This window comes from Heterodontus francisci, chromosome 31 (assembly GCF_036365525.1).
Source record: "Heterodontus francisci isolate sHetFra1 chromosome 31, sHetFra1.hap1, whole genome shotgun sequence".
In the NCBI taxonomy this organism is placed as follows: Eukaryota; Metazoa; Chordata; class Chondrichthyes; order Heterodontiformes; family Heterodontidae; genus Heterodontus; species Heterodontus francisci.
This window is the reverse complement of record NC_090401.1, coordinates 24,241,753-24,385,931: the sequence shown is the minus strand read 5'-3', so window position 1 is coordinate 24,385,931 and position 144,179 is coordinate 24,241,753. Positions and strand designations below refer to the sequence as shown.

Below are 144,179 nucleotides of genomic sequence, written 5' to 3'. Positions count from 1 at the left end.
GACTTTGAATTCCTTAACAAAAAGGTATGTATGGAATCTGGTGATTCCAAAAACAAGTGCGAGAGTCACATGTTCAATGTTTGAGTAGTTTGTCTGGGCAGACAATAGACTCTTCAATCCAAATGCTACTGGTTTGCAAGGCCTTTCTGTGAGGCATCTAACTCTAGCATTGTCGCTTTCTGTGGGTCATAATACTGTAGGCAAGTTTCACCTGAGAGTGCCTGCTTTAGTGCATTGAATGCATGTTGATGGTCATCTTGCCAGGGAAACAGTCTGTCTTTCTTCAAAAGCTCCTTGAATGGGGATGTCTTTTCCAAGATATTTGGGATCTATGCTGCCAGAAGTTGAACAATCCTAAGTATCTCTGCAGGTCATCCTTATCCTGTTGTGTGTGCATGGAGTAAATGTCTTCAACTTCAAAATCCATGTTTGAATAGATGGACCTGAAGAAATTGATGTATCTGTCTTGCTACTGGAAACTAAACCTTCATGCCTGGTGGTCTCAATCAGCATGTGGAGGTTTCTAGTGTGTTCCTCTTTTGCGCACCGTACCACAGCGATGTTGTCTGCGATGCATATGCAACCTGGGCATGCCCTGTTATTCGGTCCATGTGTTGCTGGAAGATGTCTTGGCTGACCGATAGCCCAAAGGATAGGTGAAGGAAGCAATATCTGCCAAAAGGTTGTCAGCTGTTGTGATTCCTCTGACAAGTGTACTGACCAATATCCATTCTTGGCATCGAGCTTGGAAAAATGCCTGGCTCCTGGAAACGTTGGGTTGAGTTCTTCTAGAGTTGGCACCTTGTTGGCTGGGCTCTGTCCAGCCTTCTTGGGTCTAGACAACCGAATTGAACCATCTTTCTTGAATGCAATGGTCATGGAACTATACCAGTTTGTGTGATTCTGTACTCAATGAATTATGCCTCCTTCTCCATGCCATCAAGCTCTATCCTTAACTTGTTCCATATATGCACACTGTACTTCTGTGGCCAGTCAATAGATGGTTTTGCATATTCCTTGAGGTGAAAGACTGCATTGCCATTGAAGTAGCTGATTGTGTCGAACCGGTCTGGGTACATCCTCTGGAGGTCCTTGACTGACTTTATGGGGGTGTATGTACCAAGATTGTCATGGTCCTTCGATTGGCTCAACTTATTACTACATTGAGCTTGTTGTATGCTTTTTTCCCCCAAAAATATACTTTATTCATAAAAATCTGTAAAAAAAAATACATGACAACACAGTTCAAAACAGCACCAAGTTGACATTCCAAAAAGTGCAAAGGAAATCAGTTTTCTTCAATACAGGAGTGAGTTGCCTCACAACCCTTCCATTCCATTTTACATGCCATGTACATTTTACATAAACACTGAGATTGTTGTGTGCTGGCAACCCTGTCACTGTAGGTCCTGAAACATCCCCACCATAAAATGTTTACTCTGACTTAGGCGATCCTTTATATCCACACTTCAAGGTCAAGGAGCCTAAGCAGTGTATTGACCAACATTGGTAGGCTGGATTACCAATATCCATTTCTCCCTTTACATGTCCTTGAGAGTCCACAGTGGAAGTGTGTTGCCACTTGCTCTTGTATCAATTGTTATGCACAGGCAAGGCTTTCCAGTCTTGCTTGGTCATATGACTCCAACATTGTGAAGGCTTCCGTCTTCGCTATGAAGTCAACCTGGGCCAGACTGATTGCATGGAATAGTTGCTCACAGTCAGTCGTGTATTCATCTTCATCTGTCTCTTCTCCTCTGGTCTGCTGTTCACTCATTTCATGGACGGGTCGATATTTCTGGTGGTGCTGAGATGAGTCCTGTCTGCCTTTGCCTCTAGGTGGCATGCATCTACGGCTGAAGTCCTGTCTGCTCTGGCTTCTCCCTTTATCCTCACTCCTGGACTTCTGGCATAACATAGCCCAGTGCCCTTTGAATCCACAGGCCATACACGTGTTTCTATCAGCTGTGCACTTACGCAGCTGGTGGGAAAGCCCACAATTGCCACACATCCTCTTCTGCCTAGGAGTTCTCGATGTCACACCAACAGTTGTTCCAGAGGCCAGAGCTTGTAAGAATCGTCTCTCTGCTACGATAGCTTCATTCTTCCATCCATCTTATAGCATGCTATCTGTGCCGCGTTCCTTCGGCTTGTCGAGTAAATTCTTCTGCAATGCTTCTATTGGTAGAGAGGCGATGACTGATTATATAATATGCCTAAAGAGCCCTGCATCTGTGAGGGCGCACTCCTTTCCTTTGTCTCTGCACCTAGTGATGAACTCGTCGATGGTCTTTTCTGCTTATACCTCATAAGCTCTAAATGATGGATTCTGAAGTATTCCTTCACTTTAAGCTGGGCTTCCAGAGCTTTGCAGAATCTTTCAGATTGGTTTTGGATAGACTAGACATGTTTATCCTATGAAGCCATTCATCGCCTATTGCAATTTTGATTTTGATTGCTTGCTTTTCTGCATCTACACCCTCATTATCTAGAAACATAGAAACATACATAGAAAATAGGAGCAGGAGTAGGCCATTCGGCCTTTCGAGCCTGCTCTACCATTCATTATGATCATGGCTGATCATCCAACTCAGTAACCTGTTCCCGCTTTCACCCCATATCATTTGATCCCTTTAAACCCAAGAGCTATATCTAACTCCTTCTTGAAAACATACAATGTTTTGGCCTCAACTGCTTTCTGTGATAGTGAATTCCACAGGTTCACCACTCTTTGGGTGAAGAAATTTCTCCTCATCTCAGTCCTGAATGGTTTACCCCGTATCCTTAGACTATGACCCCTGGTTCTGGACTCCCCCACCATCGGGAACATCCTTCCTGCATCTACCCTGTCAAGTCTTGTTAGAATTTTATAGGTTTCTATGAGATCCCCCCCTCACTCTTCTGAACTCCAGTGAATATAATCCTAACCGACTCAATCTCTCCTCATACGTCAGTAAGAACATCCTTCCTCAGATAAGGAGACCAAAACTGCACACAATATTCCAGGTGTGGCCTCACCAAGGCTCTGTATAATTGCAGCAAGACATTCCTGCTCCTGTACTCGAATCCGTTAGCTATGAAGGACAACATACCATTTGCCTTTTTTACCGCCTGTTGGACCTGCATGCTTACCTTCAGCGACTGGTGTATGAGAACACCCAGGTCTCATTGCATATTCCCCTCTCTCAGTTTATAGCCAGTCAGATAACAATCTGCCTTTCTGTTTTTGCTACCAAAGTGGATAACCTCACATTTATCCACATTATACTGCTTCTGCCATGCATTTGTCCACTCACTCAACTTGTCCAAATCACTCTGAAGCCTCTCTGCATCCTCCTCACAACTCACCCTCCCACCCAATTTTGTATCATCTGCAAATCTGGAGATATTACATTTAGTTCCCTCATCTAAATCATTAATATATATTGTGAAGAGGTGCGGTCCTAGCACCGATCCCTGCAGTACCCCACTAGTCACTGCCTGCCATTCAGAAAAAGACCCATTTATCCCTACTCTTTGTTTACTGTCTGCCAACCCATTTTCTATCCATCACAATACACTACCCCCAATCCCATGAGCTTTAATTTTACACGCTAATCTCTTATGTGGGACTTTGTCGAAAGCCTTCTGAAAGTCCAAATAAACCACATCCACTGGCTTCCCCTCATCAACTCTACTAGTTACATCCTCAAAGCATTCTAGTAGATTTGTTAAGCATGATTTCCATTTTGTAAATCCCTGTTGACTCTGTCTGATTCTACCACTGTTCTCCAAGTGCCCTGCTATAAAATCTTTGACAATGGACTCGAGAATTTTCCCCACTACCGACGTCAGGCTGACTGGTCTATAATTCCTTGCTTTCTCTCTACCTCCCTTTTTAAATAGTGGGGTTACATTAGCTACGGTCCAATCTGTAGGAACTGTTCCAGAGTCTATAGAATCTTGGAAGATGACCACCAATGCATCCACTATTTCTGGGGCCACTTCCTTAAGTATTCTGGGATGCAGACCATCAGGCCCTAGGGATATATTGGCCTTCAATCCCATCAATTTCCCCAACACCATTTCTCTACTCATACTGATTTCCTTCAGTTCCTCTCTCTCACTAAACCCTGTGCTCCCCAACATTTCTGGTATGATATTTGTTTCCTCCTTTGTGAAGACAGAACCAAGGTATGCATTTAGTTGGTCAGCCATTTCTTTGTTCCCCATAATAAATTCCCCTGTTTCTGACTTTAAGGGACCTACATTTGTCTTCACCAGTCTTTTTCTCTTCACGTATCTATAGAAACTTTTACAGTCAGTTTTTATGTTCCCCGCAAGCTTGCTCTTGTACCCTATTTTCCCATTCTTAATCAAACCCTTGGTCCTCCTTTGCTGAATTCTAAACTGCTCCTAATCCCCAAGTCTGTTGTTTTATCTGGCAAATTTATATGCCTCTTCCTTGGATCTCGTGCTATCTCTAATTTCCCTTGTAAGCCTTGGTTTGGCTACCTTTCCCATTTTACTTTTGTGCCAGACAGGAATAAACAATTGTTGCAGTTCATCCATGAGCTCTTTGAATGTTTGCCATTGCCTTTCCACCATCATCCCTTTAAATAACGTTTCCCAATCCATCATAGCTAACTCGCGCCTCATACCTTCGTAGTTTCCTTTACTAAGATTCAGGACCCTAGTCTCAGAATCAACTATGTCTCTCTCCATCTTGATGACGAATTCTATCATATTATGCTCGCTTATCCCCAAGGGGTCTCGCACAACTAGATTGTCAATTATTCCTCTTTCATTACACAATACCCAGAAGGCATAACTCCATTTGTTGTCTGAATAGCTGAAACCCGCCTGGGATATCGGAGAATTTCCAATTCATTTCTGGGTACCTGGTTGTCATGGTCTCTGTCTACTGCTACTGTTCGCCCTAAGGAGTGAGTCTCAATAGCGAAATGGTAGCTGATCGCAATGGCCATGGAGATGGACTGAAGCCGCCCGCTAAGCTATACAGCTGCAGTGAAGGTCCCGAGGTTAAGGAGACGAGAGGGCATTTGGCCGTGGGATTGCTTATTGATGCACAGGTGTGGTGATGGCATAAGTAAAAGTCCACAGCCAAATACACTATTGCTGCACTCATCTCACTGGCTAATGCTGCTGCTGCATTTACTCTGTCCGGTCGGGGCAAAGAGCCAGAGTGCATTCAGCTAGCTTCCAATTATTTCATTACTCGTGTTGGGAGAACTATGATCAGATCGCGCAGCTTGCTTTCTGCTTCATGTTAGGCTGCCGATCCACCCCACTGCCACCATATTGTATTACCACTGCTTAGATCAATACAAACACAGTGGACAAGTCAGCATAGATGCTGTACTTGTTGCTTTATTGAGAGACTGTTCTTACATGTGCTCCCTGCTAGGCATCATGGTGGTACCATGTATGTGATTACATCACTTCCAGTCGTGGTGTGTTCATATACATAAACGTGCATTCAAATAGCTTCGCTTATTTCCACTATCACAACAGGAAACTGTTTCATATAAATATGAGGATTGACATTAAAACATAAAAACATGGAAAAATTTAGGGAAGATGGCTATTTGGCCCATTGTGACTGTGCCAGCTGGAAAAGCTATCCAGCCTAATCCCACCTTCCAGCTTTTGCTCTGTAGCCCTGTAGGTTACAGTGCCTTGAGTGCATATCCAAATGTTTTTTTCAAATGTGATGAGGGTTTCAGCCTCTGCCGCCCTTTCAGACAGTGAGTTGCAGACCTCCAGCACCTGATGGGTGAAAAAAATTACCCCTGTAATCCTTCTATCAATTATTTTAAATCTCTGCCCTCTGGTTATTGGCCTCTCTGCTAACAGAAATAGGTCCTTCCTATCCGCCCTATCTAGACCCCTCATAATTTCCTACAGCTCAATTAAATCTCCCTTCAGCTGCTTCTGTTCCAAAGAAAACAACCCCAGCCTATCCAGTCTTTCTTCATAGCTGAAATTCTCCATTCCTGACAACATCCTCATAAATCTCCTCTGTACCCTCTCTGTAATACAGTGACAGAACTCTACCGGGTACTCCAGCTGCTGTCTAACTAGTATTTTATACAGCTCTAGCATAATCTCCCTGCTCTTATACTCTATGTCTCAGCCAATAAAGGAAAGTATCCTGTATAACCTTCATGACCACATTATCCATCTGTCCTGCTACCTTCAGGAATCTGTGGACATACACTTCTCAGAATCCTACCATTTATTCTGTATTTTCCCTCCCCAAATGCATGACCTCACACTTCTCAGGACTAAATTCTATTTGACACTATGCTGCCCACCTGACAAGTCCATTAATATCTTCCTGCAGTCTACAACTTCCTTTCTTACAATCATCCACATGGCCAATTTTTGTATAATCTGCAAACTTCTTCTCATGGCCCTATATTTAAGTCTAAATCATTAATATATACCACTATGATGGAACCCACGCCTGCCAAAATGAGACATATTAATTTCATCATCTGGAACATTATTTTTGAACTGTTACTGGACATTGAACAAACTTACTTTAAAACACCACAGAACAGTGGCTGAAAACATGGCTGCACATCTGCATTCTAAAAGACAGTGGCATGGAGAGACAGTGGGAGTACTCCTTGAATCAATTAGCCAAATGAGTTTTGAGAATAGTGATGATCAAGAGACATTGAGAGTCATTGAGCCAGCATTCCACCCGCACCCCCCACCCCCCGACCCCACTGAGAGTGTGTGGTAAGCTTGGAGGAATCCACAAATCTCACAGGTGAAGCTGCTCCAAATAAGGGCCTAGCCACATGACTAACCTGCTGGCCAACCTGGGTTTTTTTTTTTGAATTGTGCCTGACACAGAATAGTTTTGGGAAGAGACTGCAATTGATTTCAAGAAGAGAGCACTTCCTCTCTCTCTCTCTCTCTCATGCAAAGTTCCAGGGACCCACGGAAGTAACTCAAGCCTCAAGACAAAAGACTTTTGCAGCCTTCTGGTAACAGCTAAACAAGTTTGAAAGTGTGCACTGGGCCCCAATGAAAACTGCAAGTCTTAACTTCAATCAAAGACTTTACATCCAACCCAGAACCAGTAACTGAATTCCATTTATTACGTAAAACCTTTCCCCCTTAATTCTTTCTCTTCCTCTGTCTCTATTTACATGTGTGTTTATCACATATGCATGCTAGCATGGTCAAATTGTGTATTTTTAGTAGTTTTAACTGAGTTAGAGTTTTAAGGTGAATAAACTTACACCTTACTTGTTTAAATCTGAGAAAACCTGTCTGGTTGATTTCTTTGCAATTACAATTAGAGAGCAGTGAGCCAGGACTCACTGAGGGGAAGCTAAAAACATGGTGTTTGAAAAGTTAAACCCTGTTACGGTCAAACCAGGAAAAGGCTGAGAGGGGAACCCTAGACCCCTTTCTCACCTAGTCGTAACACTATGAACAGCAAGGGACCCAGTACTGAGCCCTGCAGAACCCCACAGGAAAAAGCCTTCCAGTCTCAATAATGCCCGTCGACCAACACCGTTTGCTACCAGCCACTGAGCTACTTTTGATTCTAACTTGCCACATTCCCAAGCATCCCATGAGCTTTTAATTTTCTGGCCAGTCTGTCATGTTGGACCTTGTCAAAAACCTTGCTAAAATCCATGTAAGCTATATCAAATGTGCTACCCTCAATGACTCTCCCTGATAATTCTTCAAAAAATTAAATCAAGTTAGTCAGACATGATCTTCCCTGAACAAATCCATGCTGGCTGTCCTTGATTAACCTGTGTCTTTCTAAGAGATGATTTATACTGTTGATCAGAACTTTTTCCAATACTTTGATGACCACCAAGGTTAGGCTGACTGGCCGGTAATTACTCAATCTATCGCTGCCTCGCTTTTTAAACAGTGGTACAATGTTAACAGTTCTCCAGTCCTCTGTCATCACACCTGTAGCCAGAGAGGATTGGAAAATGATGGTCAGAGCCTCTATTATTTCTTGGAAATTTCTTGGAAATACACAGTGCCAATACATAGTTCCTACTACACCCAAGGGGAATCTGGCAAGATTTAATGGTCGCCTCAGTCATCTGTGAGGGTACACTGACAGGGGGATTCCTGGCTTCCATACAAAGGACTGCATAGCAAGTTGGTTGGTCTGACACAAGTCCAGTGCAACTAATGGCTCATAAATCTGAAAACCAGCAATATGCCTTTAACAGTAGAACCCAACTGAAGGGAAGGGATAACCTATGCAGCTGCTCAAATTCCCTGACCATATTATTGAGACTAACATAAAACCTAGGCCCTTAATATGCCTAGCACACAGGCTCTCATCACTTCAAGTGCTTCCAGGTTATAGATGAGGTGGACTACACCACGGACACTTGGAAACCATCAAGCCTTATAATGCAGAAAGCCAACACCTTGATGTGCAATAGTGTTATGGGTGGCAAAGATGGTATTATCAGTTCTTACTTTTGTTTTGTGAAGATTTTTTTTAATATTCATTCTTGGGATGTGGACATTGCTGGCAAGGCCAGTGTTTATTGCCCATCCCTAATTGTCGTTCAGCCACCTTCTTGAACCGCTGCAGTCTGTGTGGTGAAGGTACTCCCACAGTGCCCTTCGGTAGGAAGTTCCAGGATTTGGACCCAGCTACGATGAAGGAATGACTCTGTTTTAAGGATATCGCTAAACTGCTTCTGAATGAGAGGTACATTTAAGCCCCTCCAGATGAACTTTCCGAGCATGAATAAAGAACGCATCTCCAACTTGCAGCAGCTATTTTGTGTGGTTTTCAGATCTTGCGTCAGTTGATGAACTGACATTGTGTAATAACTGTTGGCTGTGAACTATCCTTCATATTATTGTAGCTGGGCTAATTGAGATATAGTCAATCCAATTCTCAATATAAATGGAGATGTTGTGCAGCTTCCAATGGATTTTAAAAACATTATTGTGTTGATTTCCACTTGGTTAGTAAACAGCGTAAATTTTTAAACTGCACATTTTTGCAATGAGTTATTCAATGCACAATTGGATAAAGAGATTTCCATCTTTACAAGAATGCAATTAAGATGCACTCTCTTATCGGACAAAAGTTGATCTTTAAAGTAAATATCATTTCAAACCAATTATACATTGCATATGCATATATAACAAAAAGGCTGCTCATTAAGTCAATTATTTATTATCATTTTAAACTATTTTGAGGTAAACATGTTTAATTATAACAGGTGACTTATCATGTGCCTCTGATCTTGTGACCAACTGTTTAATGTGGCAGTGTTTCAACTAAAATAAATCTCATTAATTGCTTCAGAATTAATGAATTTCACCATAACTTCAGACATAAATTTCGAATAAATGATTTACATCTGTTTTAGTTAAACCAGGTGAATGTGTACTGGGCATCCCGCTTGTATATTTAATCATATTATAAATTAAAACTGTGCTGTACTGAAGGAGTGCTGCGCTGTTGGAGGTGCCATCTTTCAGATGAGTCTTTAAACTGAGGGTTCTGTCTGCCATTTCAGGTGGATGTAAATAATCATATGGCATCATTTTGAAGAAGAACATGGGAGAACTCCCGATGTCTTGATCAATATTTATCCCTCAACCAACATGGCTAAAACAAATTAACTGGTCATTATCATATTATCACAGTAGGACCCTGCTGTGCGTAAATTGGCTGTTGTGTTTCCTACATTACAACCATGGCTATACTTCAAAAGTAATTCATTGGCAGTAAAACAATTCGCAATATTGCTGAGGTCATGAAATTCGTTATGTGAATGCAAGTTTTTTCTTTTTATCCCTCAGCATCACTAAAACAGATTATCTGGAGATTATTTCTTTGCTGTTTGTGGGACATTGCTGCACAAATTGGCTGCTGCATTTTGAACATAGCAACAGATGAAAATGTCAGGCAGGGAAAGAACAGCTGCTCCATAAAGCCTTCCCCATGTGATGATGGGTGGGGCATCATGCCTAAAGACCATCTTCCCTCCCCAGAGACCCCCACCACCAGCTTACACCCACCCTCGCCACCATGTAATTTCCAGGGAGAGGCAAAAAAAAAACAGGGCCAATAATTTAAGGTGCACTCTGAAAAATTCCCCTTTAACCCCTTCAGGTGATTAAAACCAGCCCAGGAAATCACATGGATCAAGCATTGCCTATAAAGCCACTTACCTTCTAAATTATGTCATCTCTGCCCCAGTCAGGAATCAGTTCAGTTCCCTCTGGAAGGTAGAGAGTCCCAACCACCACACCGGCTGGCAATGTATTAGCTAGGCTCACAATTCTCTGGGAAAAGAAGAACCACTGAACATCCAGTCTATTCCTACCCTTACAGTGTTTGAACTCACGTCCCCTGGTCCTCTCCAATCTGTTAAACTGGAATAATCAATCATAGAGATGCTATCCAGCCGTTTAATTATTTTATCGACCTCTATCAGGTCACCTCTAAGTCTACACTGTTCTAAGGTAGATAGTCCAAGGTCCTTGAGCTTATCTAAGTAGCTGAGGACTTTAAACTAGGAATCACTATTGTAGCTCTCTGCTGGATCCTTTTTTAAGGCCACAATATCACCCTCCAAGTAGGCAACCAAAACTGGGCACAGTCTGTCCAGCAACATGTACAGTCTCAAAATGGTAAATGGTTCTATTAATACAATCCTCTTGTTGGCTTTAGCTGCAGTTCCTCTACAGTGGTCATGAATCTTCAGTGATCTGTGCACAATAATACCAAGATCATTTTCTCTCTCAAACTCTTTCAGGATTGTTCCCTGAAAATTCTGTGTTGGCCCAACCAATATCCATGACGCTATATTTATCTAATTAAAATGCAGTGGTATTATGCAGTTGTAACTGTCTTTTGAGTTCTAACAAAGCTAAAAAAAAAAGCTTTTGCTATTACTGCTGCAATTATGCACCATCTTCTTTTCCGGATATCTCTCAGCTAATCTTTTGGCTATTTTTGACTTTATTAATTGCATGTGATACTTTTCCCTGTTCTCATTTGAATTAAATGCCTTATTTAACAGTACAGTAGTGCCGACACTTCAATAGTACTTAATTGGCTGTAAAGTGCTTCAGGATGTCCTGAGGTTGTGAGCGGTGCTGTATAAATGCAATTTCTTTCTTTCCATTATGTACATGTGAGCCTCTACAGTGACTACTGTCTGACTAGTTGACGTGAGGCGGGGGTGTGGAGTGTGGGGGAGTGCAATTCAGCCCAAATCTGCCTAGGAGAGCTACACATATAGACACACTCTTCTAATGATGGTTAGTGGATAGCAATCAGGAATATATTCCTCTGATTAATTTTTCCACTTCATAAACCAGAGTGCTAAGGTCAAAAGAAGCTCCAGTTGTGATCAGCTAACTCAGCAGACATGAGATATCAACTATGCGACCATTCTAGTCGGTGATGGTTAGCTGTTCAGATAATAAACTATCAGGGAAGTCCTTAACGTCCTTCATTGTAAAGAGCACAAAAAAAAAATCAGAAAACTTCAAATCCAACATCTAATAGGCTGATGTCAACTTATGAATGTAAACCTGCCTTAGAACATTGTCATTGCAGCCCCAAAATAAAAAAAAAGTATCACACTTCCTCTCGTCATTGTGTTTCTAGTTAGATTGGTTTAATTATAACAGTTGGATTACTGTGTGCTTCTGTTCTGTTGCCTGCTATTTATTGTGACAGTGTTTTACAAAACTCCTATTCATGTCTTCAAAATTAACAAGCCTCTGTGGGACTCCAGAGAGATGCCTTTGGCCAGAGACTCAAGTTCAGTTTCAAGGCAAACCATTAGATGTCACCAACAAAGGAGCACAGTCCACCCATCTCATCCATGGACTGAGTTTCATAGACTTTAACACTGGCAACAGAAGCTAGGTCCAAACTGTTCACTTTCCCTTTTCAAAGGTAAGGACAGAGAGCGAGAGAGATGGATTAAAAATAGAAATTGGACTGCATATATAATTAAATTTATGTCAATGCAATCCTGATACAATCATATCCATGACACAGTGCTAATATATACATTATTACTGAGTTCATTTTTGCTCTCTATCTCAGTTAACAGTAGTATTGACATTATTGTTATGAGGTTTGCTTATGAACAATTACCCAAACCAGAATCTACAATTTCAAGTAAAATCATATTATCTGTTTTTACCAATTTCTTTTCAAAATTGCTTCTAACTTTTGAAATAAGAGAGCTCATGATGCCTGTTCAATCAGACTTGCAGAACAGTTTTCACTAGCCTTATACAGCCTCTCGTACACTGCTCTCGATTACATTAGGCTGATTTGTAGCTGATTCTGAAGAATTGTTACTTTGCTTAGTGCTGGCTTCATTTTTTTATGTTTTGGATTCTTTTCTTGCTTCCAACTGAAAATAATACTTTTTCTCTCCAGTTTTCTCTCCCTCCCAATTCCTGAAGGTGTTGAGGTATAATTCTACTGGTAGCAGTTTGTTGTCATTACAGTTGAAGGCACACAGCTGAACCTTTTCCTGTCCTCAACCAGCCATGCACACTTTAAGCAAGGGTCACTAGAGAGCAAAGATGAGTGAGGACCTTGGCTAGCTTGCCCTTTACTAACCTAGAGATGTGCATACTAATTGTAGCACTCCAACTGTCCGACCATCTGAAATCAGTTAACTCGTGAGACTGTGAAGGATATCTGGCACCTATAGGTCAGTATAAACTTGAATTCAAAATATTACCTCAGAGTTATACAGGGTACGTGCAAAATAATTAGTAAAAGCAAAAACAAAATACAAGAGAGAATTTTACGATATGGCCAATATGGCATAGGTGGTTAGATAGATGGTTAAAGGTAAAAGATGATAAAGGGGTCTGAGAAAAGAGCAGGCAGAGGGGATTAGGACGACTACTTGTGTAGGGGATAAAGAACAACATAGACTGGTTGGACCAAATGAACTGTTTTGTGTTGTATTTTCTAAGCAAAGCAGTGAAATCACAGAGTAGAGCAGATTATTGATCAACACCGTTATACGAGTTAGGAGCAGAAGTAGGCCATTCGGCCCCCTCAAGCCTACTCCGCCATTCAATAAGATCATGGCTGATCTGTTTGTGTTTCGAATTCCACACTCCCATCTACCCCGATAATCTTTGATTACCTTGCTTAACGAGAATTTATCTACCTCTGCCTTAAAAATATTCAATGACCCCACCTCCACCACCTTCTGAGGCAGAGAGTTCCAAAGTCGCAAAACCCTCTGACAGGAAAGATTTCTCCTCATCTTTGTCCTAAAAGGGCAACCCCTAATTTTAAAATAGTGACCCCTTGCTCTGGACCCACCCACAAGAGGAAACATCCTCTCCACATCCACCTTGTCTAGACCGTTCAGGATTTTATAAACTTTAATCAAGTCTCCCCTCACTCTTCTAAACTTCAGTGAAAACAAGCCCAGTCTGTCCAACCTTTCCTCATAAGACAACCCGCTCATTTCAGGTATCAATCTAGTAAACTTCCTCTGAATAGCCTCCAATGCATTCACATCCTTTCTTAAATAAGGAGACCAAAGCTACATGCAGTATTCGAGATGTGGTCTCACCAATGCCCTGTATAACTGAAGCATAACATCCTTACTTTTATTTTCAATTCCTCCCATAATAAAGGATAGCATTCCAATTAGCCTTCTTTATTACCTGCTGTACCTGCATACTAACTTTTTGTGAGTCCTGCACCAGAACACCTAGATCCCTCTGCACCTTGGAATTCTGCAGTCATTAAGTAATACTCTGCTTTTTTATTCTTCCTGCCAAAGTGAACAGCTTTACATTTTCCCACATTATACTCCATCTGACAGATTTTTTCCCACTTATTCAACCTATCTATATCGGTCTGCAACCTCCTTATGTCCTCTTCACAACATACTTTCCTACCTATCTTTGTGTTATCTGCAAATTTAGCTACCATGCCATCACTCCCCTCATCTAAGTCATTGATATAAATTGTAAAAAGTTGAGGCCCCAGCACAGACCCCTGCAGGATTCCACTCGTCACATCCTGCCTATCAGAAAAGAACCCATTTATGCATACTTTCTGTTTTCTGCCAGCCAGCCAATCTTCTATCCATGCTAATATGTTATCCCCTACACCATGAGCTCCTACTTTGCGCAATAACCTTTTATGTGACACCTTGTCAAATGCCTTCTGGAAATCCAAGTACAGTGCATTCCCTTTATCCACAGCACATGTCAATCATTCAAACAACTCCAACAAATTGGTTAAACATGGTTTTCCTTTCACAAAACCATGCTGACTATTCCCAATTACCTTGAGTTTTTCTAAGTGCCCAGCTACAACCTCCTCAATGATCGATTCTAACACCTTCCCTATGACAGACAACAAGTTAACAGGCCTATAGTTACCTGTTTTCTGCTTCACCCACTTCTTGAATAGAGGGGTTGTATTTGCTACTTTCCAGTCTGATGGAACCTTACTAGAATCTAGCGAATTTTGAAAATTTAACACCAACGCATCTCCTACCTCATTAGCCACTTCTTTTAAGACCCTAGGATGAAGTCCATTAAGATCTGAGGACCTGTCAGCCCGTGACTCCATCAGTTTGGTCAGTACCGCTTCCCTGGTGATTGTAATTTCACCAAGTTCCTCTCTTCCTTCCACCTCCTGATAGACAGCTATTGCCGGAATGTTTTTTTGTATCCTCTACAGTGAAGACAGAAGCAAAATATTTCTTCATTGCATCTGCCATTTCCTTATTATCTACTATTAGCTCCCAATTCTCACTCTCTTGAGGACCAACACTCACTTTACTTACTCTTTTCCTTTTTAAATACCTGTAGAAACTCTTGCTATCCATTTTTAGCGAGCTTCCTCTCATACTCTAATTTCTTTCTCCTGATTAACCTGTCCATCATTCTCTGGCATTCTTTATATTCTGACCAATCATCTGACCTGCCACTCATCTATGCACAATTATATGCCTTTTCCTTAAGTTTGATGCTTTCCTTAACTTCTTTGGTTAACCACAGATTGTGGGTCCTCCCCTTAAAATTTTTCTGTATATTAGGAATATACTTATTCTGAGTATTCTGAAATATCTCCTTAAATGTCTGCCACTGCTTCGCTATTGATCTTTCTCCAAGCCTAGTAACCCAGTTCACTTCAGCTAGCTTAGCTTTCATGCCCATATAGTTGCCCTTGTTCAAGTTTAAAATACTAGTCTTAGACGCACTCTTCTGTCTTTCAAACTGAGTGTAAAAATCAATCATATTGTGGTCACTGCTACCTAGAGATGCCTTTACTCTGAGGTCATTAATTAATCCTGTCACATTGCACAATGCCAAGTCTAATGTAACCTGCTCTCTGGTTGGTTTCAGAACATGCTGCTCTAAGAAACTATCTCGAAAGCATCCAGGCGACTATTGCCAATCTGATTTTTCCAGTTTATATGTAGATTAAAATCACCCATGATTATTGCTGTCCCTTTATCACAAGCATCCAATATTTTGTCTTGTATACTTCATTCTACACTGTGATTACTGTTCGGGGGCCTGTAGACCACTCCAAGGTGACTTCTTTCCCCTACTATTCCTCATTTCCACCCAAACCCAAATTACATCCTGATCTCCTGAACCAAGTTCAAATCTAATCATTGCACCAATGCCATCCTTGATTAACAGTGCTACCCCTCCACATTTATCCAGCTTCCTATTCTTCTTGAATGTCACATACCCCTCAATATTCAATCCTTGTCATTCTGCAGCCACGTTTCCATAATGGCTATCAGATCATATTTATTTATTTCAATGTGTGCTATCAGTTCGTCTAATTTGTTATGAATACTTAAAAAAAAAATGTTTTTGATTCTTTCATGGGATGTAGGCGTCAGTGAACAGGCCAGCATTTATTGCCCTTGAGAAGGTGGTGGTGAGTTGCCTTCTTGAACCGCTACAGTCCATGTGGGGTAGGTACATCCACAGTACTGTTAGGAAGGGAGTTCCAGGATTTTGACCCAGCGACAGTGAGGGAACAGCGATATAGTTCCAAGTCAGGATGGTGTGTGACTTGGAGGGGAACTTGCAGGTGGTGGTGTCCCCATGTATTTGTTGCCCTTGTCCTTCTAGTTGGTAGAGGTCGCGGGTTTGGAAGGTGCTGTCGAAGGAGCCTTGGTGCATTGCTGCAGTGCATCTTGTAGATGGTACACAATGCTGCCACTGTGCGTCGGTGGTAGAGGGAGTGAATGTTTGTGCATGGTGTGCCAATCAAGCGGGCTGCTTTGTCCTGGATGTTGTCGAGCTTCTTGAGTGTTGTTGGAGCTGCACCCATCCAGGCAAGTGGAGAGTATTCCATCACACTGCTGACTTGTGCCTTATAGATGGTGGACAGGCATTGGGGAGTCAGAAGGTGAGTTACTCGCCTCAGGATTCCTAGCCTCTGACCTGCACTTATAGCCACGGTATTTATATGGCTGCTCCAGTTCAGCTTCTGGTCAATGGTAGCCCCTAGGATGTTGATAGTGGGGGATTCAGCGATGGTAATGCTGTTGAATATCAAGGGGAGATGGTTAGATTCTCTATTGTTGGAGATGGTCATTGCCTGGCACTTGTGTGGCGTGAATGTTACTTGCCACTTATTAGCCCAAGCCTGGATATTATCCAAGTCTTGCTGCATTTCTACATGGACTGCTTTAGTATCTGAGGAGTCATGAATGGTGCTGAACATTGTGCAATCATCAGCGAACATCCCCACTTCTGACCTTATGATTGAAGGAAGGTCATTGATGAAGCAGCTGAAGATGGTTGGGCCTAGGACACTACCCTGAGGAACTCCTGCAGTGACGTCCTGGAGCTCAGATGATTGAGCTCCAACAACCACAACCATCTTCCCTTGCGCTAAGTATGACTCCAGCCAGTGGAGGGTTTTCCCCCTGATTCCCATTGAACTCAGTTTTGCTAGGGCTCCTTGATGTCATACTTGGTCAAATGCTGCCTTGATGTCAAGGGCAGTCACTCTCACCTCACCTCTTGAGTTCAGTTCTTTTGTCCATATTTGAACCAAGGTTGTAATGAGGTCAGGAGCTGAGTGGCCCTGGCGGAACCCAAACTGAGCGTCACTGAGCAGGTTATTGCAAAGCAAGTGCCGCTTGATGGCACTGTTGATGACATCTTCCATCACTTTACTGATGATTGAGAGTAGGCTGATTGGGCGGTAATTGGCAGGGTTGGACTTGTCCTGCTTTTTGTATGCAGGACATACCTGGGCAATTTTCCACATTGCAGGGTAGATGCCAGTGTTGTAGCTGAACTGGAAAAGCTTGGCTAGGGGTACGGCAAGTTCTGGAGCACAGGTCTTCAGTACTATTGCCGGAATATTGTCAAGGCCCATAACTTTTGCAGTATCCAGTACCTTCAGTCGTTTCTTGATATCACGCGGAGTGAATCGAATTGGCTGACGTCTGGCATCTGTGATGCTGGGGACTTCAGGAGGAGGCCGAGATGGATCATCAACTCGGCACTTCTGGCTGAAGATTGTTGCAAATGCTTCAGCCTTATCTTTCGCAATGATGTGCTGGGCTCCCCCATCATTGAGGATGGGGATATTTGTGGAGCTACCTCCTCCAGTCAGTTTTTTAATTGTCCACCACCATTCACGGCTGGATGTGGCAGGACTACAGAGCTTAGATCTGATCCGTTGGTTATGGGATCGCTTAGCTCTGTCTATCGCATGCTGCTTATGCAGTTTGGCATGCAAGTAGTCCTGTGTTGTAGCTTCACCAGGTTGTCATCTCATTTTGAGGTATGCCTGGTGCTGCTCCTTGCATGCCCTCCTGCACGCTACATTGAACCAGGGTTGGTCTCCTGGCTTGATGGTAATGGTAGAGTGGGGAATATGCCGGGCCATGAGGTTACAGATTGTGGTTGAGTACAATTCTGCTGCTGCTGATGGCCCACAGTGCCTCATGGATGCCCAGTTTTGCATTGCTCGATCTGTTCAAAATCTATCCCATTTAGCATGGTGATATTGCCACACAACACAATGGACAGTATCCTCAATGTGAAGGCGGGACTTCGTCTCCACAAGGACTGTGCGGTGGTCACTCCTACCAATACAGTCATGGACAGAAGCATCTGCGGCAGGCAGATTGGTGAGGACGAGGGTCAAGTCTATTTTTCCCTCGTGTTGGTTCCCCCACCCCCTGCCGCAGACCCAGTCTAGCAGTTATGTCCTTTAGGACTCGGCCAGCTCGGTCAGTAGTGGTGCTACCGAGCCTCTCTTGGTGATGGACATTGAAGTCCCCCACCCAGAGTACATTTGGTGCCCTTGCCACCCTCAGTGCTTCCTCCAAGTGGTGTTCAACATGGAGGAGTACTGATTCATCAGCTGATGGAGGGCGTTAGGTGGTAATCAGTAAGAGGTTACCTTGCCCATGTTTGACATGCCATGAGACTTCATGGGGTCTGGAGTCGATATTGAGGACTCCCAGGGCAACTCCCTCCCTACTGTATACCACTGTCCCACCGCCTCTGGTGGGTCTGTTCTGCCGGTGGGACAGGACATACCCGGGGAAGGTGATGGCAGTGTCTGGAACATTGTCTGTAAGGTATGATTCTGTGAGTATGACTATGTCAGGCTGTTGCTTGACTAGTCTGTGGGACAGCTCTCCCAACTTTGGCACAAGCCCCCAGATGTTGGTAAGGAGGACTTTGCAGGGTCGACAGGGCTGTGCTTGCCGTTGTCGTTTCCGGTGCCTAGGTCGATGCCAGGTGGTCCGTCCGGTTTCATTCCTTTTTATTGACTTCGTAGTGGTTAGGTGCAACTGTGTGGCTTGCTAGGCCATTTCAGAGGGCATGTAAGAGTCAACCACATTGCTGTGGGTCTGGAGTCACATGTAGGCCAGACCAGGTAAGGACAGCAGATTTCCTTCCCTACAGGAGATTAGTGAACCAGATGTGTTTTTACAACAATCGACAATGGTTTCATCATTAGAGTAGCTTTTTTAATTCCAGATTTATTAATTAAATTCAAATTCCACCTTCTGCTGTGGTAGGATTCGAACCCATGTTCCCGGAGAAATACCCTGGGTCTCTGGGTTACTAATCCAGTGATAATACCACTACGCCACCGCCTACCCCATGCAATACTACATGCATTCAGATACAGAGCCTTTGGTTTTGTCTTTTTTGTTATCTTTGTAACATCTAAGCTCGACTGTTGGTGTGTTCTTCGTTTTTTTCTTTCTGTCCCTTCCTGCCATTCTCTGACCTTCATTCCCATATTACTATTCTACTCTCCTGCCTTGACTCTACCCCTTGTTATGCTATATCTACTTAAGCTTGATCCCTCACCACCAACCCCCTCCTTGTTTAGTTTAAAGCCCTCTCTAGTTCCCTCGTATACAGTTTGTTAGAACACTGATCCCAGCACGGTTCTGGTAAAGACCATCCCAACGGTAGAACCGCCACTTTCCCCAGTACTGGTGCCAGTACCCCACAAACCGAAACCCACTTCTCCCACACCAGTCTTTGAGCCACGTATTCATTTCACTAATCTTATGTGCCCTCTGCCATTTAGCACATAGCTCAGGTAATAATCCAAAGATTATTACCCTTGAGGTTCTGCTCTTCAATTTGGTGCCTAGCTTCTCATACTGTCTAAGCAGAACCTCTTTTCTGGTCCTACTTATATTGTTGTGGGCAGACCTTGTGGCATGCCCTGAAATTGGTCCAAATTACTTTTTCACAGTGAGTTTCTGGCCCATACTGGGAGATGCCCAATTTTAATGAAGTGAAGGGGAAACAAAAAAAATTGTGTGACTGAGCAGTCTTTTCAAACATTTTAAATGCGTTTTTTAAGTATTTCAATACAACAAGCTGGAAAAGCCCACAAGAAGGCAAAATTAATGCTAAGGCAGAAAAAAACATTTTTGATAAAGTGATGGGGTGACGATACCACCTCACCCCCATCACCACCTTTTGGGAAATGGAAGTGTTATTGTTGGACCAGCTCAGTGTGACTTGGGTGCGGGGGTGTTGCAATGTCCAAGGTACTGTCTTTTGGAGAACAAAGGCACCATTGATCCTTTCCAGTGGACAAAAAAGATGCCACAACACAATTTGAAGAACTTCCCCCTCTTCCCTGGCCAAAATACATCCCTCAATCACCACTTAAACATCTGGTAAATCACTGCTTTTTGTGGGAGCTTGCTGTGCACAAATTGGCTGCCATGTTTCCTGCATTACAACAGTGACTACACTTCAAGAGTACTTCATTAGCTGCAAAGCAGTTTGGCATGAGGAGGTCATGAAAGGGTTTTGCAGTTTTGTTCTTTCTTACTGGCAAGCCATGTCAAGTGACTTCAGAGTTATTTCATTGCTGATTATGTATGTCCACAGTCCAGAAGGGCACGTATTCTGGCTGCAGCTTTCAATGGACATTTGGTTCTCACACATAAAGTCATTGCTGTGAGGTCACAAACATCCAGGATAGGCTGCAGGATGGTCACAAGGCTACCATCAATGTCTTTGGGAAATGCAATCACATTTGGCAGGCACCTCATGCAGTTATTATTACTCAGTGGGAATGGAGATGAAAGGCTTAGTCAATTGACCTAAACATCACCTGCTTGATGCATGTGTAGATAGCATTTTGGGGTGATATTGCAGGTGAATCCTAGCATGGAGAGAGGCAGAAGCAAAAAGGTTGAGGGAGGAAGGGATTGACTACCAGTGGCAGTGGTGTCCCTGCAGTGCAGGTTAGCTACAGTCCTTTTAGTTGATGGTACAAATCCACAAATGGTTACATGCTGAACCAGGGTCTGTGAAGCCAACACCCAGCAGCCATTGCCAGATGGGTGTGCCAGGGCCTACAGATGCAGTTGATAGCAGTTGAATGCAGTTCAGATCTGGTGCCTGCTGATCTCCTTGGCATGCCACCATTCATCTTGCACTATTTCAGCTTTGAATTACTGTACTTCATGTTCTTCAAAACCAACCCTCATTATTAATCTGAACTTGCCTCTGAAATTACTTGGCATTGCTCACCCAGTATGAAAGAAGAAATTTGCATTGATATAGTCCCTTTCATGACCTCCACACCCCAAAGTGCTTTAAACCCAAATGAAATACATTTGAAGTGTAGTCACTGTTGTCATGTAGGAAACATGGCAGCCAATTGAGCACAGCGAGGTTCCACAAACAGCAATGAGATGAAATGCCAGATCATCTGTTTTGAGTTGATTGTGGGATAAATGTTGGCGATGGCAGAGGGGAGCTCCCCTGCTCTTCTTCAAATTGTCTTCTGGAATATTTATATCGGCTGGAGAGGATGGATGGGGCCTTATCAATTGCCATGGATTCCTCAGTTAGATGTCTGGCCCCTTCCTGAACGCCCTTGAAAGTATGTGTTGTAAAGGCTCCCTTTTTTATCCCCTGGATGCAAATTCAATCAATGACTTCAAAAGGAAATTGGATGGCCACTTGAAGGAAATAAATTTGCAGTGCTATGGGGATCGAGAGGGGAGTGGAGCTAACCGGATAGCTCCGAGAAGAGCTGGCATGGACTCGATGGGCCAAATGGCCTTCTGTGCCATAAGTGACTCTATGACTCTTTCTTCAGCCCATCCTGATCTGCTGAAGTCTTCTAGGTGTTACAAATGTTGAAAGTTTTCTTGTGTTCTAACTGACAATTTTAAGTTCCACATAAACACTGCTTTTGAGGAAAAAAATTCTTCAATAAAAAAGAACAAGAATTTATATAAACAGTGAAATTAAAAAATAAGGGAAAAAATGTCCATAATGCCTTTAATTCTTTAAGACCTGCGGTCCTTATAGCTGAAGAAAAGGTCGATTCCTGATCCAGTCCTATGCAGGTGGAAAAATCATGCGAGGCTTCATAGATTTGTTTTAATATATTACATTAAGCTTTGGCTCATTTTCAGGAGGACCAGTTCAGAAGGTTCTCTAATTTTTCTTTGCCACGATGGCATAGAACTCAATTTAAGGATTTGACCTGATTTTCCAGTTCCCTCGCAACTCAACTTCCACGACACAAGCCAATGTGACTGTAAGTATACCCAATAGTGCATTACACAAGGTTAAATGTTACTATAATACATAAAAGAGCAACATAATCCAGGAAGAGACAAGCTCCATTAAGCAATAAAACCCCCAGTCTGTCATGTGAGATTACATTTTATTTTTCAATTTTAACAATACACACGCCATTAGTCTGGTTCACCTGTGAATCATAAAACAAAACGATCGAAAATCTCTCGCTGCCATGGCAACATTTAGCAAGCATATTGGCTTTGGTCGGTGGTGGTAAAGGCAAGAACATGTCACTATTATTGGAACAGGAAAACATCATCTCCAAAACAGAAACAGAGATATTCCCCCCATGGAGCGCTGTAAATTTTGATGACTCCAGCCATCAGCAGGGGGACACAGGAGAGTGTCGTGGTGGTCCAAGATCATGGAAAATAAATTATTTGGACTTACTCTTAGTTTTCAGGTGAGGTTTCTAATTCACAAGAGCTTCACCCTCACAATATATGTCAGCTGAGCTTCCCTTGCAGTGCACCTGGACCTACCTGCCAGGCAATATTGAATTGTTGCAATATCACTAATTTTTTGGACAAATGGGTAGCTGTATTTGTAACAGAAAATCCTTCACTGCCATTGGTCACGGGCAGGATTTGGAGATTAACTGTATAAGAAAGAGAAAATGATTTGCACTTATGTAGCACCTTTCACAACCTACGAAGATCCCAAAGTGCTTTAAGATGAATTAAGTACTTTTGAAATGTAGTCACTGTTAGAACTTAGGAAATGCTGCAGCTAATTTGCACCCAGCAAGATCTCACAAGTGGAAATTTCATAACAACCAGATAACTTTTTTTAGTGATCTTGGTAGAGTGATAAATCTCAGCCAGGACAGGGGGAGAGAACAATAATGTTCTTCATTGAAATAGTGCTGTGGGTGTTTTACATGCACCTAAGATGGCAGATGGAGCCTCAGTTTAACATTTCATCCAAAAGACAGTTGCTCTGAATGCAGCATTCCCTCAGTAGTGCACTGGAGTGTCGGCTTAGGTTGTGGGTTCAAGTCCCTTGCAAAAACTCAAAGGAAAGAATGCTACTCTGAGCCACACAAAGGATAATTCAGCCCACACCCACCCATAGCTGACTATCTTTCACTGATTTCCTTCATGTTGATATTAAAGTACCTCACAAAGTCTAGGCTCAGACACACATACAACATATTTGTGTTTGCAGTTCAATCACATGTCAATTTGTTTACCCTAGTCATCTCATCATGCAGGACCATAGAATTTTAGTTATACAGATCCTTCCCCCTAAAAAAAATGCCATGCACACCACGTTGCTCACCCTGTACCTTCTAGGATAGGCAGGGGACCAGGGACGAGAAATTGTGATCACTCAATCTAATTTGTTGGCGCTATAAATGTGCTTGCAACTCCAACTAGGTGCCCACCATGGTGCACGCACAAGTACAGGGCAAATTGTGCAGACGTCATATTGGTGAGGGCATTCACGCGTATGCACTCTACAACCACCAGAAGCATGTGGAACAGGCAGATCATGATGTCAATCAGTTTGCAATGCTGATTTTGGAGCTCAATGCTCCAGCCAATCCTCTCTCTTAACCTCACACAGCTGAACAAATGTTCAACAGCAGGAAGGACACTCCTCACGCCCCCACCCCATCGCACTATTAATAAACACTCAGATAAGTGTATTTTTCATGGCTTGTTCCATATAGTCATGTCCAGCTAAAAAATTACAATTGATAAGGGAAAGGTTGAAGTTGGGAGGGCAAATATGAAGAATATCACCAAGTGCAGAAGACGCCCAGAAGAGAGGAGACAAGGCAATAACTATTCAATATTAGGAATTATCAGTCGATCCCTTCATCATTTAATGCGCTATTGCAATAGATTAAAATTGATAAAGTAGACCAATTAAATGACAAAAGCATACATAAGTCAACTAATCACCCTCTACAGTCCCCAATAATGGCCAGCATTGTCTCCTCCATGTGGGTTAGGACATGCAGGTGCTCCTGTTACCCTCTGGTTAGTTCTTGCTGCCTCTGGTTGTGTGCCACCTTGACCTAAAGAGAGGAAGTTGTGTCTATGAAATTTGTTTTGGTGTTTTGGCTGTCATGACTGAATAGCTGGCAGTGTGTGCAAACTGCGAGATGTAGGTGTGAGGCTTGCAACAGTGCTAAGTGTGTGATGGTGTGTTGGAGCGTATGAATGTCAGGTAAGAGTTCTGATTGGGAGGAATTGTTGGTAGGTGAGTGATGGGGGTTTGGTGCAGTTGGTAGAAGATGACATTTGAAGATGCATTCACTGACCTTGATCATCTATGTGAGGTCATCAAACTTTTTTTGGAACTACATCCAGGTTCTTGGAGCTTAACTCCTGATATTGACCTTCACGGCTATGTGCTCCCATTGCCTTTTGAGCATGTGTTTGGAGGGTCTCCTGGCCCCCTGCAACTACAGGGCATCTCTCATCCTTTCCACCTCCACCACCAAGGCCTCTAGTTTGGCGTCAGAAAACCTTGGAGCCCTTTGTCTCCCATGTGTTGCCATTCTTCAATATTTACCAGGTCAGAGTCACTTCCTACACAACTGTCAGCACCTGCTCCAGCCACAATGCAGCTCCCCTGGAAAATGTGCAGGCTAGCTTTAAGAGGTAATACAGAAACAACATATTGCAGCTGCTGGAAATATAAAATAAAAACAGTTTTGATGAAAGGTCATCTGTTTTTCTCTCCACAGATCTTGCCAGACCTGCTGAGTATTTCCAACATTTTCTGTTTTTATTTTTATTTAGGTTATGCTTTTATTTCAGCTTTAAGTCATGCTAGCCAGGTACGATATTGGCCTCCTGCTGATACGTACAACCGGTCAGCAGTGGGGGGTTATCACTGGTTGCATGCTGAAATCATTGAATCAGTGACACAAAGTTAGCGCGATGCCTTCAATGCCATCAACCATCGCCCATCACAATCCCCAAGCCCGTTTTTGGGGCTATCGAGTTTAGCTCCTTTGATCCCCAGTCTGCCACATTAAGTATGGCACAGAGAGAAAGGCTCAAAAGAAAACAATCATTTTAAGTGCAAGTATACACAGCAAGGACAGGATATTAACTGTTTAAAAAAAATTGTTATGGGTAAAACGTAAAGGGAGAGGAGAAAATAATTAACCAAAATATATACCAAATGTCCCATGCACTTAACAGAGCAATTTTAGACAAAGCCAATGTCCACCAGTTTGCATTCCCAAGCTTGAGTGGATAGGAACAGGATAATCCTTTAATTAGCATCACTTATAAATAGGTTTGTAAACTATTGCTGCAGCACATCCAAGCTATGTGTAGATGCACATCAGTAGGGTTGTTTTTGCAACCATTTTTACAACTGTGCAGCAGTCTGTTGAATAAATACACAAACAGATCCATTTTGGCTACAAACTTAATACCATCTTTCAATAAGGAAAACTTTCTCAAGCAAGAAACATTGTGAAAACTGCAACCAAACAGATTAATAAAGGGCTCTCATTTTAGATGGGGGCAAAAATACTGAGCACAAACCTCATCAAATAGGGCAGAATATTGGATATGTTCAAATATTTTTTCTACCCAAAACTAGAAGTAGTAGAAAAAAAAAGATTGCACCTTGCAAGAGTTTCTATTTTATTTTCAAAAAGCTAATGCTGTGGTGGAGGCTTTATGTACAATAGGCTAATCGCTCTATCGGAGAACCAGAGTCAACAACAACATAAGATTTATGCTGTTGTATTGTAAGGTATTCCAGATACAACTCAGACACTAACAGAACCACTGTCTGGGATAGATGCTGCTGTGATTGTAGACATTTCAGAATTAACCTTTTCTGTGCATCAATAAATCATTATTACAGTCGAGATTACTTATGTTTTCAGAAAAATACGGCTCTGTTCTTTAACCCCGAAATTACTGAGTGTGCAGAAAAGAATCCCAGAAGACCGACATATGGTCTCAAAAATGTAAACTCAGTAAGATCTGAAAAGCATAATTGCTGCTCTTTTTGATTCCCACTGGAATTTGCATTTCCTATGTTAATGACAGCAGGAACCTGCAGCCATTATCTATCAACTCTTCCTCTCCTTCAAGCACTAGGCTTTCCTCTGTTCTTTGCTGAATCCCCTAATTAATACTGGAGTGCGACCCACCAATGCCATTCCCCACCCCCCCCCCCCACCTATCAAAAATGATCCTGCACGAGCAGCTACTTCTCACATATGTGCCCACAGAGTAGGTGTCAGCAGGCTGTTTGACAGTGAATGACACCATCGAAAAGCTCGATCTGGACGGAGCAGGCTCCGTAATGTCTTAGGCCAGCGTAAGCACTTTTCAACAGAGGTGTCCTCCTAGCAATCAGGAGTGAAAACCCAGAGCATTAGAAACAAGTGCAATGTTCGGGCTAAGATCTGACTTAGCAGAAATCCAAGGCCTTCTTTATCTGTACAGGTTACCCCACACTGGGTAGCCATCTGATAGCTCTGCAGGTATTTCTTCAATAAATTATTTGCTCACTTCACCAGCTAACTGTATTAATACAATAAAATCTATTACTTTTGACATTAGGCACCAAATAATTTACAAAACATAGGATGGAATTTTATGGGCTCTGCAAGAACTGATTTGGTGGCAGCGTGGTGATTTAATTAGGTGGGAGGTGTTTTTTTGGATTCCCAATGTTGGGATATTTTAGAGAAATTAAGTCGATGGCGTATTTGCGGTGTTCAGGGTACCCCCCGCATGGTGGCGGATTTCAGCTTTGCATTCATTTACATTCCATGAATACTCATTTCCCTACACTTAGTTCCAATTCAGTCCTACCTGCCAGATTAAGAGAATGGCGAGCGCTATTCCTGTCAGGGGACCCAGCTGGCACATGCTCCCTCAGCTGCTGGGACGTGTCTGTGTCGTGCACACCAGATTGTGACCCAGATTCTAATTTTAAACCCCCACGGACTGTGTGGATGCATCTGCACTGGCAGAGGTGGAAGAAGAGGCAGGTGACAGTGCACCCTCTGGGGCACTGGCTTCTTCTTCCTCTTCGGGGCAGAGTCTTGGGCCTTGCAGCTTTCAGATACTCGAGTGCGGGCACATGCAGTGCAGACACAAGCAAAGGAACATTAAGCATCAGCTGAACATGAGTTCACACACTTTCCTTTGGTTTGCACATATGGCTGCAAGACTGAAGATGACACTTCATCCTTACACCTTGAGGATCCTGTCTCACCATTTGCGATTGCTCTGCCTCCCTCCCCTCACTATTTCTGCCGCCTCCTCTTCAGCTGGTGTCAGCACCTTGATGTCTGGGATACCTTCCCTTATCTTGGTGCACTCACGCTGGTTGTGGGTGTGTTTGTCCCACAGGAGACAGTGCAGATTTAATGACATGTCAAAAATGAATCACAGCCATTGTAAACATTCATCGACATCACTCATTCAAGACTAGCTTTCGCACGACACATCCAAGCACATCAACAATGCCAGTCATTAACATTGTGCACAATCATTTAGTATATGGCGCTAAGATTGCTCACGCAATACACTGCATGCCTTGTCTGCCCTCTTTCTTAAAGCGGTGGAAGAAGGAGAAAAACAATGGAACCACTTTGCCAAGACCACTTGCCCTTGTCGATCTGAACAAGTCATTGATACACTTGCGACATTGCACATCACCCCATGGTTCAAGAGCTCCTCTACTATCTCCAACCAGCTCGGTCAAGCGAGAGGATCTTCGAATTCCATCTGCAGGGAAGAGGACCTCCTGCCTTTCCCTGACGGCCTGGAGGAGAACCTGCAGGGAGGCATCACTGAACCATGTGGCTGATCTCTCCCGACTGGCTGACAGTTTCTTTGCTATTACTGCAGTAAAAAATAAATGATGTGAAGTTGGTGCTGGATTACAAACATTAAGGGAGGCAAAAGCACTTTGAATTAAGTACAAGCTTCAATTCAGGTGATTGTGCAGAAACTTATATGACAGGAAGGCTGCTGATTCTTGAGACTGCAAGCGCAGAGTGTTTCATATCTGTGCGATCATAGTGTTTGGCCTGGAGATGGCAAGTGCCACCAATGAAAGTCCATCCCTGCGCATAATGCCACGTGTCTCCCATGCCCGTCGTGGCATGATTCATTTACATATAAAATCATGTGTAAAACGGGAACAATGGCGGAAGTGGAAGTAACGCCAACTTACAGTTCTGCCGTCAGGTACGCTGGGGGACTCATAAAATCCAGGCCAGGGTGTTTTTAAAGCACTGATTTACAGTGATTCATGCTTCTAACAAACAAGCACAAGTATCTTTGCAAGTATCATGTGATGAAGCACTATTATCATGTGAAGCGACAATGCACACACATTCTAAATGTGTTGGAAACAGTAGCATATCAATCCCATCAACACGCATGTCAACAATCGTGCAGACATGCTCACTGAGTATCTTCCAAAGTAAGAATTATGGAGTTTAGTATCCATCATTGCCTAGCAATCATACTAATGTTCAGATAGGCAATCATACTAATACTCAGATAGATGAATATCAACAATGAGCATCCTCTGTGTTGAGTATGCCAGAAGTATCCAAGAGCAATCCCTCTGACAAGCATTCAGCAACTTTTCCGAACAGTATTTGCTCAACCACAATTCCCTGCTTCCTCATGTTGAAGCCTCTGTGGCCCTTCAGTACCAAACAGCTGTGTGAGACACTGTTTAAAAACTTTTCAGCTGTTTAGTAGCCTAACAAGTCTTTCCTCTTTGTCAGGGATACAACCTTTCTTTAACTGCGCTGAATCAGTTAGAAATCCTGAATCAATATTTGCCTTCTTCTAACAAATAGCCTTTTAACATAATGCTACAATACATTGTAAGTTCCCTTTAAACTGTTTGGAACAATAAGCTCCATTAGTCCTTTCAGCTAGATTGGGAGCCAATGATGGATTATTCCAATGGCATAAACTGAAACCATTTCCTATTTGACAGGAGGCTGATGCTCTTCAAATATATTAATGCTCCAATTTAACAACAGACTCCAGTGTCATTAACATTGGATGATAATTACTAATTACCATAGGATACCAGAGAGATTCAGCTTAAACTGCAGATTAGTCTTTCTTTTTCTCACTCAGATAACTAGTGGTAGTGCAAGGGCAGGGTGCCAGGGACCTAAAAATACATCCGTGACTGTTTTGTTTGGATTTCAAGAGCTGGTGTCTGAGCATCAACTCCTTGCATTCACGTTATCCTGATGGTAGAATTGTACACCCAAGTGTTCGTGGGTCAGCAGGCTAAGAAAGCTGACGTAGCAGCGTAAACACAGGCACAACGTAAATAAATGAGCACCAGTCTCCTGTGATCAAAACAAAATAAGATGATGTAAAGATGCCTTTGCTTCCAGCAGAATTGGTTTGCCTAACCAGCTAAGGACACAGGAACAGGAGGAGGCCATTCAGTCCCTTGTGGCTGTTCTGCCATTTAATAAGCTCATGGTTTATCTGACTGTGGCCTTAACTCCACTTTCCTGTCTGCCCCCATAGCCCTTGACTCCTGTGTCGATCAAAAATTGGTCTAACACAGACTTGAATATATTCAACGACCCAGCCTCCAAACTGCTCTCTGGGGAAGAAAGTTCCAAAGATTAATGACCCTCTAAGAGAAGAAATTCCTCTTCATCTCCATCTTAAAAAGTGTTTCTTAACTTCTCTTCTGAATGGCCTGGCTCTGTTTGACTGACTTCTCTCAAGAAGCTGATTCTTTCATAAAGAGTTTCACGTGCTGTATGGAGTGGGTGCAAAGCCACCATCACCAATTTTGTACCTCTTGGCTGTGTGACCTTGAAAGCCAGCTGGCATCTTTTTGGTTCAGTGCTGTACCCAGTGTGAGACCTCGGGAAAACATTGAACATCTGCACAGTTTAAAATGTTACACATTGGGCTTCAGAGCACTTGCATTTTTCGTGCCTCTGACACATACTTGGGAGCGTGCAATGCACAGGATAACTGTCAGCTAAGGACAAAATAACAGTTTTTCACTCACTGACCTGTTCCAACTTTCCCCAATCATTGACAAAGATATGGTAGAACAAAAAATCTTACATTATTAGATCAACAGTATAAAAAAAAACATTTCTAGGTATAGCACCTACAGGAGCTCTCAAATTTCCCTATGTTACTTTGGCAGAAATGGCATGAACCGCCATTCATATTGTTTCTTTATAGTTTCCATGGAAGTTACAGTGTGAGATTGGATGATCTCCTCCAGAAATTCCAGGTGGCAACATCCTATGTATCATTTAAAAGTGCAATTATTTTTCTTTTATTCATTCAAGGGAATTGAGCATCGCTGGCTATGCCAGCATTTGTTGCCCGTCCCTAATTGTCCTTGAGAAGGTGGTGGTGAGCTGCCTTCTTGAACTGCTGCAGTCCATATGGTGTGGGTACACCCATACTTGGTTTGGAAGGTGCTGCTGAAGGAAGCTTGGTGAGTTTTTACAGTGCATCTTGTCAACGATAAACAGCTGCCACTGTGTGCCAGTGGAGGGAGTGAATGTTTAAGGTGGTGGATGGGGTGAAAATCAAGCAGGTTGCTTTGTCCAAGATAGTGTTGAGATTCTTGAGCGCTGTTGAAGTTGCACTCATCCAGGCAAGTGGTGAATATTCCATCGCACTCCTGACTTGTGCTTTGTAGATGGTGAACAGGCTTTGGGGAGTCAGGAGGTGAGTTACTCTTTGCAGAATTCCCAGCCTCTGACCTGCTCTTGTAACTACAGTATTTTTTATGGATGGTCCAGTTAAGTTTCTGGTCAATGGTAACCTCCAGGATGTTGATGTTGGGGAACTCAGTGATGGTAATGCCATTGAACATCAAGGGGAGATGGTTAGACTCTCTCTTGTTTGAGATGGTAGTTGCCTCAGACTTGTGAATTTCACTTGATGTGAATGTTACTTGCCACTTATCATCCCAGGCCTGAATGTTGTTCAGGTCTTGCTGGATGCTGGCATGGGCTACTTCAGTATCTGAGGAATCTAAAATAGTACTGAACACTGTGCAATCATCAGCAAACATTCCCACTTCTGAAATTATAATGGAGGGAAGGTAATTGATGAAGCAGCTGAAGATGGTTGGGCTTAGGACTGTACCTTGAGGAACTCCTGCAGTGACTCCTGGGGCTGAGATGATTGAACTCCAACAACCACAAACATCTTCCTTTGCGCTAGGAGAGTTTTCCACCTGATTCCTATTGACTTCAATTTTGCTAAGGCTCCTCAATGGCACACACAGTCAAATGCAGCCTTCATGTCAAGGGCAGTCACTCTCACCCCACTTCTGGAATTCAGCTCTTTTGTCCATGTTTGCACCATGGTTGTAATAAGGTCTGAAGTCGAGTGCCTGTAGTGGAACCCAAACAGAGCATCGGTGTGCAGGTTATTGCTGAGTAAGTACCACTTGATAGCGCTGTCAATGACACCTTCCATCATTTTGCTGATGATTGAGAGGAAACTGATGGGGCGGTAATTGGCCAGATAGGATTTGTCCTGCTTTTGAATATTTATTATGTAAAGACAGCATAGCCTAAGTTCTATCAAGTGGCAAATGAGTTGAATGGCCTGGTAATCTGTTGGGGTGATGTTCATTCAAAAAAATCACAAGATAATTACATATGAGAATGGCCACTTAGCCCATTTTAGTTTATCCTACCAGAAATCCAGAGTCCTGCTCCACCCTTTGCAGCTTCTAAAATGATAGGTTTTTGCCTCCACTATAACAGAAAGCCAAATCCACATGTTGATCGACCTTTACGAAGTAGAATTTCCCATTATCAGCCTTAAATTTACTTTTAGTAGTTTGAATTATTTTCCCTGTCTCCTGCTCTCACTTATTTTGGCTTAAATTAATATTTCAAACTGCCATTTTCCATTCCTTTAACTATATTGCATACCTCCATATGATCACCTCTTTGACACATCCTTTCCAGTTTGCGAAGCCCCAAGATTTTCTTGCCTTACCATAGAACTTACATCTTTTACGCTTGGGGTCAGCCAAGTGCTGGAAAATGGAATTGGAATAGATAGGTGCTTGATGGCTGGCACAGACATGATGGGCCGAAGGGCCTGTTTCTGTGCTGTATAACTCTATGATCCTTCTCTGAAAGTTAAAATCACTCTTCAAGTGCAATGAGACTGTGAGGCTCTACATCTATGGTACATGAGTTGTGGACCCCCTTTCCTTACACAGTGCAGTTCATCATCAATTCCATGTACCTCATCAGCCTCTCTCACTGGAGTCTTCCAAGCTGTCATTACTTCAAATACATAAGTAGTGGAATTAATACCAGGAACTTGCTCAAAATCAAAGAATTATTAGATTTACAAGGCTTATAGTCTTTTTCTATCCATTGCTAATGCTCATTTTACAAAATATATTCAGTTTAAAGAAAATTATTTAATTAGGAAAACTCACTGTAAAGAGCAAGTAAGCCAAATGGTTTTCGAGATCAGAATTAACACTGAGAACACAAACTGACAGGTTCCCTGAAGCAGCCTTGGTTAACGATTATTTCTACTGATATTACTTCAGCTTCTTTGCACTGTCAGACTCAATGACCCTCTCAGCATCCTCCCTTGATTATAAACATCTGCATCTGTAGTTTAACATAATTTTCAAACAGACTGAAGAGAAACAGAAGAACCCAAATCATAAATGTGATCAATAGTGGCACTAACAAGATGGACACCAAGCATGGCCGATTCAAAGAAGTGTTTATTTATGTCATGATGCTATTAGCATATAATACAAATACATTACACTGCTTCCCCTTTCAAACATAATGTTTTTCTCTACAATGAACTATATTTACTAATAAAGTTTAATAGGTTTATGAATTCTTTCTGATCTCCTTGGAGGAGTTAGAGTTAGGTTTTGGACTGCTTGAGTTAGGTTCAGAACTTAGAGAAGATCTTTCCCTTTCTCAAAAATTGGTACTTCAGACACCGACGTCTGAACTGATTCAAACTCGGGTATGAACTCATGATGAAGGTACTTGTGCTCATGTTTCGGTCATCTCTTGCTGGGATTATGTGATTGACATGGACATTTCTCACTTTGCCATCAATCTCTACCAAGTATCTTTTGGCTCCACACACATCTGCTATATTTCCCACATCCCACTTGTGTGACTTGTGAAGGGAACTCAAAACAATAACACGCTCACTCTGCTTGAAACTGTGTTCTCTTTTGTTTGTGACAAATTGACGTTTCTGACTGAACTGTTTGTGTTCAACTTTAACAATCAAGTTCGGTAGGACCAGACTCAAATGTGTCATAGAGTCATAGAGTTATACAGCACAGAAACAGGCCCTTCGGCCCATTGTGTCCATGCTGGCCATCAAGCATCTAACTATTCTAATCCTATTTTCCAGCAATTGGCCCATAGCCTTGTATGTTATGGCATTTTAAGTGCTCTTCTAAATACTTCTTAAATGTTGTGAGGGTTCCTGCCTCTACCACCTCTTCAGGCAGTGTGCTCCAGATTCCAACCACCCTCTGGGTGAAAATTTTTTTCCTCAAATCTCCTCTAAACCTCCTGCACCTTACCTTAAATCTATGCCCCCTGGTTATTGACCCCTCCACTAAGGGAAAAATTTTCTTCCTATCTAATATGGGCGGCACAGTGGCGCAGTGGTTAGCACTGCAACCTCACAGCTCCAGGGACCCGGGTTCGATTCTGGGTACTGCCTGTGTGGAGTTTGCAAGTTCTCCCTGTGTCTGCGTGGGTTTTCTCCGGGTGCTCCGGTTTCCTCCCACAAGCCAAAAGACTTGCAGGTTGGTAGGTAAATTGGCCATTATAAATTGTCACTAGTATAGGTAGGTGGTAGGGAAATATAGGGACAGATGGGGATGTTTGGTAGGAATATGGGATTAGTGTAGGATTAGTATAAATGGGTGGTTGCTGGTCGGCACAGACTCGGTGGGCCGAAGGGCCTGTTTCAGTGCTGTATCTCTAATCTAATCTAAAAAAAAAACCTATCAATGCCCCTCATAATTATGAATACCTCAATCATATCTCCCTTCAGCCTTCTCTGCTCTAAGGAAAACAACCCTAGCCTTTTCAGTCTCTCTTCATAGCTGAAATGATCCAGCCCAGGCAAAATCCTGGTGAATTTCCTCTGCACCCTCTCCATTGCAATCATATCCTTCCTATAGTGTGGTGCCCAGAACTGCACACAGTACTCCAGCTGTGGCCTAACCAGCATTTTATACAGTTCCAACATAACCTCCTCTGTACTTCCGAGGGTCCTACCATCCATTGTATATTCCCTTGCCTTGTCAGTCCTCCCAAAATGCATCACCTCACACTTCTCAGGATTAAATTTAATTTGCCACAGCTCCGCTCATCTTACCAGCCCATCTATATTGTCCTGTAATCTAAGGCTTCCCTCCTTACCATTTACGACACCACCAATTTTCGTGTCATCTGCGAACTTAATGATCGTACCTCCTATATTAATGTCTAAATCATTAATGTACACCACAAACAGCAAGGGTCCCAGCACTGATCCCTGCAGTATACCACTGGTCACAGGCTTCTACTCGCAAAAACAACCCTCGACAATCACCCTCTGCCTTAACCTTCTCTTCATCAAAAGCTCAGCAGGTGTATACCCTGAAGTAAGATTGTGAGGTTGTTCTATACTTCAGCAAATAAAATGAGCCAATCGCTGTTACATACTGACATTTGAGCACCCATGCAGCACTTGTTTCTTGAGTGCATCTTTAACTATCCTCACAGATCTTTCAGCTTCTCCATTTGATGCTGGCTGATAAGGAGGCGTGCGGGTTTGTTTGATACCATTTTGTTTCATGAAATTTTGGAACTGAGTAGAATAAAATTGAGGACCATTATCTGAGACAAGCGCCTCTGTAGTCCATGACAAGCATAATAGACCTTAGCTCGTCTATTGCCCATTCGGCATTGGTGTTTTACCTCATGTGCTTTACTTCAATCCACTTCAAGTGGCTATCGATGAGTACTAAGAAATTGTCATTTTCCGTTTCACAAAAGTCTACATTACCTCTTTGAAATGGTCGGGTCGACTATGGCCACGATTGCAAAGGAATTTTAGGCAATGATGCACTACAGTTTTGGCAGATAGTACATTTACTAATCAATGATTCTAGATCATTGTCTAGACCAGGTCAATAAACAAAACTTCGATCTATGGATTTCATACTGACTGTGTGTTCAGTATGGAGTTCAGCCAAAATCCTATCTCTGAGAACTAGGTAATATCACTCTATGACCGCACTTAATGCAACCCTGTTCACATGACAACTATTGTGACAATCATATAATAAAAGCAAAATACTGTAGATGCTGGAAATTTGAAATAAAAACAGAAAGTGCTGGAAATACTCAGCAGATCAGGCAGCCTCTGTGGAGAGAAAAGCAGAGTTAACGTTTCAGGTCTGTGACCCTTCATCAGAACACCTGTAACATGTAGTTGCATTCACTCTTGGTCAGGGTACACAACACAAATGCTATGGACTTTTCTTGACCATCATCCATGACATGGCTGATCACTGTTCCAACTCCATAGTTTGAAGCATCACAGGTCACGAATTGTGTCATAATGAATGAGTAGTGCATCATTGGTCAAGTTTTTCTAACATGCATCATAATCATCTTGTTGTGCTTTAGACCATTCCCATTTTACATCTTTCTTCAATAACTCATGTTGTGGAGCTAACACCATTGCAAGCTCAGGCAGAAATCGCAAGTAGTATTGGAGCATGCCTACAAAAGATCTAAGCTCAGACACATCTTTTAGCTTTGGGGTATTAACAATAGCCTCTATCATTTCTTTTACTGGCTGTAATCCTTTTCATTGATTTTCAAGCCAAAGCACATGACCTCAGATTGCATGAAAGCACACTTGCTCCTTTTCAACTTCACATTGTGATCAATGAACCTTTTTAAACACTTGATCCAAGATTTGAGAATGCTCTTCCTCTGTTGCAGTCACGATCAACACATCATCCTCATTATAGAAGCAATGCGGCACTCCTTGCAAAATCTTATCCATTGTAGTTCGGAAGATTTCCCACCATGGGCTGGATTTTAAAACCTCTCCGATGCCAGGAACAGTGGCAGGGGGGCAAAGAAGATAGGAACAGAAGAGGCCTGCCACCGATTCCAATGCCGGCAGGCCCCATACCGATCTTGGCGGCAAGGCCTCATGGCAGCCGCTCCGCCACTCGTCGACGGGACCACGATTTCCAAATTAATTTACATACCTGATTTAATGAAGGTCCCATCACCTCCTTAAATCACTGTACCGATCTTCATTTGGGTGGCCGGCAATGTCGCGCCATTGAATCACCATTCGGGGAAACGAGGCGTGATTCCTGTGGGGAGGGGGAAGGAGCAACTATTTTCAGTAAGGGGCAGTGGGGAGCATAGTCAAAATCCTCGGATTGATTTTGGGGGGGTGATTGGAAGGGGTAAATTTCAAAGGGTCAGAAGTTTGAGGGGGGGAATGGTATTCTGGGGTGGGGGAAAGGGGTGAAATGAAGTTAAATGCCATTGGGTAGGTGGGAGAGGGCATGGGAATTCATTTTTTACAATGTACAGTAACTGGCCCTTTAAATCTTTAAATCCAATAAATATTTAGCTTTAAGACCTTTAAAAATGGCGCCAGTGCCTGCCAATTGGCACTGGACGCCGTTACCGGCAACAGCTCGCCTGCCCCCTCTACGTCATCAGGGGGCGGTGGGGAGGGCGGTGGCAGCCATCCTAGCTATGCTAATGAGCCGCCGCGAGCAGGCTGCATTTTTATCTGCCCGCCGCCTATTCCAGCAACAGGCTGTTAAAATCCAGCCCCATAGGGCAGTTTCATATAGGACTATAACCCCATGTGCTTATCGTGAAATACTACTGACTTTCTCAATGCACATTGAGCTGTGCATAAGCATGGGACAAATCCAACTTCATGAATAGTTTGGATCACACTAACTCCTCAGACAAACATTGAGAGGTTGGTACTTAATACTGCTCATTAGCCACTGCCTGGTTGATTGTGACTGTGTAGTTCCCAAATGGTCTTACAGTTTTGTCTGACTTGGGCACTACTACAATTGGGGTTGCCTCATCACTGTGATCAGTTTTCACTAGTACACCATTTCTCTCTAGTTTCTATAGTTCCTCTTCAACCTGGGTTTTGAGACCATAAGGAACCAGCCTAGTCTTGCAATACACTGGTTATGCATCAGGCCTGATTTGGATTTGTGCTTTCACTTTCACAATGATTATACTTTCATAGCATATCACATGTCCTTGAAAAAGTTCCTGTAACTATTCAATAGCTGATCAAGCTTCTTGGTCATCGCAACATAGAAAACTTCAGTTTACGAAGCCTATCTTTTGTCCATTATGTTGGCTTTTTGGCATCTTGCGCTACAACAGAATCACAGAATTGTTACAGCACAGAAGGCGGCCATTTGGCCCATCGTATCTGCATCGGTTCTCCGAATGAGTAATTCATCTAGTGCCAATTCCTCACCTTCTCCCCGTAACCCTGCACATTCTTCCTTTTCGGATAACAGTCTAATTCCCTTTTGAATGCCTCGACTGAATCTGCCTCCACCACATTCTCAGGCAGTGCATTCCTGACCTTAACCACTTGCTGTGTGAACAACAATGGGTAACTTCAGGGACTTTCCCTTATATTGGACATTGCACTCCATTTGTCTACATGTTTCTAACAGCTCGCCAGAGTAGGTTTCAACTGAACTGTGCTCTTAGTTAGAAGTACATCATAGAATTTGCTCTCGTGCATATCTATAATCACAATGGAGCAATCTGCAGATGTATCGATGCGCATATTGATGTACAGTTGATTTACCAACACCTTTGTACAAAAGTCTTTGTCATTTGAGTGATTGTTAGTGGCATAAATGCTGTAAATCCCTAGCACCTCTCCACTTAGGCACTCGGGATTCACTTCAAGCTTGTGAACTGCACTCTTGTGACGTTGCTGTTTTTCCTTACCACTGGAATGAGTTCCCTTTCCTGCTTTGGCATTCGTTTGGCAAGCAGTTGCAATATGGCCTTTCTTATGGCAATTAAAGCACTTGGCATTCCTGTGCTGACATGCTTGTGCTGTGCCATTACAACAACAACAAGACACTAAACCGCTATCAGCAGCACTCTTCTGACTAGGTCTCTCCACCTTAGGCTTGGTGTAAGCCTTCTGACTGTGGACAGAAGCTGTACTAGTCACTGGCATAGGATGAAATTCCCGAGCATTCCTAGATGCCAGCTCTAGAAAGAGCAATCTTACACATAGGCTCAAGTGTAAGATTTTGCGCGCTTAGTAACTTCGATTGGATTCTTTCATCCACCAATCCACACACAAATCTGTCTTGTAATGCACAGTCTAAGAATGTGCCAAAGTTGCAATGTAATGATAAGTTCTTCGGTGCCACAATGTACCAACTATTTGTATCTTTCTGCTATCTCTCGTGTCTTCGGTTTGAAATACTCCTCCAACTTGGTGATAATTATTTTGAAAGAGGCCAAGTGGCCTCTTTCTGTGCCTTAAACTTTCTATGATTCTATAATCTTTTGCCTTGTTGGGAGCAAGAAGTTTTGTTAGCATGCCATACATTTCAGGGCCAATTTATGTCAGGACAATTGCTTTCTTGCACTCAAGAGTTGCCTTATTCTGAGTCTTGACCTCTTCACTAACACCTTTGAGTTAAAAATATTATTAGCTCTGAAAAACAGGTCTGTTCTTTCAGTATATGAACTGAATGGTTCTCGACCCTCTCATATGTTCCTAGCTTTTCAATGTATCCTGTGGGCACAGCCATTTTATCCCATTTGCAAATTCACAGTAACCCAGTAAACACTTTACTGCAGTTGTCCGTAACAGTGATACCTAAAATTTGTCTAGTCGGTGGTTGAAAATATTCTCTTACGCAAATGAGCACTTTGAAACCAATGCACACTCGGTCCCCGTGGCATTTGGTCAATCAAGGAGACAGCTTGAGACTCAGGCTTCGCTCAAACCAGCCAAAATCTCTGCTGCCTGAGCAGGCAGGTCATCAGATGCCGGCTGAACTTGTTCACTGCAGTCACTACTGCTGCTTGCTGCCTATATTGATGGACGTCTATTGCATTCTTATTGCCATTTTCTTTGATATATTTGGGTGGCACTAACAGATAAGATGGACACCAAGCATGGCTAGTTCAAGGAAGTGTTTATTTACATCATGACATCATCATATTATTATGTCATTACATTATTAGCATGTTATACAAATACGTTACAATAGAAAGGGTCAACTTTCCTCCTTCATTCCCCCTCCCATCTGGGCACAAAGGCGGCACAGGACATTTGGTGTGTCCTGATCGCCAAAAGGAGGTGAGCTTGCATCTGCTTCCAGGTCAGGCTCAGTAGCATGCTGTGGACATGTGCTGGGCTCATGTGGTGACTTTCCATTGGGTGCCCACCCACAATGTGGAGAAATTTCATATGCTGCTGTTGGGCTTAAAGTTAATGAAGGAGGAAGGGTATTGAGATCTGGTTGCGAGTCCTTTTAGGTCGACCATTGTCATTTCTTTGAGCAGCCTGGTTGCTTTCCGTTTTGTACTGCACATTCACTTCAGAATGAATAGTAGTTTGACAAATTAAGTTAGAAGGTCATTTCAGGAACACAAGTTAAATTAAAGGGTAAAGGAGGGACTCAGGAAGGATATAAGAAAACCAATAAACAAAAAAAAATCATGAGATTTGGTCAAGCTGCACTTTGGAACTCAAGAACATGACATCATGTATTGGTGAGATGTAGGTTTGATGGAGGTTTCTCCAAAGCAAGTTCCCAATCTCTGTTCTGTAGCTGTAGGCAGAGGCTGAGACACCTGAGACTGAGGAGTAGGGATGGAAATCCATCTCCTGAACTATTCCTGCACAATGTTGCCTTGTGAATGGTTCAGATGGTGTTGTGGGCCAGCCCATTATACCAATGATGTTGGGAGTGCAGGAAGTACAATAATACTCTCATATATTGAAAAATAAAGATGCAAGAATTTCAAGAACAGTGTAAATCAAACAGATTGTCAGCTCTCTATTCCTTTCTACCTTTAGCTAAGTTTCAGGCAGTGCAATGCATAGAGTCTGTCTGGTATTAATATTTTCAGATAATTGCAGTGCCATCAACTGGTTTAGTTCATGATCTGTTTACATTGGAGAGCACATCTGCAGTAATCCCTCATTCAACTTGACACAATCCTGATAGTCGTACATTCTCCGGGCAGTGCGCTTAGTCATGAAGTCTAAATGCCCAAATAATGCCTTCTGAACAAAGACATTAACAATTCCATTTAGCCAATCTGAGTTTAACAGCCTTACCATTTGCAAACAATACAGGATAAATAGTCACACTGTTTGAATCTACATTGAGACACAAGAGGAATGTGTTTGTGTAATTGCCTGAAACATTTATCCATCATATAAAAATGCTAATCACAGACTTTACCATGAAGCTTTAACTGTCTTGGTTCATGTCTGTCCTCTCATAATCCATCATGACATGGACAGGAAATCAAATTTACTAAATCCCTTTTGATGTAGCAAGTTTCAGTGGCGCCAATAACATATCCTTGTTCTGTCAGTCAGTTTCATGAAAATTGTGGCTTCTGGGTTATGTATGGTGTTGAACATTTTAAATCCCAGTGCAACAATGAATAATCCATATAATTAGAAACAGCTAACAGAATTTGCAGGGACTGTGCTTAAAAGTCAAAGACCTCCCTAGATATTTGATCCCTTAATTGTCCTGATCGATTGCATATTCAAATATGCTTACTTGCATTAAGAATATTAGACCATACTGTGCATAGAGATATAAAGATAACAATCAATAAGTGTGTTCACATTCAAGCGTTAATTATCATGGTGATAAGGATAAATGACTAGGATAATACATATTAGAGAATCATGGGTTTGTTTGCAATCAGAGCCCAGCAATTCTGTATGAACATAGAACTACAAGAATGGAAAATGTGATTCAGGTGCTACAGGACCTCAAACAAAGGCTCAAAAATGACAATGCCATCATTCTAATAGCACCTGGACCACAGTGTTCCATGGTTTATCGAATCATGTCTATTTGTATCCAAACGATCACCAATCCCATTCTTCATGAAGTAATTAATTTCATTTTAAAGATTGAATCACTAAACCTGTCCTTCATATCTACTACTGAGGACAAAATCATTTATATTCTGGGTTGAGGATTGTCAATTTTGTATACTTTAAATAATTGCTTACAGTGATGAGTTGAATGGCCTCCTTTTATGCTGTAAATGACTCTCTGACAACTTTGTAGCTAAATATCATTATGTTTTTTGCATTTTAAATACTGAGATATAGTCCCTTATTCATTTTGTTTTGCCAAAGAAAGAAAATTTATATCCGGTAAGCTTGTCCTCCTAGCTTACAGTTTTGAATCCTAGAATCTCCATTCTTTCTCTTTTCTCAACATTCTGTTTTGCATCCGTGTTGTCAGTTCATCCCAATGAAATGATCCATGGGAGATTGAAAGGGTTATGATAGAAGAGCCTGTAAAGCTGAGGAGTTGACACCAATCTCGTTTTAGTCTGTGTCTGTTCTCACCAATCAGAATGCCGCCACTAGGTGTAGCTGCCTTCCTGCTGATGAAAGCCAGATTGTCCAATACGTTAGCCACTAGCCACATATGGCAAATTGGGAATCCAGATATGACCAAAAACATTTTTGATTAGTAGAGGAAAGTCCTTGTGCCTATGGTCCCAATACGCATATTCACATAACGTATGCACATGCACTTTGGTCAGCGCTATTAATCTTTGTGGCACCCAAGGAAGACAAACTTCTCTGGACCTGACAGAGAACAATAGTACTGAATCATGGAGCTGGCAATTACTTTGAGATTTGTAGTGTGGGTGGGCAAGAAAGGTTTTTCTTCCATATAGGTACCATGAACAAGAGCACACCTGGATTTTTTTCCAGACGCAATGTGTAGCAAAATACGAATTATAGTTTGTTTGGAATTCATGTGTTAGGATTCCAAGCATATACTTTTCCCCAAAGGCACTCAATCATTTTGACATCAGTTTGTTTTCAATTCAGACATAGGTTCATTAATCCTTAATTGAAATGACTTGAAGGATAAAAGCAAGTGCAAGGGAGTGAGTTCATCAGACAGTTCAGTGTTTGACCCAGTAAAACATGTCATGAACTAAACTCATCACATTGCCAAAAAGAGCATCAGCTGACTTCCTACAAAGAGTAATTTCACATATGTGAACACATTAACTAGCTTTTTAATGCTTCACAAAATATTGTAGGCATGGCTGAAAGCTCTTTATCTACATTGTCATGCTAGGCCCCCACCTGCCAAGAATGAGGCACATTAATTTTGTCATGAACATTGATTTTAAATTGTTGCGGGAGCGAGGAAAGGACTTGTTCAACAGATCAGCTGTGGCTGGAAAAGACATTTGCATAGTAACAGGCAGGGCTTGGAAGGACAAAGGACCATTTCCTGACACATTCAATTGACAATGGACCGTGATCACCAGGTATTGTGTGTAAGAGGACCATTCCAGAGACTGCTAAGGTGATACAATCCAGGACGGGTTGGGCAAGATGGTCACATGACTAACAGTCACATAGCTGTTCCGGGGGTCTTTTGAACTGGCCACAGAGAGTTTAAATTCAGAAAGACTGTTTGCTCCTAGACTGAGAAAATCTCTCCTGTCTGCTCCCATCTCTTTCTCACAAGCCTCTGAATCCACTGAAGACACATGAACCCCAAGAGAGAAAAGTCTCCTGTAGTGAACAAGGTTTAAGAAGAATAGTGGGCCCCAATGAGAAACAAGGTCTACCTACAATCAAGGACTCTACAGTGAGCTCGAAGAACCGTAACAAAAGCTCTTCAGATATTGCCTCAAACTTTTCCACTTTATTTTTCTTCTGCTCTTTTCTGTCTCTATTTGCACGTGTATCATGTATGCATGTGAGCGTGAGCATGTATTTGTAGACATTAACCAAATTAGAGTTTAAGTTCAAGTTTAATAAATTTCAACTTTTCTTCTTTAACCCTAAGAAAACCTGTTTGCGCTGGTTTCTTCGCCTTATAATTGGAAAGTTGTGAACAAGGATTCACCAAGGCGAACTAAAAACATGGTGTGTTTAAAATTAAACCCTTTTATGGAAGACCAGATGAAGGCTGAGAGTGACCCCGAGACACCTTTCTCACCTGGTCGTAACAATATCATTCTTGTGCCTGTTGACGGTCTCACTCATAAAATAGCAGTTGGCTCAGCAGCACTTGACAATGACCTATGGCCAATAGAAAGCTCCAATTAGCTAATCAAGCTGCTCATGAAAATGGTGCATTGTAAGTTGTCTGAGCCATTGGAGACGAGAGGAATGACTATAGTCAGCAGCAAACTTGACATGTTTTTGGGCTGATCTTAGTGAACCGTTAAAGAAATAGATTGAATCTTATCCTATGTATCATTCTGACAAAACAGGACACCAATGATAAAAATGATATAAGTATTGGCTGTACAAAATACTTTCCTTCTGCTCCATGCAACACCAACATAAATGTCACCTTTTTAATAAAATGCAGGTAAAGAAGTACACCCTGGGCAATTATATGATTAACCATATGGTCATCATGTATATTTCTTGCATTCTCTGCATATGGAAAAAAAAACACACACATCAAAACTTTCGGTTGCTCTTGTTTTTGATGTAGAATATCAGTAGATATAATTCCATTCTTGAAATTTCAATTGTTTGAAGACCTTAGAATGAAGATAGCAATGTGTCATATGGTTCGACAGCACTAAGAGATTGCCGTTTGTTGAAAATGCTGAAATTCAGGTTAAAAGGCTCTGTGGTGGGATTCTACAGGAAGGTCTTGTCACTAGGGTGACATGTTGGCTTAGAGAGGCATGTACAGCTCTACCTCACCTCTCAAAAGGATCACCAGCCATCACTTTCATTCAGATCCTGAGTTCAATTCAGCACCAACATTACTGGGCACTTGCTCTTGAAACATTTAACTTAAAATTACCTTTTACGGCTGTAAAACTTCATTTTTTGTTCTAGGTTCATATAATGAATTAATAAGTGATGTTCATATGCTGGTACAGTCGTATGATAGAAACTTAGAGAGGTGCATTGACCATTACTCTGCAAATTAACACAAGATTCCAATTTAGGTCACTGTGGTTAATGAGATGCTGTCATGGTCAGATTATCTTGAGTTCCACAGTATTGCAAAGAGAACAGCCTCTGTGTTATTTCTGGCCTTAGAACCAATTATGCCACTAAAATAAAGGCAAGTTAATACTGTCCACCCTGGATTATCTGAAACTCAATGTGAATGTCTGGTTATAGAGTCATAGAGCATAGAGCATAGAAACCTTCGGCCCACTGCGTCCTTGCCAACCATAATGTCTATCTATACTAATCCCACCTGCCTGTATTAATTCCATATCCCTCTATGCCTTGCTCATTCAAGTACCTGTCCAGATGCCTCTTAAATGTCGCTACTGTTCCTGCCTCCTTCCAGATACCCACTATTCATTGTGTGAAAAATTTACCCCTTTGATCCCCTTTAAACCTCCTCCCTCTCACCTTAAATCTATGCCCTCTAGTTTTAGTCACCCCTCCAAAGGGAAACAGACTCTGGCTATCTACCCTATCAATGCCTCTCATAATTTTATATACCTCTATCATATCCCCTCTCAGCCTCCTTTGCTCCAGGGAAAACAGACCCAGCCTATGCAATCTCTCTTTATAACTCAAGCCCTCCAAACCAGACAACATCCTTGTGAATCTTTTCTGCACCCTCTCTAGCTTAATCACATCTTTCCTGTAGTGCAGCGACCAGAACTGCACACAGTACTCCAAATGCAGCTTAACCAACGTTATGTACAACTGTAACATGACGTCCCAACTCTTGTACTCAATGTCTCGGCCGATGAAGGCAAGCATGCCATATGCCTTCTTCACCACCCTGTCTACCTGTTGTTGGTGGTCTGAATTAATTTCTCTGAATTATTTCCCATTATAAATGCTTGAATATTCGACTCTCTGAATTATACTGACATGAATAGAACATTCGTCATCAGCTCCGCCTTGTTCTCTAAGCATTAAAGTACCCATTTTCAAGCTAGCCAAGTTCTAACCCATATATTTCTGTTACTAGCTTTATAATACTTTTTTAAAACAAACAAGTTTGTCAAATTGTTCTGTAATCCTGCAGTTACTGAACACAAGAGACAACAAAACTAGTATTAAAGTACTGCTTCTCCCAGCTTGTTTATTGTGGTGACACTGCTGAAAGACTTACTGGTGTTACATTCAAAACTATGCACTCTGCTTCTTTGTGCTTGAAATATTTTGACCCATTTGTTCCAGGGCCTTCAGCATTAGAAGCGTGTTTAAAATTAATGTTTCTGTTAATCGATGGCCTACATTTTACAACTGTAATGCTGACAATAATATATGTTATCATAAGAACATAAGAACTAGGAGTAGGAGTAGGCAATTCAGCCCCTCGAGCCTGCTCCGCCATTCAATACGATCATGGCTGATCTCATCTCGGCCTCAACTCCACTTTCCCACCCGTTCTCCATAACACTTCAACACATTACCAATTAAAAATCTGTCTATCTCTCCCTTAAATTTACCCAATGTCCCGGCATCCACCGTACTCTGGGGTAGTGAATTCCATAGACTCACGACCCTTTGAGAGAAGTAATTTCTCCTCATCTCTGTTTTAAATCTGCTAACCCTTATCCTAAAACCATGACCTCTCGTTCTAGATTGTCCCACAAGAGGAAACATCCTCTCTATGTCTACTTTGTCAATCCCTTTAATCATCTTAATACCTCAATTAGATCTCCTCTCATTCTTCTAAACGCTAGAGAGTATAGGCCTAAACTGCTCAATCCCTCTTCATAAGACAAACCCCTCATCTCTGGAATCAATCTAGTGAACCTCCTCTGAACTGTCTCCAATGCAACTACATCCCTCCTCAAATAAGAGGACCAAAACTATACGTAATACTCATTGGCACTATGATTAAAAAATACCTCATTGCGTGGAGGGCAGATTGTTGAATGTGATTGCAGCTTGTACTGTACTTGCCAAAGTGAAGTCAACTTACCCACTGTTGTCTGAAATTACATATTATTTGCAGTGCTTATCCTGTAGGTTCCAGTTCTATCCTAGATGTTTGGTGAACAAGGTCAAGTTTCCATTCATTAGAAAAACTGGCTTGCCTAAGGGAAAATAAAAAGTATTTATATAGTGCTTTTTCACGACCTCAGGACATTCCTTTACAGCCAATTAATTACTCAATGGTTGGTCACTGTTGTAGCCTAGGAAACATGGCAGCCAATTTGTTTGCACCAAGGTCCCATAAACAGCAAAGAGAAAATGACCAAATAATCTATTTTAGTGATGGTGCTTGAGGGATGAATAATGATAAAGACATTGGGAGAACTCTCCTACTCTTCTTCCGACATGAGAGTTGATTTTTGTTTGGAGCCCAGTTAAAAAGGATCGGGAAGAAGCTCTTTTCCAAATATTTGGTTTGAAGTTTGTGCTTTTCCTTTTGCTGAATTAACAAAAATGATTTTGAGAATTGCTGAAAATAAAGACATGTTGTCGAAGCTTTTCATCTTGCACTGATCAGAACAATACGCAAGAATAACCAATGTAAGTGAAAACACCAACTTATACTGCATGAGAAGAGAGTGCTGATTGGTTGGCAAGTGAACTCTGATTGGTAGAGGTGTTGCCATGGAGAATGCACCAGTTTACAGTAACTGACAGTTAACTGCCCAGTCTACCTCAAATTACCCTGGAAGGGTAATGTATCCCAAAAATTTGAGCAACAGGCAAAGCTAGCTGTTTCACGCTGCTACTAGGCAGTAGCAACATGCGTGGTGTTCACCACTAACAGGATGCGCTGTCAAGCCAAAAAGACGCCCTGCCTATCACACAAATCAGTAATGTGATATATGAATTTCAATGGCAGTGTGATGTTAGGTATATAGGCCGTACTTCCCAAAGACTAGCGGATCGTATCAAACAACATGTCCCTTCCGCTGTTCGCAATGGGCAAGGTGCAGCTCGTACCCAACCAGCCCGTGCTTGCAAAACTCAAAACATAGTGTCCAACATTAGATGTGATTCTGCGATTGGACAACATTTGCTAAGTAATCCGCAGTATGCTAAGAATTACGCGGACAACCAATTTAAGATTGTCAGTAGGGCTCGCAGTGTGGTGTATTTACGCATACTAGAAGCTACATATACAGGACCCTGTTCTTTGCAGATGGAAAGAACATGCAGACACATTGCGCCTGTTTCAGCTGAACAAAATAAGCGACAGCCATTCACTGGTTCATTCCTCTGGGCAATGCCTTGATCAATCAGACTCAAGTTGCCTGGTTTAAATTTCGAACAAATTTTGGCAGTTAACTGTCAGTCACTGTAAACTGGTGCATTTTCCATGGCAACACCTCTACCAATCAGAGTTTACTTGCCTACAAATCGGCAATATCTTCTCATGCAGTGCAAGTTGTTGTTTTTCTTTAACATTGGTTATTCTTGCGATCGTCCTGATGAGTGCAAGACGAAATGCTTCAACAACATCTCTCTATTTTCAGCAATTCTCAAGTTCTGTACTACCAAATGAAAAATGATTTTCAATCTGTGAGAAAATTAGATATTCCCAATGTATGCAGGTAATACATGTCTGGCTGTTTATCATTTCCAACTAGAGGTGGCTATTGAGATGCTGTCTGCTGCCTTCATATTTTGTGGCCTATTTAACATCTGGAATTCACTTTTTGATTGAAGCAATGGTATTTTTCAAAGCAGATTATGCAATTAACTCAGGGACCAAATGGTGTAGTTAGAATCCTTTCGCACCTGGGATTGACACAATCACACTGAGAGGATCTGATATTAAGTTAAATTAGTTTGGGCGGTCTCAACCAATGAGTAGAAAGTAGATGATCATAGCACAAACTACCTTTAATATGTCATTAAATTGGAGGTTTCATGCTGGCATGGGAAATGAAAATGCAGTGCTGTATTAAGTAGTAACATTCAGGGTGGCTGGTAAGGAGAGTTTACCTCAGCACCTCACCTGTCTTATAACTGATCGCATTACACTGCATCTGAGTGTCAAAAGCATGTAGAAAAAGAATTGCTTTACTCTCCAGCACTGACATCCCTCACCTTGAGAAGCAGAAAGTAAATATATTCTACCCAAAATGAAGTTACAATTCAGGCCTTTTGGTTTATCCTTAAGGGAGGTGCCACCAGTGTCATGGACTGTATGATACCAAGCAAAGAATGTGCAGACAACTGACATAAATAAATAAATGATTACGTCCAGATCAAATATTTGGCCTTGCCACAAATGATTATGTTATGCTGAGTTGCAAAAGGTCATTGAAGTTGTTATGTATGTGTGGAAGCAAGTCTGCTTAGCAGAAAGGGGTATGAAAGGCTGCTTTTCACAACTACATGAAAGTAAATGGGTCTCTCAGGGTTTTATTGCAACGTATAAATGAGCTTTTATTCCAAAAGGCCTTGAACTCAAAAGCCCTTTTGAAAATAAAACAAAATGAAAAAAAGATGATCTTCAATAATCTGTGTTTCAGGTGTCTCTGGGGCTCCATGATTCTCATCTGCAGAAAGTCTTGGTTTAATGAGCTATGAAACATTGGGTAGTAGGAGTGTGAGTAGTGTTCTTTATAGCTGTGATGGCAAATCCATTACATGCTTTATGTCCTTGACAAATATTGTCTTTTTCACTGTAATTCAAGTGTGCAAATCCTGCAGTTAACTTGCTCCCAGAATAGCTGCAATTGGCACAGAAAGGATCAGGGAGAGTGAATGATTTATTATTTCTGCTGCAACAGTCTTGTATGTTGTCCAATCGAGTTGGCACACAAGTCTCCAGATTACATACCAACTATGTCTCACATTCAGACTACTCCAGGTTCTGTGGTGCTTCTTTTGAAGTGGTTTTAAAGGGCTACACCAGGTGACAAACAACCCCTATAAATGAACCGAGATTTCCTTTAATATCTGGTTCCCAGCACTGATTACCTTTCATCAGTTCATCTACAAAGGTAACTTTTTTTAAAGTCTAGACTGTGAAAAAAAGGCTGTAATAATAGTGACCTGGTAATTGCTGTGAGTACTAAAAGAACCAGATCGTATTGAGGCAAAGCTTTCTTGATGCATAAAGCATGTACAATGAAACCTGTAAATTAGGGACTTGCTTCAGCCATCCTCATTTTTAAAATGGCCATTGTATGTACTGTATATACTGTACAGTAGTTTTAAGCAGGTTGCACAGAGATTGGAACTGGTTGTCCAAATAGGCTTTCTCACATGGTACTTAGCTGATTGATGAATTTTACCTGGTAAATACAGTACTGTGTTAATAAACTCATGCAAACAAATCTCTTACTAAATGGCATTTTTATTTCCACAAATAAAATATACTTAATGGGCTAGTCAGTGATTGATGCCTGGACATTATGGCGTTTGACTTCATGTAACAGCCAGTTGCATCCAATTCAGATGCATTAATTTGGTTGAGTAATGTATTGCACTCCTCGTGGAAGGCACATAACTGAATTTTAGATATCACTGAAAAGTCTTCTTGAGAATTTCCACCAGTGTGCTGTTAGGTGCTCACTCCTCTTCGAGGTCATCACTGCTGTCTTTGTCCGGCTGTGGCTCTTGGGCGAGCTTATGATTGAAGAAGTATTGTTCCTAGGACTCAGTCAGGGATTCCTCAGTAGGGAGTTTACTGTAAAAGGAGACAAACTCCTCTGTTTAATGAAGGTGAGCGGGTGAGGAAGGACAGCAAAGCAGGGTAGAGGTTAGGCATGGTGGGTAGACCAGTATCTTCTACACGGAGCTGCAGCCACTGGCTGAGAGTGGACAGCTTGACCTGCCATGCTGCAAAGACAGTCCATCCAGAGGCAGCGAGTTTGTGATTCAGCAGGCTATTTCACTGGCAGGTGATCGGGAGTGCATGGTGAATACGGACTGAATCGATCTTAGCAACGGCAGAGTTCAGCAGACACTCGCGGTAGTGGGTTTCAATGATGATGCCTTGGTTCAGCAGGCTGAAGGTGGAGGTGGGTTGGATGGGAAGAATGCTAGCCCGATGTTGGACAGACATGCTGGGTGCTTGTGGACGGAAAGGTGCCGGGGGATTCAAACCGAATGTGGGCAGGGACGATTGTTAGACTCACGTACAGTCGGTATTTTGAACATTTTCCTTATTTAAACTTGGAAACGGACTTGATGCATTTTTGTCCATAGTTTCTAATTTGTCAGTGTTTGTGGTTTCAAGGTGCAGCATATTACAATGTAAGCCTGTTTTTCGGGCTGTCAGTTTGTACAGTTTTCACTGTACGAAACAACCATAATTCTGCAGGTAATGGTTAACTAACGCTTCATATAGTGAGGAGAAACTTCTGGTCAATGATAGTCTAAAAATCTGGCTAGAGCACCAACAACTCTTTTGATTTGTCTTCAGAAATGACAACATTTCCACAATATTATGAAAACTGCATTTGACAGTAGAGTAGGTTATCCCAGCGCAGTTCACTGGTCTTAAAAGCATGGATCGTACAAGTCTAGAAACACCCAACAGCTTTTTTTCTGCAGTCTGCCAGACAGTCTTTGTAGAACACTGATGTTGCACACCCTGACAAGCAAAGACACTTTTTCTAAAGTCGCAACTGCTTTTCAATTTATATTCATTTCCCATTTTCCCCATTGTAACTCAAAAGCTGAATGCCTGTAACTGAAGACAGCTTGCCACCATTATGGAGAAGAGATAGTGGACAATATCACATTCTTGACAGAGTTACTAAGTTTTCTCACCACTGAAGATAACACCTATTTATCTCTCCAGCCCAATTCTGTTCATTTGTACCTGTAGAGATTTGGCTACTGCTTGTCTATAGGAAATTAGGAATAGGAGCAGGCCATTCAGCCCCTCAAGCTTGCTCCTCCATTCAGTTAGATCAAAGCTGGTCTGTACCTCAACTCCATTTTCCTGTCTTAGCTCAACATCCCTTGAAACTTTCAGCTAACACAAATATCCAGCCGATACGCTCCATAGACAATGGTGCAAGCAGTCACATGGAGCATCAGTTTTGATGACATCTAAAAGACTGGACCCAAAATTTTAACCCTGCTTTTCTCTCCACAGATGCTGGCTGACCTGCTGAGTATTTCCAGCATTTATGTTTTTGTTTCATGAGGTGGTAGTTGTTTTGCTGTTCACCATCTACTGTTTTATACGTAACCAGCTACCTTTTGTATGGAGTCATTCCAAAATAAGAACAGCATATTGTATTTAAGGACTAGTACAACACATATTTTTACACAGTGACTCAAGACAGCTTTTCCGACAGGTAATCTGTTCCAACTACCAGTCTGCCTCTCACATTGATAGAAGCAATTAACTGCTCTACAGGCGCTGCAAACAGTGTCTTCTCACTGGATTATTTGAGTGCTCACGACTGATTGCTAAAATAAACCAAAAGCAACATTAGAGGTATTTAGGAGATTTTACCAAAAAGGGGATTTTAACAGTCATTACACACATGTCAGCCATGGCTCAGGGATGGTACTCTTGCTTCTGAGTCAGAAGGTGTGGTTTTAAGTTCCACTCCAGAGACTTGAGCACAAATCCAGGCTGACATTCCCAGTGCGGTACTGAGGAAGTGTTGCACTGCCGAGGAATGCCGTCTTTCGGATCAGACGTTAAACTGCCCTCTCACGTGGATGCTGAGCAAGAGAATTCTGCCAATATTTATCCCTCAACCAACATTACTAAAACAGATTACCTTCTTGCCATTTGTGGGATGTTGCTGTGCACAAATTAGGCTGCCATGATTTCTATGTTACAACAGTGATGACACTACAAAAAATGTATTTCACTGGCTGAGCATTTTGGGACATCCTGAGGTTGCAAAAGATGCTATATAAAAGAGATTTATTTCCTTGAGACAGCAGAGGAGGCTTCTTTGTGTTACTGGCTATCCAACACACTTCTGAAATAAACAAAGATTAACATAAAGAAAGATATTTCTAATACCAAGGAATGACATCATAATCTGGTGACAGGAGAATATTAGCAAACTTTCCAAAACAATAGCTGCTGATTGACAAATGCCAAACATCTCTGCAGAAAAGTACACTGTTCAGCCTTTGTACCCAGCATTATCAAAGAACACTCCGATGAACATTTCTTTCCCATCAGCTCCAAGGAAAAAAGACCTAATTTTTAAAAGTTTTTCTTCACCTTGATGTAACCTCACATGAAAGGGAACACCTTAGAGCCCAATATTGCACACAATTACTTTAACTGAGCTCTGAGAGAGAATCATTATTACCTCTGTCTTTTATATTCTATACCAAAAACCCAGCAATCCCTTTAGCTTTTACCATCTTATCAGCTGAAGTGCTGCTTTTAATGTCCTGTGAATCTATACCCCCAAAATCCTTCAACTCTTCCAAAGCACTGAGCCAACATCCATTCAGAGTATAATTACTGCTGTTGTTTAATCAAAATGCATTTCCTCCCATGTTGAATTCCATCTGTCATTTTTTAGCCCAATGCCCTAAGCTGCAGTTGATTCGTTATTTTCCAATTTAGTCTGTCAGTTGCACAGTGTCCATGGACACCTGGAAGAACCAAAGATTAGATGTTCTTAGGATTTCCTTTCTGAGTTCAGCTGTTAGGTTAGGAATATCTCCAGATATGGGTCTCACCATAGAGACAGGAGAAGATATCACCTGTGTACACATGATAACAGAGGTAATAGTACACTTAGTATAATAAATCATCCTCAACTGATTTTACCTATCAAATGAGAGGTTACTAAAAACATCTTCATGTTTATTTCGCTTCGGGAAGCATCTTGTCCTTTTCATGAATTCTCGATGTGGTCAAATAATATAAAGGAAATCATAATGTGCCATTTTCTATCATTTTGGGATTAGAGTACTATCAGCAAGATGCAAAGAAAATCCTATCGCGAGGAGAGTGAAATAAAACGAAATCAACTCCTTATTACAAGTTTGAATAAATATTGTAAATCTTACTCTGTAAAACTATCACAGCACAGCTTGCAGCTGTGAAAGTGGATTAAATACCATTTTACCTACGTGAGATGGTTAATCCCAGTATCCCACAACGTGCATGGTTAAATCCAGTCCAGATGGGCCCTGCCACTTAACACGTACAAAATATTACAGCATTTCACTCAAGGCTCTGCGCTGTCACCTGGGGCTCCTTATACCTTTGCACTTTCCAATTAAATTTGAATTTTACACAGTCACATTGAGCACAGGTTGTGTCTTTTGCTCCAGTAAGTGGCAGATTTGAACTATACTGAGCAAGCTGCACAATTCAAGCAATTGCACTGGAATGGGATTATTCAGTACAGTAAAAGCAGAGGCAATGACAAACATTACCAATGAACAACACTCACTGAGAACAACATTCAACAGAACATATTCAGCTTTAGCAGAGGTCAAATGAGTTCCAGATGTTTTCTAAGAATTAAGTTATTACTTACCTACCCAATATATTTGATGGAGTTGACCTGCCAGACTGTTCATAAGTACTGTAAGAATTGCAATTCAAGTCCAACAAGAGATGGCACAGTTTTAGACTTAGTTTTAGGAAATGAAGCTGAGAAGGTGGAAGGAGTGGCAGTGGGAGAGCATTACGGTGGGCAGTGATCATAATTCAGTTTTTAACATAATTATGGAAAAGGACAGAGATAGAACAGGAGTTAGAGTTCTCAATTAGGGCAAGGCCAATTTTATTAAGCTGAGGAGTGATTTAGCGAAAGTGGACTGGAAACAGCTACTTGAAGGTAAATTAGTGTCAGAGCAGTGGAAGGCATTCAAAGGGGAGATTCAAAAAGGGAGGGAGGCAGAAAGTAGGAAACTACAGACCAGTTAGTTTAACATCTGTCATTGGGAAGTTGTTAGAATCCATTATTAAGGAAGTAGTAACAGAACATTTAGAAAGTCAAAACGCAATCCATCAGTGTCAGCATGGTTTTATGAAGGGTAAATCACGTTTGACTAATTTGCTAGAGGTCTTCGAAGCTGTATGCAAAGTGGATAATGGGGATCCTGTAGATGTAGTATATCTTGACTTCCAAAAGGCATTTGATAAGGTGCTGCACAAAATCACATGGGGTTAGGAGCAATTTATTAGCTTGGATAGAGGATTGGTTAGCCAACAGAAAACAGAGAGTCGGGATAAATGGGTCTTTTTCTTGTTGGTAAGATGTAACTAGTGGGATGCCACAGTGTTCGGTCCTTGGGCCCCAACTATTTACAATATATATTAATGACTTGGATGCAGGAATAGAAGATAATATAGCCAAATTTGCAAGTGACACTAGCATAGGTGGGATAGTAATTTGCAATAAAGAAATAAGAAATTTACAAATGGATATGGATAGGTTAGGTGAATGGGCCAAAATTTGGTAGATGGAGTTTAACTTGGATAAGTGTGAGGTTATCCACTTTGGTCAGAAGAATAGAAAGGCAAATTATTATCTAAATGGAGAGAAACTTCAGAATGCTTCGGTGCAGAGGGATCTGGGTGTCCTTGTGCATGAATTGCAGAAAGCTAGTATGCAGGTACGGCAGGTAATAAGGAAGACAAATGGAATTTTGGCATTTATTGCTAAAGGAATAGAATATAAAAGTAGGAAAGTGTTGCTGCAACTGTACAAGGCATTAGTGAGACCGCACCTAGAATATTGCATACAGTTTTGGTCCCCTCATTTGAGGAGGGATTTGGTTGCATTGGAGGCAGTTCAGAGGAGGTTCACTAGATTTATTCCAGGGATGAGGGGTTTGTCTTATGAAGAGAAATTGAGCAGTTTAGGCCTTTACTCTCTAGAATTTAGACGAATGAGAGGAGATTTAATTGAGGTATATAAGATGATTAAGGGGATTGACAAAGTAGGCATAGAGAGGATGTTTCCTCTTGTGGGGCAATCTAGAATGAGAGGTCATAGTTTTAGGATAAGGGGTAACAGATTTAAAATGAAGATGAGGGGAAATTACTTCTCTCAAAGGGTCATGAGTCTGTGGAATTCACTATCCCAGAGTGCGGTGGATGCCGGGACATTGAGTAAATTTAAGGAGGAGATAGACAGATTTTTAAATAGTAATGGGTTGAAGGATTATGGAAAACGGGCAGGAAAGTGGAGTTGAGGCCGAGATGAGATCAGCCATGATTGTATTGAATGGCGGAGCAGGCTCGAGCGGCTGAATTGCCTACTCCTGCTCCTAGTTCTTATGACCTTATTCAAGGGGTTCAGAGTAAACATGTTCCCACAAAGAGAAAGGATGGAATGGCCAAATTTAGAGCCCCATGGATGTCAAGGAGCTTACAGGGTAAGATAAGGCAGAAAAGGAAAGCTTATGTCTGACATCGAGCACTCAATACTACAGAAAGCCAAGAGGATTTAGAAAATGAAGGAAGTGGAGGGGTGAAATCAAAAAGGAAATTAGGAAAGCTAAGAGAGGACATGAAAGAATATTGGTAAGCAAAATCAAGGTGAACCCAAAGATGTTTTATCAATACATTAAGAGTAAGAGGATAACTAAGGAAAGAGTAGGGCCCATGAAAGACCAAAAAAGGTAACCTATGTGTAGGGGCAGAAGATGTTGGTATGGTTCTTAATGAATACTTTGCGTCTGTCTTCACAAAAGAGGGGGATGATGCAGATATTGTAGTTAAGGAAGAAATGTTTGAAGTATTGGATGTGATAAGCATAGGAAGAGAGGAAGTATTAATGGGACCAGCATCCTTGAAAGTTGATAAATCACCAGGGCTGGATGAAATGTACCCCAGGCTGTTAAAAGAAGCAAGAGTGGAAATAGTGGAAGGTCTGACCATCGTTTTCCAGTCCTCACTGGATACAGATGTGATGCCGAAGGATTGGAGGACTGCCAACACTGTACCTCTGTTTAAAAAGAGACCGAATAATTACAGGCCAGTCAGTCTAACCTCAGTAGTGGGCAAATTATCGGAATCAATTTTGAGAGACAGGATAAACTGTCACTTAGAAAGGAACAGATTAATCAAGGATAGTCAGCATGGATATGTTAAGGGAAGATCTTGTCTGACCAACTTGATCAAATCTTTTGTAAGATTCGTAAGAAGTAACAAGGAAAATTGATGAGGGTAGTGCAGTTGATGTGGTCTACATGGATTTTAGCAAGGCTTTTGACAAGGTCCCACATGGCAGAATGGTTAAAAAAATAAAAATCCATGTGATCCAGGGAAATGCAGCAAGGTGGATACAAAATTGGTTCAGTGGCAGGAAGCAAAGGGTAATTGTTGACAGGTGTTTTTGCAAATGGAGGGCTGTTTCCAGTGGCTTTCCACAGAGCTCTGTACTGGCTATCCTGCTTTTTGTGGTATATATTAATGATATGAACGTAAATGTAGGGGGCATGATCAAGAAGTTTGCAGACGACACAAAGATTGGCCATGTGGTAGATAGTGAGGAGGATAGCTGTAGGCTGCAGGAAGATATTGATGGACTGGTCAGGTTGGCAGAAAAATGGCAAATGAAATTCAACACAGAGAAGTGTGAGGTGAGGCATTGGGGAGAGCATACAACGCAAAGGAACATATGATTAACAGGAGAATACTGAGATGTGTAGAGGAAGTGAGGGACCTTGGAGTGAATGTCCACAGATCCCTGAAGGTAGCAGGACAGGTTGATAAGGTGGTTAAGAAGGCATAAGGAATCCTTTCCTTTATTAGCTGAGGTACAGAATATAAGAGCAGGGAGGTTATGCTGGAACTGTATAAATCATTGGTTAGGCCACAACTTGAGTACTGTGTGCAGTTCCGGTCTCCTAATTACAGAAAGGATGTAATTGCACTCGAGTGGGTACATAGGAGATTTATGAGGATGTTGCCAGGACTGGAAAAATGCAGCTAAGAGGAAAGACTGGATAGGCTGGGGTTGTTCTCCTTGGAACAGAGAAGGCTGAGGGGAGATCTGATTGAACTGTACAAATTTGTGAGGGGCCTGGATAGAGTAGATGTGAAGGGCCTATTCACCTTAGCAGAGAGGTCAGTGACTTGAGGGCATAGATTTAAAGTGATTGGTAAAAAGATGAGAAGGGAGATGAGTCAAAAGTTTTTCACCCATAGGGTGGTGGTGGTCTGGAACTCACTTCCTGAAAGGATAGTAGAGGTAGGAACCCTCAACTCATTTAAAAAGAGTTTGGATATGCACCTCAAGTCCCAGAACTTGCAGGGCTATGGACCAAATGCTGGAAGGTGGGATTTCACTGGATGGCTGGTTTTTCTGTCGGCACAGACACGATGGGCCAAGTGGCCTCTTTCTGTGTGACAAACTTTCTATGATTCTAAGTGGATTTTTGTAATTTAACTGAAAGAGGAAAATAAATAATCAAGAGAGGGTATAGATAGATGTGGGAAGAAGGAGAAGAGAAAAAAAAGGTAAAGCCAGAAGGGAAAAAAAAGGAAATAAGTAGGGAAAAAAGGGGGGAAGAAAGAATAAAGGGAACAATAAGAAAAAAAGAGCAGGAAACAAAAACAAAGGCAAAAAATGGAAGACAGAGGAAACAGGGATTAGGAAAAGTAAGAAAAGATTGGAGGAGAGCAGATAAGGCAGGAACAAAACATAGGAAAATCCAGCAAAGAACAGTACCAGATAAAATGAACCAGATTGTTGCTTGAGTGATTCCAATTTTGATGCGAATTTCAAGGAGAAAGGTCATGCTCACCGGTTGCGTAGAATCTCAAAGATTAGAGCAATAGTTTATGGTTAGTCCCTCTTCTGGAAATGTCAAGTGGCCGATCAATTGCCTTAAACCCACTTAAAATGTAATTATTGCTCTTGTTACCAACTTGTGAACCATTAAATTCATAGTGAAGGTGAGAAAGTGAGCTGCATGAGAATAATTCATCACAATATTGTATGTTCAAAAATTTAAAACCAACTCTCAGAGACAGGTATGTTGGGAGTGAAAATAGATGAGTGGGGATGCAAAGCAGGTAGTATTGCATTGGTGACTCATTATACTCCCACCTGATATTCCATTCCATTGACATTAATTGAATTGAGTATCGGACTGTGTATAAGGGGTAGCAAAAGCAAATCTGTCAGTTTTGTATCCATTCCCAGGTCCAATCTCACCCCTGTAATAGTTTATTGGATATGGAGTCCACCTGCTACATGCTGGATTATTTAAAACACCAAAAAACAAGCAAGAATAAGAGCTCCAATGCTGTTGTAAATGATATCCAATAACTTTCATTAACTTTAGGCTGGTTGAATTTTACATTCACTGTTGATGTAACCTACATCCCTGAATGGTCCTACATGGCGCCAATATTTTCTCCCTCATGTCCAAGGTACTCAGGCTTGAGCATATATGGTTAGTTCATTTAGTTGTCCAGCACCAGATCTAGTTGGATCTCATCAAGTGCTATCAGGCCTCACTCTCCTCTATTAATACCTCCCACTACTCCAGGATCATCCTGTAGAGTAATGATGACGGACTTCTTTTCTCCACTGACAACCATATCTTTAAAACCTTTTCCCCTCCACCAGAACCTCCAATAACAGGTGTGAAAAGCTCATGGATTAAGAGCATTGGTTTTGTTGCCTCTGCTGCTCCCCCATCATCGACCTTGCCACCAAGCTAAACTTTCCCCTAGCCTCCTCTGTGCTCAAACTCTGAACACATATCTTACTGTAGTTTCTCTCCTATCGCCCATGTCCTTTCCAAGCTAATTTTCTTCAAAAGACTCTTTCCTGCTTTCTTGATTCAATTCCCACTAAACTGATGACCACTGATGAGATTCAAAGGAGAATTGAAATAGCCAAGACCAGCTTTGTCAAAGAAACTGACCCTGAATCTTAGGGAAAGAATGCTGAGCTCTTACATTTTCTCCTCTATATTATATGCCTCAGAGACATGGACAACAAATAAAGAGACTATTGAAAAGCTAAATGCATTCAAGATGTGAATATATCGGGGGATGTTCCACATCTTACACAGGCAGAAAGACTAATGAGCAAGTGCTGGAAATGGCTGGAGAAAAGCGGAAATTAGTGCATAACATCAAAGAGAGAAAGATACAATACTTTGGTCACATCATTAGAGCAGAAGGTAGACAGAGACAATTATTGGAAGGGAAGATTGATCGAAATCGTAGGAGATGGCAGCAGAGAAGAAAATTGATGATTGATATAATGGACTGGATGCAGTTGCCTATGCAACTGTGTAAGGAAGACACAGGACAGATAGAGGTGGAGATCCATGACAGTCAACCTTCTGGGAAGATGACGACACCAATGAATGAATGAACAATGACCACCCACCTTTCCTTCCTGACCTTCATGTTAGCTGATATTCTAAATGGGGGTCCAACATTGGAAAATGCGATGCCAAGATCCCTAATATTTGCCAGTTCCGAAGAAGGGTCACTGACCCAAAACGTTAACTCTGCTTCTCTTTCCACAGATGCTGCCAGACCTGCTGAGTATTTCCAGCATTTCTTGTTTTTATTTATGATATTAGCCAAGATCCCTGTGTCGCCTCTTCTCTGGAAGGTCCGCTGAGTCTAGTGCCAATCAGGCACTTAAGTGGACTGTGGAAGGCCTTCGACAGGATCAAGGACCCCATCATCGCAAGTCCCACCCTTGGAGAGCCGCTGGCCAATCAGAGGCAGGCAGCTGTAGCACCACCGCAGAGGCAGTGGCTGCTATTGGAGGAGGCCAAGGAGCAGCGTTGGAACCAGGCCTCACATATGTCAGGGTGGGAGGGGTCTCGCAGGGTGGGGGTCACGGGGGAGTGGGGGGATCAGCAGCAAGAACAGGGCAAGGTGGCTGTCAGTGGGCACCCCTCTTCCCAAAGCTGGGCCCTTCACTCAGGCTCTAACTGCCTTTAAATGAGGGACCCCGCCCCCACAGCCAGGAAGCAGCCCACATGGTTTTCCGAGGCGTGCTTCCCTGTGGTGAGAGGGCTGCCTGCTGCACAGCTATTTGTGGCTGTGGCAGGAAGAGGCCCTTAATTGGGAGTTAATTGTTCAGTTAAGGACCTCAACTGGCGGAGGGGCAGGAAGGCCGTTCACAGACCTCTCCACCCCGGACTAAATTTTGGTTTGATTTCATACACTTCCCGCCTCCAAATCCGCCACAGGGGAGAGCATAAAATTTCCCACATATGGTCGGCTTCCACATGTGCGCTCGTGACATTCAACAGTGCATTCAATAAAGTACTGTATATCAGACTTATAGAAAATAGAAGCACATGGTATTAAAGGAACAATGATACTTGGGAATGAAATTGGTTCAGGGATGGGAGGCAGAGAGTAGTGGTGAATGGATGTTTTTCTGGCTGGAGGAAAATTTGTAGTGTGGTCCCCCAAGGGGCTGTATTAGGACCATTGCTTTTCATGTTATACGTAAATGACCTGGACTTGGATATCGGAAGTACAATTTCAAGGTTTGCAAATGATACAAAACTTGCCAATGGTGTAATACGTGAACACGTTAGTAGCAGTCTTCAGGAAGACAGACAGATTGATGAAATGGAAAGACACGTGGCAGGTGCAAGTTAATGCAGATACAAGAGAAGTGATTCACCTTGGGAGAGCAATATGGAGAGGCAATATAATCTAAATGGTACTATTTTGAGGCAGATGCAAGAATAGAGGGACATTGGAATGCATATGCACAAATTCTTGAACAGGTCAAATTGTTAAGGCAGTTAAGATGCAAGGGCGGCATTTTATGTAGGCGATGGAGGTCTCGGACACCAGCTGAAGAGTCGGCGAGAGCCCTGCATCGCCTCATTTTGGAAAGGCCCGTCACATCACATGCTATATTAATGACTTGGAGGAAGGGACAGAGTGTAGTGTATCCAAATTTGCTGATGATACAAAAATAGGTGGGAAGGCATGTTGTGATGAGGCCACAAAGAATCTGCAAAGGGACATAGATAGGTTAAGTGAGTGGGCAATAACTTAGCAGATGGTGTTCAATGTGGGAAAATGTGAGGTAATCCACTTTGGTAGGAAGAATAAAAAGGCAGATTATTATTTAGATGGAGAAAGACTACAAAATACTGCAGTACAGAGGGATCTGGGTGTTCTTGTACATGAAACACAAAAAGTTAGCATGCAGGTGCAGCAAGTAATTAGGAAGGCAAATGGAATTTTGGCCTTTATTGCTAGGGGGTTAGAGTTTAAAAATAGGGAAGTCTTGTTACAACTGTACAGAGTGTTGGTGAGGCCACACCTGTAGTTTTGGTCCCTGTATTTAAGGAAGGATATACTAGCATTGGAGGCAGTTCAGAAAAGGTTTACTAGGCTGATTATTGGGATGAAGGGGTTGTCTTATCAAGAATGGCTAAACAGGTTAGGCCTTTATTCATTGGAGTTTAGAAGAATGAGGGGTGATCTTATTGAAACATATAAGATTTTAAGGGGGCTTGACAGGGTAGATGTTGAGAATATGTTTCCACTGGTTCGGAATCTCAAACTGGGGGACATTCCTTTTCCTTTTTGGCCTGCTTGTCTCGAGAGACAATGGGTAAGTGCCTAGAGGTGGTCAGTGGTTTGTGGAGCAGCACCTGAAGTGGCTAAAAAGGCCAATTCTAGAGTCACAGACTCTTCCACAGGTGCTGCAGGTGAAGTTGGTTGTCGGGGCTGTTACACAGTTGGCTCTCTCCTTACACTTCTGTCTCTTTTCCTGCCAATTGCTGAATCTCTTTGACTCGTCTCTCTTCAGCCCCGCCTTTATAGCTGTCCACCAGCTCTGGCGATCACTGGCAAAAAGCTCCCATGACTTGTGATCAATGTCGCAGGACTTCATGTCACGTTTGCAAATGTATTTAAAGCGAAGACATGGATGGCCGGTGGGTCTGATACCTGTGACGAGCTCGCTGTACAATACGTCCTTGGGAATCCTGCCATCTTCCATGCGGCTCACATGGCCAAGTCATCTCAAGCGCCACTGGCTCAGTAGGGCATACATGCTGGGGATGTTGGCTGCCTCGAGGACTTCTGTGTTGGAGATATGGTCCTGCCACCTGATGCCAAGGATTCTCCGGAGACAGCGAAGATGGCATGCATTGAGACGTCGCTCTTGGCTGACATGTTGTCCAGGCCTCACTGCCATAGAGCAAGGTACTGAGGACACAGGCTTGAAACACTTGGACTTTTATGTTATGTGTCAGTGCGCCATTTTCCCACACCCTCTTGGCCAGTCTGGACATAGCAGCAGACGCCTTTCCCATGCGCTTGTTAATCTCTGCATCGAGAGACAGGTTGCTGGTGATGGTTGAGCCTAGGGAGGTGAACTCTTGAACCATTTCCAGAGCGTGGTCATCAATATTGATGGATGGAGCATTTCTGACGTCCTGTTCCATGATGTTTGTTTTCTTGAAACTGATGGTTAGGCCAAATTCATTGCAGGCAGCCGCAAGCCTGTCGATGATTCTCAGCAGACACTCTTCTGTGTGGGATGTTAATGCAGCATCGTCAGCAAAGAGGAGTTCCCTAAAGAGGACTTTGGGCTTCGTTCTAAGACAGGCAAGGTTGAACAATCTGCCATATGAAATTGTGTGGAGGAAAATTCCTTCATCTGAAGACCTAAATGCATGAGAGAGCAGCAGTGAGAAGAAGATCCCAAACAGTGTAGGTGCGAGAACACAGACCTGTTTCACACCACTCAGGATAGGAAAGGGGTCTGATGAGGCCCCGTTATGCTGAATTGTGCCTTTCATTTTGTCATGGAATGAGGTGATGATACTTAGTAGCTTTGGTGGACATCTGATCTTTGCTAGTAGTCTGAAGAGACCACATCTGCTGATGAGGTCAAAGGCTTTGGTGAGATCTATGAAGGCAACATAGGGGACATCCATTGTTCGCAGCATTTCTCGTAGAGCTGGTGAAGGAAGAACAGCATGTCAATGGTGGATCTCTGTGCTCGAAAGCCGCACTGTGCCTCAGGTTAGACATGCTCAGCCAGCTTCTGGAGTCTGTTTAAAATGACTTGAGCGAAGACTTTCCCCACAATGCTGAGCAGGGAGATTCCATGGTAGTTGTTGCAGTCACCGCAGTCACCCTTGTTCTTATAGAGGGTGATGATATTGGCATCGTGCATGTCCTGTGGTACTGATCCCTCATCCCAGCCCAGGCAAAACAGTTCATGGAGTGCGGAGAGTATAGCAGGCTTGGCACACTTAATTCTTTCAGGGGTAATGCCATCCTTTCAAGGGGATTTTCCGCTGGCTAGAGAATTGATGGCATTACTGAGCTCCAATTTTGTTGGCTGTTCGTCCAGCTCATCCACGACTGGCAGAGACTGGGCTGCATTGAGGGTGGTATCAGTGACATAATTTCCCCTGAAGTACAGTTCTAGGTAGTGCTCCACCCAGCGGTCCATTTGCTTGCATTGGTCAGAGATCGTTTCCCCTGATTTAGACTTGATGGGGGCAATCTTCTTGACGGTTGGCCCAAAAGCTCTCTAATGCCGTCATACATTCCTCTGATAGTTACAGAATAAGGGGGCACCCATTTAAAACTGAGATGCAATGGAATTTCTTCTCACAGAGGGTAGTGAATCTCTGGAATTCTCTACCTCAGAGAGTTGTGGAGGCTAAGTCACTAAATGTATTTAAGGAGGAGGTTATGTGGAGCAGGCCCGAAAGAGGAGTTGAGGCCTGGGACAGATCAGCCATGATTTTATTGAATGGCGGGGCAGGCCTGAGGGGCTGAATGGCCTACTGCTGCTGCTATTTCTTATGTTCTTAAGTTTTTATGTTCTAATCAGGCACTTAATTGGGCAGCAGTGGGCCATCCCCGGCATTAAGAACCCAGGCGACAGAAGTTCGGCCCGCTGAGAGCTGCCAGCCAATCAGAGGCCGCCAACTCTTTCACTCAATGGTCTCCTCTATCCTGTAAAATTCTATGATTCTACCTCTTTACATGTCTCATGGCCCTCCAAGCACCCCTCCCACTCCACCCTCCACACTGCTTCAGTGCTGTCTGACTGCTTGTCTGTTATGTGGTCTTGGTTGAACTGCAATTCTTGCCACTTAAACATTGGAGAAGACTGAGGCCACAAACTCTGTACCATCACCACTGATTCCATCCCCCTCCCTGGCTACTATCACAGCCTGAACCATACAATAGCCAAGGACAACTCCTCCATTCATCTTCAAACAGTGCTGTGGGATCATGGAAGATGGGTGATGTGGACTAACATTTCCTCTGAAAGATGGCACATCTGACATTGAACCCTAGGTTCTGTGTTCAAGTCCATAGTGGTACTTGAACCCACAAGCTTATAACATGGAGACTACACAATGGACCAAGCTGATATCTTTAGCAGTACAAGTACAATACCCATCATTTCGCTGTTTGAATATGGGGGCCATTCTTCAACTTCTGAAGTGGTACGAATCAGCAGAGGGGCTGTGCAATGAGCCTGATACCAGCTTCAGGAGGCCTGTACTATTTTCCATGTGGGCCTCGTTTGATTGTTGTTGGTGAGTTACGGGTGCCCTGCTGCAGCTTGCTGGTTGAGGAAAGGGGGCAGGGTATCTAGAGCAGGAGTGGGGATCGAAAGGTGATCTCAGGGATGGGTCTTGAAAGGACAGGCAGTGGGTTGTAGGTCTTTGGCTTCCTCACTCATACAAAAAAAATGCCCAGGGCCATTACCTGAGTATATCCAGCAGTCCCTTTGAAGACAGCAGGTTGAGTCACTCAACAGCTGGTACAAACGGGAGGAGCATGTGTTGCACACACTCTGCACATTTGTAGCTGGAAATAACAACAGGGGTTCTACATCTGCTTTGCATATTTAAGCAGCCTCCAGTCAGAAACACTCATTACAATCTTCAAAGCAGGAGATGCACGTAATTTACCAATGGCCCTGTTTGTTAATGTAGGCAGAGTGATATATGTTCCATGGTGTTAACATGAAAGACCTCTTAGATATACCTATGGCCCATTAATGCGAACTGCAGCTCATTACTCTGGGGTTTAAGCACATACTCATCACTAGCTATTCAAGGTTACATTTGTTAAAATAGGCAGAGGGACAACCATTCAACCAGTTACTGGGTTATTTTAACACTAAGAACTCTAGGAAATGACAAATTCAATATTTTCAACCATTCACAAACAAATGTTCATAGTTTTACTGAAACTATATTGAATTCTAGTAATATAAAAGCAAAATACTGTGGATGCTGGAAATCTGAAACAAAAACAAGAAATGCTGGAATCACTCAGCAGGTCTGGCAGCATCTGTGGAAAGAGAAGCAGAGTTAACGTTTCGGGTCAGTGACCCTTCTTCTCCGAAAATAGGTCAAACTGGTTTAAAAAGACCACATACCACCCCACCAATGAAAATTCTGTTTGCAATTCTCCAATTCTCTGCCAGAGGTTACACTGGTGGGAGAGCTCACCACACAAATACTGGCGGGAAAATTTAAATTACATGTTAATAAGGTCCTCAGATCAGATGTTGAGCTAGCTTGTTTTTGAGTCTGCCTCAGAAAACAGATATTCAAGGATGCAAGGTGGCTACATCAAGGTGAAAACATAGACAAAAAACCTTCAGCGATGAATCTCTTCCTGCCCTTGCAGCTTTATCTCTGGAGTTTCTCAGTAATGCGTCATTGGCTACCAACAGACCTACCGCCCCCCAACACCACCACCACCATCCTCATCTACAAGCTGACCCCCGGTGATATCGTCAGTAAACATGCAGTTACACAAGTTACATAAAATACATGGCTCAGAAACAGTTATTCCGCCCGACCAGTCCATACTTGTGCCTCATCCTGTCTTACCTATCAGCGTCACCCTTTATTCTTCTACTCCCTCATATGCTCATCGAGCCTCTCTTAAATGTATCTATACTATTCACTTTAATCACTTCTTGTGGTCGTGAGCTCCAAAGTCTCATCACTGTTTGGGCAAAGAAATTTCTTGAACCATCTTGGAAATATTGTGAACTGTGAGGAGGCTACTTCAAGAGGACACAGACTGGTGGAATGGGCTGACAAGTGGCAGGTGAAATTTAGTGCAGAAAACTTTTAAGTGATTCATTTTGGAAGGAAGAATGAGTAAAGGCAATATAAATTAAAAGGTGCAATTCCAAAGGGGGTACAGGAGCAGAGGGACCTGTGGGCACATGTGCACAAGTCTTTGAAGGTTACAGGACAGGTTGAGAAAGTGGTTAATAGGCATATGGGACCTTGGGCTTTAAAAATAGGGGCATAGAGTACAAAAACAAGGAAGTTATGATAAACATGTATGAAACACTGGTTTGACCTTGACTGGAGTATTGTGTCCAGTTCTAGGCACCACACATTTGGAAGGATGTGAAGCCATTAGAGAGGGTGCAGAAAAGATTCACGAGAATGTTTCCACGGACGAGGAACTTCAGTTACGAGGATAGATTGGAGAAGCTGAAACTGTTCTCCTTGCAGTAGAAAAGATTGAGAGGAGATTTGATAGAATGTTCAAAATCATGAGGGTCTGTGCAATGAGAAGCTTTTTAAGTTGTCTGATGCGACATATTTGAGATGCGTGGAGTTCAGTTGATTAAAGATCTCAAACAGGTTTATTAACAGCTAACAAGTATATACAGTGCAGAGCTATCTATTGACAGGTCTTGCTTCTTGGTGTTAGAGTTACAGATTGGCTCTGGCTCCGAGTCACATGACTGCATCCAGGTACTCAGCTCATTAGCATATTAAGATCTTCGAGGTACATTACTCTTAAAGGCAATCACAGAATATCCCTCCTTCTTTCCCAAGATAATTCTCATATGCTAAAAGTAAAAAAACATAAAGTTAGAGATCAAAATTATTTTCACATGGATACAGATTGTGAAATTTACAAATATAGAGGCTCAACAGTCTCCGTGGTTTGATAACTCTTGCTCAGAGAATTTGCGACTCAGCTGTTTCTGTTTTTTCCTGAGGTTTCTCCCTTTCTCCATTCAGTTTCTGCTGCTCTGGCTTCTCTGCCTGCAGCTTGCTAACATACTCTGTTGCTTTTGTCAAGATGACCACTTTTGAGGCCTTGTCATTCTTAGCAACATTGTGAGCAACATTGAACAACTTCTCCTTCAACTCCACACACTTCCTTCAAGTAAAAGGTGTTGCTATGGGTACCCGCATGGGTCCTAGTTATGCCTGTCTTTTTGTGGGATATGTCGAGCATTCTTTGTTCCAGTCCTACTCAGGCCTCCTCCCCCAACTCTTTTTCCGGTACATTGATGACTGTATCGGTGCCGTTTCCAGCTCCCGCCCCGAACTAGAAAACTTTATCAACTTTGCTTCCAATTTCCACCCTTCTCTCACCTTTACATGGTCCATCTCTGACACTTCCCTTCCCTTCCTCGACTTCTCTGTCTCCATCTCTGGGGATAGGTTGTCTACCAGTATCCATTATAAGCCCACCGACTCCCAAAGCTACCTCGACTACACTTCTTCACACCCTACCTCCTGTAAGGACTCCATTCCATTCTCCCAGTTTCTCCGTCTCCGACGCATCTGCTCTGATGATGCTACCTTCCATGACGGTGCTTCTGATATGACCTCCTTTTTCCTCAACCGAGGATTTCCCCCCACTGTGGTTGACAGGGCCCTCAACCGTGTCCGACCCATTCCCCGCACCTCTACCCTCACCCCTTCCCCTCCCTCCCAAAACCATGACAGAGTTCCCCTTGTCCTCACTTTTCATCCCACCAGCCTCCATATCCAAAGGATCATCCTCCGCCATTTTCGCCACCTCCAGCGTGATGCCACTACCAGTCGCATCTTCCCCTCCCTTCCCCTGTCAGCATTCCGAAGGGATCGTTCCCTCCGCGACACCCTGGCCCACTCCTCCATTACCCCCACCACCTCGTCCCCGTCCCAGGGCACCTTCCCCTGCAATCGCAGGAGGTGTAATACCTGCCCATTTACCTCCTCTCTCCTCACTATCCCAGGCCCCAAACACTCCTTTCAGGTGAAGCAGCGATTTACTTGTACTACTTTCAATGTAGTATACTGTATTCGCTGCTCACAGTGTGGTCTCCTCTACATTGGGGAGACCAAGCGCAGACTGGGTGACCGCTTTGCGGAACATCTCCGCTCAGTCCGCAAGCAGGATCCTGAGCTTCCGGTTGCTTGCCATTTCAACACTCCCCCCTGCTCTCATGCTCACATCTCTGTCCTGGGATTGCTGCAGTGTTCCAGTGAACATCAACGCAAGCTCGAGGAACAGCATCTCATCTACCGATTAGGCACACTTCAGCCTGCCGGACTGAACATTGAGTTCAATAATTTCAGAGCATGACAGCCCCCCATTTTACTTTCATTTTTAGTTAGTTTTTCTTCCTTTTTTCTTTTTTTACATTCTTTTTTACATTTTTTACAATCCTTTTTTTTGCATTTATTTTATTTCATCTTAGTTTGTTCAGTTTGCTTACCCACTGTTTTTTTCAGGTTTTTTTCAGGTTTGCACTTGCTGCTGTTCAATAATCAGTGTATTTACACCTAATCTGTACTAATGCTTTGTCTTTCAACACACCATTAACATATTGTTTGCCTTTGCTCCGTGACCTTTTGGTCAGCTATGGTCAGCCTGGTCCAATCTGCACCTTCTCCTTTGTTATCTCTTGCCCCACCCCCACCTCACTTGCTTATAATCTGTGACTTTTCTAATATTTGTCAGTTCCGAAGAAGGGTCACTGACCCGAAACGTTAACTCTGCTTCTCTTTTCACAGATGCTGCCAGACCTGCTGAGTGATTCCAGCATTTCTTGTTTTTGTTTCAGATTTACTGGAATGTTGCCAGGAATGGAGAATTTTATCTATGTGGAAAAATTGGATAGGCTGGGGGGTTTTTTGAACAAAGGATGCTAAGGTGAAATTTAATTAGGGTGTATAAAATTATGAGGGGCCTAGATAGAGTGGGGACAAAGGACCTATTTCCCTTCGCGGAGAGGTCAATAACTGGGGACATAGATTTAAAATGATTGGCAGAAGGATTAGAGGGGAGTTGAGAGGAAATGTTTTTCACCCAGAGGGTGGTGGGGTCTGGAACACACTGCCTGAGAGGGTGGTAGAGGCAGAAACCTTCATAGCATTTTAAAAATATGCACTTGAAGTACCTATGGACCAAGAGTTAGAAAGTGGGATTAGGCTGGTCGGCTCTTTTCCAGCTGGCATAAAACATGATGGGCCAAATGGCCTCCTTCTGTGCTAAAATTTTTCTGTTTCTATAAACTATCCAAGAGTTGCCAAGATTTATTTTGAGGCAGTCAACTACTGTCCCACTCTAGCACAAAGAAAAATATCAGGAGCCAAGGATACCCTCTGCAACTATAACATCTACACACTTTCCCCGAACCTCAGCTGAACAACAGAGAAATACAATGCATTCAGAAACCAGAGTAGTCACAGAGCAGACTATTGGCTTTCCAAATCAGTTCAAATACCTGGATGGGGACAGCTCGAAAACATAGTCCATCTTAAGTGTCCAGGATTGTGCCAGTCGCTTCACAGCTTTCCCTTGCAGGTAGGGCTGCACTCACAGATGTACCTGAGGAGCATGACAGGGTGAGACCAATAGCAGCAGGGTAATCAAGGCGATGAGCAACAGTCGCTGCATAAAGAGGAAAAATATAGTCCAGAAAAATTGTTCACTGTGGTAAAAAAGTTCAAAGAGCAGAAACATACATGGATTAAAAAAAAACTCCCATTGCTCTTGCTGCCTGTTGTTATAACATAGAGTACCTTGGATAAACAGCAGTTGGAACTTATTTGGATCAAATTCTAGGAGATTGGTGGATGTAAGCTGGCTCCAGGGATTTATATGACTAAATACTGTTCCATATCCAAGTTGCAGAATCACTGACAAATTTCTTTTGGGATCTACAATTCTGCTACCAGAATAAAGGAGGCAGGTTTAGTACTGCAAAAAAATAGGAGCTGGCTCAGAAATACTAGGGTCTTGGTATAACCATGGCTATTGTCAGCACAATCATGAACTAGGTTATAAGATTAGTCAGCCAAAGATGTTCTAGATTCTGTTCGCTTGTCACAACGAATCACAAAACGTCACCTAACATGTCAACAGTGGTAATATTGCCCTGCTTGTTTTCCAAAGAATTAATCATTAATGCCCCATGCTAGAATATTTATGAAGTAAGCACTAATTCAAGTTTGCTCTTCAGACGTCAACAAAATTATTAGCATTCGGCAAATAGGCTAGATAAACAAAGCCTACCGTTGTGTTGTTACAAGAGGTTTTATTTTTGTACTTAAAATCCCACACAGTCTGTGTGTTTTAAAAATTGAAAAAAGGATTTTCAGTGGACTTGGACACCTGCAAATAGCTGGAATTTTTGACTTTGTATATAAGAATAGGAAACACAAGCAATTTCAATTAAACAGTAAGGGGTTTTGCCCTCCTAAGAGCAACACTTTGAATGACAGGGGAGACTCTCTGTCTGGTCATGTGATCGACTCAAGAAGGCTTTTTGCTTTCACTTTGGACTTTTAAAAACTAGTAAGTTGACAAAGAGCAGGCATTTTGAAACTTAGACCTGACCTGCCTGAAGACCGGAGCAAAAGACCTCTCTCTGTAAAGGAGACACACATCTCTTGAAAAGAAATCCTGCATTTGAAATGTGGCAGATTCCTACTGCCTCCTGTCTCTGAAGAATTCCTGCAACTAGTATGGTTCCTGTTGCCTCCTGTGCTTTGGGAAATCCTGTAACCTGCAGAAAGCTTATGCTGCTGTGTTGCTGCTGTGAGTGCTGAGCAGACCGGTTGCTGCACCCCTGCTGAAGGACCTGCGTGATGCCTGCTGTAGTCAAATTGCCCTGAACGCCTACCCATCAAAGACTGTTCATCAACCTCACCTGGAGAGACTTCAAGTGGCATCCAACTATTTGACACTGGGACACCTCACCCAACTGAAGATTTCCTACCAGAATGTGACAAACTGATTTATTTTTATAATTCCCTCTATTCCTAATAAACAACCGTAAACTAAAATCCTTCTTTCCTGGTTAATCGTTTTTTTTAATGTATGTGTGCGTGCATGCGGGTTAAAGAACTAAGGAGCTTTTCATATATATAGATTTATCTCATTAGTAGCTAAGACTTATTATTTCTTTTCTAATAAATAATAAGTTGTTGTTTAAAGAAACCTGGTAGTGTGCTTTATTCTGGCGGAAAATACAATATCTAATTTGGCTAGTCTTCGGTAGGTGGAAAACTTTATTGATATGCTGTGACCTGTGGATTAGTGGGACTGAATTAATAGTGCATTTCTCTCACCTTGCCCATAATTGTGTATAAAACCTCCCAGTGTTAGGGGAGCTATTTTGACTAGGAGGGCATTCTTTGTCCATCACGCTGAAGGGTCCACAGCGGAAATCATACTATTAAGTACACTGAAAACTGAACAGCCACAAGCACAAACATGAAAAAAAAAACAGTGGGGAGGCAAACTGAACAAACTGTTTGTGCTTGTGGCTGTTCAGTTTTCAGTCCATTAACACCCTAACTGTACTAATGCTTTGTCTTTCAACACACCATTAATATGTTGTTTGCCTTTGCTCCATGACCTTCTGGTTGGTTATTCTCTGTGACCTTGTCCTATCTACACCTTCTCCTTTGTTATCTTTTACCCCACCCCCACTTTACTTGCTTAAAACCTTTCACATTTCTAATATCTGCTAGTTCTGAAGAAGGGTCATTGACCTGAAATGTTAACTCTGCTTCACTCTCCACAGAGGCTGCCAGATCTATTGAGTATTTCCAGCATTTCTTGTTTTTATTTCAAATTTCCAGCATCTACAGTATTTTGCTTTTATTTTTGGTTCACTAATGTTCTTTAGGAAAGGAAACCTGCCTTCCTTAGCCCTCCTATATGTGACTCCAGTGCCAGATCAATGTGTCTGAAGTAGCCTCGCAAGCCACATGGTGTATCAAGCCACTACAATTGTAGCATTGAATGAAGGGGTGCCACCAACATCTCCTCAAGGCACTTGGCGAAGACTAACAAATGCCGGCATTGCCAGAAATTCCACATCCTGAAAAAGAATGCTTAAAGATAAAAGCATTTTCTGTCAAGGGCACTTAACAGACCATTGACATGGCTATTCCTCCAAGCCAGACCCATGATAGCATGGAAGGAAAGGGAATCATTATAATCTACCCCAGTGCAGGTGGTGAGGAAGATGAGTGGGTGACCAGACTGATCGCAGGAGGCAGGCCATTCAGTAAAATATCTTACGGAGGCTGCAAGCTTCCAATTCAACCTAACTTTTAGCGTTACCACCTGCAGACTGGGTTTCCAGGCCTCAAGAAACCTAACAACTGAAGGCAGGTAAGAAGGGAAATGCTTCTACAGCACTGCCTGTGAGCCAGGAAGAGCAAGAATGCCTATCCCCAGCTCACTAAGCTTACCTGTACAAACAGACCTCTGATTGGCAAACCCCACCCTGCACTGTACCAGGAGGGTTTGCAGCCAGGAAACTTGTTGAAAAAAATTTAAAACAGATCCTGTCATTAAATTTGGAAGTGCGGGTTTCCCAGCCGCAAATTATCCCCGTGGCACCCTACCTGTCCCCCCGTTATTATTGGGATCAAAGTCCCAAATTGACCAAAAGGAAGAAAATGAAATAATGTTCCAATCCTTTTAAAATATTTGATTTGTAAATAGGGTGAGTCAATACTGCAGGTCCCACCTCGCCAGCTGAATCCCCAAAGTATTCACCATGAACTAGACAGTAACCTCAAAACCACTATGGCCAGAATTTAATGTCCCTCTATACCGTTAGTTTACCAGTGGCGGACAGGCACTTCAGTCGCTGATGAAGCTGCCTAGTAATACCTGGCAGCCTGCTTGCGGGCTAGGGGGGCCCTCCTGATTGGGCACCCTGTGCCCCAAGGAGGACCCACCCCCCGCAACAGCACAGTCCACCCCCATTTAAACAACCGCCGTGCCTTACACTCTGACCTCCACCCTTCGCTGGGGCCTAGCCAATTGCCCCCAGTGAGGCCTGACCCCAACTTACCTTTTTGGAGGCCACTGCTCCAGTGGCAGTGCTGGGACTGAAGAGCTGCTCACCCTCTGATTGGCCAGCAGCTTTTGGAGCTGGGACCTCCTGCCTCAGAGGGGCGGAAGCGGCGACTGAAGCCAATTAAGGGCCTGGGCCACGCAAAACCTGGTGGGCTCATCTCCGACTGTTCAGCTGGTGGGCGGGGTCACTGCCTCTGTTAAATTCCAGCCTCTATATTTACTTTCATGCTGACGTTGACTGCATAAGACCTGCTCCTCAGGCGACTAAGACCTTAGCATGGTATGAATGCAGTACAAAATTGGCTGGTGTGAAAAGCCATATTGATGCACACAGCTAAAAGGGCCAAAATGACCGAGACGCGATCTGAATGAATAGCGATACCTGATCCAGCTGTGGACTGTAAATGGAGGGATTTGGTTTGACTGAAGGATAAAAAATGCACTCTCTTACCAATTAATCAAACTTGGTCTTCACAACTGCATCCCTGCACAGGGTCAGCTTAAACAGAAGGAATAGAACTTCAGAATTAAAAATCTTTGTAAACTCTTTGCTCAGTGTGAGCAGTATTGTCCATGGAAAATTAGAATTCAGACTATAAATACAGGATATGGCCCATTCAGCACCTGAGCCTAGTGAAGAAAGGGGAAGTAGTTGGGGGGTTGGAGTAGGATTGAAGGGAAGATAATGTGCTGGATTTTGTGCTGGAGGTGGGGCTCCTGGCACCGGGCCAAAAAAGCGGGGGGAGCCCTGTCTCTGTCTTTTCTCCCCCCCACCACCCCACCACCCGCTGACCAACCCCCGCCCCCCCCACCCCAATCCCCACCCCAGAGCAATTCTCTTCTCTTTTTAAGTCAAAGAATCACAAGCCGGGAGCTGTGTCCCTTTAAAACCGGGGATCCTGCCTCCATGAGCCGTCGGCCAATCAGAGGCCTGGCAGCTCAGCAGTATCGACAGCACCACTGGGCGCAATGACCACTGCTGCTACTGCAGAGGCCTCAGACCCAGGGCCAGCACTGGAACCGCAGATAAGAGGTAGGTGAGGTGGGGTTGTAGGGGCCAGTCCGGAAGGCCCATTGAGGGGGGGTTTGGCGAGGGTTGTCATGCAGTCCAGGGGCAAGGGGGTCACAGAGGGTAAACATTCCCAGTGGGGGTCCTCCGTGGACTACAAATTGCCCACGAAGGAAGGACCCACCACTGCCCCAAGCTTACAGGAAGGGCGCCTCATGTTGCAAGATGTCCTCCGCATGCAACTGAGGCCCCCTCCCGCCGCTGATAAGATCCCAAAGGTGGTGGGAAGAGGCCCTTAATTGGCTGTTAATAGGCTACTTAAGGGCTTCAATTGGCCTCTGGGCAGGAAGACCATCGTCGGCCTATCCCACCCCTGGGAAGATCGGCCTCTGCCCCACCGCCCCCACCTGCAACAAAAGTTTGTGCCCCACCCCACTACTGACCCCGCCTCAGGTTGCCACACAAAATCCAGCCCAATGAATGTACTGAGTCCTGGTCTTGACTGCTACCCAAGTAAACCCCAGTGGAAAAGGGCACCGGTGTGCATGCCAGGGGAGAACAGGATTGGGGCCAAGCACCCTCTTACTAGGCTCTGCTCACACATGTACTGACTACAGCTATTCAAGCAGATCTCCCACTCAACCATTGAGTGAAATGATGGTGCATCAGTTATTTCAGTCCATTCAGCTGCATATGTCAATACAGCTTTTCACACCAGCCATTCTTACACTGCATTATTACTGTGCTAAAGCTGCTGGCTCCTGGGGAACAGATCTTAAGTGGCCAATGGCAACATCAAAGTAAATACTCATGTTTCTTAAGGTTATTGGCTGTGTACAGTACTGATGTATTCCTGTCATCCATAGAATTATATCCCAGCAAGAGCCAACACTTTGAGGAGAGGAGGAATGGGGAGCAAAATGAGATTGATAAATCCTACAAGAATTCAACAAAATTCTTGCATGGCTATGGAGCCAAGGCAGGTGGATTGAGTTAAGGTAGTTATCAGCCATGATCTCAATGAATGAGGCTTGAGGGTTTACTCCTGTTGCTATGTTCCACTCCTTGTGTTAATTCAAATATATCAGAAATACATTCAGTGCCTAACTGTTGTAATGAGTGGTGCCGAATGTGGCTGACAATTGATGAGAAAATGCGTTTCTATCAGTTTAATGTAACAAAACTTTTTTATCATTTATTTTGCCTTAGCTACATCCTGTAAAAAAACAAAAACAAAAACAACTAAAGTCTCGGTGGCAAAATGTGACAAATGATCCCAATAGTTCACTGCAGCTTTAAATATTTGAGTTCTTGATTCTCATTCATCACACAAAGGCAAGGCAATACGCCATGAATTGGCACAACAATAGTGGACATAATTGTACCTATCCATTTTGCAGCAAAACTGCTTTGACATCAACTATTTGTCCTCGTCATGAAAAGGAAACAGCAGCAGGACTGTACTTTACTTGAGGGGATGGGATTTTAATCAGGACTTCTGTAATGTTTATGAAGCTTGTTTAAAAAATGAATTAAGAAAATAAAATTACAAATGTTACCAGGATGTTGGCCCAGCAGATTGTTGTAATGTTTTTGAGTTTCAAGACCATCCTTCATATGAATCCAATCTGATTTCAAATCCATTTATAATGGGACCCTCATGATGGAGTTGTTTGGGGAGTGGGTGACAATACAGACGGAGCAAATCTAGACACCAGTCACAACACTATTAGTTCCTAATGAAATTATAGAATTATAGAGCGCAGAAGGAGTTAATTCAGTCCATCAAGTTCTCTGAAAGATCTATCCAATTAGTGCCATGCTCTTTCTCCGTAGCTCTGTAAATCTTTCCTTTTCAGGTAGATATCCAGTTCCCTTTGGAAAGCTCCTATTAATCTGCTTCCTTTGAGACAGTGCATTCCAGATCAAACAACTCACTGTGTCAAATAAGTTCTTCTCATTTCCTCCCTGGATTTTTTGCAATTTTCTTAAATCTGAGTTGCTTGGTTATTGAACCGTCTGCCAGTGGAAACAGTTTCTCCCGATCTACTATATCAAACCCCTCAGTTTTGGGAGCCTCTGTCAAATCCCCTGCTTAACCTTCTTTACTCTAAAGAGAACAATCCCCAGCTTCTCACAATCTCTCCACATAACTGAAGTACCTCATCCCTGGTACAATTCTGGTGAATCTCCTCTGCACCCTCTCCAAGATCTTGACTTCCTTCCTAAGGTGCAGTCCCCAGAATTGGCCACAATACTCTAGCTGAAAGTTATCCAGTGATTTATAATGGATTACCATAGCTTCTTTGCTTTTGTACTCTATGCCTCTATTTATATATTCAAGGATCCCATATGATTTAAGAGCCTTATCAACTTGTTCTGCCACCTTCAAAGATTCATGTACAAACATCCCTGGTCTCTCTGTTTCTCCACCCCCGATTGAATTGTACCATTTAACTTACATTGCCTCTCATGAACACTGAGATTGCTCTGTTAACCTGGCTGAACAAGGAGCTGTGGAGTCACCTGACTGAAGAAAGAATGGAACATTGGTGTAGAGAGAAAAGGGAACTTTTTTTTGGGGTGAAGGGGCAAATTAAATTTCCCAGTTAATTATTTGATTACTGTTGAGGGACAATAGTATTCTGTTAAAGTACCCTATATGATGTCCAAATGATTGAGTTATGGTCTGTTTCAATTAACCATTTCGTGGCAAATTGCTAATTCCAATTGTGTACTTTCAAGATATCTTGGACTTCCTTTTTAAGAATGAATGCCATGCTGAAGCCAGGTTTAAACCTTATCCCAACTAAACTATTGTTCTGAGGCATCACTGATGGGTAACAGGATCTCTTGGATCAAGTAGTTAAAGATAGAAGATATGATGGTGGGGGGAGGGGGGGAGGTGCCGAGGTGGTGTAGTGAGGGAAATGAAATACCCTGCAAGGGAAGATTCAAGGAAACCTGTTTTTTGGCAGTAGAACTCGTTTTCCATTTCCTGTCAAGAAAACACAAAATGCCAAATGAGGAATTTTAATTAATCTCATTAATAAACTTTGAATGGAAAATAATTTCTACAGTTAACTTTAAAAAAAGCTGGCAGCCAAGATGGCCACTGCAATTGACATCAGAACACCTTACACATTCCAAGGCCTCCAACAGGAGACACATATCTGATTAGCTTGTACCCAAAACAATGGCTGACTCTAGTGATTGAATTATCTAAGATTGCTTTCATCAGCATAGCATTCAAGGCCATCATAACACATTGACTTTGAAAGAGCAAGCCCCTCCAAGTGTAAATACTGGCATCCTGTGGCCTGTGGAGATCGAAACTCCTAACCTTGAATCTCATTAGAAGTTTCCAGAGAATACATTGAGGCAGTCATGTGACCATCTGTCCAACTCTGTGAAAGCTGGGAGTTTCCCTTGGACAAAGACAGTCAAGCCAGTGACATATTCTGTGCAGAAGGCAAGAGCTCTCTCTCTCCTGCAAACCTCATGCAAAGTCTAGTTGCTGGTTGCTTGAGCCAAAAAAAAGACATCAGGAGAAGAATTGGGCCTACAAGAAAAGCCTGAGCTAGGTGGGCCAGTAACAAACTGCACATTTACCAATCAAAGACTTCAGGAACACAACTTCTGCCAGAGGACAACAGAATCATCCAACCCCACAGACTGTGCATAATTTTTTATTTGTTCTGGACTTTAATCCACCCACAAATCTACCCCTCAGCACTCTGTAATCTATGTGTGTGTGTGTGTGTGTGTGTGTGTGAGATTCTCATGTAACTGTGTGCATGAATGTGCTGCATAATTTTATTTTTTTTACATCGGGTTTAGATTGTTAAGCATAATAAACTCACCTCTTTATTGTGTCATGAAGACCCCCACCTCCAAGAATGAGGCATATTAATTTTGTCACATGAATATTAATTTTAAACTGTTGCTGGAATGGAGAGATGACTTTAAAGAGATCAGCAGTGGCTGTGAAAACGTTGTATTCTCAGAGACAATCACCTAGGAAAAGACAATGGAAGTGCTCACTGATTCAATTAACAGAGATTGGTCTGGGCAATGGTGATCCACATCTTGTCAGTGTAGGAGACAGCACTACACCCCGCCCCCCCACCCACCCACCCACCGAGAGCTTTGGAATCCACAGATGCAAGAGTTTGTTAAAAAAGCGAGTCACATGACTAACCTGCTGGCCCTGGTCTGGTTTTGAACTGCTCACAGGACAGCTTGGGTCAGACTGCAGATTGCAACTCAACTTGGAAGAAGAGAGCCTCTCTCTCTCTCTCTCTCACTAATCTCCAGATCCATTGAAGTCACTTAAACCTCAAGACAAAAAAGACTCCTACATCGAAACAGGTTTTAAAGCATGCACTGCGCCCCAATGAAACGGCGGGACTTACTGGCAACCAAAGACTCTATATCGAACTCAAAGGAGCGTAAATAGAAACTCAGTTATTGCCTCAAACTTTTCCCCTTTATTCTTTCTACTTTTTCTCTCTCTATCTGCGTGTGTGTTTATCGCATAAGCAGGCTAGTGTGGTCGCATCGCATAATCGTAGTGATTAACCGAATCACAGTTTAAGATTAATAAACTTCTGCCTTTCCTGTTTAAATGTAAGAAAACCTGTCTGATTGATTTCTTTGCCTTACCATTGGAAAGCAGTGAACAAAGATTCACTGAGGGGAAGCTAAAACACGGTATTTTTAAATATTAAACCCTGTTACGGTTAAGCCAGGCAAGGGCTGAGAAGGAACCCCTAGACCCTTTTCTCACCTGGTTGTTGCCGAAATTTGGGGGCTAGTGTCCTGGATTTGACTCACAGACAAATGAGAAATTGGAAGTGGGAAGCCAAATTGATTCCAATTAAGAGGAGAAAAGATTTCAATACAGGTTTTCTTGTGATTGTGTGTGCTAGAATACTAACATGGCTGCGACCGAAGACTGTAACTCCCAAAGCCAGGGTGAAGTGACTTGGGATAAGTTAAAAGCAATGTCGAAAGAAGAGTTGAGGAAAGTTGTGAACAGTGTGGGATCACTGTCCGGGCCAAGGCTAGAATGTCTGAACTCCTAAGACCAGTGGTTAACCATTTTTCCCTTGAATCTGAAGCAGCAGAAACAGGGATAGAAATAGACTCCAACAGGCTATTGCTAGCAAAGATACAGTTGGAACAGAGGAAACTTGAATTTGAAGAAACAGAAAGAGAAAGTAAGAGAGGAGAGAGAGAGAGAGAGAAAAAGCCTTGCAGAAGGAATGTGAAAAGAGAGCTGAGGCAACTGAGTTAACTAGGGGGTGACAGAATAACCCCAGTGAAAACATGGTCAATATGATTAGATTAGATTAGATTAGATTAGAGATACAGCACTGAAACAGGCCCTTCGGCCCACCGAGTCTGTGCCGAACATCAACCACCCATTTATACTAATCCTACACTAATCCCATATTCCTACCAAACATCCCCACCTATCCCTATATTTCCCTACCACCTACCTATACTAGTGACAATTTGTAATGGCCAATTTACCTATCAACCTGCAAGTCTTTTGGCTTGTGGGAAGAAACCGGAGCACCCGGAGAAAACCCACACAGACACAGGGAGAACTTGCAAACTCCACACAGGCAGTACCCGAAATCGAATCCGGGTTCCTGGAGCTATGAGGCTGCGGTGCTAACCACTGCGCCACTGTGCCGCCCAATGTAGGAGCATAATTCAGGGCTGGGTACAGAATTGTTAAAACTTTCTCAATTGATCCCAAAATTCAATGAAGGAGATGTGGAAGCATTTTTGGTGTCTTTTGAAAAACTTGCAAGGCAGTTAAAGTGACCAGCTGAGGCTTGGACTCTCCTGCTACAAAGTAAGCTAACAGAAAAAGCCTATGAGGTTTATTCCCTGTTACCAGATGAGAGTTCATTCAATTATGAACTGACAAAAAATGCTATCCTCGGGGTATATGAGTAAGTACCGGAAGCCAAAAGTTTAGAACCCTCAAGAAGCTAGCTAATCAAACTTATCTGGAGTTTGAAAGAAATAAGCAGCTGGCTTTTGAACAGTGGCCGAGGGCTCTTAAAGTGCAGCTCGGCTACGAAAATCTGAGAGAGGTAATTTTGCTAGGAGGAATTGAAAAACTCTCTCCCATTATCCATAAAGACACATGTAGAAGATCAGAAGGTTCATAGAGCCTGGCAAGCCTCAGTGCTGGCTGATGAGTTTACTCTCATTTATAAGTCAGTTCCCAGTGGAAAACCTTTCCTAGTCACCCCACAAATCCGAAAAGGACAAAGGGTGGGAAGGTGATAGAAGCCCAAGTAGTCCTGGGAGGGAAAGAAAAGCAGGAAGTACAGACGGCCCGGCCCTCCTTCAGCCAAAAAGGAAGATGCCGTGAGTAGGAGTGAGACCAGAAGACCTGTGTGCTTCCATTGTAATAAAGCAGGTTATCTAAGAGCTGACTGCTGGAAATTAAAAGGAAAACCTGTAAGGTTAATCAGGATACACCTACTCAATGAAGGAGAAGGGACCCTGATGGAAAGCACAGCTGAATAAGCTGTGGCTTTAACTGCAATGAGAGTGAGACCCAGGAAGCTCACGGCTGAAAATGCAGGAAAATTTAATAGGATTCCTGAAGGTTATCAGGATTTTGTGTCTGAAGGGAAAGTAACCCCATACCCCTCGAGTGGGGCAAGCAAGCCCATAGTAATTCTCAGGGACACAGAGGCCACTCTATCCCTTTTTCTGGGAAAGGCCTTACCTTTCCCCCAGAGAGTGCAGTGTACGTGTACACCAAGTGCATTTGGAGTGCGACCTAGTTTTGGGACTGGTGACCGTAGGAATTGTCCCTAGTTTGCCTGTGGACGGGGTTGACCTGTTCCTAGGTAATGATCTGGCAGGGACGAAGCTGGTCGTTTCCCCAGTAGTGAAAGAGACACAGCAGGAGGTGGGAGAGACAGGGCAGTGGCAGGAGATGGTCCCCTGCAGTTTCCCTGAATGTATAGTGAATCAGACCATGATCAAGCCAGCTCCCCTAGAGGAAACTGGATTGGCACTGCAGGCAGATGACCATGAGGTCTGTCTGTCTGAGACTTTTTTGGGAAAGTTAGAAGACCAAGGGAATGAGTTAAATGGATCTTCCCTAGCTGAGGCTCAATTGAAGCAGAGAGAGTCCCTGACTGCTACTATCTAAAGAATGAGGTATTGATGAGGATGTGGAGTTCTCCTCACAGACCTGAGAGCAAGGAGAGGACAGTGGTTCACCAGTTAGTGGTGCTGCAGAGGTACCAGAGAGAAATATTAAGAATGGCCCATGAGATTACAGTGGCTGTACATGTCGGTATATGAAAAACCAAAGCCTGCATAAGACAGTGGTTTGACTGGCCAAAACTCCACAAAGATGTGGTAGCGTACTGCAGGAGTTGCCACATGTGCCAGGTTGAGGGAAAACCCCAACCTGCAGTGAAATCTGCACCCCGAAGACCTGTATCAGTCTTTGGAGGACCCTTCAGCAGAGGGCTGGTGAACTGCAAGGGACCTCTGCCGAGAACAAAAGGGGACAGGCAGGCACAAGGCTGCAAAAGGTTAGAAAGGAAGGGGGAAAAAGGACAAAGAGGGTAGTTTAAAGGAAGTCCAGGAGGAAAACCGATAAAAACCCCGACTGTCCAGTCAGCTGAAGCCGAAATGTTTGAAAAGTTGACCCCACATCCTCCTATGTAAATGCTGACACTAGAAGCATCCCACCAGAGTTACTCACAGCATTTACAGGGTTTCTTGGCCTTACAATTGGAGCAGTGAACAAGGATTCACTGAGGGGGAGCTAAAAACACAGTGTTTTTAAAATTAAACCCTGTTACGGTTAAACCAGGCAAAGGCTGTGAGGGAACCCCTCGACCCTGGTCGTAACACTTGTTTAAACCTATTGTCCAATTGGTTCTTTCATGATCACAACAAAGGTAAAAGTAAAATACTCACTGAAGTGGTAAGCACATCCACTGCAGCAATATGGTTGACTCTTAACCGCCCTCTGAAATAGCAAGCCACTCAGTTGTATCAAACTGTTACAAAAATGTCTAATCAGCACTGTGGGTACACCTACACCACATGAACTGCAGTCGTTCAGGAAGGCAGCTCGCTACCACCTTCTCAAGGGCTTAGGGATGGGCAATAAATGCTGGCCTTGCCAGTAATTCCCACATCCTGTGAATGAATAAAAATGTAATTTGTTGTTAATTCCATCCTTAGGCAAAACATGTCAAAAAGAAGTGGCATTGGTCAAACATTTTCAAACTCTTGCTGTCTTTTTTTTTTAAACTCCAGCAAGAGAATCAATTCCAAGTTTTGTTCCTCTCCAGCACTGCCCACCTCTATGGCTTCACTCCCAACATAACCAGCACACCTCAAGGAGGGATTTCTCATTCTTCTCTCACACAGTCACCTCTGGGGTACCCTATGGTTCCATCATTGGCTCTCTCCTTTTCTTCATTCATTGTTGCCCACAGTGAAACCATACATGAACATGGGGCCAATTTTCACATATATGCTGATACTGATCCCACCAAAACCTCCAAACCATTACTTTAACTCCATCCTCCAGCTGCTCACTCAGACTGAACCAGCTGGTATACAATCTTCTGTCCTTGAACTTCTCACCTCTAGTCTATCCACCAGTGAATCCATTTACTTCCAGCTCCACAACATCATCTGCCTCCACCCTTGCTTCTCCCCTACCACTGCTGAAACCCATAGCCATTCTTTCGTTACTTTCAAACTTGACTTCTCCAATACTCTCCTAGACAATCGCCTGTGCCCTATCCTACACAAACTTCAATTCATCCAGAACTTAATTATCCACAGACAGTTCTGCATTAAGCCTTGCTTGCCCATTGTTCCTGTCCTTGCCAACCCCAACTGCCCCCCTGCCCTCGAACATATTTAAATTCAAAATCCTCATCTTGTTTGTATATAATTGCATGCCTCATCCCATCTCTTCCAGAACCATGTGCCCTTCATCCCTCTGGCTCTATCCTGTGCATTCCCCACTCTCTCCGCTCTTCCATCATGGGATGCTTATTGCATTAAAGATGCTACACAGATATATAAATCCAGTTTCTATTTCATTTACTCCAACTTTGAGATCCATATATGATGATTATAAATAAGGCTGTGATGTAATGTGCTAGGCACCATGTTGAGAATCCGAGTGCTGTGATCTGCTTGTTTGGAAGCATTTCACTTCAGGTAGAATCATCAGCGCTTTAAAACAAAGGGGCAGTCTCTTCTGCAATGAGCCAAGGTAGAACATGAGTAACTATAAAATAAATCCGCATACAGTTATGTATAAACTACATCAAATAAGATGCTACAGCTATTGGACTGCAGCAGGGATCAGTAAATTAATGGGATGGCCATATCTATAATGTGGCAAAATATAATCGTAAGAGCAGAAGGTAGGTTAGATGAAGAAATCGCTTCAGCTCACAATCTCATTCTTCCAGCATACCATCTCTACCATTTTCCCATGAAAGAATCCATCTGCTTCCTATGAGTCCAGTCCCATGGCTTTAACCACCTTTCTTGACAATCCTTTCCAGCTGTTAATCACGCACTGTGTAAAGGAGGACTTCTGCCATCCATTTTAAAATTATCCTTCCCAACTCTGAAGCTGTCTATCCATCATGTATGCTGATTCATTGTATGAACTATTGCTTCAGTTTACTTTCTGTATCCTACTGTGTATTGTCTGTGCATCAAAAGTATGGAATGTCTGTTTGATGAAGAGAATTCTGTAACTTCCTGAGGTCGCAACTAGAAAGTCAAGGCCAGCGACATGTGAATTGTTGGTGAGAAGTGAAAGGTGGCTTTAGTTTTCCTGACACCTAAGCTCTCCTTTTCTTCATTCATTGTTGTCCCACAGTGACACCATCCATGACCATGGGGCCAATTTTCATGGGGCCAATATACACTGATAACACTGATCCTAAGCTGGAGAAAATTTTTATCTCATCCAGGTTGATTCCAGCTAGGCAGTTGGGGAGTATATGGGGAATGCATGGAGTATTTTTTTTAATTCGTTCATGGGATGTGAATGTTGCTGGCAAGGCCAGCATTTATTTCTGATCCCTAATTGCCCTTGAGAAGGTGGTGAGCCACCAGGGAGAGAGTTCCAAGTTTTTGACCCAGCAACAATGAAGGAATGGCAATATAGCTCCAAGTCAGGATGGAGTGTGACTTAGAGGCAGACTTGCATGTGGTGGTGTTCCCATGTGTCTACTGCCTTGTTCTTCTAGGTAGCAGAGGTCATAGGTTTGGAAGGTGATGTCAAGGAAGCCTTGGTGAGTTACTGCAGGGAATCTTGTAGATGGTACACACTGCTGCCATTGGTGGAGTGAATGGTTAAGGTGGGATACAGAAAAGTGCACTTGGATATCAACAGCATACTTGTTGAAGCTAGGCTCATGTTGCCAAATGGAAGGTAAAAAAAGAGACTAGATCAAGTTCTGACAAGCAGCACATACCTTCTATAACCTCTAAGCATTCCGGAATTTCAGTTTGTTCTCAATATATTTTCTGATTCTCAGTGCAGAGGCAGCTTTCAAAGGTGAGTTCATACTCACAAAGGTCGAGAACTTAATTCCATGGGATACCATAATGTATTTCAGGGCAAACAATCTTCCCTATATTGTAAACTTACTACCGCATCATAAAATGTCTTGACATAACTTCACAAGATGGATCTCATCAGCCACTTGTTCATCACAAGCTAAACTATCAAACAGATTTATTTATAAATAGTTATTCTGAGAAGCAAGAGGTGAGATATTGAACAATATAGAAACTAATCAGTTCATAATAGAGATGAAATACGTTTCACGAAGGAAATAAGCAACCTTGTTCTTCAACGAAAGCAAGTCTAGTTTTTGTCAGAAATATGTAAACAGAAGCTAATGGGCCATACATAGTTCACCCTCATGTGATAGAACAGAACAAACTAAACTGCTGACATGCACAATGTGCTGTTATTCTAATATACCAAATAGCTTTTGTTTTGGCTTGGTCAGAATCCTTTCAAAGAATATGCACTGGCTTTGAAACTTGTTGAATGATACCACATTATTTACAAACCATAGCTACAAGGATGTGAGTAGCCACATGAGAGAATATGGCAAAAGTAGTGTGACACAGGAGCCCTTACTATTGGGCACAGAGGCCTGGGGCCCTATATGAGCTCGATGTGCACTGTGAATGTCCATGCACTCAGGACACATGAAGTGCATAATGGGCTGGATTTAGTAGAGCTCCTGGCACTGGGGTGAAAAGGCACTGGGAACCCTCCCTTGGCCAGAGACCCCCCCACCACTTTAACAGCCTGGCATCAGAATACCTGTCCCTTTAAAGACGGAGATCCTGCCAATCAGAGGGCCGACAGCTCAGTAGTATTGGCAGCACCACTGGGTGTGGTGATCACTGTTAGATGCAGGGAGGATCTTCTCGATGGCTGGAGAGTCCAGAACCAGGGGTCACAGTCTCAGGATACGGAGTATGCCATTTGGAACTAAGATGAGGAGAGATTTCTTCACTCAGAGGGTGGTGAAACTGTGGAATTCTCTACCGTAGAAGGCAGTGGAGGCCAAGTCATTGAATATATTCAAGAAGGAGATTGATATATTTCTTAATGCCAAAGGGATCAAGGGATATGGGGAGAAAGCAGGAACAGGATACTGAATTAGACAGTCAGCCATGATCCTTTTTTGAATGCGGAGCAGGCCCGAAGGGCTGAATGGCCTACTCCTGCTCCTATTTTATATGTTTCTATGTACTACAAGAGGCCTTGCAACCTGGCCCAGCGCAGAATACACGGATTTCCATTGTGTGCGGCAAGGTTGCCGGGTCCAGTCCAGCAGGTCCTGGCAATGGGGAGGAGGGAGGTGGATGAGTGATGGAGGAGGGAGTGAAGGGGGTTGGGGGGGGGGCGGTGGTTTCAGGGAAGTGGATGGTTTTATACTGGTGGCCCTGCATGAGCCATAATTTGCCCACAGAGGAGGGCCCACCACCCCAAGTCAGCAGGAAGGTCGCTTCATTTTAGAGGGTGACTGCCACACATGGCAGTACCCCCCCCACCCCCCACCCCTGGCTTAAGGGGCCCCTGTGGCTGATAATTGGCTTCTTCAGGCCTTCAATTGGTCTCTGGACAGGAAGGCTGTCTTCGGCCTATCCTGCCCTGACTTAGGTGCGGTGCGATGGAGAGGCGACAGGCCCTGCGCCCCCACCTCAATTCTATGGGCCCACCAACCACCCTCCCCACCCCCCCACCCCTGCCACGCCTCACAGCCTGTCTGTGGAGGGGCCCATTAAATTCAGCCCAATGTTTGCAAGGCTCTGGATTTAGTTAATTTAGGTCCTTCCCAATAATGTGGTGCTCCAGATGTTCATTGCCACTTTGAAACGGATATGTCAGGAAAGGCCCATAAAAAAATATATAATTTCCCCTGGGTGACCCTCATAATAAATGCAGCATCTTTGTTCACAATAGATTTTTTTTTGGCTTATTAGCCACAATAAACAGTTAGATAGCATGAGAGAAGTTTGAAGATATATTACTGTCTGGAATTCAAAAGGAACTGTTCTGATGCTCTGCTCCTTGAAGTATTTCATGACCACCTCTGCTTAGATGCCATTCTGGCTAATATGGTCATTAGACATCTTGGACAGATAAAGACAAGAAGGCTGGGAGATGTCTGAACTTTAGGTAAGTAGTACATCTAGTTCAGCTGGGCAACATCCTACATAAATTGAAAATGTGTGATGGTTGCTAACCTAATACAGATAAGAGATACAGTTGTCTAAAATCCTTTTTTTCCAGTATACCTTGAAAATAATTTGAATGATATATATTTGTGTTTGGCTTTATTGCAGGTTGTAATCAGTCTGAAGTCAGCAGGATCTAAAATCAGTGCACCATTTCCATGGAAGAAGTGAAGGTTCAGTGTTTTGAGGATTAGTTTTATGTTGAGTGGTAATGCAGGAAATGCATTGTCACTTTTGACGTTAACAGTCAAATGTGAAAAGGTGGTACGTATACTGTTTGTGCCGACTACTGCTCAAACGCACTGTAAAAGCTTCTATAGGTACGTAAAAAGCAAACGTTTGGCTAAGACAAATGTGAATCCATTGCAGGCAGAGTCAGGAGAATTTATAATGGGGAATAGAGAAATGGCAGAGAAGCTAAATGATTACTTTGTGTCTGTCTTCACTGTGGAAGATACAAGAAATCTCCCAGAATTAGAGACCCAAGGGATTAGATGGATTGAGGAATTGAAGGAAATTAATATTAGTAAGAAGGTTGTATTGGATAAATTGATGGGGCTGAAGGTTGATAAGTCCCCAGGACCTGATATTCTACGTCCCAAAGTGTTGAAAGAGGTAGCTGTGGAGATAGTGGATGCATTGGTGATCATCTTCCAAAATTCTATAGATTCTAGAATGGTTCCTGCAGATTGGAAGGTGGCAAATGTCACCTCACTATTTAAGAAGGGAGGGAGAGAGAAAACGGAGCATTACAGACCTGTTAGCCTTACATCAGTTGTTGGGAAAATGCTAGAATCTATTCTCAAGGATGTGATAAATGGACACTCGGATAATAATGATCTGATTGGGCATAGTCAACATGGATTTATGAATAGGAAATCATGTTTGATGAACCTTTTGGAGTTTTGTAAGGATGTTACTAACAGAATTGATAAAGGGGAATTGGTGGATGTGGTATACTTGGATTTTAAGAAGGCTTTCGATAAAGTCCCCCACAGGAGATTTGTTAGCAAAATTAAAGCACATGGGATTAGGAGGTAATATACTGGCATGGATTAAGGACTGGTTAACAGCAGAAAGCAGAAAGTAGGAATAATCAGGTCATTCATATGTTGGCAGGCTGTGACTAGTGGGGTACCACAGAGATCAGTGCTTGGACCCCAGCTGTTCACAATATATATCAATGATTTGGATGTGGGGACCAAATGTAACATTTCCAAGTTCGCAGATGACGCAAAACTAGGTGGGAATGTGTGTTGTGAGGAAGATACAAAGCGGCTTCAAGGGGATTTGGACAGTCTTAGTGAGTAGGCAAGAATGTGGCAGATGGAATACAATGTGGAAAAATGTGAGGTTATCCACTTGCTAGGAGGAACAGATGCTCAGAGTATTTCTTAAATGGCAAGAAATTAGAAAGTGTAGATGTACAAACGGACCTGGGTGTCCTTGTCAATAAGTCACTAAACGCTGACATGCAGGTGCAGCAAGCACTTAGGAAGGCTAATGGTATGTTAGCCTTTATTGCAAGAGGATTTCAGTACAGGTGTAGTGAAGTCTTGCTTCAATTGTATAGAACCTTGGTTAGACCGCACCTGGTGTGCAGGTTTGTTCCCCTTACCTTAGGAAGGATATTATTGTCATAGAGGGAATGCAAGGAAAATTCACTGGACTTGTTCCTGGGATGGTGGGACTGTCCTATGAAGAGAGATTGGGGAAACTGGGCCTGTATTCTGTAGAGTTTCGAAGAATGACAGGTGATCTCATTGAAACCTACAAAATACTAAAAGGGAAGATGCATGTAAGATGGTTCCCCTGGTTGGGGATTCTAGAACCAGGGGACACCATTACAAAATAAGGGGGAAGCCACTTAGAACAGAGATGAGGAGAAATTTATTTACTCAGAGGGTTGTGAATCTTTGGAATTCTCTACCCCAAAAGGCTGTGGAATCTCAGTTGAGTATGTTTAAAGCAGAGATTGACAGATTTCTAAATACCGATGACATAAAGGGATATGAGGATAGTCTGGGAAAAAGGCATTGAAATGAATGATCAGCCATGATCTTATTGAATGCTGGGGCAGGTTCGATGGGCTGAATGGCCTACTCCTGTTCCTATTTATCTATTTGATTTGAAATAAAGATCTCTAGTACAGCCTCATTCACACACATCAATCTGCAAAAACAAGATCATGTGGTGGCACACAATATATGCAATAAACAAAAGTCTAGCATCAATGCTTCTAGGCTCAATCTGGATATTTCTACATTTACCTGGATTAATAAATATTCTGGTGAATAAGGCTGCCCAGATAATAACAGGGAGGCAGGGAGGAAGATTTAGTAGCCAGGAAACTTGCAAGAATGTGTTTCCCCGGAAGTCCTATTAAATTTATCAGCAGCATTTTTAAAAATCCATTTCCCACTGCAGCTAGCCAGATTGAGAGGCAGGCTAGCTGACTCTCGGGTAGGCTTGTGGCACCAGATTCCATCCAGGAGTAGGACATTGGAGGGAGGTGAATTAGACGTGATTGGTCAAGGGATGTTCTGACTGTGGAGGGGTCTTATCATTGGGGCCCAATCACAAGGATAGAAACATAGAAACATAAAAAATCAGAGCAGGAGTAAGCTATTCGACCCTTCGAGCCTGCACTGCCATTCAATACGATCATGGCTGATCGTCCAAACTCAGTACCCTGTTCCCACCTTCTCCCCGTATCCCTTGATTCCTTTAGCCCTAAGAATTATATCTAACTCTTTCTTGAATACAATTAATGATTTGGCCTCAACTGCTTTCTGTGGTAGAGAATTCCACAGGTTCACCGCTCTCTGGGTGAAGAAATCCCTCCTCATCTCAGTCCTAAATGGCTTACTCTTTATCCTTAGATTGTGACCTCTTGTCCTGGACTCACCTGCCATCGGGAACATCCTTCTGTCCAGTCCTGTTAAAATTTTTGATGGAAGCAGGTAATCATGGGGGTTGCTGGTGGCAGAAAGTACTCCCACTTCTTTTGGCCCACAAGCAATGCTGGAAACCATATTTTCCATAAAGCCATTCTTGCCTCCCTTCAACTGGTGGCTTTCCCAAGGCCTGGGAAACCCTGCCGGTCAGTGTCAAATCTGCAATAGGGATCAAATTATAATGACCAGCGCACCTCCACAGAGCAGATTAGTCGCCCACCTCCCAACCGCCTCTGTTAAAACTGGCAGTGGCCACATTGCAGGCAGGTTGGGGTCAGGTTTCCCATTCATATTTTTAAGCCCCCACACAACTCACCTCTGACCTCACTCATCCTCAAACTTACTCGTGGGTTAAAATTCCACCCATCATGTGAGTTGATTCATTGTATGCACAGCATCTAGTAACTGAGATGAAAAAAGATAAAAGTTTTTTGCCTTGGATTCTGTTGGTTCTTTTGCGTAGTTTTAAAATGGAGCTCGCACCATCGGTGAGATGTCTGGATCATCACCAGTGGATCCCTTTGAGGCAGTCGATGACATATTCTGGCTCTTGAGAGACCCGAGGTCCACTTAGCAAAGCAATCAGTGACCATAACCCATGTAGAAATATCTAGCGCAAAGACCCTACAATGTAACAGCCCTGCTCTTCTACAACAACAACTTGTATTTATATAGTGTTTTTAAAGTAATAAAACATTCCAAGGCACTCTCCAGGGGCATTATAAAACACAATTTGACACCAAACCACACAAGGAGATATTAGGGCTGATGACCAAAAGACTGGTCAAAGAGTTAATTTTTAAGAGGCGTATTAAAGGATGAAAGTGGTAGCGAGACAAATATTTAGGGAAGGAACTCCAGAGCTCAGGGGCTTTACAGCTGAAGGCATCAATGGTGGAGCCATTAAAATCAGAGCGGATCAAGAGACCAGAATAAGAGGAGCGCAGATATCTTAGAGAATTATGTGACTGGAGAGATCAAGAATGGCGAGGCAATGGGGGGATTTGAAAATAAGGATGCGACTTTTAAAATCAAAGTGTTACTTAAACGGAAGCCAATGCAGGTCAGCGCATACAGGGGTGAGGTGTGAATAGGACTTGGTGCGAGTTAAGACATGGGCCAGCAGAGTTTTGGACGACCTCAATCTAACCAAAGGTGGGATTTAGTAGGCTGGCCAAGAGTGCACTGGAATAATCAATCCTAAAGGTAGAAAATGCATGGATGGGGGTTTCGTAGTCGTCAGGAGCGGAATTCGGCAATGTTACAGAAATGAAAATAGGTGGTATTAGTGCTGGCACAGATATGTAGTTGGAAGCTCATCTCAAGGTCAAATATATCAAGACTGCCAACAGTCTGGTTCAGCCGCAAATGGTTGCCAGGGAGAGGGATGGTGTCAGTGGCTAGGGAAAGGAGTTTGTGGCAGGGATTAAAGACAATGGCTTTGGTCTTCCGAATACTTCGTTGTAGTGGGACAGACCCTGAGAGCTCTCCACCCAGATTCCATTATCCATCCTGGAGCATTTGATGAGGGATGCAAATGTACATCGGAGGAGTTGATGATTTGAAACAACATTTCAAACTTGATACGTCCCATTCACAGCTGCTTCAAAGCATATTTCACATTAATAGATTAATTCCTGATCAACAGCAAGCAACCATCTTCCTGGAACCCATTCTGAAGAATACATTAGCACCTCTTCAAAGGGAGCCAGTAAACCACACCTACGGTGTGATCTTCATATTGAATGTGGTATTTTGAAACTGCTCTTTTACTTGTAAAAAACAATCTAGGGCAAAAAGTTAATTTCTTTGTCCCAGCAACTAGGACCAATCCTTACAATGAAACAATGTACATGATTACAAGGCATCTACAATGTAATCCTAATTTGCAATTGCAATACAAAATTGGATAAAGATCGTAAAAATAGTGCACCGTACTTAAGTTGTTAAACATCCGGTTGATTCCATAAGTGAAAAGGGTCTGTATAATCAGTTTTGTTGGAAGTACCCACAATTAGGGTCATCACTTGGAAACAGAAACGTGAGTCAGTGTTTTGGTTAATGTTTTGAATGTAAAACCTCACCAGTGATTGTATTTAAAACTTGCTCCAATCATGTTGCTTATGAATGAATGATACAGAAAGCAGATGTGTCAGGTTCCTTCTATTTATGCACTATTGAAATACATAAATCCAGTTTAGCACCAGGTTTGGACATAATGTTCCAGTGTACTCATCAGGTGACAAGACATTCATTATATTCATAGAGATGAAATCAGATGTATTACGGACATAGGCAACTTGCAGTAATTTTGTTTTTATGCACACTTCAAGGCTGGAAGTGATACATGTTAGCCGTCACAGACAGGTCACCGAAAACACAACAGGTTCTTAAGCCACAAAGTATACGGATTGTTCCCACTGCAGACAAGTATTGATTGGTTTGACTTTTTTTATTACAGTTCTGGCTGTTGATGCAGACGGATAGTATCTGATACAGTCATTAGCTGGCTCTTGCAGACAAGGTTTGAAGCTGTTTGACACAAGCTGTAAACTGTAGGAATAATTGACTCTATGTAAAACAGGTTTCTGCCCTCTTATGAAAAGAATGATGAGGATTGAAACCAGGTAACAGAATCTGCCTCAGCAGTCATGGCTCAATAGTGTCCTAGAGTTTGAGTGTTTCCATTTCAGTCTGCAAGCGCATCTCTTTTCTGCAACAGAAATGTGCATTTTCAAAAGATTTTGGATGCTGGATACATAGTGGATAACATAGAAGTCCAATACAAGGCAATAACAGATTGAAAGACTCCAAGTACATCATAAATCACAATAGCAAAGCTCAATTTATCACTGTCATCTCAACTCAAAATATGTTATATCCTTGAAACACACTTTAGATTGTTAGTCTGTTTCAAGGAGTCAGGTTTATCCAACAAATTATGAAATGAGGTGAATCATATTGAAATGCATCAGTGCATCAGTTGTATGTTGTGTCTTGATAATGAAAATGAAGACCAGCTGCTCTCACCCTCCTCCTATTACAGGAAAAGGAATGGCTTGCCAAGCGTATTTTTTCTTGAGGACGCTACCTCTTTCACATGTGGATTGAGCCTGTGAGGACAATTTCATTTTGTTTGCTGTGAGAACTTTCTTTCTCTACAGTGGTGATATCATAACCAATCACTTTACGCAAACTGCTGAGATCAGGTTTTACCTTGAAAGTTATTGAACAGACCATGCCACACGGATTATAAAAGTTACGGCAAAGCACAAACCAAAGTGATTCACATTGACAATTTCTTGATTATTTGGTCCTGTTTGTTTCACTTTATGAAATTTACATGGGCCTGCCCCTTTAAAAACATTCTAACTTTAATTAGATTTGTAAAAGAAGGAAACTGGCATGTCAGTATTAGTGAAAATGATAAAATTCAGCAAAAAGTTCTGTCATTAATTTCAAAGTATTAAGTATGGAAGATGATACAATTGCTATTGTGTTACAATACTGTTCCATTAATATGGCTGATTTTTCTTGTGGTAATTTTGCCCAATAAACATGTTCAAGGCCACAGTGACTTTAACGGGTCCTGGCAGGGCATGATGAACAGTGTCGCCAGGTGTGAGGTCTTCCGTGCCCAGAGCACAAATCTCTGTGACACTGGTTATCCAACATGTGCAGGTAGCTTCACCTTCGGCGGTACAGCCTATGCTGAGGGTACGGCCTCCGTGGCCTTCCTGCCACTCGTCCCGCTCTGCTGCCTCCTCATGCCCGGGGCTCTGTCCTTCCAGTGGAGGATATTGCTCTTCATCTCCACTGTACCCAAAATCGGAGAAGCATGTTCCATTGACAGCTGCTGCCTTCCTTGCACCCAGGTGGACTTCCAATTGTGTCTGGATGCCTTGTCCCCTGTTGTTATGCCCTTGTGATGCCAGGAGGGTGACAATCCCCATGCACTGCCCAAGCTTGTGGTCAGTCTCCCTGCCAAGTGTGTACACCCATGGCTTTTCATGGAGTGCCCCTCTCAGCCATTCACCCTTTCATGGGGTCCGCCTAATTTCTTGGGGCAGTCATGACTGGCTCTCCACTGTGGTGCCACCTCCAGGCACCTGGTCTACCCTTGACCCAGCGTGCAGCCGATATGCCCCCACCAACATCTGAAGCTCCATCTACGAGCTTTTTAGCTAACTTAATTGGACCTATTTGTGAATCAGGCAGGTGCTTAGGGCTGGCCTACCCCCGTCCTGATGAATTTTGCCAGCTGGTGGGAACAGCGACAGGAGATTGGCACACCAGCCGGGGCCACTATTTTCAGCGCCCGCCTGCGTCCGGTCCCACCCCGGCAGAACTTAAAAATTCAGCCTAACATTTCAAGTCGATGACCTTTCATGGTTCAAAGCCACAGCGACTTTAATGGCTATTGGCAGGACATAGCGAGTAGTGCTGCGAGGTGTGAGCCATCAGTTCGTTGACCTAAGAAGCTGCTGAGGGTTCAGTAAGTACTCTGGGCACACATTCCTCCCATGTTCAGGAGCAGCACACACCCTCAGGCTCCTCAGTAGGTGTGTCTACTGGAGGTTGAATACCCAGAGGCCTGTCACGAGGGTCTGGCATTGCATTCACCCTGCCCAAGCAAATAAGGTCATTGAACTTTTTCCGACACTGCACCCAGTTCTTCCTGACCACACTTCGTCTGTGCACATTCAAAGCCACCTCTATCCATGCCTGCTTGGTTTGGGAGGGTGGCCTTTACCAACCACCCTACGGAAAGAGGGGCTCCCTCCTCTACCTCACTGCCTCGAGAAGGACCTCCAGTCAGCATCTGCGAAGTGCAGGCAGCCCTGCCCCAAGTGCCAGCCCTTCACCATCGCTTCTGGGATCCCTGGCACTTGCATCCTAAAGTTAAATGGCAGACACAGTAATGGCTGCCATGGTCTGTTTAAATCGGGCACACACTTAGTCCCACCTCCATTCCCGTCATCGTGGCTGCTAATTGGCTATCCAACCCACCTAGCAGCTCTGTTTCTCTCTCCATGGATGCAAGCTGCATGGCCTGTTGAGTGTTTACTAGCACTTTCTGTAATTATTTCAGATTTCCAGCATCTGCAGTATTTTGTCTTAAATCCTCATTCGTTTTCATACAGGATAAGGAGTGAGACATGAATAAGCTAATATTTGTATCCAGACTGAGCCAAGCCCATTGGATCTAAGCTTGTATGAAATGGAAATCGTTCTGTCCTCCAGCTTGGTTGCAGGTCGACATTGGGGCAAGGTTCAGGGTTTTCATTTCACTGTTGGGAGAAGCATAAAATGAAATTGATCCCAAACTCAGTAAGCCAGAGCTCTGTGCAATCATCCTGGCCAATTGAATGAGGCTGTCCTATCAAAGATCTTTTCAACTGCACACCCATCTAAACCAGTGAACAGAGATAGTGTACTTAAATGGTCATGACTCATCAGTGGAAAGGCACTTGCAATCATTTTGGCAACTTCCACTGTGTGTAGGCTGCAATGACATTTCTGCATTACAACACTGACAACTGGAGTTGTCTTTTTAAAAAAGGAATTTCACCATTTACACACCTTATAAAATTGTAACCATTGCAAAGAATTATCAAGTTAATTTTTTAAAAATCAATGCTTTTGTTTGACCACTGATAGCTTATGATATTAAATCTTGAGAAATGACTTGGAGAATTTACTGAACCCGAGAGACCAGGAGCAAGTTTTTAATTCTTTATTCGCCACCACCTCAACCATTGCACAGGCTATTTTGCTTTGTCATGTATTCCGGGATGTAGCTGCACAGTTCCACTGTATGGTATATGAGTGGCCTGTAGAATTGAGAAAGGCTGTGAGCTAGGGACATAACTGGAGTCTATAATTACATAGAATCTACAGCACAGAAACAGGCCATTCAGCCCAAATGGTCTAGGCCGGTGTTTAGGCTCTATATGAGCCTCTTCCCAACCCTCTTCATCTCACCCTTAGTACATCATTTTACTCCTTTCTCCCTTATGTGTTTATCCAGCTTCCCCTTAAATACATCTGAGCTAGTCACCTCAACTGCTCCTAGAGGTAGCGAGTTCAACATTCTAACCACTCTTTGAGTAAATTCTAACCGCTCCTGAATTCCCTGTGAATGCAAATGCCCAATATTTATATATCCAAGATATCCTGAAAAAGTGTCTCATATCCTTTACGCTGCACACATACCAGGTTCTGCATTCTAGATAGGCTCAATGCTCTTCTCTGGAATGCCTTCTCTCAACCATCAATGAAGATCTTCACATATTGGCTGAACAGCCAAGTACTTGTAAAATGGCTACCTCTTTCTAAAGGTTGAGTGCTTTGCTACCATCTAGCAGCCCGGCTGAAAAACATGCTCACTGGGGAATTTTTGAACTTGAAAGCTGGTAAGGTCATGATTCTAACCCCTCTTATTCGCATGGGTGCTCAATCTTTTAATATTGAGTTTTAAAAAGTTAGAAAGCAAAGCAGGTTCTTTGTAACTGTAACATTTACATTATAAAATTCTCTACTGAATAGCACAATTGAAGATGTCATTAATGCTATTTCAGATATAATAGTTACTTGTCACAAACCAGTTGAAAATCAATAAGCATCCCCAAGACTTTCAATAACACTATTCATAGACCAAATTTTACACTGATGGGTTTTAAATTGCTTGCAATCCATGAGACATTTACCTGTTTCTAGTTGCAACCCTTAAATATTATGCAGTGCCATTGGTGCTGATTGGAGCTGGCGGGGGGTCTATTAAACTGAACAAGTCTCATCCATCACCTTGCTATGATTGCAGATCAGATTTGATGAAATGCATTTAAAACATCACCAGAACATCCTACTGACAAATGCTGAAGTATTCTAACTTAGCTTTTAATGAGCTTGATAGTTGTGCATTCCTGACATAGTCAGTACTTGTCAGTACTTTCAACATCTGTTTACTGTGTACCTGGATGGGTTTATTTGGATTAATATATCGCTGGTTGTAGAGGGCCAAATCCAAGAACAGCAGTGTTACAATTAATAGCCGGAGTTTTAACCCCAGGTGGGTGTCACTTGGGTGAGGGCCAAGGAAGGTGTTCGCCTCTGCCAGGAATTTTAAATCCCAAGCCTCATTCCCATGTTGGCCGTCAGTCTCCCACCCGAATCTGATAGAAAACTCAACCTGGCCGGCAGGCTGGAGTTGGATTTCAAGCAGCAGTTAGCCATTCCCAGTATAGGGGTGAGGGTGAAAGGGGGCCGGGGTATGGATTCTAATCACAGTTAGGTTGGGGAGGAAAGGCAAGGGAGGTCCAAGGTTTTCCTGTGAGGTCTGGAGGAGCACCCCTGCTTTTCCTGACACTCAAGGAAATTATAAAAGCATTAAAAATACTGACCTACCTGGGCCTCTCCAGGTCCAGCTCCTATTGCTGGAAGGGTTCACTAGAGGGTCTGGCCCTGTGTGCAATGAGTGTAAGAACTGCATGAGGATCATAAGAACATAGAAATAGGAGCAGAGTAAACCACTCAGTCCATCAAGCCTGCTCCGCCATTCAATATGAGCATGGCTGGTCTTTGGCTTCAATTCCACTTTCCTGCTCGCTCCCCATAATCCCTTGATTCCCTGAGAGACCAAATATCTGTCTATTTCAGCCTTAAATATATTCAATGATGGAACAAGCACAACCCTCTGGGGTAGAAAATTCCAAAGATTCACAACCCTTTAAGTGGAGGGATGTAGTTGCATCATCGGACCCTGACGTTTACATGTTAAAGAGGCACTGCCACAGCCCCACCCGATGGGTGGCCCCTGATGCTGCCAAAAAGCCTGCAGTTAAAATGGCGGCTGGTGGGAACCTGTCCAGAACTAAGAGGGCAGTCCACACTGCCAAATTAAACATCTATCTGCTCCAGTCCCATTGGACAAGCAGAGTTAAAATCGTCCCTAATGCATTTGAATTTGGCACTGGTGGTGATCAATATAAAACCACTTTATAACGGTACTGTTCCAGTTTCTGGATCACAGTAATAATTTTGCTATGATAATGCCAGACCAAATACAATATTTCAAATTGTACATGGAGTAGCTGGACCATTCCTAATTCAAGGTAAGTTTAATTAATTTCATTACACCACAGTGTGAAAATGTTTGACTTTATTGTGCAACTTCTCTCAGTCTTAGGCTACGCTCAAACAGACACATCAAACAAATATGATATCCAAGTTAAAATATATGGAGCAGAAAGTAATCACATTTCTTTTCACTGATATAAATCAGGAAAAGGTAGAATTAATTACTTTTGTTACCAGTCAGATATATCTCCTCTGACTATTCTTCAGACTGAAAAATCCAAGTGTCTTCATTCTTTCCTCATAAGCCAGATCCCCTGACATTGAAGATCAGCTTGTGGCTTTTCCCTGCGCTGCCTTCAATGCCCAAATCTCTCCTTTGTTTTATGGTATGCAGAAATGGATGTAGCGTTCAAGAGTTGCAAGGAAAGACAAAAGAAACTTAGACATTTCAGCATGGAAGAGAGTGACTAGAGGAGCATAACTTCTGACTGTTCCCTCTGCTGACTTTTCTATTGTTTTGGTTTTGTATTTCAGCATCCTATTGGCTTTGCATTGAGTTTACTAAGACTCCTAAATTTCTTTCAATTTCATCCATTCTCATCTCAACACCATTCGTAGAGGATGCTTGTCATCTATTTTTTTCTTCCTTTATGTAACACTTTACAGTTGTCTGTATTAAATTACATTCATCATTGAACTACATACTTACATATCTTCTCCAACTCATTCTGTAGTTTTTTGAGCTGCCTGGTCCAATTCCACTGCCTCTCCTAGTTTGACATCAGCTCCAAATTTAACACTTTGCATTGAGTTTCTGAATCCAGACCATTTCTGTGAATTGGGCACAGTAGTATTCCCAGCACAGTACTGTTCTAGACCCAGTGAGGCAGCATACTCTGACATAATTCCTTTAAAAAGTAATTGTGATTTTATACCCTCCAACCAGTTTCTTATCTATTTCCAGGGTTTATCTTGCATCTCCACAGTTTTGAGCTTAATGAATAGCTTTTCATGTAGAATTTTATCAAAAGCCTTTTTGAACTCAAGATGCACAACATCAAAGGGATTCCCACAGTCCACTTGGGTTGTCACTTCTTTAAAAAAGTGGAGCAGGGAGGTCAGGCTGGGTCTTTGAAAAACATGCTAATTACCGTTAACCAGGTAATTGCTGATCCCCAGATTAGCTCCTCATAAATTTTACTATTTTACATATAATGGGAATAAAACGAATGTGTCTGTCATTGCCAGTGCCTGTTTTATCACTCTTTTTTCATTATACACACCACTTTATCCTGTTTCCATCTTCTGGGACCTCCCTGTAGTGTTTGACTGATCTGGGTTTGATTGTATCAGTCTGTCCAGTTATCTGTGTTCACTGTGTTTGATTGCTTAAGCCTGTGGGTGGAGCGTAAGAGTTAAAACTGAAACTAAAAGACAGAGTTAGAATCTTCTGCAGAAAACACACTGATTGCTTTGAGAAGACATTGTACTGAGATCTTGTAAGAACTGATACATTTTAAAGTGCTGTAAATAAAGCAGTTGGTGATTTAATACAAGTATGACATCTGCATTTTTCTGAGATAAATCAGATATACATAATATATCCAGCTACCCAGCATAAACATAACACTGCCCCAGTAACGCCTTCATAATGATTCTTGGTGCTTTATAAATCGTCTCTAGTCTTTTTCAGAAATTGAGGTTAAATACCATCTCTCCCTAGGAATGTACTTGTTCTCAGCTCAGTTAGCCTGCCTTGGACATTCATCTCATTTGTAACAAAGTCATTGATTTTACTTGGGATATCTTTGGGGAAGGTACATTGTTCAAGTTTTCCCTTATGAATACCGGAAGGAAGTAGTCATTCAGAATATTTACTGGCTTAAGCTCAGATTCAAGCCTATCTGCATTTTTACTGTTTTCACCCTTTCACTGACTGCCCTCTGACTGCTGTAGTACTTAAAATAATGTTTTACTTTTATGTTTCTCTTCACTGTTATGCTTTTTGAAAATCTCACCTTGCTTCTCTAACCACCTTTTAAACCTGTTTTGCAAATTCTTGTATTAATTCCGGTGTGCCTCTTCTCATTTCTCCTAGCAGGATTTATATATGCCATTTTTCTCTATGTACTGAGAAATTGTTTTCTGATCCGTTCAAAGCCAGATTTCTTTAACCTTGGCTTGCTAGTTTTGGGAATGCTTAGCATTATACCTTTAAAAGTGTTCCATTTGTCTTCTTCTGAAATGTTGTTGCAAATCGTCCCCTGATCTATTTGCTTTAGCTATTCCCTCAAAGCAGTCTTGAAGTTATGCACCTGGATCCTAGTTTTAGATATTTCTGACTCCCAGTTCACGTTAAACATTACGAGCGAAATTTTATCCTAACAGACGCACATGCAGCGGGGAAGCTGGTGGCGGATCAGGAACCTGTTCATTTTAGCAGTGAGCTTCGACGTAGCTCTTTAACTCAGTCACAGCATTAGCATCCCACTTCTGGGATTTGCAGCCAATCACAGGGGGCAGGTCAAATGATGCACCAAATCTGTCAAAGGAGGGATTTCTAGTTAAAGGCTCCCTGGCAGGGGTCAGAATGGCTCAACTCAACATTGATTTCTGAGGCTTCAGTAACCACAGGAATAGAAAGGAGACCTGGGAAGGCTGTTCCCCACACCTCACCCCCGCCCCGCAGGTCTCTGACTCAACCTGGAGGTCCCGCTGTGGAAACTGAGGGATTGATTTACGTAATGTTTCCCAAGGACGGGAGGAAGAGGCCAGCCTCTCAGACCAAGCAGGCGGGGATGGAAGTGACCAAGGAAGTAAACAGCAGGAGTGTGATCCCTTGAACCTGGAAACAGTGGCCCAAGAGGTTCATGGAACTCAGGAAGGCAGAAAAGGTGAGTGGCAGAACACATGCAGATGCCAACCCCTACACTATGACTTTCCCAGCATTCACTTGCACAGCATGCCTCAGCACAACACATGCCACAGCTCCACTCATTCCTCTCTATCCAGGCATCTCCTCACATCCCCATGTGAACAGCCAACACTGACATTCACCTCATCTTTGTGCCATCTCACACCCTTGCCTCACAGGCACCCTCCATAAATGTTGCCCTTCCCTTCTCTAAACAATCCATTTCTCACATTCACAACTCTCTCCTTGAAGGAAAAGAAAACACAGAATTACAGGGAGAGGCAGAAAGCCTGGGTGGGACCTCCACTGACAGCCAGCCAACCCATCCCCCTTTGGCAGTTAAAATTCTGCCCCATCATTCTGTGGTTGGTCAGTTTCCCCCAGTAGTGCTACAAACTCCATTTCCTGTACATTTTCTCAGTCATTTATGCATACCAGATCAAGATGACTATTGTTTCTCATGGCTTTTGTGATATGCCGGATCAGGAAGCTGTCATGTACCACATCTACCAACTCCAAGTCTAAACCAGCTGGGTTTTCCTTGTTTATATTAGGTTATTGATCACCAACTAATATTACTTTCCGCTTTTTATATACCCTTTGAATCTCTTCATAGAGCACATTATCCTCCTTATTATGCTGCCTTGGTAGTCCATAGCACAGATATTGCGTTATCTTGTGTTGTTTTATTATCAGTGCTGTCTACCCCAGAGTAATGCATTTTGTAGCTTTCTACTTCCCTGGTACCAACTCATGCAGGCCAACACTACCTGTTTTCGGTCCACTATGTCACTTCTAAACACTAAGGATGTGAAACTGGTCTGGCGGAAGCCATGTTTCTGATATTCTCACCACAAAATAGTTCCCTACTTCTGAACAGCCTCCAGGTTCATCAATGTATTTATAATTTGAATATTCTTGTATTTACATTTTATAATAGATTTGCTTCCACTTGCGCTTCTCCTATCTCTGCCTGTTCCTAGTTTCTGGTTCATGTGTCTTTCTATGTTCATATTATTCTATTTCCTCCTATTTTCAGGATGTTTGCTCCGTCTTTGCCTTTTCAATTCCCTTACCATGTTTTCAATTTTATTTCAAATTCCAAGCAGTTGTTCTTTTTCATTGATTGAAGTGAAATGGTAGTTCAACAGCTGGTATATGGCCTTCATTCCATCACAAAATGTTACTGCACAGAAGCAGGTCATTAATCCCATCTAATCTGTGGTAGTATTTTAGATACATCAACCGTATAGGAACGTGTAGACAACTCAACCTCTCAAGCCTATTCTTTCATTCAATAGGATCATGGATGATCTGTATCTTAACTCCATCTACCTGCCTTAGTTCTTTAACCCTTTATAATTTTCCTAACAAAGATCTATCAATCTCAGTTTTGAAAGTTTCAAATGACACAACCTCAGCAGTTTTTGGGGGTCGAATTCCAGCTTTCCCCTACCCTTGGTGTAAAGAAGTGCTTTTCGACATCACCCCTGAACATCCTAGCTTTAATTTGACTTTCAGCCTCACTCTCCATCCCCTTTAATGTTCCTCTTTTATAAGCAACATGGAGACTCAACTTCATTCTCTACTGTAGCCTAAAAGAGCAGATACTCTCACATTTTTTTAAATTCATTCATGGGATATGGGTGTCGCTGGCCAGGCCAGCATTTATTGCCCATCCCTAATTGCCCTTGAGAAGGTGGTGGTGAGCTGCCTTCTTGAACCGCTGCTGTCCATTTGGGGTAGGTATACCCACAGTGCTGTTAGGAAGGGAGTTCCAGGATTTTGACCCAGCGACAGTGAAGGAACGGCGATATAGTTCCAAGTCAGAATGGTGTGTGACTTGGAGAGGAACTTGCAGGTGGTGGTGTTCCCATGCATTTGCTGCCCTTGTCCTTCTAGTTGGTAGAGGCCACGGGTTTGGAAGGTGCTGTCTAAGGATCCTTGGTGCAGTGCTGCAGTGCATCTTGTAGATAGTACACACTGCTGCCACTGTGCGTCGTTGGTGGAGGGAGTGAATGTTTGTAGATGGGGTGCCAATCAAGCGGGCTGCTTTGTCCTGGATGATGTCGAGCTTCTTGAGTGTTGTTGGAGCTGCAACCATCCAGGCAAGTAGAGAGTATTCCATCACACTCCTGACTTGTGCCTTGTAGATGGTGGACAGGCTTTGGGGAGTCAGGAGGTGAGTTACTCGCCTCAGGATTCCTAGTCTCTGACCTGCTCTTGTAGCCACGGTATTTATATAGCTACTCCAGTTCAGTTTCTGGTCAATGGTAGCCCCTAGGATTTTGATAGTGGGGGATTCAGTGATGGTAATGCCATTGAATGTCAAGAGGACATGGTTTGATTCTCTTTTGTTGGAGATGGTCATTGCCTGGCACTTGTGTGGCGCAAATGTTACTTGCCACTTATCAGCCCAAGCCTGGATATTGTCCAGGTCTTGCTGCATTTTTACATGGACTGCTTCAGTATCTGAGGAGCCATGAATGGTGCTGAACATTGTGCAATCATCAGCGAACATCCCCACTTCTGACCTTATGATTGAAGGAAGGTCATTGATGACGCAGCTGAAGATAGTTGGGCCTAGGACACTACCCTGAGGAACTCCTACAGTGATGTCCTGGAGCTCTGATGATTGAGCTCCAACAACCACAACCATCTTTCTTTGCACTAGGTATGACATCACATGATTTTAAAGAGATTTGTTGGATACTGCCAAACAATAAAAACTTGAATGTGGAGCTTGCACTTCTTTAGTTGTAGGGTGTTCATGCACATTCAATCATATTCATGTCTCACAATTGGGATATTGAACATCTAGGGCTGGATTTTGTGCTGGAGCCAGGGCTCCCTGTGCTGGGCCAATAAGGCAGGGGAGAGCTCCTCCTCGGCCTTTTTGCACCCCCACCCCTCCCCACACTCCCTGGAGCGATCCTCAGATCTTTTACTTCAATCAAAGTTTCACGAGCTGGGATCCCCGTCCCTTTAAAGACAGGGATCCTGCCTCCAAGAGCTGCCGGTCAATCAGAGGGCCAGCAGCTCAGCAGTATCGGCAGCGTGATCAGGAGCAGTGGCCAGTGCCGGTACTGCAGAGGCCTTGGACCCTGTTCCAGCACTGGAACGCCAGAACAGAGGTAGGTGAGGCGGGGTCACCAGGGTCAGTCCAGAAGTCCCCAGTGAGGCGGGGGGGGGCGGGTGGAGGGGTCCTGGGGGGGGATAAACTGGTTTCCAGTGGGGGCCCTCCGTGGGCCGCAAATTGCCCATGAAGAAGGGACCCCTCCCAAAGCCGACAGGGAGGGCGCCTTGTATTACAAGGTGCTCTCCCCATGCAGCGGAGACCCCCCCCACCCCCCACGGCGTTGATAAGATCACAGGTGCGGCGGGAAGATGCCCTTAATTGGGCGCTTAAGGGCCTCAATTGGCCTCTAGGTGGGAATGCTATCGTCAGATTATCCTGCCGCTGGGGAGATCACTTGGCGACAGGTCCTCCACATCCCACGCCTCCTCTGCCACCCGTCGCAATACTGTGTGCCCTCCCATCTCCAACTCTGCCTCATGGGCCACACAAAATCCCAACCCTGGAAAATTTTGGTGAAGATAGTATAGCTTGTGACCTGTTCCAATAAAACACAGCATGAGGTGGTTGGTGTGCTCCAGAGGGTCTCCTTTCCCTTTGAAAATTCGAAGCCAAAATGAGACTTCTGTGCTCCATGGAGAAGCCCTTTAGCTGTGTATAATGTTACTCATTATCATTGAGAATGACTCATTTTGGTTCAAATGCTTGACCTATTTATATGTACGTCACTGTTATAAATAAACGCAGCTCCATATGTGCAATTAATTTCAAGCTGTGTCAATCCTGCTGATCCAAAGTGTCATCCATACCTGTTACTGCCAGCTCTGAAAATGATGGGTCTCAAAAAACAGACCAGCTATTGAGCATGGCATGCAGACAAGTACTTTACATTGAAATATTTATTGACATTAATATTCACCTTTAAAGCTGCATTATTATGTGATAATGTAAGTGCTATTGAAACACATAATTGAATTCCAAAAGTTTTAAGGTACTTGTGGATAAGGATAAGAGTAGTCCTCGGGTGAAGGTGCTAAATTGGGGGAAGGCTAATTATAACAATATTAGGCAGGAACTGAAGAATTTAGATTGGGGGCGGCTGTTTGAGGGTAAATCAACATCTGACATGTGGGAGTCTTTCAAACGTCAGTTGATTAGAATCCAGGACCAGCATGTTCCTGTGAGGAAGAAGGATAAGTTTGGCAAGTTTCGGGAACCTTGGATAACGTGGGATATTGTGAGCCTCGTCAAAAAGAAAGAGGAAGCATTCATAAGGGCTGGAAGGCTAGGAACAGACGAATCCCTTGAGGAATATAAAGACAGTAGGAAGGAACTTAAGCAAGGAGTTAGGAGGGCTAAAAGGGGTTATGAGATGTTATTGGCAAACAGGATTAAGGAAAATCCCAAGGCTTTTTATACGTATATAAAGAGCAAGAGGGTTGCCAGGGAAAGAGTTGGCATCAGTATTCACCAAGGAGAAGGACTTTGTGGATGATGAACCTAGGGAAGGGAGTGTAGATAGTCTCAGTCATCTCATGATCAAAAAGGAGAAGGTGTTGGGTGTCTTGCAAAGCATTAAGGTAGATAAGGCCCCAGGGCCTGATGGGATCTACCCCAGAATACTGAGGGATGCAAGGGAAGAAATTGCTGGGGCCTTGACAGAAATCTTTGCATCCTCATTGGCTACAGGTGAGGTCCCAGAGGACTGGAGAATAGCCAATGTTGTTCCTTTGTTTAAGAAGGGTAGCAAGGATGATCCAGGAAATTATAGGCCGGTGAGCCTTACGTCAGTGGTAGGGAAATTATTAGAGAGGATTCTTCGGGACAGGATTTACTCCCATTTGGAAACAAATGGACTTATTAGCGAGAGGCAGCATGGTTCTGTGAAGGGGAGGTCGTGCCTCACTAATTTAATTGAGTTTTTTGAGGAAGTGACGAAGATGATTGATGAAGGAAGGGCAGTGGATGTTGTCTATATGGACTTCAGTAAAGCCTTTGACAAGGTCCCTCATGGCAGACTGGTACAAAAGGTGAAGTCACATGGGATGAAAGGTGAGCTGGCAAGATGGATACAGAACTGGCTCGGTCATAGAAGACAGAGGGTAGCAGCGGAAGGGTGCTTTTCTGAATGGAGGGCTGTGACTAGTGGTGTTCCGCAGGGATCAGTGCTGGGACCTTTGCTGTTTGTAGTATATATAAATGATTGGGAGGAAAATGTAGCTGGTCTGATTAGTAAGTTTGCGGATGACACAAAGGTTGGTGGAGTTATGAACAGTGATGAGGATTGTCAGAGGATACAGCAGGATATAGATCGATTGGAGACTTGGGCAGAGAAATGGCAGATGGAGTTTAATTCCGACAAATGTGAGGTAATGCATTTTGGAAGGTCTAATGCAGGTGGGAAGTATACAGTAAATGGCAGAACCCTTAGGAGTATTGACAGGCAGAGAGATCTGGGCGTACAGGTCCACAGGTCACTGAAAGTGGCAACGCAGGTGGATAAGGTAGTCAAGAAGGCATACGGCATGCTTGCCTTCATCGGTCGGGGCATAGAATATAAAAATAGGCAAGTCATGCTGCAGCTGTACAGAACTTTAGTTAGGCCACACTTAGAATATTGCATGCAATTCTGGTCGCCACACTACCAGAAGGATGTGGAGGCTTTGGAGAGGCTACAGAAGAGGTTTCCCAGGATGTTGCCTGGTCTGGAGGGCATTAGCTATGAGGAGATGTTGGATAAACTCAGATTGTTTTCACTGGAACGACGGAGGTGGAGGGGCGACATGATAGAGGTTTACAAAGTTATAAGCGACATGGACAGAGTGGATAGTCAGAAGCTTTTTCCCAGGGTGGAAGAGTCAGTTATTAGGGGACATAGGCTTAAGGTGAGAGGGGCAAAGTTTAGAGGGGATGCGCGAGGCAAGTTCTTTACACAGAGGGTGGTGAGTGCCTGGAACTTGTTGCCGGGGGAGGTGGTGGAAGCAGGTATGATAGCGACGTTTAAGAGGCATCTTGACAAATACATGAATAGGATGGGAATAGAGGGATACGGACCCAGGAAGTGCAGAAGGTTTTAGTTTAGGCAGGCATCAAGATCGGCGCAGGCTTGGAGGGCCGACTGGCCTGTTCCTGTGCTGTACTGTTCTTTGTTCACTGATAACAACAATAACAACTTGCATTTCTATAGCACCTTTAATGGAGTAAAATGTCCTAAGGCACTTCATAGGAGTGTTATCAAACAAAATTTGGCAGCCATATCACAGCACCTCTGCTTTTCCCCTTGCCAATCAAAAAAAAAACATTTGTCCAATGCTTTTCAGGAAGTTGGTTTCCCCCTCAGAAAAGCTGTTAAAACTGGGAGGGGTCAATTGAAAATTTCAAAACCGATATGTATAGATTTTTGTTCGGCAAGCGAATTAAGGGTTACAGAACCAAGGCAGGTGAATCGTGTTAAGATACAGATTAACCATGATCTAACTGAATAGCAGAATAGGCTTGAGGGGCTGAATGGCCTACTGCTGCTCTTCTGTTGTTTCTATGTTGAACGTAGCTGCTCACTTGAATTTCTTTCTGCAATTATCCAGTTTTCCTCAAAAGGAAAAAACACAGCTATGCCGAAAAAGCATATGATGAAATCTATAGGTCAAATATCAGTTGGGCTCAGCTTTGATCATGCAATGACAAGTATACTAAATAATGTAGACTATGACAAACTCGTTCACCTTGTACAGAACAGTATATCCAGAGGATACCATGGCCTGCATTTTATCCTGGAAGAACAGGTTTCTTGAATGTCTTGAAGAATTTAACTGCAGGGCTGCTTTAATTTTGTTTCTGTGGGATTCCCACCCACTGGAAGCCTGATTGACAAGCTGGAGGCCTTTCAGGCAGGAAGTCTACTTCACCGCGCCAAATCCTTTGAGCGCAGGTAGGTGCATTGGGGAAGTAAGAGAAATCACGGTGGGAGCAGGGAGTGAGGGGGAGTCCAATCACAGTGGGGGGTGGGGGGGGCAGAGGGTCGAATCAGTGGATAAATTGCAGGGATGGAGTGGGGTGGGGGTAGGTTTCTGGGTGGCTCGCTGGGCCTGAAGGAACACTTCTGTTGCCCCCCACCCCCCTCCACAAGCAGTGTTGAAAAGGTACTTACCTCCTAGATTCAGCCTTTCTAGCTTCCTTTAAGTTGCAGAGCTTTCTGAGACCTGGAAAACCCAGTCACCTGTGGCTAAAAATAGAATGACTGTTAAAATGAAGGCATGCAGCCTTATTGTGGTATTTAAATGAGCAACCCACTTCATGCAAACGGGTTGGTCATCCATCTCTTGTCCTGCTTCTGTTAAAACTGGAAGTAAGTGGGTTTGAGGCATGTTTGCTTCCTATTCCTTTTTTTTGCATTTTAACTTCTGGCACGATCCTAACCCACTCCTTTTAGATTAGATTAGATTAGATTAGAGATACAGCACTGAAACAGGCACTTCGGCCCACCGAGTCTGTGCCGAACATCAACCACCCATTTATACTAATCCTACACTAATCCCATATTCCTACCAAACATCCCCACCTGTCCCTATATTTCCCTACCACCTACCTACACTAGTGACGATTTATAATGGCCAATTTACCTATCATCATTTTAGGAGTTAAGATTCAGCCCAATATTTCAGTGAGCAAGTGGTCAATCTATGGTACAGACTCCCTAGGCAGATGGTGGAAGCAGTTAATAATGATCCATTCAAATACAAATTAAGTAGATTTATTTCAGAAAATAACATTTTGGGACAGAATGTATGAGTAATTTGAGACCTGATGACATAAGAAGGTAAGAACATAAGAAATGGGAGCAGGAGTAGACCATATAGTCCCTTGAGCCTGCTCCACCATTCGATATGATCATGGTTGATCAGCCTCAACTCCACTTTCCCGTCCACTCCCCATATCCCTTGATTCCCTGAGAGACCAGAAATCTATCTATCTCAGCCTTAAATATACTCAATGATGATGCATCTACAACTCTCTGGGATAAACAATTCCAAAGGTTCACAATCCTCTGAGGAAAGAAATTTCTCCTCATCTCAGTCCTAAGTGATTGACCCTTAACCTGAGACTGTGTCCCCGTGTTCTAGATTCCTCAGCCAGGGGAAACAGCCTCTCACTGTTTACTCTGTCAAGCCCCCTCAGAATATCATATGTTTGAGTGAGAACACATCTCATTCTTCTAAACTCCAGAAAGTATAGGCCCAATTTACTGAGCCTCTCATCATAGGACAACCCTCTCATCCCAGGAACCAATCTAATGAACCTTCACTGTGCTACTTCCAATGCAAGTATATCCTTCCTTAAATATGGAGACCAAAACTGTACACAGTACTCCAGGTGTGGTCTCACCAAAGCTGTATAAAATTGTAGCCACATTTCTTATTTTTATACTCCCATTCCCTTGCAATAGAGGCCAACATGCCATTTTTCCTCCTAATTGCTTGCTGTACCTGCATGCTAACATTGTGTTCCTTGTACGAGTACACCCAAATGTCCGTGAATATTCATATTTAGAGGTTTCAAGCCTTTTAAAAAATATTCTGCTTTTCTATTCTTACTAGCAAAGTGAATAACCTCACACTTCCCCACATTGTACGCCAAGTGTCACTTTGTTACCCACTCACTTATCCTGTCTATATCTCTTTGCAGCCTCTTTGTGTCCTCTGCACAGCTTACGTTCCCACCTAGCTTTGTGTAATCAGTAAACTTGGATACATTACACCGAGTCTCTTCATCTAAGTCATTAATATTGATTGTAAGTAGCTGAGGTCCCAGCATTGATCTTTGCCGCACTCCATTAGTTAGAGCCTGCCAACTTGAAAATGCTCCATTCATCCCAACTCTCTGCTTCCTGTCCATTAATGACAGGTGGTAAGTGTGGCACACTTGGGAGGAAAAAGGTGTCTTCTCTGGGTCTGTTGTAGACTAATTGATAGAGATTGATTGCTATGATTAGTCAACAGCTCCATTAGCGTTATATTATGTGACTATCAAGATGGTAGAAGGCAAGAGAGATGGATCTTGGTCTTTTTTTGTCTAACAATTCCTTTATCCTTTTGAATATAGTAGAATGTGAGTATTTTAGCATGCATAATTACACAATGAGACTGCAGAGTGAAGTTAAACTTTCCCAGTATCTGAACCTGAATGCAAGCATAGAAAGAATGAGCATGGTCATCATTGTTTTCTTTTGGTATTTGAGACATCTTTGATAGGAACATCAAATGACAATGCAGTTGAGGAAAACTCAACCAAAAGAAAAAGAAACTAAAGCTGACAACATACAATTCCACAGTTATTTCTGGAACAAGGCAGCACTGACAAACTGCATACTAAACAGTCACAATCAATGATGACAGCAATAAATGCTGAGCGACACTTCATTAATTGAGTGGGAGATGTACTTCAAGGCTGCAAGTGAAGTTTAGAATTCAGCTACCATAACCGGATTGCAAAACGGCAGTCACGAGTTTTCATTTTTTCCATAGCATCAATTAAAATAAATTCCTGTTTCTACTCTCTCTAAAATACGCATATTAGCTTGTTGTTAAAATCTGTGAATATCTCTGCTAAGATGGATTTCATGTATTGCATTTTAGACTATCAGTAAGTGAAAATAGTCACATCAATGTGTTGATACATTTTTAAATGTATGTAAAATGCTGCTGTTATATTCTTTAATAACTGCAGGGTGACCTAAGATTCATACAGAAGCTATGATACCGCTTTTTGTGGGCTCTGTTCTTGTTGCAGCTCAAAATGGAACATTTTCTGATTAAACAAGACAATAGGAAATACTGTTGCTAATATTAATGGAAAAATGCTGTAATGTGTTCACATGACATCCATCTTAGCAGAGATAGTCACAAATTTTTAAAATAGGCTAACATACATGTTTTAGAGAGAGTAGAAACAGGAATGTCTTGCAATTGCGTTCTGTCCCCGGCAATGGCATCCGGCGCCATTTTTAAAGGGCTTCAAACCTTTGCATTTTAATTTTTAAAGTGATAGACATGTTAAAATTAAATTGAAAAATTTAGTAAAAGATTCAAGCCCCTCTCCCACCCCTCAGTGACTCAATTTATTAATTGCCCTCTCCCTGCAAATAAAATTACCTTTACCCTCACCCTAAGTTTATAACCTTTTACCTTCAACCCCTCCCCACCATCCCCTCCACCAATCGCAATACTTTTCCCCGCTCCCCTCTCCCCCACCCTGATAACTTACTTGTTTCCCCCAATCCCAACCAGTGTTCCACGTCGAATCTCTGAATGGAGATCCGAAGGCACAGGAGTTTCAGCAACTGACCAGAACATCGCAGTGGGATGGCTGTCGGCAGCAGGTAAGTGATTAATTCATTCATTTTAATGTATTAACATATTTAAGTGGTACTGCTGCCGCCAAGCGGCAGGGGGCCTGCCACAAGGCCTCGCCGCCGGCGGTAATATGGGGCGGGGCCTTCCTGGCATTGCGCCCCATGGCAGGCCTCTCCCGCAGGTATTTTCCAGCCACCCACCACCGCCCCCCCCTCCCCACCACCACAACCCCTGACGTCATGGGACCAGTAAAATTCAGTCCATTGTGCAGACACATATAAACAGCCTGAACTGAATCTTTTTTTCTTTCTCTTCAAAATAATTTATCAGTTTGGGGTGCAATCTACAAGGTACAAAGTCCTGGTAAAACATCCATCTATGTAAGAGGAAGACTTGCATTTCTCTAACACCTCTCATGACCTTTGAATGCACCAATGAAGTACTTCTGAAATAAAAACAAAAAAGGCTAGAAATGCTCAGTAGATCAGGCAGTATCTATTGAGAAAGGGAGTTAATATTTCAACAACTACTACTTGTATTTGTATAGCACATTTAACATAATAAAATGTCCCAAGGCGCTTCCCAGGAGTGCCATAAAACAAAATTAGATGCGGAACGACAAAGTGATATTAGGGCAGCTGACCAAAAGCTTGGTCATAGGGGTAGGCTTCAAAGAGTGCCTTAAAGGATGAAAATGCATTAGAGAGACAGCGAAGTTTAGGAAGGGAATTCCAGAGTTTAGGGCCTTGGCAGCAAATAGTGGAGCGATTAGAATTGAGGATGCTCAAGAGGCCAGAATTGGGGGAGCACAGATGTCTGCGAGGGTTGTGGGGCTGGAGGTGATTACAAAGATCAGGTGGGGTGAGACCATGGAGGGACTTGAAAAAAAGGATGAGAATTTTAAAATCAAGATGTTGCTTAATCAGGAGCCAATGGAGGTCAGGAATTGCAGGGGTGATGGGTGAATGAGACTTGGTGTAAGTTACAACAAAGTCAGTAGGGTTTTGGATGAATTCAAGTTTATGGTGGGTTGAATGTAGGAGGCCATCCAGGAGTATGTTGGAATAGTCAAGTCCAGAGGTAACAGATGTATGGATGAGGGTTTTAGAAGATAAGCTGAGGCAGGTTTGGAGTTGGACGATATTATGGAAGTGGAAATAAGTAGTCTTCGTGATGGGGCGGATATGTGGTTGGAAGTTCATCTCGGGGTCAAGTATGACACCAAGGATGCAAACAGTCTGATGCAACCTCAGAAAGGAGCTACTGGAAAGGCTGGCTATGTTTAGGGTGGATAGGTCACCTGGTCCAGATGGCTTGCATCCCAGATTGCTAAAGGAAATGGGGTGGATATAATAGAAGGGCTTGCTATAATATTCCAATTTTCCCTAGATATGGGGGAGGTGCCATAAGACTGGAGAGAGGCAAAAGGGACACCTATATTCAAGAAAGGGTGTAAGGACAGTCCTAGCAACTACAGGCCAGTTAGTTTAATATCAGGGGTGGGTATGATTTTAGAAACAATAATCATGGAAAAAGATCAATAGACACTTGGAAAGGTTTGAGTTAATTAAGGGTAGTCAGCATGGATTTGTCAAAGGCAGATAATATTTGACTAATCTAATTGAATTTTTTGATGAAGTAACAGAGAAGGTTGATGAAGGGAATGTGGATGTTGTCAATATGGATTTTAAGAAAGTGTTTGATAAGGTACCACATAAAAGGCTGGTTAACAAAATTGAGGCTCATGGAATAGGAGGGTCAGTGTCCAATTGGATAATAAAATTGGTTCAAGGACAGAAAACAGTGAATCCTGGTATATGGTTGTTTTTCAGACTGGAGAATGGCAGTTAGTGCTAAGACCACTGGTTTATATACAAATGACTTGGATCTTGGAATACAGACTACTATTTCAAAATTTGCCAATGATACCAAGCTTGAAGGTGTGGCAAACAGTGAGGATGATATGAAATGCCTGCAACAGGTCATAGATAGGTTAACAGAATGGGCAGGCACATGGCAGATGGAATTTAATACTGACAAGTGTGAGGTGATGCATTTTAGCAGAAGGGTTAGGGTGAGAAAATATAGACTTAATGGCACAGTTCTAAAGAGTATGCAGGAACAGAGGGACCTGACCTGGGGATGCATGTGCATTGATCTTTGAAGGTGGCAGGACATATTGAGAGAGTGGTTAGCAAAGCATATGGAGGTATGGCGTACAAAAGCAGGGAAATTATCTGAACCTTTATAAAGAACAAGAACAAAGAACAAAGATAATTACAGCACAGGAACAGGCCCTTCGGCCCTCCAAGCCTGCGCCGATCCAGATCCTCTCTTTAAACATGTCGCCTATTTTCTAAGGTTCTGTATCTCTTTTCTTCCTGCCCATTCATGTATCTGTCTAGATACATCTTAAAAGACTCCATCGTGCCCGCATCTACCACCTCCGCTGGCAATGCGTTCCAGGTGCCCACCACCCTCTGCGTAAAGAACTTTCCACACATATCCCCCCTAAACTTTTCCCCTTTCACTTTGAACTCGTGTCCTCTAGTAATTGAAACCCCCACTCTGAGAAAAAGCCTCTTGCTATCCACCCTGTCTATACCTCTCATGATTTTGTACACCTCAATCAGGTCCCCCCTCAACCTCCGTCTTTCTAATGAAAATAATCCTAATCTGCTCAACCTCTCTTCATAGCTAGTGCCCTCCATACCAGGCAACATCCTGGTGAACCTCCTCTGCACCCTCTCCAAAGCATCCACATCCTTTTGATAATGTGGCGACCAGAACTGTACGCAGTATTCCAAATGTGGCCGAACCAAAGTCCTATACAACTGTAACATGACCTGCCAACTCTTGTACTCAATGCCCCGTCCGATGAAGGAAAGCATGCCGTATGCCTTCTTGACCACTCTATTTACCTGCGTTGCCACCTTCAGGGAACAGTGGACCTGAACACCCAAATCTCTCTGGACATCAATTTTCCCCAGGACTTTTCCATTTACTGTATAGTTCACTCTTGAATTGGATCTTCCAAAATGCATCACCTCGCATTTGCCCTGATTGAACTCCATCTGCCATTTCTCTGCCCAACTCTCCAATCTATCTATATTCTGCTGTATTCTCTGACAGTCCCCTTCACTATCAGCTACTCCACCAATCTTAGTGTCGTCTGCAAATTTGCTAATCAGTCCACCTATACTTTCCTCCAAATCATTAATGTATATCACAAACAACAGTGGTCCCAGCACGGATCCCTGTGGAACACCACTGGTCTCACGTCTCCATTTTGAGAAACTCCCCTCTACTGCTACTCTCTGTCTCCTGTTGCCCAGCCAGTTCTTTATCCATCTAGCTAGTACACCTTGGACCCCAAGCGCCTTCACTTTCTCCATCAGCCTGCCATGGGGAACCTTATCAAACGCCTTACTGAAGTCCATGTATATGACATCGACAGCCCTTCCCTCATCAATCAACTTTGTCACTTCCTCAAAGAATTCTATTAAGTTGGTAAGACATGACCTTCCCTGCACAAAACCATGTTGCCTATCACTGATGAGCCCATTTTCTTCCAAATGGGAATAGATCCTATCCCTCAGTATCTTCTCCAGCAGCTTCCCTACCACTGACGTCAGGCTCACCGGTCTATAATTACCTGGATTATCCCTGCTACCCTTCTTAAACAAGGGGACAACATTAGCAATTTTCCAGTCCTCCGGGACCTCACCCGTGTTTAAGGATGCTGCAAAGATATCTGTTAAGGCCCCAGCTATTTCCTCTCTCGCTTCCCTCAGTAACCTGGGATAGATCCCATCCGGACCTGGGGACTTGTCCACCTTAATGCCCTTTAGAATACCCAACACTTCCTCCCTCCTTATGCCGACTTGACCTAGAGTAATCAAACATCTGTTCCTAACCTCAACATCCGTCATGTCCCTCTCCTCGGTGAATACCGATGCAAAGTACTCGTTTAGAATCTCACCCATTTTCTCTGAGTCCAAGCATAACATTCCTCCTTTGTCCTTTAGTGGGCCAATCCTTTCTCTAGTTACCCTCTTTCTCCTTATATATGAATAAAAGGCTTTGGGATTTTCCTTAACCCTGTTTGCTAAAGATATTTCATGACCCCTTTTAGCCCTCTTAATTCCTCGTTTCAGATTGGTCCTACATTCCCGATATTCTTTCAAAGCTTCGTCTTTCATCAGCCGCCTAGACCTTATGTATGCTTCCTTTTTCCTCTTAGCTAGTCTCACAATTTCACCTGTCATCCATGGTTCCCTAATCTTGCCATTTCTATCCCTCATTTTCACAGGAACATGTCTCTCCTGCACGCTAATCAACCTCTCTTTAAAAGCCTCCCACATATCACATGTGGATTTACCTTCAAACAGCTGCTCCCAATCTACATTTCCCAGCTCCTGCCGAATTTTGGTATAGTTGGCCTTCCCCCAATTTAGCACTCTTCCTTGAGGACCACTCTCGTCTTTCTCCATGAGTATTTTAAAGCTTACGGAATTGTGATCACTATTCCCAAAGTAGTCCCCTACTGAAACTTCAACAACCTGGCTGGGCTCATTCCCCAACACCAGGTCCAGTATGGCCCCTTCCCGAGTTGGACTATTTACATACTGCTCTAGAAAACCCTCCTGGATGCTCCTTACAAATTCTGCTCCATCTGGACCTCTAACATAAAGCTCCGGCTAGTCCTCAACTAGAGTATTGCATCCAATTCAGGTCATCACACTTTAGGAAAGATGTAAGGGTCCTTGAGAGGGTGCAGAGGAGATTTACCCGAATGGTCCCAGACATGGGGAATTTTAGTTACACGGTTAGGTTGGAAAAGTTGGGTTGTTCTTCCTGGAACAAAGGAGATTGAGTTGAGATTTGATAGAGGTGTAAAAAATAATGACAGGTCTAGATAAGTTAGGCAAGGAAAAGCTGTTCCCATTAACTGATAGTACAAGGACTAGGGGACAAAGATTTAAGGGTTTGGGCAATAGGTGCAGGGGGAATGTGAGAAAGAACTTTTTTATGTAGTGAGTGGTAATGACCTGAAACTCGCTGCTTACAAGGATGGTGGAAGCAGAGACAATCAATAATTTCAAAAGGAAGTTGAATGGGGACTTGAAGGAAATAAACTTGCAGGGCTACGGGAATCGAGCGGGGGAGTCGGACTGACTGGATTGCTCTGTGGAAGCCAGCATGGAGTCGATGGGCTGAATGGCCTCCTTCCAGGCTGTAAATGACTCCATTACTCTATGAAATTTTCTAGGGAGAGGCATGGAGTCAGTGGTGAAGGAAAAGAGTTTGTAACAGTGAACAAAGACAATGGCTCGAACACCCCAATATTTAGTTGGAGGAATTTTTTGCCCTTCCAGCACTGGATATCAGACAAGCAGCCTGACAATTTAGAGACAGTAGTGGGGTCAGGACAAGTGGTGATGGGTCAAGCTGGTTTTCATCAGAGTCCACGTGGAAACTGACACTGAGTTTTCACATGATGTCGCCGAGAGACAGCATTTAGATGAAACGTAGGAGAGGGCCAAAGATAGATTCTTGGGTGACACCAGATGTAATGGTACAGGAGCAGAAAGAGAGGCCATTGCAGGTGATTCTCTGGCTACAATTAAATAGATAATAGAATCAGTTGAAAGCAGTCCCACCCAGCTGGCTGACAGTGGAGAGGTGTTGGAGGAGAATGATGTGATTAACCATGTCAAAGGCAGCAGACAGGTTGAGAATGATGAGAAGGGATAGTTTACCTTTGTCATATTCACATCGGATGTCATTTGTGGCAGGGTAGAAACCTGAATGGAAGGATTCAAACATGGAAATCCAGGAAAGATGGGCAAGGACTTGGGAGGCAACAACAAATCCATTATAAGCCCACCGACTCCCACAGCTATCTCGACTACACTTCTTCACACCCTACCTCCTGTAAGGACTCCATTCCACTCTCCCAGTTTCTCCGTCTCCGACGCATCTGCTCTGATGATGCTACCTTTCATGACGGTGCTTCTGATATGACCTCCTTTTTCCTCAACCGAGGATTTCCCCCCACTGTGGTTGACAGGGCCCTCAACCGTGTCCGACCCATTCCCCGCACCTCTACCCTCACCACTTCCCCTCCCTCCCAGAACCGTGACAGGGTTCCCCTTGTCCTCACTTTTCATCCCACCAGCCTCCATATCCCAAGGATCATCCTCCGCCATTTATGCCACCTCCAGCGTGATGCCACTACCAGTCACATCTTCCCCTCCCTTCCCCTGTCAGCATTCCGAAGGGATCGTTCCCTCCGCGACACCCTGGTCCACTCCTCCATTACCCCCACCACCTTGTCCCCGTCCCAGGGCACCTTCCCCTGCAATCGCAGGAGGTGTAATACCTGACCATTTACCTCCTCTCTCCTCACTATCCCAGGCCCCAAACACTCCTTTCAGGTGAAGCAGCGATTTACTTGTACTTCTTTCAATGTAGTATACTGTATTCGCTGCTCACAGTGTGGTCTCCTCTACATTGGGGAGACCAAGCGCAGACTGGGTGACCGCTTTGCGGAACATCTCCGCTCAGTCCGCAAGCAGGACCCTGAGCTTCCGGTTGCTTGCCATTTCAACACTCCCCCCTGCTCTCATGCTCACATCTCTGTCCTGGGATTGCTGCAGTGTTCCAGTGAACATCAACGCAAGCTCGAGGAACAGCATCTCATTTACCGATTAGGCACACTACAGCCTGCCGGACTGAACATTGAGTTCAATAATTTCAGAGCATGACAGCCCCCCATTTTACTTTCACTTTTAGTTATTTTTTCTTCCTTTTTTTTAACATTCTTTTTTACATTTTTTACAATCTTTTTTTTTTGCATTTATTTCATTACATATTTGTTTGTTCAGTTTGCTTACCCACTGGTTTTTTTCAGGTTTGCAATTGCTGCTGTTCAATATTCAGTGTATTTACACCTAATCTGTGCTAATGCTTTGTCTTTCAACACACCATTAACATATTGTTTGCCTTTGCTCCGTGACCTTTTGGTCAGCTACGTGGCCTGGTCCAATCTAGACCTCCTTTGTTATCTCTTGCCCCACCCCCACCTCACTTGCTTATAACCTGTGACTTTTCTAATATTTGTCAGTTCCGAAGAAGGGCCACTGACCCGAAACGTTAACTCTGCTTCTCTTTCCACAGATGCTGCCAGACCTGCTGAGTGATTCCAGCATTTCTTGTTTTTATTTCAGATTTCCAGCATTTGCAGTATTTAGCTTTTATTAACAAATTCAAGGACTTGAGAGGAAAGGGAGGTTGGAAATGGGATGGTAATGTGCAAGGACGGAGGGGGTCAAGAGTTGTTTTTTTTTTGAGAAGGGGAGTGATGACGGCAGATTAGAAGGAGAGGGATACAATATCTGAGGAGAGAAAACCATTCAGAATATCAGCCATCATGGGAGCCAGGAAGGGAAGTTAGATGGTGAGCAGTTTAGTGGGAATAGGTTCAAGGGAGCAGAAAACATGTCTCACGGAAAAGATGAGCTCAGAGAGGGGATGAGGGGAGATAGGAGAGACAATAGAGAAAAATGCAAGTTCAGGGCTAAGGCAAGGGGATCCTTAGAGGAAGTTTGCCTCGCTGGGCTTGGGGAAGAGAGGGAGGTGGCAGAGGCAGGTGAATGGATGGTCTTAATCTTAGTGACAAAGAAGTCCAGGTCAAAGATCTTCAGTCAGGACTGGAAGAACATGTAGATTTAATGGTTTATAAGCAAGTACAGAGCGAAGGAAAGAGTTGGAGTGGGTGGTGAGGGTCAGGGAACCAAAGCACAAAAGGAAAGGCTTGTGATAAAGTAGAGGGCAAGAGTGACTAAATGACAAAAGAGATGATGGTCCAACGCAAAAGGGGGATAGTAATGAGACATTAAAGAAACAAAAGATGGATCTAGAAGAGTTGTAAATAGCAACAGCAGAACCATTGCAAGCACCTGGTGTCTGAGAAGTTGGGCGTGGCAGTTATGTTCTGATGGTATTGAACTCATTGCTTAGTCCAGAAGGCTAAGTATCTAATTGAAAGATGAGATGCTGTTGCTCAAGCTTGCATTGATCTTCACCGGAACAGTATAGGGGCCCGAGGTCAGAGAGATCAGACTGGGAGTGGGTCCGAGAATTAAAATGGCAAGTGATCAGAGACTCAGGGTCATGGTGTGAATTGAACAGAGGTGTTCTTTTGAAGTGTAGTCCCTGTTATAATGCAGGAAAATGTAACAGCAATTTGCATACAGCAACGTCCCACAAACAACGTAATGACCAGATAATCTGTCTTGGTGATGTTGGTTGAGGGATTAATCTTTACCAGGACACCAGGAAGAACGTCCCTACTCTTCTTCAAAATAGTGCCATTAGATCCTTGACATCCAGCTGAGAGGGCAAACAATCTTGGTTTAATGTTGCATCCGAAAGTTGCGACCTCTGCCAGTACAGCACTTCATCAGTGCTGCATGAAGTTTCAGCCTGAATCATGTACTCAAATATCTGGAGTACCACTTGGACCCATGACCTTGTGACTCAGAGATGAGGCTGCTACCACCGAGCTGACTTACCGAGGTATTCTATACATTTCTAACCATCATAACAATATATGGTGCTAAGCAACTGACAACCTTGTTTACAGTAAAAGAAGAAAAAATATTAGTGGGACTCACCATTTCTTTTCAACAAAACCATTTTTCTTTCTTTTCCTTAGCAGTGTTCTCATCTATCATTCTCAAGGCAGTAAGTCCTTCCTGGGGCACAGTTACAGGGCTGAAACTTCAAGCAGTGGCTGCTCCAAGCATAAACTGAGCCACTGCTGAGCTGAATTGCAACATTCCCACCTTGGATTAAAGTCAACGACTTCAGCGCAGGCTGGGATAGAACTTGGGCCCTTCTGATCTACATGGCTCAGTTATTCACTTGCGCAGTAATTAAAGGAATCGTCACAAAACTGTTTTTAAAGCTCTTTAAAGACAGCAATTAATACTTTACCTGGTTTTTAGTTGTTCAACAAATGCTTTGTGAAAATAGTGTCTGTAACATATGCAGCAAAGCTGAAGCAAGATTAATTCAATATTTGCATGATAATGAAGCAACTTTAAACAGCATAAATTTTCAATCTGCAATGCTAATACCTAATTAACCAATATACATGCTAATGTATTCCATCTTTCAAATATAGTCAAATTGTGTTTGCTGTTGTACAAGTACCTTGAGTGGAGCACAAAGATACCTTTCTTACAAACTATTGTTTTGAGTATGACCAGCAGTAATGTTATTGGAGTGATAAAGGATCAGGAATACAAGTTGCACACATTACAATTGATAAAATTAATAAAAACATTGGCACATATCAAACCTAAGAACACATCTCCATGCAATTTGCCTGTAATTATTTATGTTTCTGGCAAATATACAGACTGCATGTAGGGCCCATTCCCTGCTGATGTGCTCAGGAAGTGGACCCATGCATTTAACAATAGGGTAGATCTTGACTTTGTGCGATAGTGTAAAATGGTGTAAATAGTAAGTTGGCATGTGTTTTACATCTCTCCTGGGTTTTACTCCCATTGGAGTCAAGATCCAAAGTCAAGGTCTACCCCATTGTGTGGAATCAGACATACAGGCCTAAGTGCAGGTTCCCAATTCTCCAATATTTTTTATATTTTTGGACCATTCAGGCTTGATTGCACCCTTAAATTTAATGTAAATCTCACAGGTGTCATAGCAAGCTTCCTGTGTTTCCAGGTCTCATCACCCTGTGATCACTGCTTGCCCATACAAAATGACAATGTGCAGGTTATTCACTTCATTCTTAAAATTGACGTTGACATATTTTTGGCAATGTGGATTTTGATGTACTGTTTGATTTTTCATAAAACTATTGCTGTATTGTTGATTGTAAATAGCCTTTTTTCTGCTCCTTGTCAATAGAAGACTGAAATTCCTGGATTGAGAATGGACGTATGAATTTTTGGGGCCAGGGATTTTTGACGGGGCTGATAAACAGCAGGGTTTCACTGGAGAAGCACCCAGCATCATTTCCATTCAGTTTAAGGGCACACTGCAGTACCACCTGCCCTCTCAGTGGTAGCCACATGCAGGTGCTAACATTTGGATGGGATGATGTCACCCATCTAACTCCAGCACTTCAACCTTGCTGTCCATCCTTGAGAACAAGCATCACTGGTTAAAAGGTCCAGTTTTTCAAGATTTGTTCAACATGGCACACGCACTTAGCTAAAAGGAAACTGCTCAACTGAAAATGCTGTCAGAGATATCTGGCCCTATCTTGAGACTCGCTGCAGAAATTGAAAACATTTTTTTCATACTCAGGAAACCTTCTTCCTATATTCTGCACTATCTTTGGAAAACATTGTATTTCAAGTGAATTACTCAGCTAGGATCCAAGGGCTGCACAATAGGCTTCCCACTTTATTTGGCCTACACAAGAGCTTTTCTCTGCCCTATTCCAAAACCTCTATATGCTACCTTAGGGCTTTGAATCAAATGTACATAGGTGCTGCAAAATATTACGAGGCTCTTGGGATGGAGGTGTCCCTTCTCACAGGACCACGAGCTTCTGGGCTGGACACTGGACAGGCTCAGTTTAGGGCTCCTTGGCAGCTGGCAGCTGAAAAATCTATAAGCTTCTGCAGGGAATGCTTCTCTGCAATGCTGCTGTACAGGGAAGCAGCCTCTGAGACACACACAATAACTTTTCCACTGGTATTGTGAACAGGATTCTGGTTATCAGCAATCAGTGGCAGAACAGACATCATAGAATCAGAAAGATCATTAAATCCCTGAGAGAGTTAATGGAATATCCTTTAGTCTTGTGCAGAAGCTATCCTGTATGCTTTGCAATCCAGTTGCCATTGATCTCTCTAAATGATTCCCCAGGATCTGCAGTTCTTTAGTCAATAGCTATACATTTAATTGACTGTTCAGTTTGCATCTTTCATGAAGTAGGGGAAGGTTAGCAGATGTTTCTGCAATTGCCACTTCCACAAAGTTGCCCTGCAATAAGTTGACCCTTCTTGGATGTTCATGCACAACCGAGCAGTGGACTCCAGAGCTACTCCAACCATTTGCTGCACATCTTTGGAGAGGCTAGGCGGAAACATCAATATGTATGATTCTCTGCTGGCATCCTTCTGTTCATGGCAGAACCCCTGAGTTTGTCATTAGCTTGCTCAGCAGCCAGTGACTAATGTACCCCTACTCAGTTACATTGGAATCCACTTCCACATCTGAATCTTCTAGCTTCTTTGTGCTCAGTGTCTCGCCATGTGTCAATTCCCTTCCTATATTATCTATATTATCTGTACTCCCCAAGTGTGGGACGCTGAATGCAAGCAAGAGGGTGAATGATGGAATGGGTGACTTGTCGCCAATGTCACAATAGAGCAGAATGCAAAGTCGTGCTCTTTAGAAATTGTATCTGCTGTATCCTAACTTGCAGCTTTAGGAAGGAAAACAATATTGTTCAGATTGGCGTCCTTCAGCAGCATTTTACCTTAGTAATCCACGTGGATCTCTTGAGGAAAATGGTAGCTGCTCGAGATTGAGTAAAACATTAAATTAGGAAAGGTATATGTTCTCAGAAACCTACTGATAGAAGAGACTCCTGCATCTTCATGCCCAGCTGCCAAACAACTGTGGAGAACAATTGCTTCCTCTTCACATACCTGTTAAATGCCGGACGTCAACACAGCCTCTCCTGTTGGCCTCATGTTCCCTGGCACTGTGGCCTGTCTCCTCCTGCAGGGGGCATGCATAGCAGAAATCTGATGTGGTAGTCTTCAGATCCTGCTGTCACAATCATCAATATTTTTGGAATGGATTATAGTAATGATCGGTGTAAGGGAGCTATGTGGAGTGTTCAGCAAAGTCCAATTTGGCATGCGGGTCCTTAAACAACATTAGCAACCTAATTTACATATGCAAGTTTCCGAACTCTCATATTAGGTGGCCATCTAATGCCACAAATGGGATCAATAACTTAGTCCCACTACTAAATTGGTCAGCATTGAACCTGTTTCACACCAGAATAACAGACGTAAAGCATAATAATTTCTAACCCTTATTTTTAAGATAAGTAAGCCAGTACAGAGACTGGAAATCCATAAGATGTTCATAAAAAGAATCAACTTTGTCAGAGTATCATCAGCATAAACATTTAGATTTGGAATCATATGTTTTGGACACAGAGGGATGATATATTATTAAAAACATTGTTTAGTTAAATGGGTTAATGAAAAGCTCAGTGACTCAAAAATCTCTCAGAGTTAATTCACAGGAACTGGGTCAGTTTTTTTTCTCCCTCTCAGTAGTTGCAGTGTTGACACTACATTAACATTAGATGAAATTTGTATTGTATTTTTTGTTAAAATTTAATGCAGATTGGCCCGTAAATGTATTACACAGTTGAATTAAGAATAATCAGTCGCTGTAGAATAAGAGCTCAACTAGTTATACATGTATCAATATATTTTAAATCAGTGACATGAGGCTGTGTTGATTAATTGAATATAATTAATTAGCTCAATTATAATCAACTGGTTATTATGGATATGGTACTCTGCTGTCTAGTCACATCTGATCCAGTCATTCAATGCCATTCTTCAGGGAAGTGGTGACATTATTATGTTTAGAAGACTAACATATTTATTTTAATGCCAGGAAAATTGCAATCCATTCTTGTAGCAACATAGGTTGGGAATTACTTTGAATCTAAAAGCATATGAAAGTCAGCAGATTGCTCCAGCGGGGACCACAACTTGTAGCAATCTTTCAACACTTTCATAAATCAAATCTCAGTCACAAGCTCCTCATTTTTCCTCTCTGGCTGCAGCCCAAGTTAAAAGCTTATTACTTCATTCTTCGAGGCACAGTGGGTTAGATTGACAAGCCTTTGAATGAGGAATGAGCTGACAATTTAGCCCATACATCCAATCCAAGGTCCACACTTGGGTCCAGATTCTTGGCACAAACATAGAGTCATCTATGGCATAGAAGGAGGCCATTCAGTCAATCGAGTCCAATCCAGTCAGTCCCATTCCCCCACTTGATCCCCATTACCCTGAAAGTTTATTTCCTTCATGTGCCCATTCAATTTCCTTTTGAAATAATTGATTGTTTCTGCTTCCACCACCCTCGTGGGCAGCGAGTTCCAGGTTATTACCACTCACTGCATAAAAAAGTTCTTGTTCACATTTGCCCTGCATCTCTTGCCCAAAACCTTAAATCAGTGTTCCCTAGTCCTTGTACCATCAGTAAATGGGAACAGTTTTTCCTTGTCTAACATATCTAAGCCTGTCATAATCTTATACACCTCTAGGAAATCTCCCCTCAAATTCCTTTGCTCCAGGGAGAACAACCCCAGCTTTTCTAGCCAAACCTTGTAACTAAAATCCACCATCCCTGGAACCATTCTGGTAGATCTCCTCCAAGGACCCCTCACATCCTTCCTAAAGTGTGGTGACCAGAACTGGATGCAATACTCTAGCTGAGGCCTAACCAGAGTTTTATAAAGTTCAGCATAACTTCCCTGCTTTTTTACTGTATGCCTCCATTTATGAAGCCCAAGATTCCTTATGTTTTGCTAACCATTCTCTCAATATTTCCTGCCACTTTCAAATATCGATGCACATGCACCCCCAGGTCATTCTGTTCCTGCACACTCTTTAGAACTGTGCCATTAAGTCTATATTGCCTCACCCTATCCTTGAAGTGGCTTATAATTCAAGCCCCACATTGGGCATCAACTGAAGTGCATTATAATCCTAGACCCACGTTGGTGCCAACTGAAGTGGATTATAGCCCTAGCCCCTTTTTGGAACTATCCCAGATCAAGCATACTCCTCAGATGATCATTCTCACTTAAGGTTGAGAAAGACAGATCTCACAGACACTTGAATGAGTCTGAAGAACTGATTTAACTCTCCCCCAAGGAAAGGAAACATCTGAGAATATTACCATCCTCCAGATAACCTTTTAAACAAATTTTAGTCAGATTGTAAGAGCCCAGATATTATAAGGGTCTCGGCATCTCTCCTCAATAATGTACCTCCCTATTGAAGAGTACACAGAGATGGGTTCTCGGGTTTGAGATACAGAAGGCTATATGAGACAATATATTTTCCAAATTATATAAACATTTATTAAAGAACCAAACATGCAATTCACATTTGATGGGAAAGTTAATTGCAATGTTCGGAAAAGAAAGAAAGCGTAATCTTAAAAGAAAGAAAGCGTAATCTTGTTCCTAGCAGAGAATCCAATTATTAAGTCTAAATATTGTTACAGTAAAATATTTAAGATATCCATCAACATTTAAAGTAACATTTACCTTAAATCCCTGAGTAAAATGCTGCAAAGTTCAGCAAGATACCTCTACCCCAATTAAGGACAGAACTATCATCACCACACCATAGTAACCGTGCCTTTACCTTGAGAAACACTGGAGTGAATCCAATGAATCTAAAGATCTACTGTGTGCTTCCAATATTTATACTGTTTCTAGGCGGCATAACTGTTTTTTTTTATGTATCGGGGTGTTACCGCTTTACAAGTAGGTTCATCCCCTTCTATTTTCCAAATAAGGCTATATAACTGTTAATTTATATTTGAAATCCACATTATTTACCTTCTAAGAAAAGGCTGAGATAGCAGGAAGCTGTGAGGAGAGATGCTAGTCAACATATCCTTAGACCCAGCAGGATGCTGTTACAAATGGTGGTACACTTCCCAGCCACCCAATTGTGTTTGAAGATTATAACTCAGTTTTCCAGATGCAGTTGACCGCTGATTTAAGTCCATCCATAGAAAATAATGTCATCCATTATTAAACTGTAGTAACCTACAATGATTATTTATGAAACTTGTATCATCAGTGCCTTGCTGAGGTGATGATGTGAATCACTGTTTGAAGTGAGTTCCTGTTTATCAGAACCTGCCATTGTGTTTTTAGGAAGAGGTAATTATGTTGTGTCCTTGATCACAAGGGCAGGTCCTGGCATGCTTATGAACTTCTTCTATCCCTTCAGGCAGATGGGCCCTTCATTTATTTTTTTAATCCCTAATTCATAGGAAAATAAAAATTTTAACCTTATAATCCCTTATTATAGCTGGATTCCTTCACATCTCTTCTGCCAAAATGCATCAGCTCACATTTGTCTGTATTAAATTCCATCTGTCACTTGTCTGCCCATTCTGCTAGCCTATTTAAATCCTGTTGCAGGCAGTTTATATCATCCTCACAGTTTGCCAGTCCTCCAAGTTTGGTATCATTGGCAAATTTTGAAATTATAATCTGCATTCCAAGATCCAAGTCATTTATATATAGCAAAAAAACAGTGGTCCTAGCACTGACCCTTGGGGAACACCACTGTCTACCATCCTCCAGTCTAAAAAATAACCATTTACCATGACTCGCTGTTTTCTGTCCTTGAGCCAATTTTTTATCCAATTGAACACTGACCCTCCTATTCCATGAGCCTCAATTTTGTTAACCAGCCTTTTATTTGGTACCTTATCAAATGCTTTCCTAAAATCCATATTGACAACCTCCACCGCATTCCCTTCATCAAACTTTTCTGTTACTTCAAAAAATTCAGTTAGATTAGTCAAGCATGATCTGCCTTTTGCAAATCTAGGCTGGCTATTCTTAATTTACTCAAACCTCTCCAAGTGCCTGTCGATTTGTTTTCCCTGATTATTGTTTCTAAAACCTTACCCACCACTGATGTTAAACTAACTGACTTGTAGTTACTAGGACTGTGTTTACAACCATTCTTGAAAAAGGGTGTCATTGTTGCCACTCTCCAATCCTCTGGCACCTCTCCCATATCTAGGGAAGATTGGAAGATTATGGAAAGCACTTCCGTTATCTCCATCCCCACTTCTGATAACAACCTGGGATGCCAGCCATCCAGATCAGGTGATTTATCTACCCTATGCATAGCCAGCCTTTCCAGTACCTCCTCCCTCTCAATTTTTACCCTCTCCATTGCCTCTACTCTCTTTGCTTCTACCAATATTTTGTCAGATTCCTCCTCCTTAGTAAACACTGATAAAAATTGCTCATTCCAGCCTTGACCTCTACGCATATATTTTTTTTTTAAGAGATGCAGCACTGAAACAGGCCCTACGGCCAACCGAGTCTGTGCCAACCAACAACCACCCATTTATACTAACCTTACAGTAATCCTATATTCCCTACCACCTACCTACACGAGGGGCAATTTATAATGGCCAATTTACCTATCAACCTGCAAGTCTTTGGCTGTGGGAGGAAACCGGAGCATCCGGCGAAAACCCACACGGTCACAGGGAGAACTTGCAAACTCCGCGCAGGCAGTACACAGAATTGAACCCGGGTCCCTGGAGCTGCGAGGCTGCGGTGCTAACCACTGCGCCACTGTGCCGCCCTCTTTGTCCCTAACAGGCACTACTCCACCTCTTACTACCCGCTTACTCTTTACATGCCGGTAGAAGATTTTTAGGTTCCCTTTACTGTTCATTAGAATAGAATGTCCTCATTCTCATATTCTCTCTTTGCCAGCCTTATAGATTCATAGAGACAGCACTGAAACTGGCCCTTCGGCCCACCGAGTCTGTGCCGACCAAAAACCACCCATTTATACAAATCCTACATTTAATCCCATATTCCCTACCACATCCCCACCTTCCTATTAATTTACCTATCAATTCCTCTCTTTTTTTATTCATTCATGGGATGTGGGCATCACTGGCTATGCAAGCATTTATTGCCCATCCCTAATTGCCCTTGAGAAGGTGGTGGTGAGCTGCCTTATTGAACCGCTACAGTCCATGTGGAGTGAGTAGGTACACCCACAGTGCTATTAGGAAGGGAGTTGCAGGATGTTGATCCAGCGACAGTGAAGGAACGGCGATATAGTTCCAAGTCAGCATGGTGTGTGACTTGGAGGGGAACTTGCAGGTGGTGATGTTCCCATGCATCTACTGCTCTTGTCCTTCGAGGTGGGAGAGGTCGTGGGTTTGGAAGGTGCTGTCTAAGGATCCTTGGTGCATTGCTGCAGTGCATCTTGTGGATGGTACACACTGCTGCCACTGTGCGTTGGTGGTGGAGGGAGTGAATGTTTGTGCATGGTGTGCCAATCAAGCGGGCTGCTTTGTTCTGGATGATGTCAAGCTTCTTGAGTGTTGTTGGAGCTGCACCCATCCAGGCAAGTGGAGAGTATTCCATCACACTCCTGACTTGTGCCTTGTAGATGGTGGACAGGCTTTGAGGAGTCAGGAGGTGAGTTACTCGCCGTAGGATTCCTAGCCTCTGACCTGCTCTTGTAGCCACGGTATTTATATGGCTACTCCAGTTCAGTTTCTGGTCAATGGTAACCCTGAGGATTTTGATAGTGGGGGATTCAGCAATGGTAATGCCATTGAATGTCAAGGGGACATGGTTAGATTCTCTTTTGTTGGAGATGGTCATTGCCTGGCACTTGTGTGGCGCAAATGTTACTTGCCACTTATCAGCCCAAGCCTGGATATCATCCAGGTCTTGCTGCATTTCGACATGGACTGCTTCAGTACTTGAGGAGTCGCGAATGGCGCTGAACATTGTGCAATCATCAGCGAACATCCCCACTTCTGATCTTATGATAGAAGGAAGGTCATTGATGAAGCAGCTGAAGATGGTTGGGCCTAGGACACTACCCTGAGGAACTCCTACAGTGATGTCCTGGAGCTCAGATGTTTGACCTCCAACAACCACAGCCATCTTCCTTTGTGCTAGGTATGACTCCAACTAGCAGAGAGTTTTCCCCCTGATTCCCATTGACTCCAGTTTTGCTAGGGCTCCTTGATGCCATACTCGGTCAAATGCTGCCTTGATGTCAAGGGCAATCACTCTCACCTCACCTCTTGAGTTCAGCTCTTTTGTCCCTGTTTGAATCAAGGCTGTAATGAGGTCAGGAGATGAGTGGCCTTGGCGGAACCCAAACTGACCGTCACTAGCAGGTTATTGCTAAGCAAGTGCCGCTTGATGGCACTGTTGATGATACCTTCCATCACTTTACTGATGATTGACAGTAGACTGATGGGGCGGTAATTGGCCGGGTTGGACTTGTCCTGTTTTTTGTGTACAGGACATACCTGGGCAATTTTCCACATTGCTGGGTAGATGCCAGTGTTGTAGCTATACTGGAACAGCTTGGCTAGGAGCGCGGCAGGTTCTGAAGCACAGGTATTCAGTACTATTGCCGGAATATTGTTAGGGCCTTTGCAGTATCCAGTGCCTTCAGTCGTTTCTTCATATCACTTGGAGTGAATCGAATTGGCTGAAGTCTGGCATCTGTAATGCTGGGGACTTCAGGAGGAGGCCGAGATGGATCATCAACTCGGCACTTCTGGCTGAAAATTGTTGCAAATGCTTCAGCCTCATCTTTCGCACTGATGTGCTGGGCTCCCCCATTATTGAGGATAGAGATATTTGTGGAGCCGCCTCCTCCAGTTAGTTGTTTAATTGTCCACCCCCATTCACGGCTGGATGTGACAGGACTGCAGAGCTTAGATCTGATCCGTTGGTTCTGGGATTGCTTAGCTCTGTCTATTGCATGCTGCTTATGCAGTGTGGCATGCAAGCAGTCCTGTGTTGTAGCATCACCAGGTTGACACCTCATTTTGAGGTCTGCCTGGTGCTGCTCCTGGCATGTCCTCCTGCACTCTTCATTGAAGCAGGGTTGGTCCCCCAGCTCGATGGTAATGGCAGAGTGGGGGATATGCCGGGTCATGAGGTCACAGATTGTGGTTGAGTACAATTCTGCTTGCTGATGGCCCACAGCGCCTCATGGATGCCCAGTTTTGCATTGCTAGATCTGTTCGAAATCTATCCCATTTAGCACGGTGATAGTGCCACACAACACGATGGACGGTATCCTCAATGTGAATGCAGGACTTCGTCTCCACAAGGACTGTGCGGTGGTCACTCCTACCAATACAGTCATGGACAGATGCATCTGCGGCAGGCAGATTGGTGAGGACAAAGTCAAGTATGTTTTCCCTCTTGTTGGTTCCTTCACCACTTGCCGCATACCCAGTCTAGCAGATATGTCCTTTAGGACTCGGCCAGCTAGGTCAGTAGTGGTGCTACCGAGCCACTCTTGGTGATGGACATTGAAGTCCCCCATCCAAAGTACGTTCTGTGCCCTTGCCACCCTCAGTGCTTCCTCCAAGTGCTGTTCAACATGGAGGAGTACTGATTCATCAGCTGAGGGAGGGTGGTAGGTCGTAATCAGCAGGAGGTTGCCTTGTCCATGTTTGACCTGATGCCATGAGACTTCATGAGATCCAGAGTCGAGTTGAGGACTCCCAGAGCAACTCCCTCCCTACTGTATACCACTGTGCCGCCACCTGCCAGTGTCAATAGGGCTGGGTTTGCCGTTGTCGTTTCCGGTGCCTAGGTCGATGCCGGGTGGTCCTTCCGGTTTCATTCCTTTTTATTGACTTCGTAGCGGTCGGATACAACTGAGTGGCTTGCTAGGCCTTTTCAGAGGGCATGTAAGAGTCAACCACATTGCTGTGGGTCTGGAGTCACATGTAGACCATACCAGGTCAGGACAGCAATTTCCTTCCCTAAAGGATGTTAGTGAACCAGATGGATTTTTACAACAATCGACATTAGTTTCATGGCCATCATTAGACTAGCTTTTTAATTCCAGATTTATTAATTGAATTCACATTCCATCTTCTGCTGTGGTGGGATTTGAACCCATGTCCCCAGAACAATACCCTGGGCCTCTAGGTGGAGGTGCATCCTGTCACTTTTGAATAGGTGTCTTCTGCCTCAAAACAAGTTCAGAGATCTGCCCCCTGCAAAAAAGTCAACCTCAAAGCTGACAACTTCACAGCATAGATTCTAGCAGTTAATCAAGAGAGAGAGTGCTGACTGGCACAATCTTTTATTTGGATTTTTCTATAATGAGGAGTCCCCAACAATGTAAATTCATCATGTTATGAGGATTTGCATTTCTAATTCAGGTTAGATTTACATAAAATCTACATCAACAAGCATGCTTTAAAGATAAATATTCCTGTATATCTAACTTAAGATTATAAGAAATGCTCAACAAGCGATTTTGTGTACTTTCCAATTTCATTGCACATAGGATAGGTTGTTGATTATGATAAACTGGATAGACTGTTCAGTTAATTTGTTCATTAGCTGGATAATAATGTATCTGATGGCACAAGATCTGAACTTTTAGTGCAAGATCCCAAAAAAAAGTTAAACCAGAAGTAGTAACATGTTTGAGAGCACAGTAAATGTCAAAACATTTAATCGTTTCTACACGCAAGATATTTCACCTCGTGTTCCTCACTTTCTGAATGGATTTCAATAAAGCTGTGTGGTCCAGATCATTATTTCAAAGTCTTCAACAATGCGTTAGTTTTCCTGAGTGATAAGTGTTAATTTCTACTGTTGACATCTGTTTCATTGTATATCTCTTGCTGCTTTTAGATTAAGGTAATTGGTCCTTTTGTGCAGTTTCTCTCGAAGTGATGCTTGTGATTACAGGCCCTGAATTGGATGCTGAATTAGGTACCAATTGTTCATTTGTAAAAAGCCACTTCATTGTGCTGGAGCATTTGCTTGAGCAATTGGAGTTTGGCTTCTGCTTTACGGATTATCTGTGATAAGGAAAAAGCATATACTGAATTGACCACACAGTTAACTGTCAGTTTTTTTTAGTACGCTGAGCATTATACACAATAAATTGGATTTCGGACTTACTTCTGTTTTCAGTATCTCCGTTGTCCTATCTTCATAACCACAGTTCACTGAAGAAAGTGTTACGACCAGGTGAGAAAGGTCTCTCGGGGTCCCTTTTAGTCTTCACCCGGTCTTATTGTAATAGGGTTTAATTTTAAACACACTGTCATTTGAGCTCCCCCTTGGTGAATCCTTGTTGACCGCTTTCCAATTATAAGGCAAAGAAATGAGCACAAACAGGCCTTCTTAGGTTTGAAGAAGAAAAGTGAAATTTAAACTCTAATTCGGTTAACACCTCGGATACACGCCGTGCCACACACTATCATGCATACGTGATACGCACATGCAAATAGAGACAGAAAAGAGCAGAAGAAAAAATAATGTAGAGAAGTTTGAGGCAATATCAGAAGATTTATTTGTTACTGTGCTTCGAGCTCACTGTAGTCCTTTTGTAGGTAGCCTTGCTTTTCATTGGGGCTCAGTATTCTTCTTAAACCTTGTTCACTGTTGGAGATTTTTCTCCCTTGGGGTTCATGTGCCTTCAATGGGTCTTCAGTTCCGTGAGAAAGAGATGGGAGCAGACAAGAGAGAGATGTTCTCAGTCCTGGAGCAAAAAGCTTTCGGAGTTTTAAAACTCTCCGGCAAGTTCAAATTAAAAAAAAACTCCAACAGCTAGTTAGTCATGTGACTAAACTGGTCTGACCATGTCTTCTGAGTATTGGGAGCAGAGACTGGTTCCTTTGTTCCAACACTGTCTGCTAGTATGCAAAAAATGTCTTTCCGGCGAGGGGCCTGGCAATTCCTTGTGATAGGCCCTTTAATCTTCCCAGCAACAATTTTAAGTTTTAATGTTCATGTGGCAAAAGAATGTGTGCCTCATTCTTGGCAGAGGGGGGCCTGCATGGCAAAAGGAATAAATTAGAAACCCAATATATAATGTTTGAAATTAACTTTTATTGACAAACCAAAGAAAAATATCAAGTGTGAAATGAAAAGGAGATGGAAGATTATCGGGGGGGGTAGGTGGAAATGTGAAGTAATCAATTCAGCAATTAACTTATTGAATGGCAGAGCAGGCTCAAGTGGTCGAGTGGCATACTCCTGCTCCTAATTCTTATGTTCTTATGTAACCTTATCAAAGTTTGTACAAAAGTTTTTCAAATCATGGATGTGATAAATGAATTAATTCTACCATCAACTGAAGCCAAATGCTATACAGAGTGGTTAGCCAGGTGACAGAGTACCGACTGGCACAATTTTCCATTTGGGTTCTTTCCAGACAGAAGAGTTCCCAGTAATGTAGAGTCATCATTTACTGGGATTTGCATTTCTAAACTAGTTTTAATTAAATCAATCAACCCCAGAGTTCGATACATCACTAAAAGAACCAGAAAACCAAATCTTTCCTATTTCTAATGGAAAGGCTCAGACTTAAGTTTCCCACTAGTATTTGAGGATCTGCTGTGCAATTGCTGATCGGTAATCTGGGATTTGGAGCATAATTGCAATGCATAGTTGCAAAGATGGAGCGATGAATAATCTGTAACCTGACTAGTCTTTAAGGCAACCGCTGAGATATTTCCCATAGGGAAATGTTCTAAATTGGCATGTCCTGATAGCAATTAAAAGCCATTGTTAAGGGGAACTTTCTATAAATTGGCAGAAATCCCTGGTTCCTGTCCTTGGAAGGCCATGTTTTCAAAGTCAGAAATACCAACCAAAATGATTTGCTTTCTTTTGCTTAATTAATCATTTCAACAGTGAAGTGCGCAGTCTGACATGTGATGTGCTTGCCAAAAGGAATTTAATTTCAAAGCAAACTGCTCATCTAAAAATCTTATTTCAGTCTCTTGACCAAACAGCCACAACGTTTCCACCAGGAAACCACCTACAGACTGTATTTTTGCAATAAGAATGCTTTTTGCCCACATCCCAATAAAAAATAAAAGCAAAATAGTGCAGATGCTGGGAATCTGAAATAAAAACAGGAAGTGCTGGAAATACTCAGCAGGTCGGGCAACATCTGTGGAGAGAGAAGCAGAGTTAATGTAACAGGTCTGTGACCTTTCATCAGAACTGGCAAAGGTCAGGAAAGAATTAGGTTTTAAGCAAGTGAAGTTGGTGGGCGGGGGGTAGTGGGGAAGAGAACAAAAGGGAAGGTGTGTGATCGGGCAGAGGGCAGGAGAGATTAAATAACAAATCTGTCCTGGGACAAAGGCAAAGAGTGTGTTAATGCTTGTGGTGAAAGACAAAGCATTAGTCTAGAGAAAGTGTTAATAGTGGAATAATCAGTAGGTCTGTCAATGTGAAAAGCAGGAACATAGTTAAAAATTAAATAAAATGAAAATATAAAAATATGAAAAAGGCCAGTCACACTCTGAAGTTATCGAACTCAATGTTCAGTCCGCAAGACTGTAGAGTGCCTATTCGAAAAATCAGGTGCTGCTCCTAGAGCTTGCGTTATTGTTCACTGGAGCAGGCAAAAGACAGAAATTGGGCTTTATTAGGGTTTTACCCCAATAAAGAATGTCTGGTTTAGATGGAGGTGTGACATTCTCCCAGTGAACTCTCAAACACAGTGTTAAGTTTCACATATCTCAGAGACTGATTACAATGAAGTTTATAAATGGGTTACAGCTACAAAGAGGATTGCAACTATCAGAGAAGATTTATCTCCCACGAGCTATCAGTAGTCCAATGAAACAATGTGTAGGTTTTCGCCTACAAGCGAGAAAAAAAAAATTATATTGAGCACTGCTGAGAATATAAGTTTCAAAACCCATTAGTTGCTTCTCATTTTGGTAAGAAGCATAGTGAGCTTGAACTTTGAATATCACTGAGTCAATGAAATAGGACAGGGATGAAAAAAAGAACTATTGCTGGGATGGCTAAGTTAATTCGATTTCTGTATGGATCCAATTTGGCTGTCAATGTGGGAATAGGAAACTAATGTTCAAGAAGCTTGATCTGAAAATGATAAATCACAAGTAATTCAATTAATCATTTTACAATCTTTAATGGGCAATTACATGAAATATTTAAAAATCAATAAATATTCTATCACAAATTCAATTGCCTTCAACTTTGCATAGATCTAAAAATGTGCCATGAGTGCAACAAAGGGTTAAACATTTTTTATGGCAAGATTAAATAGTGCATCACTTAAAGGATCTGTTCTAATGTTGAAAAAATATTTGGAAATGGTCGATAAAATTGAACAGTCAAGACTTCTCCGCTTACTAACTGATATTTTTCATCTAAATGCTACTGTAATTTGCAGACTAAAATGCTTAATTTTTCTTAACATAACGTGATCAATTTCAAATTAAAGTCTGATATTTCAGCCTCTAGTTTCTAATGTTCAGAGATTCTAATAGTTAGATTCTGCAGAATTATGACCTTATTATGGACAAACAGAGTGGCAATGAATGTATAGGTTTCTACATGGTAGGGTTACTATATTTAATCCATTACCAGATGAAGTAATGGAAGAACAAGGAACAGAGTAACTAGGATGTCACCAGAACACAGACAATCAGACTATGTCACAACATGTTGCATTGCAGCAGATGTTTGTTATTTAAGGTCGTTCAAAAGAATAGAAGGTAACTAGCTGAGCATGTAGAAAGGGGTATATTAGATTTTATTTTAAATACTCTCTGGAGATTTTTCATAACTGATATGACTAAATAAACTCTAACCAGAATAAATTCACTTTTTATTTTTAGCTTCCATTTAAGTTCCTCAAAAGGGTCGGTGTGTGGTCTGCAATTTATACATGGACAACGGTTTGTTAATTATCCAGGGATTGATTTGGGTTGGAGGAACACTACTAGCATTGAATATCAGGGAAACATCTTCCAAATATCCAGAGTTATACAGAGTTAGCCGAGCCAGGATCAGTCCCACATTTGAAACACTGCACCAAGATCCCTATGTGAGAGCTAATGCTGAAATGAAGCAAAGAGAGAATCATGAGCATAGAAAGCATAACTCCCAATATAGATGTTATCAAGAATTAATGAGAGAAAAGCTTTTCTTAAGGTAAAGAGACAAAGTTGACAGATATATTTGGAACACTCTTCTAACTTATAGGGCTGAATTTTACCAGCCCCCCGCCAGTGTCGAAGTTCATTGCGGGGGGTGGGGGGAGTGGGAACCTGAAAAATACTTCCGGGAGAGGCCTGCCACGGGCCTCGATGCCAGGAAGGCCCCGCCCCATTTTACCGGCGGCTGCGAGGCCTCATGGCGGCCCCTCCACCGCCTGGCGACAGAGCCTTCATTTAAATATTTAAATCAATACATAAGCACCTAGCTTATCCCAGTGGTTGTCCCACGCCAATATTTCGGCCGATGGCTGGAACTCCTGCGTCTTTAGATCTCCGTTTGGAGATCCGAGGCGTGACACTGGTGGGAGGGGGGAGGAGTGAATTTTTCAGGGCAGTGGGGGAGTGGGCAAAACGAACGCGATTGCTTGAGGGGATAATGGGAAGGGGTTGAAGGTTAAAGCAAAGAAAGTTCGGGGGGGGGGAAGTCGTGATCGAAAATTTACTTTTTTGGAGGTATAGGATCAATAATAATATTTCATTGGGGTTGGGTGGGAGAAGGGATTGGTAATTTTATTTTAATTTTTTAACAAACCTGTCACTTTAAACATTTTAATGGTCCTGAAGGGTTTGAAATCCTTTAGAAATGGTGCAGGCGCCTGCACGTCGGCACAGACACCATTGCCGGGGACGGTGCGCCTACCCCCTCCATGTTAACGAGCTGCCACGCGTAATATCATGCCGGCGTCGAGGGGCTGGTAAAATCCAGTCCACTAATTTAGATTTGTAGTGAAGCATTTAAATAATTCATTGTTAATTGGTAGAAAAAAGAAATGTGAAGATGATGAGAAACATCAAAACCATGATTCAAGGCGACATCTTCTGAGACATGTTGAAGGATATTACTCTGCAACATCTCATTGTCAGGTATTGTAACATAGCAGGCCAGTACATTCCTCAGTGTCTTTTAAACATAGCCCAACATACTTATGCCTGGTAACAGATGTAAGATGCAAATTCAAGACAGATGCCAAGATTGTAGCTCATCACTATTCCTTTACATCCTTCCTATAGTGTGGGAGTTGGTTGAAAGGAAAATGATAGCAGGAGGTCCTTTAGCTGTTACAACATACATTTCCCATCTATGGCTTTCAGACAGATTATAGTGATTGAGTTACTGTTGATGGGGTGTTCTGTTACTTGCCATTGTGTGATGCGGTCGTGCTGTTTTTAGTTGACAAGATACTTAGGCATGTCCTCTCGGGCTGAATTTTACTGGCCCCTCAATGCCGTGGCGTCGAGAAGGACGGGCGCATATTACTGGCAGCAGGGGGTACCTCGGTGCAGCACCGCACCCCCCAACCCCTTGCCACCTGGCGGCGGGCCCTTCATCTCAATATTAAAATGAACCCTAATGATATTTAAATGAACTTACTTGCAGGCGGCGGCCTTCTGATGCCGATTTTACAGCTCCATTCGGCCTTCGCAAGTCGAAGTGAGAACCTGGGGAGGGAACGGGGAGGAATAAAATTTTCAGGGCGGGAGTGGTGGAGGGGTGGGGAAAACAATTTTGATTGGATGTGGGGATGGTGGGAAGGGGTTGAAGGGCAAAAGATTGAAGGTTGGAGGGAAAGTTCTGGTATTTGAAAAAGCCAATTGTTGGTCATTTCAGGCAAGGAAATGACTATTGGGGGGTTGGGGAAGGGCCTGCATTACAACATTTTTTATTTAATAAAATTTTACATTGCTACGCCTTTAAATATTAAAATGTTGCTGAAGGGCTTTGAAAATGGTGTCGGCGCCTGCTCTGTGGTGCCGGACGACGTTGCCGGGGACACGGCAGCCACCTCCTCTTGATATGGCTTTCTGTCCCATCATCTAAGTTCTTAATAAACATGGTGAATAGTTGAGGCCCCAACACAGATCTTTGCGGGACACCACTAGTCACATCCTGTAAATTAGAGTACCTATTCATTATTGAAGGGCCGATTGGCCTACTCCTGCTCCTAATTCGTATGTATCCCTACTCACTGTCTCCTGCCGCTCAGCCAATTTCCTATGTAGGTCAATAATTTGCCTTCAATTCTGTGAGTGTCAACTTTAGCTAACAGTCTCTCATGAGGGATTTAATCAAATGCCTTCTGGAAGTTGATATAAATAACATTAAGGTAAGTATATACCTAAATATCTGAGATACCTTTCTGTATGGTTAGTATCTTTAGTGGTTAGTGTTAAGCTTGACATAACAAGGACTTAATATTAGTGCAAGTAAGTGTAAGTCAAAGGGAAATGATCTGTGATTAAATTCTAAATGCATTTAATTATGTTATTAACTGATAAATAGCTAAGTAATTAACTACAATAACTAACTACTAATTTATTTAATATCAAGCTATATCCACCTATTTAATAAACCTAGACCACAAGTCACTAATTAGCTTAAGACATAAACTATAGATAACCAGTGAATTAAAACATGGCAGTGGCAGTATTGTATTATGTGGGAGTTTGTGGATAATGAGACTGTCTCAGGTTGACCCATCTGCAAGAAATGTCTGTCGTGAGACCATTTGGCTCAGAGTTGTTGATCTGGAGTCCGAGCTGCAGATACTTGGATACATAAGGGAGGTGGAATTACGTAATAATTTACGCCAGAGTACAGTCACACACCAGAGGAAAGCACATGTACAGAAAGGGGAGAGTGTGACTGTCAGTCAGCTGGGTAAGGAGAATATAGGCGAGGTAGTGAAGTGATACAGCAGATACTGCTCCTGTACAACAAGTACAAAGTACTCAATACCCATGAGGATAAGGAGAAAGACTGTGGGAAGGACAGCCACAATGCCAGTGTGGAGCAGGAGGCTGTCCAAGTGTAGGAAGTGCAGAGTAGCAAGATTGTAGTTGTAGGGGATTCTGTAATTAGGGGGATATATATTATTCTTTGCAGTTAGAGCACACCCAAAGAGTGCATTGCCTACCTGATTTCAGAGTAAGGAAGATCTCAAAGTGGCTGGAAAAGTATCTTGTAAGGCAGGGGGATGATTTAGTTGTTGTGCTCCGTGTCAGAACTAATCTGACCGCCTATAAAAATTTTCAGAAGTCAAGACCAAAAGCAGGTCCTGACCACACTGGAGATGCTTGGCCGCCTGCCAGCGTGATCTTACAGGAGGCAGTCAGTTAAGAAGCTGCCTCTGAGAACGCCATCTAATTCAGGATGGCAGGAGGGACAGACACCCGGCTGGGCATTGGGAGGGAACAGAGTGTTGGCCTGCCGGCAGCCCCACCGGGAGAGGTGGGTGCTGCTGCTGCAGCCAGGAGAAGGCAAGGGTACCTATAGATGGAGGTACCCTCTGAGGAACAGTAAATTATTTAAAATGATTCATGACCACATGTGCCAAGCTAACATTGTGAAGGATGACCTGGCTGGCCTGTGGCAGAAGTTGCCCTGGAAGGTAGGTGGGGGGTGGGGGCGGGGGGGCTGGTCTTTAAATACAGGAGGCTTTGCTGATCCCCAGTCTGCTGCTGGGAGACTGCCTTCAGGGACCTGCCGGGCTTTACCTGCAGTTTAAGGCCTGTCTATTGCTGTTAAGATCCTGGTGACGTCCCGAATTTGGCCCCAATTGGCCAGTGAATTGGCAATAATTAGCTACCTGCTGCTGTCTGGAGGGGAGTCGCTTCCATTGCTCACCCGCCTCTGGCAAAGATTGGCCAAAGGCGCGAAAACGTCAGATGGCCGACCTAAAACGCCATTCTTAAAAATCGCCCCCACTGCCTACCACTAAAGCCACTTCCACACAGCTGGTAAGATTCCATCTAAGGGAGTAACTAGAATTAGGGGATACTTTGGAAAGAAGGACCTCGCGGGTAATAATTTCAGGATTATTTGCAACCTTGTTGGTTATCATATTTGACACCAAGATGAGCTTCAGACCACATATTCGTATCATCAGCCTATTTTCACCTCTATAACATCGCACAACTCTACCCCTGCATCAGCTCAAATACTGCTGAAATCCTTATCCATGCATTTGTTACCTTAAGACTTGACTATTCCAATGCACTCCTGGCTGGCATCCCATGTTCTACCCTCTGTAAACTTAAGGCCATCCAAAACTCCGCTGCCTGTGTCCTAAATCGCACCAAGTCCCAATCACCCATCATCCATGTGTTCACTACCCTACATTGACTCCCGATTAAGCAACACCTTGATGTAAACATTTTCATCCTAGTTTAAATTCCCTCTGTGGCCTCACTCCTCCCTAATCTCTGTAATCTCCTTCAGCCCCACAACCCAAGATATCTGCACTCCTCTAATTCTGGCCTCTTGAGCACCCCTGATTTTAATCACTCCACCATTGGTGGACACACCTTCAGCTGCCAAGGCTCCAAGCTCTGAAATTCTCCCCTAAACCTCTCCACCTCACTTTCATCTCTTAAGACATTCCTTAAAACCTTCCTCTTTGACCAAGTTTTTGATCATCTGGCTGAATATCTCCTAATGTGGCTTGGTGTCAAATGTTGTTTTATAATGCACCTGTGAAGCACCTTGGGACGTTTTATAATGTTAAATGCACTATATAAATACAAGGTGTTATCAGAGCCGCTTGCAAATTGGTTTAGGAACAAACAAATTAGGAAAGTCAACACATGGCTAAAGCAGTAATGTGGGAAAGACAGATTCCATTTCATGGGTCACTGGCACCCAGTACTGGGACAGGAAGGTGGGATACCATTGGGATGGGTTGCATCTGAACCAGGCTAAGGTCAAGGCCCTGGTGGAAAAGGACAGCCAAGACTGTAAATAAGATTTTATACTGGTAACACAAGGATCTGCTAGACATTACAGAAAGTGAATACTTTCTTTTCCTGATTCTTTTAAAGAACAAACTAAAGGAAGGAATAAGGATAACACCAAAAGTCAGAGACCAGATAAAGTCATAGAGCATAAAGTTAAAATAACCACAAAAAAAGGGGAATAATAAATAAAAACAACTTAAACTAAAGGTGCAACAATGTCCATAGTATTCAAAACAAAATGAATGAATGAAGGCAATAATTTGTAAAAAGGATCCGGGTGTAGTAGGGATGACTGAAACATGGAGAACAGGATTAGGAACTAAATATTTCCAGATGTAACACATTTCGGAAGGAAAGGTAAGGAAGGAAGAGAGGTGGAACAGTAGTAGTACTAGTTAAAGCTAACATAATGGTGGTGAAAAGAAAGGATGGAACCCACAGCAGTATAGAAACAGAATCCATATGGAGTGAGTTAAAAGACAAGAAAGGATTCATCACCCTAATAGGAGTATACTATAGATCATCAAATAATGAAAGGGATTTGAAGGAAGAAATGGGTAGACAAATCTATGAGGTGACTAGCGGGCACAGAGAGATTTCAACTACCTACAAATAAACTAACAGGAGGAAATAACAAAAATCTCTGTGGCTCTGAGAAGCTTATCTGAAGCAAGGCGGATGTTGAGAGGAGACACTGCACATCTGTGAGGGAAAAACAAGGAATTGAGGGTGAAAAGACTGTAGGAGGACTGAAAGTGCCCAGCAAGAAAAATCAGAACCTCACCACAACCTGCTTGCAGCAATGGAAGGGAGAAGTAGTTGCATGCCCCCCCTCGCTTCTCAGAGGACTCCTTACATGTCGTCCTGCAGGCGGCTGAGGCATGGCGGGAGGTCCTCTTCCCATCCGACGGAAGGAGGAGGCCTTCCCAGATTACCAAGAAGGCGTGGTTGGAGGTAGCGGAGAAGGTCACCAGCCGCGGAGTAGTTAGGAGGACACGGCTCCAATGCCGCAAGCGGGTTAATGACCTTCTGCACTTTGCCAGGATAAGGGGCATTCCACAGTCATCTCATCTTTTATGTGACGTGGGAGGGTCAATGGGTGCTGATGCTGCAAGTTCAAAGCCATCCATGTTCAGTGATTGGCTGCAATCATGCCTTGGGCCGTATAATGGGCACATCTGTGACACACAGTGGTCCAGATGTGTTCTATCCGTGCACTTCACTGGCAGTGGTTTGAGTTGCAGCACTCAGCCCAAGGGGTGAGTGGGTGATCTTCCAAGTGATAACTAATTCCTTTGTGTATACACAGGAGAAGAGGGCACATAATGCCTGTGAGAGGTCCCGGACCGGTGGCGGCGTGGCCAACCTGGCCTTTTTGACCAGACTGGAAGTGGATGAATCAATGCCATCAGGGGAGGATGGAGGATGCGCTGTAGCTGATGGCGAGGCCGGCACACCTGGCCAGGAGAGTGAGTTTCCTAGAGTGTGGTTGAGGGGAGGGGGGTGGGTGGTGGGTGGACATCTGGTGCGAGGATTGTTTCAGGCACTGAAGGGTGCTCTCAAACTTAAAATCACACAGATGTGCCCACAATGCAGTCTATAACATGTCTTCCAGTCAGGAGTGCTGATCACAACTGATCATTCTGATTTTCCCTGCAGGTGAAAAACAGCAGCGGCCAGGAAGCATCTCCAGGACTCTTCCGTCCACCTCTGAGGAGGAGGAGTGGACCTCACAGGGTGCAACGTCACATCCTTGCTCCACAACAAGCGCCAGCTCAGAGACATTCACATCGGTTGGGATGCGTGTCTCCTCGGATTTGTGGTCACAACCTGGTGACAGCACCACACAATTGACAGTTCAGCAGCCAGAGGAAGTACCAGCCTTTGACAATTGCAGGACTGTGGGAGGTCAGGCCAGTGTAGAGTCACAAGCTAATGACCAGCCTCTGCTGACATCCATTCTGTGGGAGATGCTGCAAGTGCAGCGTGCGGTGCATGGAGATCTGGCGGAGTTACCAGAGACTTTGTGTGCTATGACTCAGACTTCGGAGGTGTCCATCCAGGGCTTGAGTCCTGCACATTCTCTGTCATCTGTCCATCTGCCTTCCTGCATTGACAGATTGGCGGCTGCAGTGGAGGGCCCGATCCTGGAGGCCATGTATACCTCAGAGAGAGAGTGGGCTCCATGGATCAGAGCATTAGAGATCTGACTCTGATGCTCAGGCGACATGTGGAAGCTGCTCATTCCTCTGAGGTTAGCAGAGAGGACCAATTGAGCCTCAAGAGGGCACAGGGGCAGCAGCTGATTTCATATGGGAGCTCTTCTCAGGGCGCTCCTGATGCATCCTGCAGCTCCTTGTCCCCTCTGCCAGTGACATCAGCACCACATACTCCCAGGGTGTCAGAGGGTGTTCCTGAGACTTCTCAGGATCATCTTGACATGCCGCAGCCCGCACGGCCTCGGGCAGGCAGAGGACGCCCGCCAAAGTCATCCAAAGCAACGTGGCAGCCTGATTAGCCATCTGCCTGTGGTGTAGCTGGCGGTGAGGGATCGTCCACCATCGAGAGCACTCACAAATGTTTCAAAAATTCACACTAACAGCACTCCGGGGTCACTGGTGTAATTTGTAAACATTTATTTGATGTATAAATGCACTAAAAGTTATTAAGTTTTTCACTTGGCATTTTTACATGTCACAGGTCATTGCTGCTGTTGTAGGCAATATGTTTGCTCTGCATGAGAAGGATTATTTGATAGGTGACATATTTGGGCTGGGTGGTGTTTGATAGAAAGGTGGCCTGGTTCAGATCAGATTTCCCCTGAAGGTGAGTGCCTCTGCCCTTCCAGCTCCTATTAATGCCTCATCTCAGACTGCCTTGTCAGTTTATGGTTGATGAGATCTGTTCAGGAGAAACACCTGAGTATTAGAGCCTCCCGGGTCTCTCTTGCACACAACTCCACCTGGCCTTCAGCTTCCTCTCCCTGCCGTTCAGGTGCCTCGGCCCCTCTTCT

The 144,179-nt window shown here is 43.0% G+C and overlaps 1 protein-coding gene and 2 long non-coding RNA genes across 3 annotated transcripts in view; 1 reads left to right on the top strand and 2 right to left on the bottom strand.

Moving 5' to 3' along the window:
* Positions 1-49,164: 49,164 nt before the first annotated feature.
* LOC137346945 (uncharacterized) lies at positions 49,165-121,451 on the top strand. The gene is made up of 3 exons (XR_010968830.1): positions 49,165-49,321; positions 111,491-111,582; positions 120,279-121,451. It is a non-coding gene; the product is annotated as an uncharacterized lncRNA (long non-coding RNA).
* On the bottom strand, positions 66,893-70,331 carry LOC137346944 (uncharacterized). Its single transcript, XR_010968829.1, has 3 exons — positions 70,065-70,331; positions 69,767-69,933; positions 66,893-67,108 (listed from the first exon to the last, which is right to left on the bottom strand). It is a non-coding gene; the product is annotated as an uncharacterized lncRNA (long non-coding RNA).
* Positions 121,452-143,860: 22,409 nt separating the features above from the next.
* The window catches only part of LOC137347034 (putative nuclease HARBI1), a 1,382-nt gene continuing 1,063 nt past the window's right edge, over positions 143,861-144,179 (bottom strand). Inside the window, exons 2-3 of the mRNA XM_068011042.1 lie at positions 144,134-144,179; positions 143,861-143,899 (exon numbers count right to left, since the gene is read on the bottom strand). The exon at positions 144,134-144,179 is cut by the window's right edge and continues 151 nt beyond it. Of these exons, the coding sequence (XP_067867143.1) occupies positions 143,861-143,899; positions 144,134-144,179 (85 nt within the window). The remainder of the gene's footprint in view (positions 143,900-144,133) is intronic.